Below are 144,179 nucleotides of genomic sequence, written 5' to 3'. Positions count from 1 at the left end.
TTGAATTTCACCTCACAAATGCCAACATGATTTTAAAAATACATTTTGAAGAAAGAACCTCCAGGCAATGCAAATATATTTATCGAGCATCATTCAAACACAGTGATTTACAAAGAAATAAAAGAAATATATTAATTTAAAAAATACATTAAAACTTTAAATGAAATAAAATAAATGCATTAAAACAAGCAATGAAGGACCTTGATCTTAATCTCCAGATTTTTCCTTTCAGTCTTTCCCACAACCACTGACCATACGGTCCACTTTGGGACCACATAGATCCTTAGGATCAACTTTACTCTGCTCTTTTCCCAGAACAATGAGCTCGCTCTATATATCAAACCTAGAAATAATAAATTTCTACATTAGCAAAGGAACTGCACACATTGAACATGATGAATTTGTACAAAAGCGGAGAAAGCACTTCACGGTATCACTTCAAAAATTAATCTGAAATTAATTTGAAGGAGCAGTTTTCAATAGCTGTTTAATGAGACTTGAAAGGATTAAAAACAGCATAAAAGCAGAGTAAATAAGGTGAGAGCTTGATAAAGATAATTGTAATAAAATGAGTGAAGTTTGTTGTTTATTCGACAGCCTGTGCTGTCAAGTCGTGATTTAACAGTGTGCAGTCTTCAGGTGTTCAGGAAGTTTGTTGCTCAGGTGAGGAGCGTAGGAACAAAAAGCTGCTTCACCTTGTTTCTTCTGATTTTGGGAACATGAACTAAACTGCTTCCTGAAGACCTGAGGGTATGGTATGTTTCAAATTCCACATGTAAATCTGAGCTGTCTTTAGGCCTGAGACCATTCAAAGCTTTATAGTCCAGAAGTAAGATTTTGAAGTCAGTCTTTCAACACAGAGGCAGCCGGTGCAGTGATTGGAGCACAGGTGTAACGTGCTCCACCCTCTTTCTGTTGGTGAGGACTCTGGCGGCACGCTGGTGGATAAGCTGCTACTGTCTGACGCATTCCGACAACATCAAACATTTTGAAACCAGCATGAAAGATTCAAAGTGTCCATTAATTATTGCATTTGAGTGAAATACTTGCGGTTTACTGGGACACTTTGTTTAATTCGAGTTGTAACACACTGAGAAACTCGCGGTTTTTGACCTGCCGGCTGTCGTTATGAGTCAAACTCCAAACAACACCTTTTTCACTTATTTTTGACCCGTCCACTATCGTTTCGAGCCAAATTCCAACCAACGCAATTTTCAAGTATTCTTTGACTCTTTTGCCGTCGTTTTGAGCCAAATGCGAAGCAGCATGTTTTTCTTTCTGTATTTTATGACCTGGTGGCTGTCATTTTGAGCCAAAACCAGAGCGAGGTGTTTTTTCATGTTTTATGATTCTGATACATTCGTATGAAAGAGACTCGCGAACAGAAATACGCTAAAAAACCACCAAGACCTGGATTGATCAAAGGTAGCTGTTGAATGACTTATCGCATTAAAAGCACAGTCAAATAACACCTTGAATAAGTCACGGTGTGAAACTCGCAATTTTTTTTTACCTGTTGGCTGTCGTCTTAAGCCCAAAACTGAGGCAACGTGTATTTTTTTGACCCCTCGGTTATGGTTTCAAGCCAAAAACCAACCAACGCATTTTCATGCGTTTTTGACCATTGCGTTGTCATTTTGAGCCAAAATCCAACCAACGCATTTTTCACGTATTTTTTGACCCCCTTGGTTGTTGTTTTGAGCAAAAAGCAGAACATGTATATTTTTTTCTGTATTTTTTGACCCAACAGTTGTCATTCTAAGCCAAAAATGGAAGGATACGTCTTTTAGCATTTTGTGATTCTGACACTGACACACTTATATCTTATGAAAGAGGATTGCATGAAGATAGACATGACAAACATTTTAAAAGTGGCAAAGAAAATCTGAATATTTATCAAATGTGGTTATTGAATATCAAATTAAAAGAAACACATGTATTGAGACAGTGTAAACGTTTTTAAAGGTTTTCTTTTTTTCTTTTGCCTATTAGCCAAAACGACAAAGTAACATGTATTTCAACCAATGAGCTGTTCTTTTACCAACAGTAAAAGGGCAAGTTTCCAATTTTTTAAATATATTGAAAAAAATGTTTTCTGTATTTTTTAATACAGTTTTAATACTGTATTTTTTAATACATATATATATATATACACACACACACACACACACACACACACACACACACACACACACACACACACACACACACACACACACTCCGTATTTTAATGAGAAACATATTTGGAAAAGCTTAGATTCACAAATTTTTTGTTTTTCAGTGTTTGAAAAGCAGATGAGACATGAGGGATCAAATTGTTATAACCAGAATGGACAGGGACACATGTTGCTTCAAAGATGGATGACTGATAATCCAAACATGAACAATCTCTTGCAGTACACAAGATGCATCATGTCACATTATACAGATGTGAACTATATGGAATACATCTGTAAAAGATATTCTCACAAGCTGCATTTCATCTGGGGAAACAGAGATGCCTTTCTTCAACCAAAAGAAGGAAAGAAAAAATAAACAAAAACAAACAAAACCAGAACAAAAATTGCAGATCTTTTGGCCCTTTTTTTTATTTGCACAATTACCGTGTGTTTTGCTTTTCCTTCCAAATGAGGCTAGAAAATAAGTGGACTTTGAGAGAGGAAAAAATTTTTTTTGCCTTTAGTAAATACTGCCAGTGTGTTCTTATCAAAAGCAGCACATTTTTCGTTATTAAACTTTTGGTACTGGTCCAACAAGGTCAGCACAGTTCTGCTTGGACGTCTGAACCCATGTTTACATGTATCCTGGGTTTTCCAAAAATGAATTTTTCTCTTTCTGTATTTACAAAAAAACCTGAACTTTGCACAGATCCACATATACACCTGGTTCACAGCTACTATGAGCATGCCAAACCGGTAGGGGGTAGTGTAACGAGAAGCATGAAGCTATGATAGCCAATAACAATCCTGGAAAAAACACAACATAAATCATGGGAAATACATCTACCCCCTTTTAGCAGAGATGTGACGTTTTTCAAAAACTCCACCGTGGCAGGAGTTTTCAGAAATCCTTTGTGGTGACTTGCAGCTGCTTTTATGTGTAAATGCAAGGCCCAAAACCCAGAGAAATTTCACCATTTTGTAAATACCTGGGTATGTGTAAAAGTGGCCTGAGTGAAACAGTGATGACACCATATCAACAGATGAACCAGACACAAGCAGACAAAACTGCCTGCAAAAAAGGTGGTGGGAGGGCGGTGGTGGGGGGGGGACTAATCATCGTCAGATACAAGTGTGGCATTAATCCTCTGAGAAAGTCACAGTACTAAATACTTTGCTAAAATACATATAATCTCTTACCAACTGTACCCTCTTTTCTGATAGAGTACACCTACTTATTCTACAAGTCACCGGGGCAATAAGGAATATGGTTTTGAAAGAAAGATTGCAAAGATAATCTCTAAAGTGAGTGTGCTGGTTGATTACAGGTTCCTGCTACAAGAAAGATGCAACAGAGTGAACATTTCTCTGACACCTGCATCTGCACTGTTTTGCAGGTATTCAAGTTTGTTTTTACAAAATGAAAAACAACATGACTGGTCTACGGTTCCATATACCGGTACTATATATGTAATTGCACATCTTAGTAGGAAATACCCCAAAACATCATTATATGGATTAAAAAAAAAACAGTTATCATGATTGTTAATGAACTGAGTCGTTATAATTATAACAAGGAAAGTCCCACTTGATCCAGTAGTTATTTAACCCCAACATGATCATTCTCTAAAGCAATTAAGTAATGTGCAGCTAAAGCTAATTTAAACTGGCTTCAAATCTTCAGACACCCTGATATTCTGCCAAGAACAAATACTGACAGTGTCTTATTAGCCTTATCAGGAAAGCCAACTGTAGAATGATAGGCTTTATTGATTTATTTCATTTTCTACCCCTTCAATCAAATTCATAGGTGACAATTTAAAATGTGTAAACTGTAGCAACAGAATCCCAAATGTGTTTTGCTTTTGTTTCTTTTTTAAAAATATAGTTACCTCGATTAACTCTGAACTCACATGCTACACCGGCTTTAAACCGGTTGAATGCTAGACTTCCTTATGTTTTTCAGAGCATCCTTATTGTAGAAAAGCATTCAATGAAAAGCTTGCATTTAAACATACAAAAATACTGAGTATTAACCATAAACAATTTAAACAGACCTCAATTAAGTAAGAGAACCTCCATTTGACTTTAGGGTATCTATAGTGAGAACAAATAAACATTTCCGAATTCCCCTGCTTTATTCCTCTCTCTGTTGCTTATTGTTTTGTTTTAGGTTGTTTTTTGTTTTTTAATGTGTGAGTTACATAAAAAGGGATATACATTATTGGCCGGTGACGGGCTGGTGAACAAAGCAATAGATCCAGCTCAATGTGACTTTGAAAGTCACAATGGCACATTCAGAATTTGTAGAATTCCAATTCATCTTCCATGTTGCCTTATACAATTCAGGGTTGCGGGGCTGACTGCAGGTGAAGGCTGAACACACCACCTACAGGTTCCTGCTCCATCACAGGGGAGAAAACATCAACACCAGATTAACCCTAAACATGATTTTAGACTGTGGGATCAAACTGAAGTACCACAGTAAAAACCTGTGGATGTGCAGGAAGAGCATGCAAACTCCATATGGAAAAGCCCCAAATGCACTGGAACTGGACAGTTCCCATTGTGGGGTAAGGATACTTTTCATTCCCATTTGTCTTCATCAAATTTGTTTGATTAGTTGTCGTTTAAACAATCAGTTTCAATTTCTCTCTTAATGATAGTAATGCATTGATCTATCTTCAATCTACTGCTATTTTAAATCATAATTTATTCAAAAATAAATTGAAAAAGTCACCTTATTACCCTAAAACTGACTCACACATAGCAATAAAAGCGAGGTGTTGTTATTGCTACTAACACTAATGCTTTTTTGTAATATCACCAAAGCCGCTTCTAAAATGGTTTCTGATGACTCAGGTCACATTTTTGTTGATTTTTGAATGGAACAGCAATAATTGTTTGCCTAGCAACGGGTGTTGTATTGATTTGACAACAAATTAACTTTACTGCTCTGTGAATGAACAAATACTGCACAATATATTGAGATTTTCGAGACTCTGTTGAAACAACTTCCTATGTCATGCACTCACTGGTGGCCAGACAGTTAAATTAATTAAACTGATTGAATTTGAATAAGTGTCCCAGGAAGAAAAAAAGAAAATACAGTCACAGCAATGTGAACTGTGCCACTGAGTGGCTGACAAAACCAGCGTCTCTAATTCAAATGTGGCAAACCTGATTAGAGGCTTTCTAGGAGGCATGCCTTTTAAAATGCTGCAAACAAGCCTGACCAGGAAAAATTTGGTAATTATTTAGTAAGAGAAGTCAATTTAGCCCAAATGCAGTTGTCATGTAAATTGAGTGGTCTTTTAAAAAATTAATACTCCTTCAATACAAATTGGAATTGTCACTGGATTCCTATTTATTGTCAAAGAAATGTCCACATCAGAGGATTTTCTTTTTTCCCACAGAAAACCCATGATGGTGTTTAAATATATTCTTCACATATACTTAAATAACATCTCCTTCCTGTGCCCAGAAGATAATGAGTGGAACTAAGGGCACAGTCTTGGCAAAGCAGGTGGGCATCATTGCTGTAAAGATGCATAATGGTTATACAGAACAGTATAATGCCCTTTTCTGAAGATAAGGAATGAAATAAATCAGTGGCTCAGAAGATAAATTAATTTGGGTGATGGGAACAATTTATCTTCACTGCTTCACTGCACTTATTTACCAAATCTTTGCTTTTACAAAGGGCTGCAAGCACAGGCTTTAACCAAGAAGAACATGTCAGGACGGCTTCTCTGGCAGCCACGGTCATCAGTCATCTCAGCTGGATTTAAATACTCTAGAGAGCCCTGGACATCTGAACTGTTTCAGGGCTGAGGCCTCCAGTGCTATTTACGCACAGCAGTAGGAGTGAACTCATGTCTGGCGACACGGCACTTAAACATTTCTGGGGATTTTGAGAGAGTGGGAAAGAAAATCCCAAAATTATAGAGAGAAGCACACATAGCATTGAACTTCACATTATACCACTTAAAAAAGAGGAAAAGTTTTATAACAGGACTAGTCTTTTAAAACAGTCCTTAAATTTTTTCTGACATATAGGTAGTAAATAATTATGCTCAATTAATCAAGTGATCAGAAACAGACACTGCGACTGGCAGGGAAAAGGGGTTCTGGCAACCTGATGTTGAAACACTTCCAGATGACAGGAAAAAAAAATAGGGAATTGACGCAGGTTGCTTAAATAGTTTCAGTTGTTTTAAAGTAAACCTTGTTCCAGGTCTTAAACAGATTTTTTTTTTCTTTTACCCCTGAATGTTTGTGACTGAGCTGTAATCCTCAAAATTGGAGTTTAAAAACAAATGAGCATTGTTTCTATCTGTCATCTGGAAATGAAGGCATTGAATGAAAACACACACTGAAGCATTTATTTACAAGAATCTCTCAGCATTATTATCCACAATATATTATAGTAGTCATAAAACATGAACAAAATTAAATAAATCCTGTATAGGATGAAATGTCACATGTTGCCATGTTGGTAGAAGATTTGATGCATGTGCAGTGCAGGCCAACTCATCCACGGACAACTCGTACACGTAATTCTGGCTAACTCGTGCACGACTATTTTTTTCAGCATTATTGGAATGAATTTCAAAGTATATTTGACCCAAAAAACATAAGCAGTGGCTGATTTCGCTAAGGGTGAAGTGGGCAACAGGAGCACACCGTGCAGATACGGTCTTCAGAAAAACGGTAATAAGAAATGTATTTCTGAAAACAAATAGGCTGTGCAGTTGAAAAGCTAAAATGCTGCTTTATTGCACTTTTGAGTGATGTGTTCAGGTGCATCACATAAGCCTGCCCTCCGACATGTTAATGAGCTGCAGGGCTCATACAGTAGTGATGTTACATGTTAAACATGATTAAAATATGACTGATACAGTCATTAGCGAGCTGCAACATGCATGTGCAGCACACGACAGTGTCGATGTTTCAGGTGTGTGGGGGGGGGGGCATCATGCGCACAAAGGAGATCATTCTTTGTGAGAAACAAAGCCATTTATACTATACTTAACATACAGTATATGGACATATACTAGATATATGAAAAAATAGAAAATATCAATTGGAAATAATATGTAAAACTACATTGTACAGGATATATTTTCTTAAAAACAATTCTGAAATCTCATCCGTGGAAGAGCTGTCCTTCAGTTGTGCAGTACCTGGCTGACAAAAGCGAAAAGAAAAATAGGTTTTCAAGGATTTCATACATTCATTGGCTGTATTATTTTACTGTAATAAGATCCAGTGCCTTAATTCACATCACATTCACATCTATTGAGTAACCTTCATGACACCAATGTGTGCAATGCACAGCTTCAAAGAGTTGCCACATGCAAGGGTGGGGTAAGCCTTATCAAAGAACTATTGATCACTTTCTGTGAACATTTTCTTCAGCCAACAGCAGCCTGCCAGCAATCCACCTCCTCCATGCTGACAACACAACTTTAGCACCATTTGTTCATAAATTGATGAAAATCTATCTTCTTTTCTTCCCTTAAAAGTTGACCAGACTGTCAAACCTTAAATCCCGATTGGCTTTTTTTTTTGCACCCATTCGTTCAAATGTCTTCCCAGAGCAGCGCGAGCAGGGGCCCTGGTCCTCAGGGTTCAGTTGGCCTCATCAAACAAATGGGCCTCCACACTGCAAAGGCAATGTTTTTAGTGTGGTCTTAAGCTTTCATCAACAAGGTTTTGACTGATGAAGATGCTCATCATACCATGTTAGGAGGCCATTAGTGTAAGATCAGGGCATTTATCTTATCCTGCTGGCATAGTTTACAAGGGTGACTTGTGTTTTCAAATCTAAAAATGTCAGACTGAAAATAAGCTCTCAAGTGTGCCCATCCATGCTGAGAGAATAAGACAAATTTGCAAACTATTTATGTAGCAAATACTTAGTAAACTCTGTTTTCCAATAAAAAACAAAGAAACAAGCATAAAAAAATACACTCGGCAGGCTCTTCTTTGATCTGTTTTCCCTGCATCTCTCTTGTGTTTTTCATGCGCATTGAGTAGCAAGCTTTGGAAAAAGAAGATCTTGCGCTCTTGCTGCCTTTAATGATTTAAACTAAGCATAGTTTATTTATAGTTTACACACATTCAAAGGGCAACAAATTATTATGACGCACATTTGAGATGTATTACCCAACCAGGTCCAATGATCAAGAAAGAAAAAAAGAAAAAATTGTTTTTTTTTTTTTATTTTACAAGACAAAACATCTCTTTTCCAAAACCAGAGTCCACTATTTTATTGAGGCCTCAATGATAGTGCTTTTATATTTGTGCCTTTATCTGCTCAATTGAATTCAGTCTTTTTCAAACAAAGCATTTTAAACTCGGTTCAGAATTAATCTTGATGAACGTCTGCAGGAGAAATGAGGCCAGCAATAACAGGTCAGGGGGTTGTGTTTATTGTGCATTTCTGTATGAGCTTAAAAAGATTTCAATCAAAGTGCAAGATGGTACCCCTCGTCTGGCCTACCGCACCGACTACACAGCTCACATCAAAACCTGATGACCAAAGGACTGACAGTCCCGTGTTATGAACTCATTTAGGAAAGAAAGAGGCTGCAAATCAGTTTGACTTGTCGTCACTCTGTGACTAATTAAGCAAGGATTACAAAAAAAAGGCAGAAGTTGATCATCGGAGGTAATGGGCTAATTTTACTCATCAAATGATGAATATCTATCAAGATAGAGAAAGAAAACAACATGCCTCTCTTGATCATTCTGAAACTTTTGGCAGAAGTTGAAAGTCTTAGTGAAAACTGCGGACTCCTCTTAATCACTGTGTGGTTTGCTTAGGCATGCCAATGTTTACAGAGAGGAGTCTGATGAAAAACCTTTGATTGCATGATGAGCATCCACATACTCGCTCTGTCAATGTTTTGGCGCTTCGTACACTAAACCTCCAACTTCATATCATCAAATGACTGTCCAAAAATAAACTCTAAACCATGAGGGATTCCTTTCTAACGGCCCTGATTAGTAGTTGACAAATCTAAGAGCTTAAACTAAGAAGCACCTTTTCATGATGTGAAAATTACACCGAGTCGTGTTGGCAAGTTGTTTATCTTTATTTCCTTTTGTACCATTACATCACTTGATGAGATCTTTATAGCTATAAAAAAAAAGCCCATATTCAAAACACAAAAATACAGTTTTTACTATGATTCCAAGTTTCTTGAAGATAATTTAATCTTTTTGCTCTTACCTATCATTTCCCCAAATGCTATTCACGCTATGAAAATATTAAAATAATATTAATATATTGATCTAATGCCTGATACCAACAATGCCTACATTAATAATTGATTTAGTGGATTATTTCTTCTTATTAATTTATATGTTAGGCTTCCATTTAATTTAAACTATCCGAACTTTTTAAATGAATGGTCAAATATTCTGTTCTGTGAATAGGATTCATGTATTGCATTTTTTTGGGGGGGGTTGGTGTTTTCCACATGTACCATTTATATTTGAAACAATTCCGAAAGAACATTATAGTAACACTAAATCTTTAGGTCAAGTTAAAGGTAAACAAAAAAAAAGCATTACACTAATACTGGGCAATAAATAACAAGCTTAAAATTACATTTTAATTGAAAAAGCAGTTGCCTACTGTGATGGTGTCTGGTGTGCAACCTGTGAGAGTCGGTACAAATGTTAAGAACAAATTTGAGAAGGCATGTGTTTTTTTATGGTGCAGTGTCTCTTTTTGTTTATGGGCCTAATTTTGTTGCGCAATAGATTAGATATGAATGAAAATAATAGATTAGATATGAAGCTCAACTTGAGTCATTATTAGTAGTGGCAATCCTTTTATAATCCTTTCATGTTATTTTAAAAATCATACATGAGCAGAGGCAGTTCAACAGGGTATTGGTAACTTGGATGGTGTAGTCTCATTCAGGGTTGTTCTCAAGCATATGAATGTACACAATAAAAAAAAACAACAACAACTTACTAAACCCCTTATAATTGATGAACGTACAGAACAGTGAGAGTTACAAATCCACAAGTTGATCCTAATCTAATCTAAGCCCTATAATATATATTTAATCCAGGGGTCTTCCAATCTTGCCAACGTTAGGAATGTTTGTGTATATTCAAATATTGACACAAAATGCAGTAAAAAAAAAAAAATGTTTCTACAGACCTGCTGCTCCTTAGGGAGTGTGAAAACAAGGGCTTTGTGCTCGGTAAAGCCACTGCAGAGCTGAATCAAGGAAAACTAAAGAACTTTGTGCTTACTGGAGGTAGGAGCGATGACCTACACTATTCCAACTGGCAATAAAAATGAGGGAAATAATTAGTTTAACCTTATAATTTAATAGAATTGTTTTTAATCTGCTTTCTGGGTGTGCAAAGTTCCACACTTCCAGAATACATTGTATTTTCATTTAGATTTTATAGGAGTATATGGTTTTTTTCTTATTGTTACTAATGATCCCATCGAATCCCTTTGTGTTCTGTACGTTGGGTTATAGTCCGTGTTATTTAAATTAAACCGCAAACAAATGGAGGGAGAAGAAAGAGAGGCACTTCTGTGTCTTAATTATGTGGTGACACTAATGTGTTTCATCGCTCCACCTCACTTCAACAGTAGTTCTCTTTACTTCCTTTTATTTTCCTTATTGTGTTGACTGCATGCACACCAATAATCAAGTCAAACTTTGGAGTAAAAACACGATTACCAAAGCAAAATATAAGCTGACACATGACCATTCTTAATGAGGGTGTCTGATTGTTAGTTGCAATTTCCAGATGGAGCCTGTGACAATAAATTTTACAGAGAAAAAAAGTTGTTGCAATTTAAAAGTGAATATTTGTTGGGTTTTTCTCTTTTCTCTGTTAAAAGCACTAAGAGATTACTGCGTTGTATTTCGTGCTATATAAATAAAGTTGAATTGAATTGAATATCACAGCTTATGTGTTAACAAAGCCATCATTAATGGAACTTTTGAAAGATTTAGTAGCAAATGGATGTTTGGTTCTGTAAGTGACCTCTTCATTCTTTCATTTAGTGTTATTCAGTATTTCTGGTGAACAGGAAATGAAAATGGAAACATCCTTCTGGGATTTTGTAATGGAATTAGGTTTGCACAAACAAGTATACTATATCCAATAGCCTGGGCTTGCTTTGTCCTCAGAGAAAATGGATTGTAATATCAGCAAACACAAAATAATAACATCAAACTTAGAAAGGAAGATTAACTTTTTGTGTGAAAAGAAACATTAAGTGATTCCTAGATTTATATTTAGACACTAGAGTACAGTCAGCATGATGCAGTTCAGGAAAGGAATGTGTTTAAGTAAATATCAAAAACATCTAGAAACTGAAAAAGCAAAGTGAAAATGTTAAAACTAAAACATACATGGAAAAGGAAAGTGGTTGATTCTCCTTTTATCATAGACGGCTGTGTATCCCAGTTGTGTTTGAACGATTTCACTAAACTCAATCCAAGTAAATGTTTGTTTTGAAGCTATGAAAAATATTGTACAGCTGCATAGCAATTTGATAAAAAAAAAAAAAAAAAAAACTAAAAGCCTTTAACCATGCCATTAGTACCATTTGCACTACTTAGTTATGCAGCGGTAGTTTGTGTGTGCTTTCATCGTATCATGGCTGAAGATAGGAGTGACATAAAAAGAAAAAGTTTATTTTTCTGGGTATTGGTCTTATCAATAATTACCTTCTATTATGAATAATTAATGTGACAAAATAATCATAAAAAAGTCCTAAATGGAGTGAAATAGGTTGTGAAATTATTTTAATTTTCAATTTAGACAGTTGCAGTTCTCAGTGGAGACACTTCAATAGCAACTATAACAAGATATTCTTTAATGCATGACTGCATCTATTCTACAAATGGAATTTAAAGTGGTTCAGATGCCTGAACACTTGCTGTTAGCCCAAACAGACACGCCTACCAATACCTGGACATTTACGGGTCACCTGCTGATTAGCTTCCATCATCATTAATGATTCCTTCACCTGAAATATCATTTCAAGACTTTGACAGTGTGTGCACCATTTTACAACACGTTATTAGAGGAACTGTCAAAATAGAAATATACAACTTTCTTGGTTTCTCAAAGCAAATGGCACCACAAGACATGTTTTGAGGCTAAAATGACTGGGTGAGTGCAGGGAGGACTGCGGGAGTCATTATTTTTCAGCCACTGGATCCAAGCCTACATATTTTGAGTTGGTGCCTAACACAGGATTTGGGGGAAAAAAAACAAACACATCAAGGTCTTGTCATTTGACAAATTTTTGTGAGAATCACTACTGTAGTTGAGTGACAAGCCAGCGTTTTTGTGGGTTTGTCAGACCACACCATATCATGCCTTAGCATGACAACCACATCCCTGCATACAGATGCTGCTGGCAACAGTTTAAGGGCTCAACATCTGCCTGACTATTTGACCTGGCAGATTACGAGGACTGACAACTGGAAATCCGAATTCCCTGTCCTGAGCCACAGGTATGACGTGCCGTCATTAAATGCACCCCACAGCATTTAAGTGTCGATTCAGAGTGTAAACATGCATAAAACTGCTGGAATTCAGGTACATACATCCCCCCATATGCTGGCAGGCCATTTGTTGGGATTGCCTGAGGCTTCTGAAAGAAAGGGAGCAATGGCCAGAGCTGTGGCCAGAGCTCTGCCTTGCAGTCAGGAAAAGCAGGGGTCAAATATGTTAATGATTGGGCCACTTTGCAGGAAGAGGTGTGGAACCGGCCCCACTGCCCCCCTCACTCCTGTTTTTCCAATGAGACGTCCATCTGGCAGAACCTCTCAAACACTTTCCATCATGAATGTTTCTTGACTATCCATGAGAAGAAAAAAAAAGGGTGGGGGGGAACCCAGACCTGACACTTATTCACATTTGTACGTCACAAACAAGACCGAATATGTATTTTGTCTTCTTAAGACGAGATGAACAGTGAGCTGTTAAAGGTAGTCTTATGGTAGTGCATACTGCACTGTAACAGATGGCACTTATTCTCAAGATGTGACCATTGTGGTACATTCAGTCCAATCAAGTCCGCAGAATATTATGCTATATCAGTTCATGTATATTAATAACAATCCAGATGTGTAATGTTCTTGAATTAATAATTTTCTAAACTAAAATCACATCATAATGGACTATACATATATACATACATACAAGCATAACAACTAAAACATTTTTTTTTTATTGTGTTTAAAAAAACACTGACTGCATTGATTGTGTATTGATTATTTTGATATTATCATTTCATTTATTATTATTCTGCATTTGGGACATGGAGCTTATTTTTGGCACTTTAACCTATGTACAACATCAGCAGATCCATGCTTCTACAGCCTACATACATAGGCTATATATATATATATGTATATAAATAAATAGTTAGGTTTCTAATTCATTCTATAATCCATGTACAACAGGAATCCCAACACAGCTACAAAACCATTGTCACTCTGGTCATGACATTGTAACTTTGTGTTTGATATGTATCGCACTCACTACTGTACTTCAATCGCCATTTTCAAGACAGATGTACTAATATTCTCACACATCTACCATTTAACAAATGACATACGAAAAACATAATGATTATGTTGTTTTATCCCACATCACGGTGAATAACTCCTTTCATTTCTCCACTTCAGCTCCCAAATGGCTACAATCTGAGTTCCTCTCTGTCGAAGTAGACCCATTGCTCTTTTCTTCCTTGATGGACAATGTTTACCATGGCCATGATAAACTATTTCCTCATAAACGATTTTGTCACGGCCTTCTGCTGGCTGTCATGCGGGATTCTGCCTGCAGACTACAACAACCATAATTCACTGGCTGTATTTACCTCCTCAGAGGACAGACGCTTGACAGATGATAAATGGCCACTACTGACAATCATCAACACATTCTGCCCTGTGTTTGCCTTGAGTAGAAGTGGCGCCAGAACATGGAAATAAGACTTTGACATATCACACATGTGGAGAGAGACAAAAAAAGGAGAGGAGGAAGAAGAGATAAGAACAAAATATGTTCTGTTAGTTACTGGTTGAAATCTTTGATATGTATATTGAAGGGGTTTGTTTTTCTGTCTACACATTTTTATCTGAGTGAAGGGATCCGTGTGATGCATGCAAGCCCAGCAGGGGTTATGTGCCCATATAAACAATGTTTTTTTTCTTCTCTGAGTGGCTCGGGCACTTACATCATAAGAGCGCATGGCTCACAAGTAAGTGGCAGCAGGTGATTCCACATGAACTTAAGGCATCTGGAAAAAGTCAACTGCTCTGCGTGGTTACCGTTTATGGAATATTTTACATTGTTTTGTTGTGTGAGTGTGTGTATGTGTGCGTGTGTTGGGGTGGGCGATTAAAGTTTCTCACTTGCAACTAAATGTTTTCTACAAAAGCAACTCTGTGACTGCTGGTGTCCTGTTGGTGTCAGTGTCCTTCAACAGTAAAAATAAATTAATTAGTAATAGTCCACTTTATAGCTACAAGTTACCAAAATTAATGCTTTAGCCAACAAGGCAATATTAACGTATTTAATTCATACCACACACCACATGCTAAGTTGATTTGAAATTAAATACAAAACAAAACATCACACATGACAAAAGGAAATTGTAGAAACATACTCAACCAGTATAATTACCAAATTTGTTTGATGTTTGAATGTGCGTTTGATGTGCACAGTCCTCTCAAACAATGTTTTGTTCAAAGAAAATAAAGGAGAACTTGCAGTAGAAAGAAAAATCAAATGTGATGCAAATGCTGGGAGACAACTTTAAAAAAGCCTTTAGAAGTCACCAAATATTTGATGCAAAGGGTTTGAGTTTTGATGTCTTCAGGTGACATATCATTTGTTGTGACGCTTCACAGTTTCAGAGCATCATTACCTGTGAAGAAGCTCCTGAAAACATTTGTATGTTGTCAAAATCTAGCAGACATGTCAGTCTTTCAAATTCAACCGAGTAAATTGCAAATACTCACATAATTTAAGTATCTTGAAAGGTATTTGTAGTTACAGAGAATTGTCTTAAATATCTACAATTACGAGGACATACCTAATCATATTTTTATGTGTGTTCCCTTAATACCTTTAAAATCTCAACTTGCTATGTAGCATGTCCAGTTTGTATTCTAACATTTTCATTGACATATTTGTCAAGGTTTAGTTTCTTTTTATTAACAGACAAAATTAATGTTAGACTTTACTGTACATCTAAATTCGTTTTACAATTTTGATACACTTTGTCGAATGTGCCTTGAATGTACGTATTATATTTTACACTCGTAAATTGAATGAAAACTTTCAACAAATAAAGGCATCCAAAAATGTAACAAGTAAATAATACAGTGAAGAGGAATACTTCGTACTGTCACTTTTTAAACAACAGTACTTTCAATCGTAATCTACTATCAATCAGAACCATTTAAACAACAATAATTTCACTTGTAATTGAGCACATTTGAGTGATACAACAGTACAAAAAATAAAAAAAACTTTTTCATTACTCTCCACTTCTAGCCATATCACACATTTTAAACATATTTGAGATTTTTATACTAATATAATCATGAGCATTGTATCCCTATAATACTAATTCCCTTCGAATTAGTATGAGAGGAGAAAACCGATGTTTACAGCAGAGTGGTGGACGGTTGATGGGAGAGATTCTGACCAGGCTGATGGATGAGGTGGTGATGGGGAGGAGGAGGAAGGCTGCAAGCCACAGGCTCTGAAAGGCAGAGTAACTGTTTTACAATGATCTTTAAAGAGCAGGTAGTGGAGATTGATTGGCTCGGTTAAAACACAGACGGAAAGACAACTGGACAAGAGCGCTGCTGTCAAGACTGAAGATCAGTGATTTTGAGAACATAAGTAATGATAAAGACAGAACAGTCGAATTTGCAAGAAGATATGTATTAACATAATTACAAATAAAATATGTCCTTATTTAATTTAAAAAAAAAAAGTCAATAGATGGATGGTTGCTATGGCAGTTGCTGTGTGATGTAGACCTGGAGCTAGATATGTATATGAACATCTTGAGATGCTTACGGTTATGAATTTAAGTCCATCAAAATGTTACACATTTTAACAATCATAAATGTCAACCATGTCACAGCATCATCAGGATCTATGAGATTCTATGGAGTTCTATTAATCTATTTACAAAATGATCAAATATTCACCAACTCAGTTCCTTTTTGGATATTTTTTGAATGAAACTGTGGACTAAGACGGAGGGAGCCGCATTGCAAGCCTCAGCTGGATATTGTTTGTTTGCTCTGTGTTTTTGATTTTAATTGATGCAATAGGATTCTTAGATTACTTTATTGACTAATTTATGACACCATACTTTGTAAGAATGTTTAAATGCTACTTTCAAATGACACTATTAAACAAGTGCTTTCCGCTCCTCGGTAAACATGATTGTACAACATGTTTTGAATTTATGTCCTTCCGCCACATCATAGAGGGGATTATTTCAAATTATAAAGCCTTTCATCCAGGTAAAGTACCTCAGAAGACAATATTAATTAGCAGCAAGGCTTTGATCTTGTTCTACCGAGGAAGTATTCAGAGTTGAGAGTCCTGAATAGAATACAGAAAACCCAGCTTTTTATGGATTTAGGTCTTTGCTATTTTTTTTCTTCCAAATGTAGTCGTCTCATCACAGCTGCTGCCTCCCTCAATGTTGTATCCACAGAATTACATGTGTGGACAGCAGTATGGTAGACAACCTTGTACAGAGATGTTTTGCCGCATCCTGAATGGATCATCGTGGCCTTGGATGTTGCTCACGCTTGTTGAAATAGACAATTATAGAGCTCATCTATGCAACACTAAAGCTACTGGAATGTCTTTGTACACTCCCTTCCTTCTTCCTCTATGTGCCACACATGATCTATTTGTCAGAAAATTAGAAGATTAGGCATGTCAGACCTTGCTTCCTTTGTCGGCTATCTGTGAATTAGACTCTGTGAAGGACATTTTTACCAGTGAAAGAATCATTCATGTTTGCATGTATTTTCTACACAGATACTTTGCTTGCTCATTGGGCACACATGGGGAGCACACAGCTGTTCTCTATCCCAAACTCTGCCAACAATCATTGCGATGGATTTGATATCCAACACTTCGTTGAACTAGGCTTGTGCAAGAAAATGTACTCCATGTTTATTTAAGTCTATCAAATACCGAGCCATTAATGTGGTGTGATTTTTAACTTCCGAACTTGAAAAGAAAGGAAATTCACCCGTAAAACTGAACTCTTCCACTAAATGAAACTCAATCTATCCTTTCAGACAGATTCAGTGGGTCAAAAAGAACAACATGACACGTGGAGGCACTTAGTGATGCATCTCATAGCCAAATAGTTTGAAAAGGGCTCTTAGGATTTAGATTGCTGTCCAGATACAGTGTATTTGATTTGTTCAATTTCACCCCAGTGAAAACCTAAAGAACGGACCGTTTTCAGAATGTCAATGTTGTGTATCATAACTATCATAATGCTCACATACCCTGCTTCAAGACTCTAAGGTCTCTTCAGAATCCTGTGCACGCGGTGAAACGGATGATTCCCCGAGATATCCAGGGATATTGGATTTACCCGGCAGATGAAACTATTTGTGACCAATATGTCAATTTTTTCCAGTGTGTTTGCAAGCAGCATAGACGGCAGGTTCTGACATCTCTCAGCCTAAGCAGACATATGTTCTGCTGACCAGCAAAAGCTTCATATCAAGATGTGGAGAGATTTCTCTGTGGCAATTTATTAACATCCTGTCCGCTGACAGGGTCAGCACAAGATCAGGCTTACATTTGGAGCAAATTTAAGCGTGGCACTGCTCCCTGACATCAGATTTGCACCTCAACTCCACTACAATATTTCAGATAATATGCTAATTGGGCATATTATGCATGAGTTACCGCATAAAGTGACTCACTAATGAAGTGAATTGCACTCTATCTGAGGTCAGTGTTATATTTCACAAAATTCAACTCTCCAGTCCAGCACAAATCAAAGGTATTATAAAGATGATATTAAATTAAGGTATTAAAAAAGCCAAAAAGAAAACCTCCCACATACAAAAATAGCTGTCTCAAGATAAATCTCCCAGATCAATCAGTTTTGGCCACAGCCAAACACTTGGTGAGGCGATCTACTTTTCACAAGGCATTTCTGTTCAGGCTGATGTTCTGCACACAGGAGCAGGAAGGCAGATGCAGTCAGGGTTGGCTTCACTGTGTCCTTTGTTACTATTGATGGCTTACAAAATTAATAGACTCAGTAATGTATAGAATTAGCCTCAAGTGACAGAAGTCTCCCACTATTAGTTTTTTAAAGCATTGTTTTTATTTCTTTTTATTCACGTAAAGACATTAGCGTTCCCTGTTTAATTACATCACTTTTAAGGTTGACACATACTCTATTGTCATGGTCCAGCTTTCTGTCAATGTTAATTTTTCACTCTCTTATTTACTCTACATCAAGACAGATCATTACCACTTAAAATGAGTTCCTGAGCGTGCCACTACTTAGCATAGTAACATAAACATGTTTTATTCAAATGAAGAGCAATAAGAGCACGGTAGGAAACCATATTCCCCTTAGTGCCAGCAGGCAGGCACGTAGACAGATCCAGCCTTCCTGACGAAATTGTGTTTTTTCCTTCTTTTTTTTTTTTTTCTAAAAAAAAAACGGCAAGCTCTGGCTCACTTTAGGCACACTATGGTGTTGTCAATAACAATGACTGCCTGTGGCTTATTTATTTTCTTATCAGCTTTAATCAGACTGTGTTGACAGTGACATCTGTGCTCAGCAATTTCCAAATGCTCCCAGTTTGGATTCATGTACATATTTGTCTTGTTTTGTTTCATATGGCTATAAGGTATAATCAGACAATTGTGTTTGAGGATTCAATTGACCATCTAATTTTGAGTAAAGTCACATATGTCCCTAAAGGGGTTTACTGATACAGTATGTCATACTTTCTAGAGCAATTTACGAAAAAAGGTTACAATAAGAATACCAAAACAACACCTAAAAGAAAAACAGAAGTAAGTGAGAAATAAAAATAATCTGGACTCAGAATAGTTAAAAGTTACAACATAAAATACAAGATGAGCCACACAATTCAGAACTCTCCTAAATCTTCAGAGCTCACTCATGTTTGTCAATCAATATGTATGTTATGCTATAGCTTGTAACTTTCTTGTTTTCTTCTGCTATCACCACAACATTACAGCACTACATAAATACATAAACCAATATACACTATAATTACGACTTGTTTGAAATAGAAAACTATTGAGGGATATTATTTCCCGTGAAACACTCACTGATAAAATACTATTCACTCTAGATTTATGGTTGATGACTGTCTGAAAGTTCAAGAAAAAGAATCTGGCCTTTTGCCCTCTAGTCTCTAACTGAACAGATAGCTGCTGGTTTTGGACAGCTGTATGATTGACTGCATCTCCACCGAGGAGCACATTTTTCCACTTTTCTGCCCGGCTCAACTGCCGGGTATGCCGAGAGGCGTTTGCCTGTCTAGAGAAGTGACGCTGGACTTGTGGGCAAGTGTGTGTGTGTGTGTGTGTGTGTGTGTGTGTGTGTGTGTGTGTGTGTGTGTGTGTGTGTGTGTGTGTGTGTGTGTGTGTGTGTGTGTGTGTGTGTGTGTGTGTGTGTGTGTGTGCACACAAGTACAATTCTGTGTAGTATACGTGTATCGCCCATGTCTACCTCTTTCACTTGCTGAAACATATCCGTCCAAATTTGACAGCATGGGGGCAGACAGCCATGCTGCAGAATTCTGATCATTTAAATGCTCAGAGGCCTGCTTGAATAGCAGAGGTGTTAGAAAAAAAAAGAAAAGACACATAGAAAGAAAGATAGAGAGCAGCCCTTCACATGCCTTCATATCACATAAGGGACTGGCTGCCACGTTGCTGTGAAAAATAATGCTCACTTGTCAATCTTCCAAGAGCCAGTCAGATAGCCGCCAGTCCCATGGAGACCTATTGAGGTGTATGCTTTGTTTCATCTGGGGCACGCCTCAGAGGAGATCGGGACTGTTGTATCTACGAATTGCCTCCAAAATGTCGGGTAGGAAAAAAAAGGGAACATTTGAACAGTTGTTTTTGCTACAGTAAAAACACACAAATACATTTTTAAAAATAAGATGTCGAAACCACACGAAACCTTAGAAAGTTAAAAGGCTAAGGATAAGTGGCTTTCGTGCTGTACAAATGCAACTACTTTGGATAAAACACAATTCAAGCCACTATTCAATAGCCCAATTGTCCATGAACCGTTTTAAAAAGAATTAGATTTATCACTGCCCTAATTACTTGAATTACTGCCTGATGATAAATCGACTAGGACATGGTTATGTACACAAAGATACTGCATTTCTCTAGAAAAAGCAATTCTCTGTAGTCCGTTGCGCAAACTATAAAGGTGCCAAGTGATTTATCTATGCGGCAATGCAAATAAAAGAAAAAACATACCCAGCAGCTTGAGGACGAGGTCTGCATATCTGTCCATACAAACATTACCATGTCAATTTGAAATACACCTCCTATTACAGTTTCAGGATGCATAGTACTGGTGCAAGTGAAACAAAATGCAGTTATATGTTGGTGGGTGATAAAGCTTTGCCACCAGAAAGAGATCTCTTGTAAAGTAAAATCAACAACTAATGACGATGCTGTTCGAAGTCCAGAGCAGCCGACACTGCTGACAGCCTACAGCGACTCCGCTAAAAGAGATTCTGTCCCGAGCGTCCCACGGGCCGTCTTAAATGAACAGGTTTATATCAGTCTGTTTTGTACAGAGGGAGAGATTGAATGTTTTGCAAATTATTCACAGCGATAATATATCACGGCGGTGTCAGTGTTTCAAATGATAGGACAGCATGCTTCCTCATTCCTTAATACAAATGACATGGAAAACAACAGCTGCAGCAATAAAACGCTCCACCATAAAAATGGATAAATAAATGTACAAAAAGGAAAAGCCGGCTCTCATCATTAAATGTGTCTGCGCGAATCGTAATGCCATCTCAATGATTTTATTGTTGTTGTAGTTGTTGGTTTCTCTCTTTCCTAATTCATTTATCTCATTCATGTCTTTTTCATATTTGTCTTAATGGACTCACATTTTTATTGTTTTTTTCTTTCTGTGAATTTTTTCTTTCCTCAAACGTCTCAGTCACGATTGTGATGATCTATGCGTGAGTGCAGAGAGAGGAAGATTTCAGGATCTCAATATTGGTCAGTCAACAAATTCACGGCAGTATGTGACAGCTTCATAATTCTCAAGCATCCACGGATCACAAAGTGACACATTTTAATAATGATGGTATTTTCCCAGGTACACCGACACATTGGCTGGAAGCTGCTGACAGAAGAATGGCTGTATTCAAAAAAGCTGAACAAAGTCTGAATAAATAAGTAAAGGTAAAGGTTGTTTTTTTTTTGTTTTTTTTTAAATGGTTGTCATTTTTAAAGTCATTTAAAGACTCACCTGCATAAGAAACAGATCATATCCATGAGACCTCAAATCTGTTGTTATACTTAAAGTTAGTGGTTTTATAATAGTCTGTAAATCAAGGACTTAGGGAAGCTCTTAAAAGTTTCAAAGCTAAAGATGTCCATAGTATCGACACTAATTTTATAAAAGGCCATGCCCATGCACTTGCATGATGCATTACTCTCATAGTAGGAGGAGAAGGAGGTCACTGTAACACCCAGCTTTAAAACTGGGTCTAAAAGACAAGTAGCCATCTATAGGTCAATCCGCATGCTTCCAGAAGTCTCAAATATTGTTGAAAAAGGGATAGCGTCAGTGACGTGCGGTCAGGGGAGGCAGGTGAGGCACTGCCTGACCTGCCATAATGAAAAAAGAAATAAAAGAAAAACGTACATAAAATAAATATGAATATTTTCCACTGATTTGTGTTAAAGATGCATTTTCAGTATGACTCTACACATTTTTGACATTTCATTAAGTAAAAATTGCAGCGTTTTTGTTTAAGGTTGCAAAAACTGGAATACTCTACCGATCCAAACTTGGGATCACTGAGAAAACCGGGCACTTTACCTATGTCAGACTGCAGAGTAAGCACTTTACCGTAATAATAGCACTTTAAGATAGGTTTTTAAGAGGTATTATTTTATAATTGTCTTTGCTACATTATTTGTATTGTTTTTATGTTTGTAGCCTTGTATGGTTTTATGTGTGGGACAACAGATAGAAATCAGCCTTGCGCTAAATCTGGCATATTTACAGTAACCTTGTGAAGACTCAAGAGATGCCTTGTACATTAATATGCACTGTCCACTGTTGAGTGCACCTTCACCACTATATCTCCCCTCCCATTGTTCTCCCCCAAAAAACAAAAGTACATACAAATAAGCAAAAAAAATACAAACAAGTGTGTGTTGCTGATATAGACAAAATATCAATATTTTGTCAACACCCTTAGATTAAATTGCCATGATTGGTGTAAACATAAGTACAGGCCAGTTCATAACGGCAATGTATTGTTACCTTCATCTTGTCACAAAACAAATGCATATTTTACCTAAAATATTGCAAATATTTTTGTATTGTTTAACACAACTATGTGATTATCGTGCTTATGCAACATTCAAATTATAGCTAAATGCGAAATGGTAGTAACACTAAACTATTATGAACTAAAACTGACAAACACAAAATCACAATCATTATTTCTTACACCCATTCCACCTACCTAACTATGCCTGCTCAGGGTCTTCCTAGAATGTTTCTCAATCCATAATGAGCCGAAAATAATCAAAACACCTTTTATTCTGTGGGCTGTTAGAAACCTGAGTCTGGCGAATAAGACAGATATATTGTGTTGGTTGAGAGAGGCAGCTGACGAAAGAAAAACCTCCACAAAGGCTCAAAAGAAAATTTTAAACCTGGTTGTTTGATAAACTATTATGACAGAATTTTAACCATTCAGTCATATCTTGTTTTATATCTGAACACAAAAACGGAATAAAAATACAACACAAATAAAAGTGTCACATTGTTTGAACCAATGTTTGACTGCAGCAACTTTACCACAACCTTGATCCTTGAGGTTAAATCACAACAAGATAACGGGAGCTAAAGTTACAGTCATTTCTGTGGCCTGTGACAGCAGTGATAAAATGGCTAATAGGTGACTGATGGGGGAGGATATTCTGCCGCAGTCACTCCTTCCCAAGGCGAGTGTCACCCCATTTCGCCCTCATTCTACTGCACTTTGTCATTATGTAAGGCAGCAGCTGAGGTGGTTAACTACACCGAGGCTGGGTGAGAACACGTGCTGTCTCTGGCTAATGAAGGTGAAATACAATGACACTCAATTTCCAAATTAGCCTCCCTCGTTTCTGTTCTTCTTTTCCCTGTAGGTTCACAGTGACCTGACAATCGCTCGTCATCTGTGTCCTGTCCCTAACACAGGTTCACATCGCCAAGCTCATGTTTTCATTATTATGTTTATGGGGGGCCGGTGACATGCTTTCACGAGTCGTACAGACATTCTACAGTGAAGACATGTAGGAAGTATTAAGACAAACACTTCAGTATTACACTGCCATTTTCAAATGATCCCATTCAGCAGTACAACACAAGATATTTACATCCACACAGTAATGCAAGTCCAAGTGATAAAGTTGTATCATCATTCTATGGAGGCAATGGTGGCCGGGAGATTCATGAAGAAACCGAAGCGTCGTTGGTTCGAATCCTTTCACCATCAGATTATGGTGGGGAAAGTGAAAGCCACAGCTCCTTCCCACCCTAACTGCCACCATTGAGGGCCCTTAGGCAAGGCCCCTAAACCCTCAAATGTTCCCTGGGGGGGCGCACAATGGCAGCCTACTGCTCCTATGGGAAGGGTTACATTTCTCAGTTCTTTTATGGTACTTCTAGAGGAAGGGGAAGAAACAACATTTGTGGTGGTTTTATTCCAGATTTGCGTTTCCGTTTTTCATATTCGAATACCTGATTTTTTTATTGAGGGATTTTTACAACTTGCCTATAATAATAATCATAATCATAATCATAATAATCATAATAATTGAAGCCTGATGCAAAGTAATAATCAATCATAAAAAGCTGATCTGTGAAAGGTGTCTGACACAATAATCCATTATCCCTTTAATCGTATTATTATTATTATTATTATTATTATTGTTGTTGTTGTTGTTGTTGTTGTTGTTGTTGTTGTTGTTGCATTTGAGATAGAGGTTGATGTTGATTACAGATTCAAAACTGTGATTGAGAGTTTTACCACATTTGTTCATATTTCGAATGACAAACTACCTCAGCAACCGACACAGCCCTGGTATAGGAAATAAACTGAATGTCAAATTCAACCTTTTTTGACACTCAAATTTTTTCCCGTTCACATTATAGAAATGGACCAACACGTGCAAAGCTGCAAAAGACAATGTCACAAAGAAGAGAAGCATAAACATGTGAACAAACCAAATGTTTACATTCAGGGTTACTCACTAAAACGCATTATGTTCATGTATGAGTTTAGAAAAAAATGATAAAATGACCTTCATTCTAGATAGAAATCCATGAAAATCCCTTTTAGGGTCAAAGGTCTATAGAGTTTACGTTCATGTTTCTACATTTTCCAGTTTCACTAACACATCACAACTCCTCTATTGCGTTCATGGCTGACTGGGAAAAAACATAAACCTGATATTTGTTAAACCCTGAATGTTAACAGTTTTATAAATGTTTTTATACAGCATCTCATGTGCATTTAGATAAAAATTTCCACATTTTGAGTGACTCTTGCAATATTTGAACAGCTCATAGTTAGCCAGTTTTAATATTTCCAAATGTGTCACTGAAGGTCATTCAAATAATATTGGTCTTGTATGCATTGTTCATTCATGTGGTGCTTTATGTGACAATGTGTTCTGCTATTTATCTGCTTGGGGGCTTCCGAAAGTCTCCCAGCCCTGGAAGTCTGACTTTTCCAACTGAGTTTTTGTGTTTGGAAAATAATAAATCTCCACAACATCACTTCACTACAAGCATGTTTTGGAAGGTAAGGTAGCCTTGAGAAGTGTCACGGACTATAAATCACTAGTCTTTGTGAAAATAAGATAGTAAGCACACACATATCAATGCTTAAATATTTGTAACCTGTTAGAAACAGCAGGCCGGATCTTTTTTATTTTATTTTCACTGCAAGTATTTATTCAAGAGTCCAACCACTATGAGTATCAAGTGGTTACGAAAGGACTTTAAAAAGGAGAAGGTTCTTGTTTTTGGCCCTTTAATATGTCATATTGTTAATATGTTTTCACACTGGTTAGTGTGGAGCAGAATGAACAGGCTGTAGCTTTCGGATTTGATGACACATGGGTGTTAACAGACCTGAAAATCCTTTGCCAGTGTGCCACATCGTTATAGGGAGCCATTAAAACCCATGCTCCATGTACCATTTGCTGAACAAGGTATACAAACCAATAGTTTTGTGTGTTGTAGATAAATGTGCTTTTAAAAAGTTGGCTATAGCGCAAAGATAAAAATCTAAACAATTTCTGGTCTGTAACCACATGACTGTGACGCTCTCTGTGTCGCCGTGGAAACATGACAGTCCACCTGTTTGGTCTAGAGTGAGAAGTGTGAAAGCAGCTGCACCAAACTGTGGCTCACTGACAATTTGGTCGGCAGCAGATGCTCACTCCCGGCCACACTAACCACTGTGAAAGCAATAAAAAAAAAGGACATACTGAAAAGGTGTCGTGCCAATACACAGGGACACTGATTCAGGCTCGCAAGTGTAACTTTTCTTTTTAATCCACTGTGACCAGTTTAAATTTCTCAGCAAAGACTTGTTCGAGTTCCAGATCACCTGCATGCACTGTTGCAAGATTAATTTCCTAATCCTCACTAATGCTTTCTCTTGCAAACATGTCTTACGACAGACGAGGATTGCCCACCGCATGGCTGTTCTCGTACTAATTGACTGCTGTCAACTTTGTCTAACTGATGTAATGGATTTTTCAGATTGACTGCGACGAGACCAGTGATATCATGTGCACAATGTTGTAAAGGCTTTGGAATTAAGCAAGAAGTATATGACCCCAATTAGTGCTTATCTCTATTACTTAAAGAACGGCAATTCAGTGAGGCGGATTTAATACGATCATTGTCAGTCAGTATGAGAGACTCTTAAAAATCATTCCCTCCCATCCATCGGTTCTACAACTTTAGCCCTGACAGATTTGACTTAATTTTCTTCTTCAAAATATAAATACCGGTAAATAAAATAGATCAAATCAATAAAATGTATTTTATCAAGAAAATAAATTGTATTAAATTAATCAAATTAAATAAATAAATACATACATACATAAATACATAGTACATGGAAGGATCTAGAATTACTACAAAAACACAAGTCAGCAATTTCTTTTTCTGGGTGGTGGCCTAATAACTTGCTGCTCAGGGTGTTGATTAGATGCAAAAGTGAAAATCTAAGATGCTAGAAAAGTTAAGACAGCAATATATATTCATGAGGTTAATTACTGTATGTGCTAAAATGATACCTTTTCATTATCATGTCCATTGTCAAACTGCAAGCAGCAATGAAAGGTGTCAGATTACAAATCAGTGCCAATTGTATAGATATTATGAGTCAATATGTTTTTCTGCGGTGGGAGGTTTGTGTTGCAGAAGTGTTGCGTTTTACAATTGCACTAAATTGTTTTGAGTCTGCTGTCAGACAGCAGCTTTTATTCACTCTTTGTTGCCTTCATTGTAAATTTACTTGCCGAGACTGTTAAAGCTGAAATGAGTTGTGGAGACAGCGAGTGGATAAAGGTGAATAGACAGTAATTCATAATACTGATAAGTCAGAGCTGTGGAATATTAGTCAGTGCTACCAAATAAAAGATGTTTTTATTAAACTGAATAATATGTGTTGGCCCAAACCCTGCTGTTATCAGTACTATCCCGCCTAAAATCATTGATATAATTAGTGCTTGAGAAAATAGCGCAATTGTACAAAGATAATTTTAATTTTCCGGAGACATTGATGTTGATAGAACTTTCTCTGTGTATTAGATGCAACGAATATCAAATTTTGTAACAAACTAATAGCTTTGCATTTGTACATATGTGTTGATTAACCTGTAAATTTACCGCACAGTGAATCGGCTATGAACATGTTCTTTAACATATTTTTTAAAGCAAGATCTCTTTGCAGGTGTCAAATTAAGCCATTAATCAAATGTGTTTTCAAGGGAGGTGCAATTTTTAGGTAAATAAAACACACTGATTGCTTGCTGATTTACTATTGTGTGTTGCAATTGGTTTTGTTATATCACTTTCATCCAACAAGTGGCTTGTAAACCTGCTCATGCCCAGAATCATGAACAAGAGGAGCATTTCAGTGCTGTATAATCACCTCGATTATTATTCAGGGTAGTCTATCCACTGTTGATTAATGCCCCAGAGCAAATATGTACAGAGGGTCTGGTTAATCTGCTGTGCTGTTTTAATCAAGTGGACCTTTGTTTTGTCCAGCCGTATAGTTCATCCACCAGCCATGCAGTTTTACATGGTCATTATGTATTGATCGCAGCAGAGGAAGATATTCCGATAGACTCGACAGCTTTCTACATCCACCCACTCTCCTCTGCAATATCACCTTTTACCTCCATCCGCTCTCATCTCTCCGCACATTTTTCCTTCCTGGAGCATTCAGACACCGACCGGCTGGGAATCCATACAGTACTTTATCATGCAGTAGTGTCAGTGGGCACCCCTGTCAGCTGCCCTGACCCCAGCGGACCTCTGCCACTATCGACCAAGTGACCCAGTGTACTGTTGAGGGAAAACAACATTTCCTGCAACTGTGGCGGGGTCTCCAAGCAGCGAGAGAGGAACCAGCAATCTGAGTGACACCGGGTGACAAACACTTTGAACTCCGACAACAGGAAATTAATGCAGGGAGCGCAGCTCAAGGCACAACACGCTGCATGCGGCACACTTAAATTGACACGTCTATCCAGATGACACATGTTGATACCGTGGCTGTGGCCCCGGCTTCACTTGTGATTCTCTGCATTTGGTTGTCCTCCAACGCTGCTGGCACAGTGGCCACATAAAGAGAGACCCTGCAGACACTGGTGCTGCCCTCTGAATACAAATGTAAGCGGTTGAGTTTTTACTTCCAAAAACAAACCTCAACATGGCATCAGCAACTCAATAAATCTAATGCAAAAATAGGATTGGCAGATGTTCGATGAAATGACCCTATTAAAAACACTGAATGCAGAGGTTGAAGTTAGCAGCAGTGGGCTATGATGGTATCAGGTTTTTGGCCTGGGAACTCTTCTGGAATTTAAGTGCTTAATCTTGTCTGTCTGCTGAACCAGAAAAAGCTGTTTGTTGGACTACATCTACACACTGTATTTATTTTTTTAAATTTAGGTTTACTGTGAAAATGTATTTTGTTTTCACACATGTACGCACACACACACGCACCAAAACAAAGCAGGTAAGTAAGACATACAGTATATTGGTACACCCCCTAGTCACTGGTTCCTATTATGGTATACACAGATATCTACAAAAGAAGATTAGAAAAAGAAGAAATTCATGCAGGTAAGCCAACAGAACAGCTTATAGTGTCCGATTGGATATTCTGCCTTTCAAAATGTGGTGATGGCAAAGGTGAAAAAGTCTTTCTTGACCTTAACTGAGCTCGCCAATGTTATTGTTTTTGAAGGGAATCATTTTATGTATCGATGCCCTGAAGTCGCATTTTAGAGGTCGAATGCTACTTTAGTCTGGCCAGAGGGCTAAAACTGACTCTTTGTTTCTGCCTATTCCTGCTAACCTCCTAAAAATGGCCTGCAGTAATAATATAAATGTTTTATATCCAACCTTATTTTTTTAAGGTTGCACTGAACCAACAGACTTAAAAGAGCACAAAAAAGTCCATCCTGTGATTCTTCCAAATTTCATCCGAAGATCTAATTCCACTGATCTGCAAGTCACAGCTGTAAGCTGTAACATCAAAGTGAGTTGTAATGTGGCTCCTGGTTGATATCACCTTCAAGCTGAAATCCCTGATGTAGTCAAGACAAAACAACCATTCAGCATCTGTTCGATTCCCCCTGGCTCTGCTTTAACACATTTGAACAGTACATGTGCACAAAGGAAATATTGCAGGTCCCCACAAGACAGACAGCAAAATGAGCATTTGCCGTAATGATTGCTTGGCACTGAAGGCTTATGTATTGAATTACAAAGTCAAGCCACAGCCTGTCATTAAAATGATATTCCAGTTAGAACATCTGCAGTGTCGGCCAGACTTGTGCCGTACATAAAGGGGGGGATTTAATCAATCAGGTGGCACAGCCACCATATTCCATTACACTCATCTTTATTGAAATAGATTCATATTAAAAGTCTATTTCCAGGGCTCCTGCTGGAACATGTAATAGGCACCATTCATAGAGCTGAGTGTCAATACTATGATTATCACAAATAAGCTCAAAGCAATCTACCCTTTTGTGTTAACAGAGGAATGATTCAGAAAGAGGAAGCATGCCTTACATTAGAGCATCTGATCATTTAAATCTATTTTTGATTGTTGGAGATATGAAACCCCGGCTCAGATATCATTAATTGCTTGTCCTCCTTTTTTTTCAGTCAACATCATGCTTTTCTCCCTTCCTATGTGTAACGTGATCCAATGAATCTGAGATGTAATTTATATGATTGAAAATACATCTTTTTGTCATTTGTAAGACATCAGACATAGAAAAGTTGAAAGAGGAAGCTTTAAAGGTCATGCCAGTAATTCCATCAGCTGAGAAATTATTTTGAACAGACTGTGGATCTTTCCTGTCTCAACGCAACAATGGCACAGCACAGTACCGGTAACAGCCCTCGACAGCACCATCATACACCCTCACACAATGATATGTCAAATTCATGTTTTTATTCAGTTTTAGGGGTACAATGTGAATGCTGCACCAATAAATTTAGTCATTTATATAATTTAGAATTAGTTTAATTAGAAAACATTTAATATATTATCTTTTTATTGACGGTTTTACATGATGTAGAGTTTTTTAGTCTAATCTAAATGTGGGATTTTAATTTGAGCAGCTTAATTATTCAAATACAATTTAGAGTTACGTGTCTTTAAACACACACACACACACACACACACACACACACACACACACACACACACACACACACACACACACACACACACACACACACACACACACACACACACACACACACACACACACACACACACACACACACACACACACTGCCACTGCTGAGGTCTAAAATAAATCATTGACTTGAATATGGAATGTGCAACTGATTCCCCGAAATGCATTCGCATTTTAATAAAATGAAAATCAGATTACATCTCACAACACTTCACTCATGCTATATTGAAACTGACCTCCAGTTCAGTAGACATTAAATAATACAGCATACTGTATATTGCTGTGCTATTCTTTTTCAGACGGGCTTATCTCCTTGAGTTTCATTGATTTAAGTCTGCGTATAATTGCATTTGAACAATATGAACTGGATGATCAAGTTAATAAATTAAATGACCTAAACTTGAAGCATTTCATAAAGAAAGAAGAGGTGTTTGTATTTTTTCAACACTGGCTGAATTTGAATCTCACTTTTTACTCTATAAATAAAACAAAACATTGCTACTAATGTATGTGCAGAAAATCCTCTCTGTCTTTATTCTGTTTGAAAAGGAGGAACAATTGGAGCAAGCTGTGCATTTTGGTGCCCCAACCAATTGTTTGACTAAGACAAAGTACTATACAAATAGGACAATGACAATACAAAGGCTACAGAAGTAATATGACAAAGATCACATGCAAAAAAATGTTCTTGGAGATATATGCATGCACACAGTTGCTGAGACCCTGCGGGACCACTTGCCCAGGATTAGCATGACAAGGTTCCTCTGCAAAGCCTCCTCTGAATCTTAACGAGAAACTACAATCCAACAGAGACATTCATAATATATTTTATATCTTCTCTTGCACATTCGCCACCAGCAAGGAAACTCGGAATCAATATTCTGTTCCAATGCACACTGATACTCAAGGTTACAACTGTTTTCCCTGTTTATCAATTATAAAGACAGTACAGGGCCATAATCATGTAACGCATATTTTGAATATAGATCACATCGGCGATTATGACTTACCATTGTTTTCTCCAGGGTTTCACATCATATTAGCATGCGGTTATTATGTACTTTATGAAAATTACATTACTTTGTGAATTTAGTCTTGTTTCTGGAGAAGGTGTTGAACAACTATATAATGGTGTTTTTCTACAGGTTTTGCTGGAATGTAATGCAAACAGCAGTTAAATCTGAAGGTGTTTCAATCATTTTAAACCCGGGGGCAGATCTTTTTAGGATGTGGGGCATAGGGGCTATGAAGATTTAAATGTAGGCTCAGATATCTAAAAGTGAAAAAAAAAAAAAAAGTTGTCTGTCATTGACATTTCTGTTAAATGTTTTGATTAAAAAAAACTAAACTGTAATTGTTTAGTTCATGTGTTGAATTTTTCCTTTTGTGATTATGATGGTAATTATCTTTCTCCATAAAGATAGTGAAGATAATTTCCGCTACCAACAATAATTTCAGGATGGACATGTCAGTTAGTGGCGTAGTAAGTTAAGTTATTCACCAGAATCCCAAGCAGGTAACGTAGGGCAAAATGCCACCAACACTTAATTTTAATGACCACCTCCATGCTCTGCCACTTCTATAATGTTTTGTACCATTTTCATTGATCATATCGTCGTGAGTCTTTATGTTTAAATCCAATGTTTTAAAGCATTCCATTTCTTTTTTAAGGCTGTCACTGTATTGGCTGTTTGATCAAAGAAGAGATGCTGATTAATGCACAGTGATTGCTAACTTTGGTTTATGTGTGTGTTCTTTTTTAACTTTTTTTTTCTACAGGACAATCCATCTTTTGTCTTATCAATCCTCCAGCTGGCACACAAATATGGATAAAAGTACCAAACTGCTTTCTCTGTAGTGATAGGCTTTGTTAGATATCTGAGATTACCGGCTTGCTCCAATATGAGAGTCACAACTTAGTGTGCTTTCCCATATCGGCAATTGTCAATATTACAGTAACAGCAGTGCTTTGAGTGTAAAGATGTAAGTAGTTATCCCACCTACACTATTTGCTTCATAAGTATCTTCAACACAAGATAGGGTAGGTGAGAAGCCATTAAGTTGTTATATATTCCTTCTTTTCTTGCCAAATGATGAATAGAGATGTTGACGCTGTGTGAATATAGCAAGATAATGAAGTATTCTGCATGAGACTCAGCATTCAGTGTCTTGTGAGTGGGAGTTATCTACATTGGCCCGCAGAAGCTTGTACACAGCAGGAGATCCTGTAGTTATTGCTCGAGGCTTCCCTGCGGCAAGTGCCAATGAGTTTATCAGACGAATATTAGATTTACTGATGAGATAGAGCATCTCTGCTGTGAATGATCTGAACATGAGATGTGACGAATGCTTTGTCTCCTAAATAAAAACAAAACCACAAGATCAGGCCAATGCATAACACATAAAAACTCTATTTTTTGTATTAATAAAGATCTACATTCTTGTTTTTTTTTTTGTATCATAGTTGTTGTTGTTGAAGAAAAACAGTAATATTAATAAATTGATGATATGGTGGTGCAAAAGTTGTTGTGTTGATAGGGTATGAATATATATTTTTTAACACTACCCTCTAAAGAGGTTTGAATGTGTTGTGTAATATGTGTTAAACAATTCTAAATACCTTTAAAATAATTATTTTAAATGTCTATTTGTAACATGCTGAGTTTTACTCTTTTTTTTTGTTCAGCTTCTTGTTTGTTTTATTTCGTAATAAAACAGCATAGTCTTTTACTTGTACCATCGAGTATAAATCTCTCCTATAGTAATGAGATTTAAATGCGATAGCCTTGGAGCAGGCTTTCTTTTTTTGTTTTTTGGGTGCCTGGAGGAATTGCTGAGAATTTTAGTGGCCCCTGATTTTTTGTGGGTCACTTTTTAAGGATGAAGAGAGAACACAATTCGAATTGTCGCGAGTGGAAATGTTAAGGCAACAATATCCGTATAATATATTTAGGTAAGGGGGCAACATATACAAAATAATAACAAGGAATTGTATATAAAACAATGAAAGCAAAAAACATAAAATGAATATTTGAAAAAAAAGAAAAAAGTAAAACTAAATAAACATGACTGTAGAGTAAAATAGAATAAATAAAGCTACAGTCCAACACAAATCAAATTACACTAATGTTTTCAGCTGTGTCCTAAATGAACTGAGTTTTAGCGGTCTTGCAGTTTTCAAGGAGCGTATTCAAAATTTTGGGTGCCTTGAAAATAAAAGAAGTTTCTTCCTGTTTGGTTCTGAGTCTTTAAACAAAAAGCAGGTTTGATTAGCACGGCTTGGATTACATTGCACATCAGTAAAAAAATGAAACACCTTTTTCGAAGGCCTCAGAAAGCTCTCAGAAATGTGAAAACAGTAAATAACTGTGAAAATGTGCAAATAGTTTCTCACTGCTGTCTGTGGTTCAGTTGTATTTAGTTTGGAGACACTAAACAAAGCAGACAAACATAGTTGATTCTTAAATTGCCGTGCTTCACACAATTAAATATCTTAAAGCACCAGATATATGAAAGCATGTACTGCAGAGCAGTTTTTTGTTTTATGTTTCAATAAGTAGCCTAAAATTGGATTTCTTTCCAGTGATTGCAAATGTGTAAGTGAACATAATGTAAGATGGTATCCATTAATCTCAATGGTTCAGAATCCATCCACTCTCGTGTTTTTGTTAGGTTATTTCTTATTGCGATTACAAGGACTTTGGCAGGTCTCACCTTCTAATTCACTCACATGAATTAGCTGTCCCTCCTTGAGGTAAATGAGAACTCTGTATACTGAAAGGAAATGGTTTATTTCATCTTTTTTTTTTTTTTCTGAGCCAGTCGCTCTCATCATTTTTTCATTTGAAATCCTGCATCTAGTAATTTCATAATTATGGGAGGGGATTATAACGAAGGCAGCTGGAGCTGCAGGTTAATTGGATTTTTCACCTCGACGGGACCGGATCTAAGTCGCCCATGGGCCACAAATCTGCACATTTGAAGTTGGGGACAGGACAAAAGAGGCTTGGGGAAGAAAAGAGTAAGCAGTTAAAGGGTCCCCTTTGACTTCAAGAGTTAGGGAAGTTACTCTTGCAGTGCCAGTTACTGTTTGTGGCTTCAGAGGTTTTTCCTTTGCTCGTACACAATCACTTTCATCCACGTTGATGGCATCTATAATTGGCAGTGTTCCCCGTTTACAGGAGTTACTGCTGAAGTCACTACTGCAGTGGCTATTGATAACCTGAAAGAAATCCCCAAGGATTTGAAAGGGAACTTCCTAAACTATACTTTCAACAAAAGCACGGGTGGAGACATTCAAGATCAGTCAGCACAGTCATTATTGTTAAGTACTTATAAACACATGCTTTTGTCAGTGGATGTGATAATGTATATAATCAAAAAAACACATAAAACATTACCAAATAATAAATGTTTCAAGCTGATGAAAATGTTCTATCAAAAAAAACCAAATGACTAAAAAATAATCAATAAATTCCCACAAAATAAGTGCTCTTATAAAAACATTTATTGTATTTCTTTCTCAAAGAGAGGGCGCACGCATGCTGAAGACTCCTAATACATTCTGCTATGTGTGGAAAAAAAAAAGAAACAACTCTCACCCATAAAAATTTTCATCAACAGGAAATTCTCTTTCATGCAATTGCATCATATCCTACAGAAGTCCTTAGATCCTGGAATTAACTCTGACGTGACAATTACAGCTCCACATTTCTCACACTTTTGTATCACGAGTATGTTTAGTCAATACCACATCTGTCTTTAGAGTTTCACTCCTATTGTGCTGACAGCATTCTCCACTTTGTTTCCAAGGGCTGACTTGCTCCTCTGTGGGAGGAACCGAGCTCTCAGCCCCTCAGCTCGTGGCCTACTTCTGAATCAATGTTTGACAAAGGGCTAGTCTCTCCCGGAGCAAAAGATGGAGAATTAGAGAGGTTCTCGCATGGTGAGACGGCCCCACACAAACCATGGGGTCGAGTCCAAATGCTCAGTCACAAACAGTTGATCCTGTATCAGATTTCCCTCCTCATAATAATGAAAATAAACCTGCTTACCCACCAGGTTTTATCCCATCTAAGGTCGCTGAGTTAGGAGAAACACGCTGCACTTATAGGGGTGAGAGAAGGGTCGGTAATTAATTGTTTGACATCATTGAAACATGAAGAGTTTCTGTTAATGCAGGTTCTATTTTAGTTAATACAGAATCCTGCACTGGAAGAGTTCCTTTTTTTTTTTTTTTTTACATAAACAGAATGAGCTGTTGAGGGATGGCTTTAATGTGTACAAACACAACGAAGAAAGACAAACTTGCGTTTGAGGGAGAAAAAAAACTGTCCAGGAGGAGGAATTGCTTTTAGCATTCACTGTTGTGCAAGCACAGTAAATTAATAAATTCTGCAAAGGTAAAATGCACATCTTCTGTTAATATGGGATAAGCTGATACATTCTCTTCCTGTTACTGCCAATACCTAAATTGTAATTTTGTACTTGAATTACCAGCCATTTTATAGCCAGGGCTGAGGTACTGTAAAAACCCAGCACTCAATCGAGTGCAACGACGGGCAGTGAACCATGCAGGATTGTTTGAAAAAGGACATGTAAAAAAAAAAGAAGAAAGGTGTTTCTTCAATACTGTGTGTGTGTGTGTGTGTGTGTGTGTGTGTGTGTGTGTGTGTGTGTGTGTGTGTGTGTGTGTGTGTGTGTGTGTGTGTGTGTGTGTGTGTAAAAGAAAGTGTACAGTGACCAGCATAAACAGCATGAACAATATTTAAAAAAAAGAAGCTCTAGCCTTCAAAATAAAGCATTACCGGTACCTGTGTCATACACATTTAAAAAAAAGTATGATTCACTATATTTCAGAAACCCCAACAGTGAATCTTAAGGCCAACAGCTGCTCTAAAATACAGAAACTAATTAACCTGTATCAATTTGAGAATCACTTTAATTGCAACTTACTTCTCACAAGCAGAATGTGATTTGATCTTTCATATTATGGAAATATTTCATACTAGTATTGTTGGTAATATACATTTAAACTCAAACTATTGGGGCTGTTGTAAACAGATAAAACATATGATTTCTCCCCCTCATTATTATGCATGTCATTTATGCCTGTCATTTCAAATCAACAATCACCACAACACTTGATTCCAAAATGACATTCAAGGGGTCTGCACAAAAGATCACAAATAAGAACATAATTCTTCTGCAACAATTTGAAGCCTCAGATAATTGCACAAAATGTCACATAATTGTTGAGAAAGTCAAAACAACACACAGCCCACACAGCATTATGTGCAGTGACATAAAGTGCATTTTTTTCCCTCCAAGTTCTGAGTCATTTCCTTCAATGCCAAATGGTAAACAGTGCAATTTCCAAGCTACCCTGCTGAGAGCTGTCACTCTGCCTCAACTGGTGTTATATTAAATGCTTCGTAAATTAGCATTACCTGAGGCATAAAGTGTACAGGAACCGACTGTGGGCTTCAGTGACAGCAGACATTAATTAGAGCAAATATGTGTCATACAAGGCCATATTATGTAGAATATAATTTTACAACTGCAGCCAAGTGTAACATTGACCCCTTGTTAGGTCTGTGGACATATTTCTACTCCCACACAGCATTAAAAGCAACACCGTACTACAAGATTTCTGCAGCCCCGGACCCTTAAATGGTGCCAAATTTTCTTTTTGCTCATTCAATAATATACTAAGTGGACAATGCTTTGAACCAGTGTCATTTTTGAACCTTTATTAGTGTTACAACCACACAGAGGAACATTTACAATGCAATTTTCCTACCTGAGTTTCTCATCTTTGAATCACATGGAAAGATTTGGCTTATGTAACACATACGGTGGAATGAGCTCTCTACTCTGCAGCGGTTGAAGAATTATCAGGGAAAAAGAAAGAAAAAAAAATCATCTGGAAAATAAATTTACTAAAACTTCCCTTTCAAAGTGCTCGGGACTTGCTTATAAACCTGAGTCATAAGTGTATTTTGTCCATAGCAAAATAATTCAACCTATTTTCTCAAATAGTACCAAAAAACACAAAGCATTAAAAAGCAACTGACATTTGACAAAAAATCTCACATTTATTTTATTTGTTAAACAAGTGTTGAACTTTACATCAGTCTTAAGTGATGAGCCCCTTGATAACATGTTTACATAAAAAAAAAACGAAACAAAACAAAACATGAGCTACAGTACAGCATGTATACCAGTGCTGGAAAATATTCACACATTTCCCATTTATTTTTTGGAAAGATTTTTAATAAATAAACTATTCAAACCCAAGCGGAAGAACTACATTTATAATAGAAACTTTATTGTCAAAAGTCAGTTTCACTTCAGTTGCGCTCGCTCTGTCACCACTGGTAAAAAGATCTATTTTGACCAGAATTACACAAAAAAACTGTGCAATGCATAAATCACCTAAACTGGGTTTTTGCATTCCCATTTTACTAAAGTAATGCCACTTTGGCAAAGTCAAATAAACTCGATGGGCGTCATCATTGAAACTCAATCAGCAAAAAACACTGTTCACAAGTGGAAAAGGTGATAATGTATCTTTGTAATCTGTTGACGTCTTTCTTTTTATAAGCCTTTACTTTCAAACATACCGTACTACCATGAATGAAGTGTTGGAACCATAAACACACGGTATAACATATGTGCAATTTCTACACAATAGTTTCTCAAACTTTAAATTTTGCAAGTAAAAGGTTTCTTCATATTTATGGTTTCCCAAGAATTTTCATTTTACACTAGCAATACAACAAAATATATATTTCAGCCATTTTCCTTGACAACAGTTTCAAGGTACAGTTGAGAAAATATAAGGCCAGGGGCTTGATTGCTAGTGGTTATACAATCCAAACTTCGTGGTGATGGAGATGGACCAGGATCTTATATTCCTTTTCTAACAGTCTGATGAGGAACATTTTACAAACGTGTCCATGTCCTGGTCTGGGGGTGTCGGTTTGTTTACAATAAAAAAACAGGCTTCAACTAGGATGTTGGAGAGTGTATGTACAACCTTTTGATGGGGAAATTGCTGATTGAATGTAGTCAGTAATGTTTCCTTTTTTTTGTCTTTTTCTTTGTTTTTGTTGTTTTTTTTTTTGTTTTTTTTTTCAACTTTCGTACCTTAAATTTATTCAACAGCAGCAGCACATTTAAATACATAGTTGGCTTGTCTTTAAAATTGAAATTCGACTCTGCATTGTATATACAGTCTCCTTAAAACTTTGCACTGCCATTGCTGTGCTCCAAGTCTATTGGTCTGCAGGGAGGGAGCAAGAGTGGCGTGTCTACAGTGGGGGTGGGAGTGGTGATGCAAATGAGGACGAGGAGGGCTGCACATGGCAAGAGAGGGAAGATGACGCTGCTTCGAGGCTCACTCCAAACCCAAAATGAGCTCGTCCCTTTCCTTCAACAGTGCGTGTTTCTATAGGTCGTGGAAGCAGACGTACAGGAAGAGGTGTTGGGATGATTTAAATACATTTTAAAGGCTTGTCACTAACTGCATCTGTCCTTCTCTTACATCGCCCTCAGGGATACAGTCTTCTTTAGTAATGGGGATAATATAACCATCACTGCTTCCTCGGCCTATTTGGTAATAGGCTTGAAGCTGGTGGCCAGAGCCCAAGTTAGGCATGCTCTTGTAGTAAACGTCTTCATTCTCGCTCCTCTTGGAGGGGGAAAGGTCCTCCACCACGTCGGGGCTGCTCTCAGGGTATGGAGAGTCTCTCAGATTAGGCATACTAGTGTACAAAGAGTCTCTGTTTGGGGACTGAAGATTTTCATCGGGGTTGGTGGGCGTCAGCTGGCTGACAAAGGTCTCCACTCCCCCATCGGTCCTCACCTTCTTCTGGGGTGCGTACAGAAGAGAGTGAGTCCGCTGGGGGATGAGCGGCGCCTCCAGCTCCTGTTGGTGGTGCAGCTCGAGGCCCACGCCACCACCCATGTGTACCAGTGACGAGGCGTCAGCAACGATTGCGTCATCGTCACTGCTGCTGCCACCCACCACCGTCACCTTGGGCGGAGCCCGCTCCGTATGGTGGTGATGGTGGTACTGCGGTGGCTGCTGGTGGTGGGGTGGATGATGTAAACTGTGGTGCTGCTGCTGTTGGTGGCTTTTGTTACAGGCACGCAGGTTGTTGTGTACTAGCTCGGAGATGATCATTTTCTCGAAGGCAGCATCGTCCAGACTGAGGCCGCAGTCTACTACCTGCACACTGTCGCCAAAGTCCCCATTACGGAGCGAGTAGCTATTATTAAAGTTACCATTTAGCGGTAGAGTATCCATTGCACTTGTATCCCTCACCGCATTGTTCAGTGAGTGCCCTGGAAAGAGAGGAGAATGTGAGGGGATTTCACATTAGTAAACACCCAAGAACTATGAAAGAAAGGAAACAAATAATTTTAATGCTGTTTAGGATGCAGTTTCACATAGACTCAAGTAAAATTAGGCCATGCCATAATTCTGTTAGTTAGGGCACAATCTCTAATGTACAAAACATCTGCATGCATCGTTTGCGATGAGAAATCATTTTACTTTCTCACATATGCATTTGGACTTTCCCTTTCTGAAAAAAAAAAAATTCTTTAAAATGAGCAGGGCATTGTGCGATAGAGTCTGCCACAAATGTGACGAAGCAATGAAAAAGATCCCAAACAACATTAATAGACAAACTGAAACAGTAACCACCATCACAACACACAGGGCAAAAGTAGATGTCCACGAGTATGAAGCCACAAACGGGCAAGCTACAACACTTGGAGGTTTTTCTAGCAACTAATAGGTTGGATGTGCTGGAGTAAGGAAAAGAACAAAGATGGGAGAAATGACAGACAGAAAAGGGAGAGTAGTAATGTGTCAACATGGGACAGCCATCTTTGTTCTCACTACAAGGGGAGCCCACAAGCAGCACTCCACCATCACCACACACAGCAGGTGAAAAGACTCACTTTGGACAACTCACATCATGTTTGTCTGCTCAGGCTATCTGGTCTAAGAGCAGCTGATGTACAAAAGAAAGTAAAATGATTTATTGTAACATGGAGAATCACTCAAAAGAACAACAAAATGTAAAGTAAAGGTCTTAACTGGAACTTAGCAAGAGCAAGGGTTCAGCAAAGGAAATAAACAAGCATCAAACAGCTTTTACTTTTACCAATTGAAAGCCAGCAGCTACTTTTTCGATCCCTTTTTTTTTGGGGGGGGGGGGGGTGTTTATGCTGGTGAACTTGCTGTCCATTAGTTGGCAGCTTGGACACCCTAAGCTGGCAAAGGTCAGAGCTTGCCCACAACCCACCACTTGGCATCCGTCACAGTTACAGTCTCCAGTGAATCTACAGTCAATAGTAGATCAGAAAATGAAAACAGAGCCACTGCAGAGGTCAGATGCAGTCATGTTAGGAATGTCTCAGAGCATGGAGGTCATGAAAAGCAGCAGCAAGACGGATAAATATTAGCTATGATTAGGAAAAGTGATAAAGAAAAAAATGTGCTTTGCTATGTCGAGCTCGACGCCTCGTAGAATAACATGTGAAAAACTTGGAATGTATTACCAAGTGTGGAGTGCATTGACAGAGTGAGGGTTGATTAAGGCACACAATGTTGTAGATAACACAAGGCATCCCCTTTGCCTGCTTGTTTGAACTGTTGGGCAACAATACTGCCCTTTTCAAAATGCCCCTTTGTTCTACAAGCCACAGTTTATAAACAGGCTTGTATATATATTCCAAATTGAGGGCATTTGTATGGCTTTGTCTCAGAGTCGTGGTGAGTGTGATGTTGTGATAAAATTCCTGTGATTGTCCTGCGAAGCAATTTCCCAGTGAGGACAAAATAAAGTTATCTAAAATTAGAACGAGGGCTGCTGCAGTGTTTCAAGCTGGTGTTTGCTGAATAAAAGAGGAGAGATTGTGTTTGTAGGAGGCATAATAAAACAGCAGTTTTTGCAAAGCCAATTGGAAATTAGGAGTAATGACAAAAAATAAAAAAGTTAAAAAAAAAAAAAAACCCCACAAAAGAAATCAGGAAAACTGAACAGCTGCGACCATGACATCCATGTGTTTATGCGTGCAAGAAAGTAATTTAGAGTGCAGACAGGTGTTGTCTGGTAATGTGTGAGGGGAATATAACTGGACACTGTAACTACTGAGAGCCAAGTGAGGACAAATGGTTGAGGAGACCATAAAATAAGACAAAAAGAAGAAGAAAGAAAACAAGAAGATTTTTCTGATGAAGGCTTCTTTAAAACCAAAAAAAAAGCAACGTATTTTTAGGGTCAGAAAAAAAAAAAAAAAATCACAAAATAAGCAGAAGAGAGAAAAGCAGAGAAATGGGCTTCGGTGATAAAACTGTCAAATCAAGATGATTACTCCGAAGGAATCTTTAATTTCCTCTCAGCTTAGATTAGAATTTGGGAAGATAAATTTTGTGAACCACTTGCTCACTGAGTGTGTGTTAATGGCCTAAAGTAAACCAGTGATTGTGCCGGGGTTTTGGTTGTTTTTAAATAAGCATGCTGAAAAAAATTTACATTTGATAGGCAAAGTTAAGTTTTACTCCCATACTTGTCTCTCTGTAGGTCACTAGAGGGAAGCACAGGGGAAAAGCACAAAACATGACAAAAGATGCCATTTCAGTTTCAAAACGGAATAGCACATATAATCACAGCACAGTGTGAAATATGCTTAAATGTCATGTGCAGCTGAGATAGTGTTTTTAAGAGTAAAGGGTTTTTTCTTTCTATTTTCTTTCATCAAATACTTATTTATTGCATTTGTTCATCAATGCTGGAAGTTTAGGATGTTTCAACAATAAAGTTCCGTCTTAAAAACCTAAAAAGTAACGAATCACCTCAAACACTGGGGATGATAAATCTTCATATCCATGCAGTTTATACTAGAGGCTAAGGTATACGTCACTGTTAACATTATCTCAAGGCAGAACGTGTAGTATCTCTTTCCCATCTAAATCATTATGTCCCATTCAGAGCTTGAAGAGACACATGAGAACACAGAGACTGAACCGCAAAAAAATCACACAGACATACATTACCTTATTGTGTATAGTTAATAAGCAGCACGCACACACGGACGCACGCACGCACGCAGTACTAAGTACTATATCAAGCATTTGGGAGACAGTGATTCAGAAGGAAAGGCGATACTGCAGAACATCCTGCTTTTCATTTGGCCTGCTGTACAATGAACTGAACAGACAGAGAGAGAAAGGAAAACAAGTAGAGAAAGAGTCTGCAGGTGAAAGTATTAAGTAAGCACACCTGGCGAGTTAAACACTGGAGCCGTGGGGGTGTTACATACGACTGTCTCAGCCAGTAAGGTGTTATAAGGGTTGTTAGTGCCTTGTGGTCGCAGCAGAGGATTTGTTAGTAGATAATTTCCGGTCATTCCTGGAGTGGTAAGACAGAAGAGGAGCAGATTAACTTGGCAGTAGACAGTAATCGAAAGTGTCATGGAAAAAAGAAATGAAGAAATTCTTCAGTAACTGCGTAGTGAGGTTTTGGATGTTCAGGGTCTACGCAAGAATGTGAAACTGTGGAGTGTTTTGTGAAATAGTGAGCACAGACTAAAGTTTGAGAGGTGACCGGGGAGAAGCAAGAAACCAACTATTTTTACATGTGCCAAAAATATTCAACTTTTAGCTGGCCTTCTGCTGTCGGCCTTCCAATTCATTTGGTATGTGTGTAGCAACTCATTCATAAGCCATTTATTTACCAATCAATTTTCAACCAACTGTGCTCATTATTGCATTCTGTCACCATTCACATTTGCTTATTATCTTGAGCAAGCATCATTTTTGAAAAATAGCCTTTCTGTAATTATGCAAAGGTTTTGCTGCTTGAATCAGGTCCAAATTTGAATTCTCCTCAATCACAGAGAGGAGAAGCTTTCCAAGCTTTCAGATCAACATTTTTATGAAGACTCAACATTGGCAATTTTCTTCCAAATCTCCTGTTTTAAAAAAAAGAAAAGGAAAAAAAAGCGTCCTCACAGCTTACGGTGAGTTTTAAGGATTTGAGGCATTTCCAAGCCATTTATCACCAGGGTTAAATGCCATCTGTCATGTTGAGAAGTCTCCAGGGATGTTTTTAATGACAGGGAAGTGCTTCGAGGAGATAGAGCCCTCCTTCAGTGCACCGACTCTCCAGGGTAACTAGGCCACTACACCCTGGAGTGATCAATATGCAACCTTTACATTAACATCTCCAGGAAATGGTCCTGTTGAAAAAAATAAAAAAAACCTCCCCCTTTATTGTTACTGATGTATCAGCAAGGCACAATGTGATTCAAGGCCCTGGATGTTATGTTTTACTTTGTGGGAGAATGAGAGCGAAAGAAGGCAAGAAGGCAAAGAGTTGCAGTGGCAGGATGGAAGAGGAGGGAGTGAAGTTAAACTATCACTGTGTAACCCCCCCCTTCCCTTCCCTTGGCATGCTTGGAAAGCCATTTCAGAGGCAGCAGAAAAGCCTAACAACACACTAAGCACTCCAGGTCAGCCAGAGTTGAACATCATCTTCTCATCATCATATTTGTGCTCAAGCTAAATAATAAATGACAGTTTTTCCCCCTCTCTCATAAATCCTCCCGTAAAGTAACAGAGGTCACCTTATACGCCAGGCAACAAATGGCCTTTTACAGCATGTAAAGATTTTTCTGAAAATAAACTTTATTCCTCCTATGTTTTATATTTTTTGTCGGTGTTTCCCCTGAGCCCGAATATGAACTTTGGACAGCCAGCACTTAAATAAAAAAACGCACTTCCATCCTTGTCCCAATTTGAGACTGACGTTACCGGCCAGAATGACAGCGCACAGAGTATTTGAGGACGGATTTTTGTAATCCTTTGCTGGCAGAACAGGAGACTACACTAAAGGCCTAAATCTCCAACCCCCACCCCCTTTTCTTCTTTTTTTAAACCACAGTGCTCTGTCTTTTCAAGCTGAAGGCATTTATTTTGATTACTCGAGTAGGAATCTTTACGGTGGTGAGATCACTGGAACTTGAGGGAGGTATTTTTAGCTGGATGATGAAATGTGTGCATAGGTGTGCGTGTGGAGAGAAATGAGGTGTGAACTGACCTTGGTTAAGGGTGGAGGTGCTGTTGATGTCACCTGAGATAAAGGAGGACTCAGATTGCTTTCTTACGGTGTCATTCCACATTCTCCTGATACGACTCTGTCAGGTCAACAAGGGACAGTAATTAGGACTTTAAACAAGCCCATTCACCTTTTAGGCCAATTTTAATTTATCTCTGTTGTACAAACTGTACCATTCCTCGCAACTAACTCATATGCACTAAGTTAAGGACTCTGCTAATAAGCAGTTATTTAGAATCAACACAGGCATAGTTTAAGTAAACTAGCTTTTCAACATTTTCATCTCCATTCACTCCATTCATTTATTTCAACACAACTGAAGGTTCAAGTCTGATAGGGACATCTCTCTATGAATGTGAAATTGTCTGAAGTAGTGGTTCCCAACCTGGCTTTCCAGATCTTCTTTGATTTGCTATGAGACAAAGAAGTAGTCACTGTCTGGAGTAATATTGTCAACACAAATTAAATTTTACAATTCTTAGAATCGAGAGCAGAACTGGTAAACTGCCTATTGTTTTTATTTTGAAAGCGTACGTGTGCCCACCAGTGTTGGCTGTGTAATATTTGACAAATCAGAGATTGGGCAGCCTTTTTTCAAGGACAACTTGGGGGACTTCAAAGAAAATATTATGGGAACCACAGGTGAAAGGCTGATAAACCTTCAATTACAGAATAATGCAAATACGATTTTAGCCATTTTAACTCATCCTGCAGTAAAATGTGCCTGCAGTGTTCCTTAAACAGGACAATATTATTTCTCGTGCACATGACGTTAGTGAGAAAAAAGATAAAGCAAGTGCTAAAAGGGAAAAGAATAGTACTCATGCAGTACAGCAGATGCTGCTTGTAAAATGTGGAATATTGCTTGTGTCTCTTGATCTACCTCTGAAGTTAAAATGCAGCGTATGCATCTTTTTTTCTTTTTTTTTTTTTGCAATACTTATGTGCTCATGATGAAAGTACATTCTCCTGAGCAATTGTTTAAACTCCAGGGCTTTTAACAATGTAAATGAGGGCTATGATGAGTGTGTCTGTGCAGGAGACACTGTTTTCTTCTCTCATTGCCGCAAAGAGGGAGCATTAAAGCTGCTGGGCTACCTGTGTACCAGAAGAGTAGCGAGCGCTGGTCCGTGTGGTGGAGGTCTTTGCAGAGCCATGCGAGCTCTCCGTCGGCAGGCCGCCGCAGCAGTACGTGTGGCGGAAGCACTTGCTGTACTCTTTGCGGACCTGCATAGGCAAACACCCGACTGTTTATATACAGTGTTGACTTTATATATGACTGAGCCACGAGCCTGAAGAAAGCAGTGTTTGTTCTTTATAACAGCATGTGGGGCTCTGTGAATAGGGCATGCTGCAGTTAAAGCTCGGTCTTGACTCGCTCACACTAACACGCCTTTAGCCTTGAGAGACAAATCACTGTGTTTGAGTACGGCGGATAACAAGAGACTTACTTTTTTCTGGAGAAGGCAGTGGAAAATGAAGATAAACATCCCTTGGAAGGTGTTAAAAATGGTAAAAAGGTACGCCATGACTAGTGAGGCCTCGCTGATGAAGAAGAGCCCAAAGGACCATGTGAGACCCAGGAGGAAAAGCAGAGCGAAGGCCCCCATGACCCAGGATCTGAAGGACGGCAAAAAGAAACACAGGGGGATGACAAATCCAACATAAAAAATGCTCAGTGACAGATTAGTGACTGCAGCTCTTAATCACTATGAAGAATTTGAAAAAAAGCTGTAGAGAATAATAGTTGAAAAAAAAACCACTGTAACACAATGAAAAACAACCGCCCTCCCCACCCAATCATCCAAACGCTCTCTGCAGGATATTCATATTCAAACAGATGAAAAAAAAAAAGAAAAAAATTGATTGTTTTTTTTCCTGCAAGTGACTTTTTATGTGAATATATCAGACAGCGAAATCAGTGAGCACAGCATTATTTTTTCAAATAACAAAAGGCCTAAAACACAATTACACTAAAATTCTTATTTGGTGAGCGTATCACCCCCTCTTCCTTCATGTGAAAGTCCCGTTGAGACTTCAGCTGTGGCAGTGGTCACAGTTTAGTGCTCAAACAAACAAACAACAACAACCAACAACCAACAACAACAACAACAACACAGGATTTCAAGATGATGGATGTGGCAAAAGCCAGCAGTCACAAGGACAATGGATGAGTAGCTTTCCAGCAGCAATTAGGGAGGGAATGAGTTAACAAAACAAAGAATAAAAAAGCAACACAGACAGAGGGGGAAATCAGAATAAAGGAGAGAAGAGAGAATAAACTACAGGCTGAAAAAAGAGACTTTTGGGCAACATTCCTTACTTGATAAATCGTTTATTATCTTCATAGCTAGAGCATGATAGGCAGGAAGAGAGAAACACAATTAGATTAGAGCGCATAGCAATGTGGATCAGTCGGCACTTGAGTGATATATGTTTCCTCAACTTTAATTATAAACTATAACTAAGGGGTCTAACAATATCAAGTCGTGTGTGTTTTGCTCTCGATAAAGAAATTACAATATTGCATTTAAAGCATTTGGTCTGAGCACATCGTCTGAGGTTATATTTGCATTTATGCCGCTGTGTGTGCGTGGGTGGTGTGTTTGTAAAATTATCTGAGGTGCATGGCAAAAGCTTACCCAGGCAAATCTGTATTATAGTAGCCATCACAAACGCGATAATTACTGGTGTGGATCACAGAACAGAGAAAGGGGGAGGAGAATGATGAGAGAAAAGAAAGGAGAGGGTGCGCGTTAACTTTGCCTTCACATGCAACATGCAATGACCATTGTGCTACATCCACTTTGACACCAAACTCTGGTAGGAAGAACAAGAAAATGACCACAACAGAACAGCATCAAGTACTTCAGCAGTATAAATAAGCCAGGGAGGAATACAGTTTCACATTCAAAAAACAAATTGTACACAAGTATATATGCCACCACAGTCAGTGGATGTGCTATGTGGTGGTTTCCTTGAGGCAGGGAGCAGCCTATCTCAAATAAACTAAGGAGTCAAAATAGCCACTGTCTAACTGTTTTCTGATTGCAGTTTTACCGCAATGCTGCAAAGTTGCACACATTCATTAAAGAAGGAGAAGGAGAAGAAGAAGAAGAAGAAGAAGAAGAAGAAGAAGAAGAAGAAGAAGAAGAAGAAGAAGAAGAAGAAGAAGAAGAAGAAGAAGAAGAAGAAGAAGAAGAAGGAGGAGAAGGAGAAGGAGAAGGAGAAGGAGAAGGAGAAGGAGAAGGAGAAGGAGAAGGAGAAGGAGAAGGAGAAGGAGAAGGAGAAGAAGAAGAAGAAGAAGCAGAAGAAGAAATTGAAATATAAAACAGTGGAAATTGACACGGGGTGCTGCCGTATTGCAAACAACAGGCCCTCTTAACCCCAAATGGAAATGAATTTCAAATGCAATCTGAAGCAAAGACCAACACCTTTTTACACTGTAATGCAAAACAAATAGAACAAACAACCAAACAGCTCACAGACCATTGCATTCCCTCTAAGAGAAAAATGCTGAGGTGACTAAAAGTGTCTCTTTCTTTCTTTCTTTAGGGTTAGGGTTAGCACAACAAAACATGAAGAGAAGACTCACAAAATATGTGTGAGATCCATAAAACAGCTAAGTCAAGCCAAAAACAATATACCTGTGTCAAATATCAGTGAAAACCTCAACCTGGTCATGAGAACTAAGAAATCCTTGGTCAATAATGGGTGATTTATTCTGCTTTTATTTGTTATTTGAAACATAATGGCTTAAGGGGAATAAAACAATTACTTTAACAGCGCAAAGACTTTGGCTTTATTTGAGACAGTGGCAGAATTGCACCAATGTTAAATTGCAGATGAGAAAAAGAAACGACAGGTTCAACATACGATGCTTCACTTACTTTATATTTTCCAGTCGACTGGAGTCTGGTTTCAGGGTAGTAGAGTGCTTCACCATTTTGTACATCGTGATGACCAGAAAGATGAGGTTGAGCTGCCAAAAGAGAATAACGACAATATTAATATATGAAGATGCAAGACTCAAGACACAACAGACAGGAAAAAGACTGTTAATTTGTCTATAAATATTAAAAGAGGAGATGCTTCATGTCTTTGTATGTCCACAACCTAATCCAATAAGCATCTATTGTTCCAGCTAGTCTCAGACGGACAGACTGGCGCCAAATTTAGTGTCATTCTATATCAATAAGAGCATGGAAATGCATTAAAATCTATCACTGTTTAAAAAAATGAAACAGCCACACAGCAGCTGGCTGGCACTGTCAGAGGGGAATGGAAAGTACCAAGAGAAATAAGAGAGCCTCTTGTACAAAACAACTGCATATCATTGTATGCACATAGTGAAATATTACAAGGCATATGCAGCTACAAAAGGCTTGAGGGAACATGGTATATTTTGTTAGATTTTTGTGTGTGGCCAGATAACGAGAGAGAAAAACAGAAAAAGAGGACGGCGCAGGACGGAGAGAAAAGAAGATGCCGTTTTGTGCTTGTTTTAATGTATTCAATCTTAATGGAGCTAATGGCAGATATCAGGTTGAGACCAGGATACTTTTCGCTGTGTTTCAAAGTGCAAAATCGCCTAATACCTAAAAAAAAATAAATCAATACTGTGATGTGGAAACACAAAGGCTGAATTGTCAAGAAAGAAGCCCCCTTCAAATAATTTACTTCAAAACATTTATTCCGGGCGAACCCTTTCACACAGCATGTACATGCACACGGTAGATGAACCAAACTGTTTGTATTGCACGTCAGGCATGTATAAATAATGTCGAGGAATATCTGAGAAAGAAAAACTGAGATGTGTGCCTCCAATAGAGCATATCAAAGGATGACGAAAACACACAACGCAGATACTGTGTGAGTAGCATGTTAGTAACAACAACTACAATTTTTTTTTTTTTTTTAATAAATCCCTCAAACTGAAGAAAAACAAACTGACCAAATATAGACAAATAAACACACTGACAATGACAAAAGCCTCACACAACGGTGCATTTCAGTGATATTTAGTTGTATTTAGACCGCAAAACACTGGTAAAAAGAAAAATGGTGACAAACTACCAATACAAAGGACCTTTGTGAGCTGGGCTTAGACCACAGCCATTCACGGTAAAACAGAAAATCTTTGAGCTCTGGTGCACACTGCTATCAAAAGGCTGCTGGTGATCAATATATCACCCTCCACATGCAATCAACTCATGAAGCCGCTTAAAGTAATCCAGGTTTTAAAATGAAATAGACGACGAGAAGAAAAGAGAGAAAAAAAAAAATCTTGATTTTTTTATTTTTAATATCACAGCCAGCACTAAAACTCTGTTTTGCTTCACAGCTATCTGCCGTTACTTCTGTGAACCGCCTGTATGAGTCAGACAGTGGGGTGGGGTATGGGGGGGAGGGAGAGACAAGCGGGTGAGGACTTTTGAAAACCCTTTCACACAGCCAGCAGTAGTGACATGGATCCAATGAGACAGAGGAGAGGGACGCAGTACTTTAAAGCACGGCACATGTTCCCACCCCCACCGACATGCTTTCGCAGCCCTTCCCGGGGGATCCCTCCTGCTAGAGCGGAGCTGCCTTACCTCCATCCTTCACTCTGTCTCTGAATCATCACTGCAAGCCATGCAGAAGCACCTCGCCACACTGGGACTGAGGAGAAAGCTTTTTCTGAAGTGGACCGTGTGTGTACACACTGAACTCCAAATGAACTGCTGGAGATAAAATATTAAAGGTGCAGATGGAGCTGTCCAGATGATAAGAACTGCTCACGACGTGTCATGATCCAAGAGGCCTTGTGTTGAATCTATCTCAAGCATACTAATGGATCCCCCCACCAGTCATTACTTCCGTGTTCCCCTTTCATGGAGCTAATACCCCCTGTGCCCAGAGACAGGGCAACGTTGGCTTTGGAGCAAGGATCTAAATAGCTGCTACCAGCTTTTGTTTTCACTCAGTGTTTAGGAGCCATTTCAGCCAGAGGTTGATAGAACAAACAACAGGAAAAGGAGAAAGAAAAAAAACCCACCCAAGGTCATGTTGCTTGCAAAGACATGCTTTGGAGATCATGAGCGGATCCAAACGCGAGTCAAAGCAACACTGTTTTTCCTCCATTTCTCTGCATTTTCGTGTCCAACCCCTTTCTCTCATTGACAAGGACAAAGGCAATTTGTAGAGAAACCAGGGTCACGGATGGTGTAGACAAACCTTGCTCCTGCATGCTCTCTGGGGGCCGCCCCTATCCACAGTACTTTGTCTTTTTTTGAGTCAATTGTTGCACAGAATCAGAGCGGCATTGCAAGATGCCGGAGCTGGCGCAACAAAACCTCATTCCTGTCACACATTAGCTCTGCTGCAATACATTAGCTTCTCACAGGGTCATGATTCTATCTCTCCGGTCATCACCACCGGGATCCTGATCATCATTTCCACTGCAGATATATTTTTCATGCAAATCATTATAAGGGGTAACACTCAATTGCAGAACAATGAGGGCCCAATTTAAGAAAAGGAAACATATTCCTGTGTGGCTGACAGAGCATTTGCTGAGACAGGGAGAAACGTATGTTTGCTTTATTATGATGATGGCTTTTCCTCAATTATAAGCTCACACATTCAAAGCGGGTGCACATAAGGATAGGAAAAAAATGTCATTGGAAACAAAAAACAGACATATCAGCATTTACTGGAAATCATTACAATTGCCAGGTCTCTTTTGCACTTTCCCCTCAGTTTTTTTAAATACTGCATCAAGTGGCCATGTCTTGTCTCTGAGAAACCGTGAAATGCAGTCCAGTGTGCAGATTCGACTTCTGTTTACTCTGCTACTACACAGACAAAGAGCTGCACTGCATCTTTACTTTGAATGCTTCTTGCAGTCTGCGAATGGTGTGCAGAGACTCGCTGGAATTTGACATGGCTGCCCCTTCTCTCTGGTATATTTTCAGTGTCAGCTTGATGTTCAACAGAGGTCACTGCGTCTGTAGACACTGTACCAACCATTAGGGTGGATAATGAATACAGTACTGAACAAATACCACCCATCCTCCCTGCACAGCAGCAAGACAAGTTTGCTGGCCATCGCCGTCCTTTTGGTGTGTATAAGGGCAAAGCATTACAAGGTTTGATAACCAGAGAGGATATATGTGAAGAATACCACCTGCCATTTCGTTTTTGTTTTTTTTTCTCCTTGTGCAGGGAGGCAAGACTCCCTAAGGTCTCATTCTTCCAAGCCCCTCTGATGGAGCAGGAGATAATAATGTCATGACCAGTAAATAATTGCATGCCTCAATGGGACATATGTCAATATGATATGCTATATGTCCTTCACCCTTGATGGTCCTTGGCCAAACAAAGAGGTGACGTTGCTTTTCTTTCCCCAGACACTGTCACATGCTATTTACACACGGGCAAACCCAGAGGCAGGATGATGTAACGGAGGGAGAGAATCCATGCTATGCTCTGCACTGTAAAACACATATTTTGACCCAATTTTCAAACGGAATAATAGTTGCTCTGAGGGTATTCAGAATTGTCTGTGAAGTGAGACTTCACAAAGCTGCGTCAATGTGAGGTTTAAGTTCACTATCAAATACTGATCTTTGTCTGTTGGTGAGAGGCAGAAAGAATCGCAGGATGGCTGGAAATCTGTCTTTGGCGCAAAATTAACCTGTCATCACTGAGGAGACTTGGAGCAAAAAACCTGCTGACTGTTCCCCTCAGTTATGCTATCTCACTTTCTTTATCTTTCTCCTGCATCTCTTTCATTTCACCCTCTCAGTCCCTTCCTCACTCTGTCAGTCTGGGCATTCAAAGGAAAATAAAACAGCTTACCATGATGATAAAGGTGACAGGTCCTATAAAACTCCATATGAAATGATTATCCACACTTAGCCAGCACCTATGACAAAGAAAACACATTTCAAGCTTCAGACAACATAGTCAACAAGAATAAAACCAAGCTCACACAACAAAACAATAATGAACATAAATCAGTTTTGGATGAATTCAGGTCTTGATATTGTGAGAGTGCAATTTAGCATCTATAGTTTTATTAACAATGTTTTATTTGAAGCAAATTAAAGTGGGGTATTAACACAATGTGTAGAAAACAGAGAAAACCCCAAGTATCTCCTTGAAATAGCAGAGTCTTAGCTGAGACATGGCCATTAATCTACTGTATGTAAAAGGATTTTCTACACAGTGCTCTTCAGTTTAAGAGAGCATTTACAAACAAGAGGTCACAGGAGGGTCTTTGAGCAGAAAGGCATTAACGTAGCTGCGCCTTCCCCTGAAACCACAGTGTTGAGTCTGTCAGCCACTTTCAAATGACATAAAAAATTGAACAGCTGCCCATCCCTGGCAAAACAAAAAAAAACCCAACTGTTTTGGTGTAGACTCTGGGGATGCAGGTAAGGTGTTGGCAGGAATGATGAGTAGATTTCTTTTCAAAATCTGCCACATGCAGACGCAGCAGTTAAGCCCCGCACTGTGTTAGCATCCAGAATGTGTGCTCTGCACTTCCAAGAATGTGTTCACAAAGCTGCACTTACGCCTTCTCAGTCCCGTAGCTCTTGTAGTCGATAGCTGCAGAGACACTGACTACGATGGCAGGAAAGAGATAACCAGACACGTAGTAATACTTTTTCCGTGAATATTCGCTCTCAAAGACCTCCACGAGCATCAGATACAACTGGACGCCTTCAAGACACATCCAGGTGAAGGAAGCCAAGAAGAAGAAGTGAAGGATTCCTGCTATAATGGCACATCCGATCTGAAATGGAAAAAAATATTGAATTAACCCCCCCCTCCTCAAAAAAATCTACAGAATACAATAAATTAAATTATAGATACAAAAGATTGTAAAATGACTAGCAGCATCTCTATAACTGTTTTTTTTTATTATATATTATGCCCTACCTTTTATTAAAACTCAGTGAATGCGTTTTTTTTCTGTCTCACACAGGAGAAGACATCAGTGAAACTGATGAAAAATGGTAATGAATATTCATTCACCACATGGGCTCCAACTATACACAGGTTGGTCTTTCCATTAATACTGTGGAAATTTAAATGCCATTCATATTTTGGGGTTAGAGTTAGTAGATTTAATCATACAGCTCAACATTGAAAGCTTTGTCGCCTGACTATGCAGAAAAAATGTTTTGTGATTCTCAAGACGGAGGTGGAAATGAACGGGGTGAAATAGTAGAATGGATACAGGCTTGGTTGAAACTGTGCCTTTAAGTGAAAGAGGATAAAAGACCTGTCAAGGGGAAGACATGTCTCTTTAGTAATCTATATTAATGGTGCTGTCCCACTCGTGTCATGTCAGGGACAAGCATAGAAGGTTAGAAACAAACAATGTTTAAAGTCTCATCTATTTCACTCTGAAGGGTCTTTGGTTTTGGGGGTGAAAGGAGATAAAGTCAGAGGGTAAGAATCAACACCAAATCAATATGGTGAAATTGTTCCAGCTTACCTCAGGTTTCGTCATATCGATACCAATTAGAAATATTAACTCTGCGATGAAGAGATTAATGCACAAGTTCTTGTGTATGGTATTGCGATCGCTCTGCAAGCCTCGGAAAAAGCAGAAGGTGAAGATGCTGATGACGAGACAGACGAGTGACACCACGATGCCGACGCGAGTGATCACTGTCAGAAGATATTCATGCGGTCCACTGGTACTCTGGAAAAAAGAAATACAAAGAAGATAATTAATAAATTATAAAATAATTGTGTGAAGTGAAAAGACCTTTTACCTTCAGCTCCATATATAAAGCACTAACTTAAACCATGAAACCATGACTAAAACCATGAAAAGGGCCTACTTAATTTTAACTCCAACATTATTATACCTAATTCATCATGCTCAGTGCGTGGTGTTCCTCTGCTCATATAGAAATCTATTATTTCTATATTGGATCTGGAGGATGTAATATTTGTGGGTGATTTGGGACGCCAATATGGCAAAAGCCACACACGCACACGCACACGCACACACACACACACACACACACACACACACACACACACACACACACACACACACACACACACACACACACACACACACACACACACACACACACACACACACACAGACAAAATGTAATTAACTCATACACATATCTCATCGTGCTAAACATAGTAAGCTCACGAACTAAAAATGTACAGTGAGAAAACTATCTATTGCCCCTCGAGCAAGCACTTGGCAGTAGCGGGGAGTAAGACCTGCCTCTCAACAGGAAAAAACCTTCGACGGGACCAGATTTAGGGTGGGCGGTTGTCTGCCTCAATCGGCTGGAGTGAGAGGCGAGCGCAGAGAGAAAAGATGACTATTGGGAAGCAACAAACAATAAACAATGAGTAGGTTGTGTGGTGGGGCCAGTCACTGCAAATCAAGAGGCATATAGCTACAGACTAAGAAAGGTGCAAGGAAAAATTGAATGGAAAGGAGAGGAGAGGTGCCCTCGTGGCCTTGTCCTAAATAATGGTTTAGGGTCAGTTGAGTCAGCAGCGACTATATACTTTAACATGAAACTAGTGTGAGGTCGAAACTTAAAATTAGGAACATAGCATTGCAATAGCACCTTAGTGTTTTATTATTCTTTTCAGAAATGATGGTCTGCAGAAGAAAAAAAATCTATAATAACAAAAGATTGGTTCTCGCAGCAAACCTTGTGAACTTCCATAAACTGATTTTATTTGTACTGAAGCATAATCACTGGGATCCACAAATTGAGACTCAGACATACGACGAGACTGATGAGGCTTCTTTCATCACCAAATTATATCCCAGTCTATGAAATAAAATGCTGTCATCTGTGCAGTCAAATACAAGCATGAGTCCATTATCTGAGGCAGTGAGAAAAAAATTGGTAAATTTCACCAGTGCCATTTCCATATGATGATGCACTCTAAATCTTGAGACTGTTAATCTCTGTAAAGGGTTCCGGTTAGGGTTAGCTACTGGTCACACATTCAAATTGATAAGCTTTTTTAAAAATATTTAAGAAATAACAGAAAGGCTGGATATAATTTGGCATTTGGCTTAACACCTGGATCAAAAGTAGGTTTTTAAGCCGTGATTTAATTATAGCAACCTTAAAAGCATGTGACTGCAAGTGGAGAAAATTGATTTAAGATGCCGAGTGATTTGTGTTGGACTGATTTGGGCTTCGGTTTAAGGCTTTTCTTTGCTTTCTTGCTGCTGGGGAGACTAAAACATACATTTTGTAAAAAGAGAGTGGACCCTAGAATAGGTCATTGCATGGACAATCTTGTACTGCGGATTCATTGTGACATGCAAATGTGACCTTTGCAGCTGCTACGCACACGAACAGCTTATCAGCTTACATTCCATAATATGTAATAAAACACACTAAGACAACCTCAAGCACAATCTCCACAAATAATTTAAAACCATAAAATAAAACTACTCATTGGGAGAAACTATTGAGTGCAGCAGGAGAAGAAAACTTTTTATTCATTGGCAGACACCAATCTACTACGCATGTGTAGCACATGTTCTCCAAAAACTCTTATAAACAGAAATAGTACGTATTATTGGCATTCACAGCTGTTCGTCTCTGCGTCTGCCAAGAGGGTATATTTAGGCCCACCCTGAACCCTGATCACAACTCAGTGATTCTCATTTCTGTAGTAAACAGGCAAAAAGTCTACCATATAGCATTATTGGGAAAGGAAGTTGAGAAAAAGTAAACGTGTGGCACCCCAAACAGGAGACAGAACAAGAGCTGACAGATACAGCTGTTGGTTGCTAAGCTAGTGAACCTGAAATAGGACAGAGTATGAAATTAGTTAAAATCTTTGCAAAACAAGTGCATGAGTGGAAGAAACCTCGGTTTCATTTTGAAATTAATACCTGCTGATAGAGATGTGGTATTACTAGATCAGCTATTGGCTGGGATATATAGAGAAACAGCAGGGCGGCACAGCATCAACAACAGGAGGCAACGCACGCACGCGCGCACACGCACGCACGCACGCACGCACGCACGCACACACACACACACACACACACACACACCTTGATTTCTCGATGTGCCATGAGGATGGCAAAGTTGGTCAGGTGGCTGCACGAGCAGGTGGTGTGTGTTTTATTGGAGTCCAGAAGTTTGCAGCCTTGGGTAGACCAGTGGCCCATCATGCTCCTCTCAGAGTAATTCCAGAAAGAGCAATTGGAGTTGAAGTAGTGCTCCATCTGCAGATAACAAGAGATATGGTTAAGTGTCCAAATAATTGACTTCCTGAAATTGAAGCACATGTAGAACACAGAGGCCATTTACCCCCTACTCATACAAAGTATTTTTCTGCACTGATATGGATGAGGATTTTTCACTTCACAGCTCTTATGAAGCAATTCATATGTTGTATCTCATTTGGCACATGCTTGCCAAATCAACCGAAGCATAGTTGGGTATATGAGGCCTTAATAACAGAGAAGCATAATTGTTTGACGGCATGTCTTTAGGATTGCACAGTTTCTCTGATAAAGAATGGAGACATGCATGGCCCTCTGGGAACTCTAGTGACAACTTTCAAAGACGAAAGATAATTGGTGCTCCAGTAATTTCATCCTAGATTGTAGGGCTAATCTAGGAGTTAATTTCCCCCACCATAAAAGAAAATGGGTATCATTTATATCCCAATGTTGATTAAAGAATTAGTTTTCATTAAGAATTCACTTAGGTTCTAAAGACTCCTTTAATTTGATGTTCAATGACTTAAATAAACTGCCGACTGACCTCGCCAGACATTTACAATTCAAATTGCAGATCTCTGTCTACACTGGAAGTTCCCTCCTGTTGTTTTTTAATATGACCTCTCCATTCATTTCAGCAGGAACACTCACATCGATGTGCTCCAGGGTAAAAATCACCGGGTCATTAATGAACACGCGGCTGGACTCCTTGTTGATTGAGGCAGCGATGATGTCAGAATTGACAGCCACAGACACGTTACGGCCGTAAGCCTCGTTGGCCATCTTGATGGTTGCATTTTCTGTACTGAGGAACTGGCTCAGATTTTTGTAAAGCACAAACACCAGCTTGGCGACGCCTGTGGGGGTGAGGGATTTTAGCAAACATTAAAAGCATGAAGCAGAAAGGTGCACAAAATTTCGATAAGGTAATAAGAAAAAGAAATCAAAGGTGATAAAATTGTAAAGAGGAAGTCTAAGGAGATAGGCAAACAAATTTAAACAATCCAATTTATTGTAGTCTAGTTAAATTAAAATATGTAACATGTGACCTGCATAAATAAGAGGAAGATAAATTCAACAAATTGTAGAGAGAGGTTTTAAAAGTAGCATAAGGCTTTTGACATAAACTACACCTTTTTGCAAAAAAAACAAAAACAACAACATTTAAAGAGCATTGCATGAAATCTTTTCAAATCTGTCTGATCTTGGTTAGCGTGAAAATTAATTTTTGTTCTTTTTCGCTCACCGTTCCGGCTGTTGAGTTTCACTGTATTGGCCGATAGCTGGATTGAAATCCCGCCCTTGCTCGGTTGTGGAAATTTAAAGTCTTGAACTTGGCCATCTGTGCTGAGTACGTATACATTCAGGACTGTGCCGGATCACATCCAGGACAAGGCAGTGTTCACAAAGAAATAGAAAAAGAAGAAGAAGCAAAAACAAAGAAAAAGATCAGATCTGTTAACAGACAGGTTATTATAACAGCTTTGATTTGGACTTGGACTGGAAAAATAGAGGAGAGGTTTGATATCAGTGCTTTTTGTATGAACAGCTAATGTGAACATTACTTCTTAAATCTAATCTGGATGGCAGTGAGCTACACAATAAAAACGTCAATCACAAAATGATTGTTTCATCTCAATGAATCTGTAATTTAACATGAATAAAACAGTGTGAAAGAAACAAAAAAAAAAAAAAAAAAAAGATAAACATCCTTTCTTGTTTGTTCAAGAAAACGGTGGAAGAATGAGGCTGTGGATAAACTATGCCGTTTTTGTGAATACACAGCAGGCTATTGTTCACATTAATGTATAGAGTTACAAGGTCTAGACTCGTACATTTATAAGTAAGCACACGCAATCAGAGAATCCAGTCTATTTAATTGTGTGACATCCATCACTTTGTCAGTAAACGACTCGTTAAACCTAATATGCGTTGTTTTTCTCTTCCCCCGAGGTTAAAACGCTTAATATGAAAACAAAGTCCTTTTTTATGAGGCGGCCTCGTTTTTCTATCACAGGAGTGACTCTTTCAATGAACTAAAGAGTAATCAAATTAACTGAGCTTGCATCAATCTTGAATGCTTGTCATTTGCTCACCATATACTCTGCTTTACTTACTTATATTATCTGCAGGAACGTTGACAACGGCAGGCTCCATGAGATTGTCGGCAAGGACGAAGGCCCCTTCCTCCAAAGTATCCAGTAACATGGTGGCAGCGTGGGTTTGCTCAGTGCTGTTCATGTCCTGCCAGGACTTCAGGGCCTCCGGTCGCAGGAGGTTATCTACCGTGTCCACAATAGCCTGTGTCAAACCAGACAACCACAACAAACAAACAAAATAAAAATAAATAAATAAAAAAAACCAGGAAATTCTTGAGTGGCTTGGAGGAAAAAGCTTTTGTTAGCAACCACACAAAGTCACATGCAGCCACTGAAATGAATGAAAGAAATGATATGTGTAAATTGAAATGACGCCAGTATAAACAAAAGAAGGTTAAAATGATGTCTTTTTTTCATTCCTTTAATTAAAAGCAATTATTAATGGACATTAATAACAATTAGAAATTGTTGAATAATAAATGAATAAAAAACAACCTGATATATATATATATATATATATATATATGCAAGAGAAAGAGAGAGAGAGAGAGAGAGAGAGAGAGAGAGAGAGAGAGAGAGAGAGATGAATAAGTGCATCATTGATGGTGGAGATTCAGTTTCTTTTTCAAGGACATTGCATCAAAGCCGCTGCTTAGTGTCAGTGTATCGAGTCTATCAGGTCAGTCCAATAACAGTTTATATACTACAGGCTGATGAGAGTTAAAGTACCAAAAGCTGTTCTCAATTACCACACTCTAAACACCAAGTTCAAGTTGTGGCACAAACCTTTTCCTTCTTTAACTTTTCACAGCATCGAATATGTCACTGAATTAAGATTCATTAAATCACCTCACAAATGCACTATAAAGAAGAACCTGACCGTGAAGGCAGAAGCTGTTTTTTGTCAGTCTTAGTTTACTTTAAATCTATGGGAAAAAAAACCCAAAACAAGATCAATTGGATGTGGGATCCAGACAATCCAGGCTTTTTCTTTGGGAAATAATCAAATCGATGTGTGTAATCAGGTAATCAATGCTGGCAGACAGCTGTTGGGACCGGGCAGAGGGGGACCAAGTGTGTTGTTGCGTCACACATGGCAGATGTCAGATACCACTGACTCGACAACTCCAAGCTTAGATTCTCCAATGTCATCATTAGTCAAATAAATGTTGTAGTTTACATTGGCGTACACTCTCTAGGACAATAGCTAGAGATAAATCCAAATACACATGCTGCGACATTAAAAATCATAGGGATTATTTGACAAAGAGATTAGGTTTGACTACATATAAGCAATTCCCTCCTTTACTTGCTTCATGAGCGCATTGCGACTATTAAATGGCTAATTAGCTTGAGCTTGATCTACTTAAATTGGTTCCCGGAGGAGTGATCTGGATTGAGAGGGGTGACTTTGGTGGCATGCAAAGGACACTGGTGTCCTTAGCCGAAAAGGGATGTATAGGTTCAAAATACATTGATGTGTCAAGCCAAAGAAGTGATCACATTCAAAGCAATACAAAAAAAAAAAAAAAAAAAAAGACTGACTCTGGCCCTATTACACAAAAAGAGATTTGTACTTTTAAATTATGAAGCGAATGATCTGAAACCCGTGTCCTTGAGAAACAACAGCCTCAATTTTTACTGAAAGGTCAGGTGATGGTCCTTGGGAAAGAGGGGTAGGGGTGGGGATGGATTAATAAATCACAAGTGAACAAGTGAATTCATGAGTGTGGCATATTGAATTGAGCTCTCATAAAAAAGGCAACAAAGCAGTAAATCCTTCATCAAATGAATAATGAGAGGGATGTAAGACCAGGATATTTGCTTGAGTTATGTTGTTATTTATCCAGGCGTGCAGTCTTGTGTAAACACAATAAACACACAACAGGGAGGGAAAAGCAAAACGAATGACAAAATACACCATAGCTGTCAATGCATTGAGGGGAGAAAATACACAGAGACACATACACATCCACGAAAAGAAGCCACATCAGTAATTGGAAATGACTTCCCTTTGACTTAGAAAGCACTTTATACGACTGTGGCTGTGTGTAAAGCAATTACTCAAAAAAAAAAAAAAAGAAAAGAAAAGGGCAGGAAGCAAAGGGAGGTGGGGGAGTACATGACAGTGCAGAGGGTACATGCTGCTGAACTTGGGCCGGGGCATATATAGTGGTGTACAGGAATAAAGGGGACAGCAGCAAGCAGAGTGGGCAGAAGCATTGCTTCAGTACCTTCATGTATGCCCTGCATGTCCTTTCTCGCTTTTGAAGCTTTTTTAATAGAGAAGAAAAAGAACATAAAAAATAGAGACATATAATTTGCACAAATTCATGAGCTTGAATCAAAGGGTTTGCAGGAAAAAGGCATGTAGCTGTAAAAACTATTAAATTACTGGCCCAGCGGCTCCCCATCGTCTAGTGTACTGTCTCAAGTGTTACTCACCTGCTTACCTGATGGTATAACAAATAAAAGAGCTTTGACTGATATGTGTGATACGCTGCATTTTCGTTCTACATGCTCAAACACATCACATATGTATTTGAATAAAGCAGCTCGACTCTAACTATGAAAGTCCCCGTGAAGAGGTGTCTGAATGACATTTAATTTTTTTCATATTCCATGTAAAACACTTAAAAATAATAGGGCTGATTCAAAATTTCAGTGCACCCCCCCCCCACACACACACACACACACACACACACACACACACACACACACACACACACACACACACACACACACACACACACACACACACACACACACACACACACACACACACACACACACCTAACAAGGTTTAAAGAACATGTACAAATATTGCAGGTACTTTACTGGCACCTTGTCAGCATGCAAAATATTGCAACTACTTTATTGTTTTGCTGTCTTCATGTCTATTTCAGAGATACAATTTAAAAAAGAACACACACACACACACACTCAGTAAATTATTAAAAAGTCCAAACTGACAGAACCGGGTTGATATTAATGGTGCTGATTCTAGATTTTAAGGGTGGATGAAATTACCTTGTTGAAGCTTCTTCCCGCTGAATCTTTCTCGCTCGGCCTGAGCTCCTGCAGCTGAGCATCGAGGATGTCCACCAGCTGCTCCATCAGGCGCACCGAGGAGCTGACGTCCCCTGCAAAGATGGGGCCTTTGGTATGCTTTGCTAACTCGTTGGCCAAGTTAGCTGCATTTTCACCACTGCGGATCTGCCAGGGGAGATTGTTTGCAAGAAAACATTAAACGAAAAATGGAAATTTAGACAAAAGTTTTAAAGATTGAGTTACAGTTGAATGAGGCCTTGAAGATTACCTATTTGGAAGGATTCATATTTTCTTTTTACAGAAAAGTTGTTAAAAAAGAAAATAATTGCAAACTAACTTTACAAGGTTTCTCTTATCAGTTATACCTACTTTTTAGTAATATCATTTAATCCAAACTTAAATGTAATTGGTTGCAACTATTTCTATAATCAAAAAATCTGATTTTTTCTTTTCTTTACACAACATTTTTAGAATTTACCTTCATTTACAAAATGTGGTTTTGCAATTTGCAGCATTATTCAATATGTTACACTTTTGGTTGTCTCAAAAACAAACAGGACGCATCAGATTAGAGAGCTGAGTAAGATATATTTCCATCAATCTGACCTCCGCTAATTGCCATTTTCCGACAGTAGTCAAACCACCTCAGAGTTTAAATCTTTAAAAAAAAACAACATACAGGCATACAGGGCACAGTGTTCAGTCTTACATGGTCAGTGTTTTTAAGATGCGTGCTCCACTGAAGAAAAACATTAAGGCAGCGCTCATACGAACCTTCTGGGCTACTTGGTTGACCCAGTGGGAGGTACAGTTGCTGAGATCGGGGCCCTTCGGGTGCCAGTCCCCAGTGGAAAGGACACATAAATAAGATGCCGTGCCTGACAGGAAAAACAAGAAGGGAATAGTCAAGTCGATTCAAATTTATTTTGTCATTAAGTTGTTTACAGGACACAAAAGGACATGAGCAGAAATTAAAGAAGGAATTTTTTTCTTTTTTTTTTTAAATCATTTTTATATTCAGAATTAAATATCAAACAACAAAACATTAACATAAAATAACACTCTTATTTGCATATGAGAACATGAAGCAGACAAATCTATTTTTTTAAAGTCTGTTTTTAAGTACGGGTGTGGACAACTCTCACTGAATCCGTTAGAGAGAATAAACTGTGGAGACTAACCATTTTAGTACCTGCAAAATCATTTTCCAGAAATGTTTTCAACAGCTTGTTCCTGTTTTTGATATGAAGTGGCAACACATTTTTTTTTCTCCTGTCCTAATTAGCCCCATGTCTGATGAACTCTGAACACTAACACGATTTCACACACAAATCAAATGAGGAATACACGTCTCTGCGGAAGCTGCGGGAGTAGCAGCTGAGCCTGCTCCTATGCAACAACAGCCGTTACAGATCGCTTAGTCATGTTTTGCCGGTGTATGACACAGCTAAAACCACATCATAATAAAAACGGTTAGCACTGATTTTCTGAAACACACGCTCCTTGTACAGATCAGACACAGGAAACTAACTGGCAGCCCACGGGCCTAATGCAGTTCCCATTTCTCCTAGCCTGTGAAATAAAAAAAAAAAAGACTTATTTCACTGTTGATAGAAAGCTCATTTTAACCATATTTGAACTAGATACCAACTGTGATTATTTTGCATTCCAAAATGCTAAAGTACATACTTTATTATAGGCTTCTTTAAGTTAAAAATCTAAAATACATATTGATAGTTAGTTGTTCTCATAAAATTAGTAGCCATAATGATTCTAACAAATCCTCACACAGAGGTGCCCCTCGTTCTATGTGGAAATAAATGTTTTGGCCCTCCAAATGATCAAAGTTACTCATTCCTGGTGTAGATGAAAAGATGCTTGCATACAAGAATATCAGACACGTCCAACAAACTCAGTGATGTTCTCGATAGATGCTTTGGGTCATATTGAACACAGCAAGCACTTGGCCCGGAGGTGAGTGGGAGCCCTGTTTACCTCGTGTTCCCTTTGGACAAGGTCGCTCCACCAGCATGCCCCTCTGGGTCTGAGGCCACGTTATGTCTCTTTTCTCTGTGGCCTTGCAGAAGCGTTCAGGTAAGGGGAAGGACTCCAGGGGTGGTGGGGGAGTAGTACGTGGAATAAGGGGAGGTGGCTTGGGTGCTCCTCTGCTGCCCTCCTTGTACCCAATCGTGGTGGTTGTATTGGCAACACCCCTGTGTGCCGTCGTTGTTGTAATAGTGGGTGTAGTTCGCTGTGGCTGAGGAGATGTGGTGACTTCTGACAGCGGTGGTGCTGTGTACAAACACAAAAAAGGAATATGTAAAGAGGCGTTAGAGGAGGTCGAAGGATGGTTATTTGATCTGTTCAGCTTTGATGATTTACAAACCATTACTTTTTTTTTTTTTTTTTTACTGGGAAACATATTTATCGTTCTCATAAACCCATGATGCTGTAGTATTAATAAAAGATAATGACCAAATGGCAGTTTGACTTTTGCCTGCTGCGTGAGGTCAGCTCATTAGCATGGCACCCCTAGTGTGTATGATGTTGAAGGTTTGCTCGGCATACCCTGGACAGACGCTCAACGCTTGACCTTCTGCAAAGCAGATTTCCTCATGTGCCACTAAACCTTAAGGGTGCCCCATGTAAATAACATTCACATTTTTTTTTCCTCAACATGTTCAACACTGTAATGCTTATATATCCAAGTACCCTGTTGTGTAAATGGCTGCTAAGTGCTTTGTGCAACAAGCGTATTCGCTTTCCCGTTGACTATGGCTTATCCAAGGCACTCAGTCTGAAGCGAACAAGACAATAATTACAGTAACATCCTCCTGCCTGGCAATCATTCTTGCCTGGGAGATTTTGTGACATGGATGATTAAATTTCACTGGAGCAACACTGAACCTGTATGTGTGGCTATGGTGCCAGAACATTCATTTTACAGTTGTTTCTCTCCACAACTCATACTCTGATAAAGCAGGTGTGCAGTAACTCATGCAATGCCCCAGGCAAAAACAATATGTTTCAGTCCCAGGAAAGGAGAAAATAGTGCACTCCTTACATTTAACATGAGCCACTAAGGAAAAACCATGAAGACATTTTTCATATGATACACCAGAGGAATGTTAGTAACTGTGTAATTACATTTCATAAAAGTCAAACATATGGGAGTTGCATGGATGAAATGTTGATCAACACTAATTATTTGATATATGTCTGCTCCTCACCACCAAGTATAAAAAGAAAGCATGACCCCCTCTGCAAAATATTTGTTGGTTGAATTTGAAAGGATAAGCCGTATAAATCAAAGCAGCTCTGATTGGAATGCGATGTGCATACTGAATCTAATCGCATTTGAGTACTTTGATTTCCTCCATTAGGCTGCCTGTAGAGCATGCAGAGAATGTGAAGAGGTGCTGTTACACTGAGCGAGTTGAGCACAGTCGTCCTCGGTAGTAAAACGAGGAGTGAAAACATAGATGAGAGAGTGACAGAGGCTGAAAGTGAGGAGGGAGTCAGATATAGAACAAGGGAAGTGAGCGAGGAGGATAAAAGAGGGGGGATATACATATATGCATAGAGACTGCTGGCAGGAAAAATCTGCAACAATAGGGGCGAGTTGGAAAACAAGGAGGACGAGTTTTTTCTTCCAGTGGTTTGGAAGAGAGGGAGCCAGACCAAGGCACAAACACCTCCGTATCATTGCCTCCATTGGATAATGGTTCTGGCTGATAGCTACACCACCACAATCCCAAAACACAAAACTCACACACACCACTGCGACTATCACTGCAGGCCCCACGGTGTGGATGAGAGATTTCAACACAGTGGAGCTGAAGGGAAATCGCCTTTGAGGTTGGCTGCTACCTGTGGCGAATTAGGCTCTATTGACCAGAGGAGATGACTCTGTGTGCTCCCCCCTGCTCAGCGCTATAGAACTGCACATGCACACACACACACGCACGCACGCACGCACGCACGCACGCACGCACGCACGCACGCACGCACGCACGCACGCACGCACGCACGCACGCACGCACGCACGCACGCACGCACGCACACACACACACACACACACACACACACACACACACACACACACACACACACACACACACACACACACACACACACACACACACAGGTGACATGAAGGTGTACACAGCTGACTGGCTGTTTTGACACTGAGCTGAAGGCAGATTTGGCTGGCTGGATACACCTCAGCCTCCTCCTCCTCCTCCTCCTCTCATCCCTCCTCCCCTACCTGTATCCTTTTACTCAACACAGTCAAATTCTGGGCTGCACAGCCTGTCACAGCAGTTGAGAGACAACCTGTGCTTAGTGTCCCTTCAGCACTAGCATTTAGCTGGCTGAGAGAAATACCCGTCTCTATTCTGCACCAATCCCGACTGTTCTGTTGTCTCACAGTCGCAAGAAAAATGCACAAAATACAGGGTTTTGAGTATTTTGAGCTAATTTACACACTACAAAGTTATGACCAACTTTAAATAAAAAATAACGTGTGTGGGTGTTGTTTCTAAATTACTATTATCATTTCTTGTAAAACATCTGGGTCAGCATTGCTTGGAAAATGTCCAGAGGATTCCCAAGAAAGTGTGAGGCCCATAATAGGTTTCTCATTTTCAAAGTATGAAAGACGATGACACAATAAGATCCTAGCCTCCATGGGGGGGGGGGGGGGGTAGGAATCCAGACAGAAATAAAATGAAAATGAATCGCTGTTGGGCGGCATGATTTAAGATACAGGGCCCATGACTACAGCTAATAAATCAAAACGACATCTGCTATAATCCAAGCACATTCCTTTAGCATGTCAACTAACAACTGTATCTTGTCTACAACTCATTCAACAGGGCTACGTGTCACGACTTGCCGGGATATTCAGCGTAGTGGTGTAGTTACATGTGCAATTAAATCTCTTTTAATTCTTTATTTTTGTTTTGCAAACTACTCGTCAGCTCCAAAACTAGAGGGCTAATTAATGTTAGGCCCGTTAATATGAGGCTCGAACTAATAGGTTTGGCTAACCTGCAGCTCTCCATTCCAGAGAGGTTGCCTCACAGCAAACTGGAAAGCTTTGGGAACTGAATTCGAGGTGGGTCTGGGAATGTCTGCAATGCATAAGACTACAAAAAGCTTGTGCTGGCATTACTAAGAATTGCTCTTCACAGTGTGCACCGCCACCGAATACAGCTGTACTTAAAAGAGCTTCATTAATTACAATTACTCATGAAGAGGACATATTATATGAAAGGGCTAAAATAATCCTGTTGGGAGGCTTCATGTTGCGTTTATGATGCAAATTAATCCTCTTTTGTGTGTGAAAATGATGCTAATGTGAATGTAGTCTATACTTCCCAGAGAGAGTCACGCATAAACAATGCAGCGTCTCTGACCACTGCTGTTACTGTGTACTTAGCGTGTCAACCTGAAATCCTGCCCGCAACACATAATAATCTTATTACCTTCATGCTGTAGCTTAGTTCAAATTTAATCCAATGAAAGCCAGTAGGAATTAACACACAAACAATAATAGGGACACTCCTCTCAGGTAACAACTTCTCCACAGAGATGTCGACTGATCTGTTGATAGCGCTGCAGTAGCTTTCTCCATACGTTTTCTCAACCACAACATGTACAAGAAATTTCAGCATTAAAAGTATTTGGACAAATGTGTGACACAGTTGACTATTTTCCCTGTTGAATACGCTTTTGATTGTGACAAAGCAAGCAAATCCCACATTTGGGCAATATAGCCTTGATTATTATGTCTCTGCTGCACTCAGCCCAAGGGGAAGCCTCAATTAGCTGTCATATAGAGTGTGAGCGCATCGAGTGATATTCTCCAAAGCACAGCCAATAGTCAGGACAGACTTATTCATAACCTCACATTGTTACACTTGACTGTATCACAGTGCTGCAGTTATTACTACTGGGGCTATAGGTGCAGGATTGATGACAATGAGACAGGAATCCAGGAGATGAGCGTGAGTTTTGTCAGAGTATAGGCATAGGAACACACGCACGCACGCACGCACATGCACACGCACACGCACACACACACACACAGAGCCAAGATAAGGTGCTACCGGGACTTACCATTCACGCCAGGGTGACAAATGAAAACCGACAGCGTGTGTATTTTTTATATTATGTTTAATGGCTTCACTTTCAGTCGGCACCGCATGGCTGTTCATCAGGGTAATGTTTCATACACATTATCGGGCGCTGTTTATCTTGTGAGTGAGGGGAAAAATAGAAGTGGGAACACAGATTGAGCATTTGATTCAGCTAATTTGCCACATAAAAATGTTAAAAGATTTATTAAATCTCACTTATCCTCACTATAACTGCTCTGTCATGGAATAATCTGACAATGATGTGAGGCGAGGCTGCTCAGAAGATTAGGAGATACTCGTTTCCCCACATTTATTAGGTTAGAATTACTAACTGCTTAGGTAAAAGACTTGTCTTTTCTGCACTAAAATGTGGCCTCTTGGTGCTAATTACACATTTATGTAAAAATAAAAGCAAAATGTTAGCATGGGAGAGGAAAATTAGCGAGTCAGAGGTCTGCTTCAGTCTTTGAAAGGTGATTTTGGAAGAATGAAAGAGTGGAGTGGACAGAAACTATTTGAATAACTCATTGACTTATAAAAAGTCACAGGAGCAAAATGTGTAAATATTTCACTTTGCTAATGCTGGTGAAATACCTCGAGTTGAAACACCATTTACATTAGTCCTCTGTTTGCAGCCGTGTATCTATGTTCGTATGGAAATGGAGCTGCTCTTGAGTATGACATAGTGTGGTGATTTATAATGCATTTCTGATGCATTTTGATATCTATCAATAATAACAATGATATACAAAGGAAATTGGATTACATGTCTTTCACTCCACGCTGCATTTGTAGCTGCGTGGGGGAACGTGGCACATGATTGCTTGTGTATCAGCAGTAAATATGAAGAAAGTGGAGTGAAAATTCATATAATTTCCCATGAGGCATGTCCTTGTGAGGTGTGTACAGTACACATCCATGTCATAGGGAACAGAACCTAATAGCTGGATTATGTTATTTACTGCTGTGTCCAATATTTCTTCTTCACAAAGTCCACGTGCAGCGATTCAGAGGGACAACATTCAGGCTGTCCCCTCCCACTCACAACTAAACAAACAGACATACGTATAAACACATGTACACATTCATATACACCCTTGCATACAAAATGACACCAAAGTATAGAGAACAGACATAGCAGCTGCCAGACTATTGCCTTTTTTTCCCTCTCTCTTTGCTGCTTTCTGTACTGTACGTGTCTCAAATTTCAAACATTAACTATAAGCATGCCAAGCAGACTGATGTGTTACGCTGTGCACACAGAAGGGTGCTTATTTTAGGTTGCTACACACTCAAACACAGTTATAATTATGCACGTATGCATACGCACAAAATTAACACAGTGGTGTGTCACACAAACTTGCACAAACCCCCATATACACAGATTAGAAAACGCAAAATCCCAAAGACATAATAATCAGGCCTGTGTGAAATAAATCTCCTCAAAGGCGTGTGTCAGGGAGTGATGGGGGACCATTGTGATGTCTGAGTAATAATTCTTTTAATACGCCTTGTTTCACAGTCAGACAGTAATCAAACAAGAGACTGTGGATCCCCTTGGCTATAGAATTCAGTGTAACCATAATCACAGTCCCCCTCTCCTCTCCTCTCGTCTCTCCACCCGTTCTCTCTTATGTAAAACAACTCTTTGTGACATTTTAAATCATAACCCCGGGTTTGCTGTTGCTTACACACTTGAACACTGTCAGTTGAGATCTTATGGCCACTCTGTAAAGCTGTTTAACATTAACTGAGTCAAGTATTCCAAGAAATATGATTACTAGCAGCTTGAGTCCATCAGAAACGTTAAGATGAGGTGTGTTTTTAGAGGACGGCCTACCTTATACAGCAGCAACTGGCACTAATGTCTTCACTGCTGGAAGGACGGCACGCATCATGATCAGATTTCAGAGGAAACAGGTGACCCACTAACCTCATATGTTAAATAGCTTTTATGGTCACCAGACGCTGAATGAACAAGGCTGTAAATCCAGATCAGGGAATTCCCCCCACCCACCCCCACTCTATTTGCCCAGTGAAATTCACTCATATGTTGTGACCAAGAGTGAGACCAGTGAGTCATGATGCTTTCAGAGAAACGTAATGCTAGTTAAAAAGCTACAAGCTGGTTTACACGACTGTTTTCTCGTTCCTCGATAACAAAGGCTAAGAGTAAAAGATAAAGAACTGAAAAATCACTAAACCCTTTACATACTAGAATTTTTAGAATTGCAGAACAAGATTAATGACTACTACTCCACTGCCCACAAGCAGTCCTACCAAAAGATCAGCCCACTGTTGAGGGCTTTTTTATAAAATTTCTGAAAATCTTACGACAGATGGCACATAGAGGTGTTTCATTTTGTGTCTGGGCTGGCCAGGCTTGTGTAGTTAGATCCTGACAGGAGCTGAGACCAAGCAATTCTGCTATAGACAGCTGAAAAGACTCCATTATTCAAGCTGTCTGAATAATTTTAAAACAAATGCAATTAAAAGGAAGAAAAAATATATATATACATTTCATGCAAGTCATTTTTCTTTTTAAACTCATAAACCTCAAAAAGTGTGATTCTGTACAGTGCACATGATTGCAATATGTATGCTGGTGCATTTGTAGAGTTTTCAAGGATGCCATTTAGGATTTAGTTAATGCTGTCATTTCGAGTGCGCTGCTCTCACTAGGTATTATTTGAACTATCTTCCAAGGCTTTAACCACACCTCAAGAAAGAAAAGCAAACAGAAGCATAAATGTGGAGACATGCTTGCACAGAAATGCAAATATCTTTTCAAGAACAGTCACAGAGGAGAACGAAGAAAAAAGATGTTTGCAGGTAAAATAAGAAAAGGGGGGCAAAAGAGAAAGCTGATACCATAAAAAGAGAGACAATAAAATCTCAACAGAGAGAAAGAATGGACGCGAGAATATGATGGGACGACAGGAAAACGAAAACAAAAAGTGTGATTTTCCACCTCAATACACCTCTCCTTTTACACGGCTGTGTCCACTTGGACAGTTGACGGGGAGAGGCAACGGGATGATTGTTGTTCAAGCAAACAAGCATATTATCCATTTTAAATGTGTCCTGATCCTTGTTCGTGTACCTCAGGTGAGCATGCAGAAAGAAAGAAGTCACTGCTACTTTCCCCGAGGCCCTCGAGACAGCTGTGAAAGCTTAATGTTGACTTTCAAAGTATCCATCTCTCCTGTTCTTTCTCACTTTTCTTGCTTTCTCTCTAAACGTTGCACTGCGAAAGTTGACCTCCATGTGAGCACCGCAGAAGGCGGGAATGAATCATAGTAGCACTTATTGGAGAGTTGTATATTCATCAGACTATAAGAGGTAAGCTCTCTTGGGTGACTGCTAATGCACAGGAGTCACCAGCATCTGTAACAGCTGAACATTTTTGCATTGTGAAGCAATTTTGCAAAACCCCAACTACAAGGCATTGTTTTGGCCCCATGCAGAGTTTTGCAAGCTAATTGGCAAGTTGCGGCAGTGAACCGTGTCGTATAATTTTATACAAATTGGGTCATTTTCTTGCTTACGATTCCCACTTGCAAATGTATAAATTGAAGGGGCAGCAAAGATTGAAACTGTATGCAAATGTATTGACATTCGAACAATTAAAGAGGAAGTTCTTATTTAAGTGGGTGGTAACAGCAGCACTGGGGGCCTTTATAAAGCAGTGATTTAGCAACTAAAGGGCTAAATAAGAGGTTTCCGATGCTCACCTGTGTCCTATTGAAGTAGCGTCAGTTCATGCCTACTCGTGGTAAAAATAGCTTTTGATCAGAGCTTGGCATAAATTAAGTGGAAAAAGTGTATATCGTGGGTTTTCTACTGAGATACCTCATTTAAATCAATTTAATCATCTCATTTACAGGATGTGACAAAGGAATATGTTTTTTATATAAGCTTTCATATGCAAGAAGCAAAAACATGCATGGAGCCATGGTTAAATGAAGGGATTATGATGCCGTTGGTCAAAGCCAAGCGAGAGACTTACTGACCCATTTAATGTCCACTTTCAGTGGAGCCGCTTGTTGGATGTGACCCCATCCAGTCCCCCATAATCCTACAAGAGATGATCTTGTCGCTACACGAGCAGTGTTATTGGACTTGACAAGAACCCAACTGTCTGTCGTACACAATCTCAGCATCACTTTGATGCTTTGCATTCCATGACGGAGCAAATCAAGTGTTGGGGTTGTTTGTGCACTCAAGAGATACAAGGTTTAGGACGTGTACAGTATAGAGGCAAATGTGGATACAATTCCAGTGTCACTCATATGCTCATATTTGCATCAGTCACTCTTTTATGATGTTTTTTAGAATGAAACGTGGATATCCTCTCTCCCCCTCTCACACGCACGCACGCACGCACGCACACTTTTCAATTGACCCATTTTAACTCATTTTACTATTCATTCATTCTTGTTTCTTCAAACGATACCTTGTTCATCAAATTTGATTCAGCATGGGTTTTTACCTTTATGAATGCTGTGTTATTTAGACATGCGCGTGGTGAGAACTCGATTATGTTCTTTTGTACAAACAGTGGTTTCTTTAGGCTTGCATGAGCAAGGCCTTCACATTTGCTGTTATGAGATTATTTGAGCTTGAGAGAAGCTGAACTGTTCCTTTCATTTGATTTTTTTTTTTCACTGCTCAAAGCACGTACCTTCAACTTTTAACACTACAAAAGCTTTCTAATGGCTCGTTTCACTGCCTGCTTCGCTAGGCAGTGAAACGAGCATTGAAATATCAAAGAGAGGGCGTCCTATGACAGCTCGAAAAAAATGCCATCATTTATGTGTCAACATCAGCCGTGTGGGAGGACAAGTTTATTGACATCTTGATGATCATCCTGGACCATTCCCCCTCACACTCATCGACTTCAACTCAACATACATTACTCAGCAGCAGGGCCAGACTCATGTCTCATTTGTCAAGAAGAGAGGGAGCCGAGTCCACGGTGACATTAAAATAAAGATATGTGAATGCATAGCCGCCGGAGAGAAAATACAGTATGCAAGGTAATGTATGTTTCTAAAAATCGTAAACACCTAGGGAAGTGGTCTACTCTTAAGGCTTGGGATGTGTTTCTTATAGACAGAGCTACAATGCACACAAATCACAAGAATGTGGTCTGACTGCAAGATATAATTTTACCATCGGTAAACAAAGACACACTGTATTTATACCCAGCTTGTGAAGAATCTATATCAGACATCACTGAAAGTAATATAAAGGCTGCTACTGTATATATTATTATCCTTGTTATAGTTATCACTTATACAATACATTTAAAGCACTGTTCAATTTAATTGATTCCAGTTGGGTATTGTATGTTCAATTATGTTTTTGAACCTGACTAAAATATGAGATGACCTTTAGGCTATCAGTCTAACTCTGTTCTAATCTATTTCTGATGTACGGGTAATTAATTTTGTCTAACCTGTGGTTGAGAAAATTCAAGAATTTTATTCTCAAAAAATAAAGTAAAAAAAAAAGCCTTTTTTAACAGTGGTTGTTGCAGCATTCAGCTCACTGAACCTTCTGCATATTACTTCTGCTCTCGTACCTGGACTACATTCTTTGTCGCAGCAAAGCTTGCCTTAGTCTGGCTAGACTGATGGTGTTCCACATACTGAACCCAATTAAGCCGCTCTAACCCACGTTCTATCAATACCAAAGTGGACAAGCGAACACATTAATAAATATTGAGCCCTCGGATAATCTGTGGAAAAGTTGCTTGACCTCTGTGGCTCATCACTGACTGCGCTGTGCATTACGTGGATTTAGGACTCTGGGTGTGAAGGGGATTAGGATAATTACTGTTATTATATTCTCAGTGTAAGGACTATTGCAGGCCTAGGCCAGCCTGCACTCAGCTCTTGACAGCTAAATTAAAAATACACAGGGCTGATGTGACCCCGGATGATTGATCCTTCTTACTTCTGGCTGCCATTTCATTCTCTCTTAAGCAGAACCTTAAATCCCTACACTCCGATTACAAAGAGTGAGGTGTTATTTTTTTTTCTACCTTCTTTTAATGGCCGATTGAGAGTTGGAGCTTCAGCAACACAGGGAGGAGGATCTAACCTTGCCCCAGGCCAGACTTTGCACCTGTCCAGGCATGTATGCTTCTAGAGGCAAGAGTATATCTCTCCTCTGTCTCTCTCCCCATCTTACCCACTCTGAAAAAGGGATATGCTAGCAGGTATCCCCAGAGCCTGAGCACTAGGGACTCGGGGAACGCCCGGATGGTAAACCTCCCCAAATCCCCTAGATACTGATCCCTTATGATATGGTAACTGGCTTTGAGGTGTTGTTTACCACAAAGTCGTGCTCACTTCACCCCCGAGATGCTTTTCTACACTCCAAAGCTTCCCATAACATAGCTAGCACATATTAGATTCTAAATTAAAAATCAGTCAGCTGTGACACTTGATACAGAGGAGGGGGAATACCAAAGGAATATAAAAGTGCACTAAAATCACAATCTCAGCAATATCATTTACCATTATTTTCTGTAGGAGAAATGATTATGGTTAGCATTTTCTTACCATGTGCAGGATCGGGTGGGCCAAACTCCAGATTGTATCTCAGGATGTAAAAGTTATTCCACACATAGAGCTGATTATCTCGCGGATTATAATCCACAGCTGCAATGTACTGGTGCTGGTTGGGAAAGTGAATATCAACGTATTCCCCACGGTTCTGTTTGGTGTTGTAAATATAATCGATCAGGCTCTTGCTAACCTCACTTTCATTGTCTTCGTAGGTCGAGCGCACTACATACAGTACTCCGCAAACCATGAAGGCATTGGAGGCTGAGCGCTTATCATAAGCCGTGTCCCAAGTAGCTTCGAAACGCAGCGTGTAGGGGTTCAGCTGGCTGATTACCATCATGCCATTGTTCTGTTCTGTGGCGTAGATCACCCACAGCCCGTTCTCGTCCACCGCCAGGTCAATGTCTGTTTTACCTCCCCACTTGTAGGGCGACGTGTCGTGGTAGTTGGCATTATTGATGATGGCTTCGCCACTTTTAATTCGAGTCCGCAGGTCAAACTTTACGATGTTGCGTGTCCGTTCCTTGTTGAAAAACACAGCCCCATCGTAGACCACAAATCCAGTCCCATCCACTCGATGAGGCAGCTTGTAGGTGATGGTTTGCCGAGCATTTCGGAAGTCATCCAGGGAGGAATACTCAATGAGAGTATCTGTCCTATAAGGAGTCCAAGGCATGAAGTAGATTTTGTCAGCGGCTTGCAGCGGGTCTTTACACCAGGCACCAGCTTGTTGCTCCGCTTCAAATAGAAAGGAAGGTTCACCGACAGCTTTCAGAGTCCCGGGACAAAGAAAAACTAGTTTTGGGAAAAGAGTAGAATGAGAAGACAAGACACAGGTTAAAATGTGAAAAATAAAACTGTCAAATGAACTACCAAGATATTCTCTGTCTTCGTTTTGTTTAACAGGAAGTAGGAGTGGGGACAAACACATATTAAAGAATGGCCAAAACACAACTAGCAGCTATAGCCAAAATTCACAAGCAGTGTAACGATTTTGGTTTTGTGCATAGAAAGGAAAAAAGAAACAGAAAGGTTGTTAAGCATAAAGTTTAAATGTATAAAGTAGTCTGAAACAAAAGGAAGATTGGCCTCAGACAATTACTGTTGAGTAGAACACAAATGAGGGGAAACAGAACAGAAAGCGAACTTAATAGAACAATTGGTCCTGTAAACAAAAACATCCAGCCAACTAAATTCACTTGGCAACAGACGGGAGAGGTTATGAGAGAGCAGGAGTCAGCGGAGTCTGCAAGGTGTGTCTATTTGGATGTGTCACAGCTACACCTCCCTTTCTATGGTATATACCTGAGAGGCTTGTCATTATGAAGTGATGCAGAGTGTCACAACCATTAGAATAAAAAAAATTAAAAAAAATTAAAAGTGAGGGTTTCAGTAAGGGTTCTTGAGGTGTTTTGGTTGTTTCTCTGAGGCATATGCGTAAAAACCAACAGAGAAGAAGAGCAGGAAAGTGGTCAGGTTGGAAATATGTGAAGAAGAGTGGGGGAAGTTGGAGAGAAAAGGGAAAAGTAGAGAGCAACAGCTTTAAAAGAGGGCTGGGAAACACTGTTACCATGGCATGCTATGAAAAAGGGGTTTGAAAGCCAGGCAATATGAGATCCTGTTGAGTAGCAGAAGTACCCAGGAAGAATGAGAAAAGGATACCCCTATGGATAGCAGCCAGTAGACCCCCATTTAATTATTTTTGACTGCTTTTCTTTTTATATGGTCAGCCTCACATCCTTTGTAGTACTATACTGGACTTTAACATTACAGTTGGGGGAGAGGAGTTCTGAAGATAACGTCTCTAATGCATTTGCCGAGGTCACCGTGGGAAAATATGTAATTTACAACCAGATGTCACAAAACAAGGAGCTAGGGGTTTGGATCGTGTCTGTTATTTACCTTTTTGCTCCACTTCTATTTTAAGCGTTGGAAGAGAGAATGAAAGGGGTGCAAGGGGAAAAAAAGAGATTAATATGAATTAACTGTCATCGCTACGATTACATATGCAGAAACATGTTATGAGACATGGAAAAAGACGGGTACTCCTAATGAAGCAGAAAAGTTGTGAAAGAGATGACATGCATGCAGCGAGGTCCTGTCTTAGAAAAAGGGTTAGATTAGCACACCAGTGGCAAGTTATAACTGTTTAATTAATATTCAGTCCTGTTCACTGAGTTCTTGTTTCATCCTTGTGGTTCCTGTTATCCCTGTGTTTTATGTTCTTGTTTTGGTTTGCAGTCAAGGTTCAAGTAATTGTGCAGAATATGTTTAGGTTTCCTATTTAGTTAATGACACACTTTATGTTTCAGATTGTGTTTAGGGAGTCTTTATAGTTCATGTTTGGTTTCGTGTCACCTGTCTGTGTACTGTCTCTCCCATAGTTATTATTATTATTGCCCCATTGTACTTCGTGTCATCTCACCCATGAGTGTTCCTTCATGCTCCTTTTATGTGCAAGTACAGTATGTGCTGTCCCAAGTGTTGTCAGTATGTCTGTTGATCTTTCTCTGTGTTCCTCAACATTAATTTTTGCCAATGATACACCCCGTTCACCCAAACCTGTTATCTCACCCTGTTTTATTTTAGTTTGGCCGCTTTTCCGTTCTGGAATTCTTTTTACTTTAGTTATAGTTTTCCTTTTTGTGAAAACAGTTTTATTTTTAAAAGTTTATTTAATTGTTTCCCCTTCTGAACCTCAGATTCTTTCTAAAAATTGCAAAACAGAACAAACTGACCAAATGAACACCGTAAAAATCATCTACTGACTGAGGACCTCCAGAAGGTAGAACCAGTTTTGCCAGTGAATCGGACTGCGTACCCAGACTAATTACAGGATAGAGTTAACTGAATAAAAGTTGACTATGGCTGTAATAGGACAGTGGGTTGCGTGTAATTATGTTAGTCGCTTTTAGTCCTGAGGTAGATATTGTGCATACTAGCTGCCTGTATTCCATCTCTCAGCTCGCTCGCTCCCAGCCAGCTTCTAAGACACCACGCCACAGGTGCCAGGGGGTGTTCAATGCTGTAGAGAATGCAATACAGTCCTGCTTGACCCTCAATACCATTCTTCAACATGGATCAAAAGGCCAACCTATGTAAGCTCCTGTGTCAATGTCAGAGGTGATAGAACAGGGCCCACCTCAACATTTTCCCTTGCCTCAGTCTGAGGGCGAGTCCTAGCAGACCTGTCTTAATGTCTCTGTGTTTTAGTTTGAAAGGGCCCCAGCGGACGTGCCACAGTCTATACACATGTCAGAGCACGAGGAAGTGTGTATCCGTGCCTGAATCAGAGGAGGAAAGGGTTCAACCTGTTTCAGTGCCCATTCATGAGGCTTTGCCTCCTGGTCTGCGCCCGGAGGGGCACGACCATCATTATCGCCATCCCCCTACTGCCCACCATCTTGTTTCCCTATTGTTAACGCCATCTCACACCATGATTCCAGGGTATTGATGCTGCTGAAGCAGCAGTGCACAAGCCATACCATTGACGCCACATCTCACTATGGCCCAAAGGGGTTTTAAAAGATCCGACACCGTCATCTCTTGTGCCTGCTTCTGTTGAGGTTCTTGAGGGCCCACCTCAGGCTGTCACCATGCCTGAGTCAGAGGGGTCCCGGAGGATCCACCTCAGCTTGTTCCCAAGCCAACATCTGCATGGGTTCTGGTGACACACCTCAGTCTGTCTCCATGTAAAATTCTGAGGAGGTCCCAGAGGACACTGCACTCAGTGCCCTTGTCTGAGTTCGATAGGGTAGCAAAGGACCTGTTTCAGTTTGACCGACACCTGAGGCTGAGGGGGTCCCGAAGGACACACCTCAGTCTTTCCCAATGCCTTCAAGTTGGTCCTGGAGCACCGGCCTCGGTCTGCTCCCTTCCTTGTTGTTAATGTCATGCCACCCGGTCTGGCCCTAGAAGGGCTCCACTACTGCTGTTCACCATTTGCTCAGCCCCCGGAGGGTCTCCACAATCGTTTCTGCCCGCCTCCTGCTTGAGCCATCTTTGCGGCAATGGTGGAGCCCAGCCCAGCTTGTTCAGGGCCCAAAGAGGATCCACCACTACCACTGCTGGCCACCTGCCCAGCTCCCAGAGAAGCTTCGCCATCATCACTGCAGGCCTTCTGCTCTGCCCCCGGAGGGGCTTTCTCTTCTCATTCTTTTCCTGGGCCACACACCTCACTGGCCCTGGCTGCATGCCCTTGCTTAGACCACCCTACCAACCAGCCATTCATGCCCGCCTGTGTCCAGTTCGATCACTCCAGCCACCCAGTCTGCTTGCCTAATTTCAGGACCACGGTCTGCTTCCTCTGTTCCTGGGCTACCATATCATGCGGTCACGTCTCCTTTACCTCTTTTTAGACCACTTTTTTTCCCGGCAAATTTTATTCCCCGCTCTGATGTGTTCTACAATCTGTTTTGATTAAGGGATGGTTTCTGGGATTTTTTGATTTTAAGTTGTTGGTTTTTTTTGTCTTTTTTTAAGCTTTTTGTTAAATATGTTTGAGTCTTTAATTAAGGTAGTTGTCATGATTCACATTTTATTTTTAAGTATATGATAAGTTTATGGCACCATTTACGTTATATGTTATGGCTCTTAGACTTGATGTCTGGTTTCATGTTACATCCTTGTGTACCTTTTCGTTCCTCATCTCTAATATTGTTCCATCCTCTAGTTCGTATTTCTCCTCATTGACCCTTTTTTAGTTGCAGCTTATTGTTCGTCCATTCCTTGTGTCATTGAATATCTAATGTTCCCAGTCTTGTCAGAAGTAGGTTTGTCTGTTGATCCATGGTTATGTTCATATATGATCGTTTCCTTTGAAACTATCCACCTAGGTGAGTCTTTGATTTGAACCTAATTTTGTTTGCCTCCCTTTCTTCCAGCTTTTTAGTTTAGAAAGTCCTCGTTTTATCCTTTATGAGAGGTTGTGTTTTGGAATTTTTCCTTTATTTGATAATGATGATGTTTTGTTCTCAGTCACTCTATGCCCTTTGGGTCATTCTCTCAAACAACATAACATTCATCACATTACTTTATAGCACAGTGTTTTTTGTATGACATAGAAGAGGAGTTTTCAAAGTGTTGAAGCTGAGCCCCAATTCAAAGAGCTTAACACCATTGTGCACTCTGGACACCTTAAAGACATGTCGCACATGCTTTATCTTAGCCCAAGTAATACATTTTGATTGGTATATATAGAATAGAATAGAATAGAATAGAATAGAATAGAAGCTGGTGCACATTTTTGTGAAAACATACAGAGGCCCATATTGTAATCTGGCCTGATCCAGAATTCAGCTGGCCCAGAATGGAATTCCAATCACATATCTCTAATTCAAACATATCTATTCAGCATGTCTGAAAATTGGTGGGAATACATAAAACCTATTTAATCCAACCACCGCTAATATTCAATAATTACATTTCATATATATCCAGGCTATTACTTACTTACAATATTATAATTGTCTCACACTTGTCTCCTCTTTCCATTTATTTAAACATTATTTTCCATTTGTACATTGTTACATAGTTTCATTATAATAACCAACATTTTCATCAACTGTTTTCTAATCGCATAATCAAATTATGTGTTTGGAAATGACTGTTGTTGTCTTTAAGTTCAACATGGAATTCCAATCTGGGCCAAATTAAAAGAACAATTGAGAGAGGCCTGGCCCACACTTTGAAAACCACTGAAAGTGCACTAATTTTCAAAACAAGCTTTAATATATGTATTATATATCACTGAGGAATCTTTCAATAAACATAGTCTTTTAATCTAAATAGATCTCATTGCAACCTGTTTCACTTTCTGCACCGATTCAAAAAGGAGAAGCTGCATGTACACAAGAAGACCAAGCTAATCGTAGTTCTGAGCAAGTAGATAATTCATGTAAATTGTTCAATAAATTCAACATGTGCAGTTCGGTATAAATGTATTCAATTATGTTCCCAACAATAAAAGTCGAGTATAAATCTGATGATTGAAATTATTGAATGAGCCACTTTCTATGCAGTGACAATATGGCACATTATCCTATCCATTAAACTGAAACATCAGTGACCAATAAAATGTAACAAGAGACTAAACAGGTTAACAAGCCAAATGTGTACCAAACCAGCCAAAACCGCCTAACTACAACATTAAGTCTGAAAAGGTTACACTGAGACAACATATACACACAGATTAACATGTCAGATTAACATGAAGCCCAGGTCAGTCTACTGGTTGTTCAAAGCAGTTCAGCCCAGCAACTGCTGTGTGTGTTTAAGGCAACAATATGATCAAAAAGATATACATTTAGTTGAGGGACATCTTTATCCCAGCATATAGAAAAGAAGAAAAATGGAATTACAAAAAGCACACAGTTTTTTGTGAGCATTTATAGTCCTTCTAGCAATTAAATATCTGATTATCAATTAAACAAATTGTATGTCCCTATTCTCATCTTAAACAGTATTTTTCAGGGAGTTGTGTCTACATTTGCTTCCCATAGTGCAGACTAGAACACGGCCAGCCAGCATCAACATCAACATTTGATACCAGTTTACAAAATAGCTAATGTGCTCATTCATTAAACGTCTTTTTTTTAAATGCTGCAGTGACATTGCTCCAAATAACTAGTGTTCATATTTAAACATCATTCTGCCAGAAACGGTTTAGTCTGACATAGGCTTCAGTTGTGGAAAACCAAATAAATCCAGATAATTAGAAGATCTGTAAACGAATGCACTCCACTCTGCAGAAGAAATGCAACTGTGTTGCACCTTACTGATAAATCAAAAAAGTATAGGAAGAAAACAGATTACAATCAGAAGATGTCTCAGCCAGACACAAGAGAAAAGGGAAGTAAGAGGGCGACAGAAACATGGCGTGAAGGAAATCTGGAAATAAAAGGAGAGCATGTGACGGCAGACCTTATGACGTTAGTAGAAATGTAAAAATAGAAATAGCAATCAGTATGATCAGAAAATTGGTCAGTGGATGAAGAGAATGAGTCAGATAGCCAAAGTTTCCTGCAGATTGCACAGGGGGAAGGGAAGAGAGTCAGTCAGTTTTCATACAGAAAGATTAAAACAAACATGAGACATATACCAACTCACACTGGACCACAGAAAACAAACTTAAACTTTTTGTCTCATATGCACTACACACTTTTTAGGAATACTAATTAAACTTTAATATGACCTTAATATCCACTGGTGACAGCCTGGTGCTCCACCCCTGTATAGATGGTTGTCTGCTATCATCACTAAATATACAATGCATAAAAAATGGAGGTAGTGATGGTGGCAAGGAACATAAACACACACACACAAAAGGAGATCCAAAATCCATGCAGTTAAAGATTTATAGTTTCATAATCTGTCCTTCTCATCACATGGAGCTGAGGAGGGTTTACTGGCACTAGCAAATGATGATAATAAAAAATCTGCAATGAGAGCTGTTTATATGCCTTAGCATGATTCAATTTTGATGGGCCCAATAAGAAAACTCTTATAAACTCTTATTTTATTTTTGTATGATAGTGAATTAGCTTGCATAAAATCATCTTAATATAGCAACAGCTTGTCTTTTATGTTGCCTAATTCCAGCAGTTACTGGAGCCAATTTAGGAAAGACTGTGCCAGGTGAAGACAAAATTTACATCCTTGGCTGTAAAGTGGAGATTATGTTGCTAAAGAGGGTGGTTCACAATGGAGACCATATCATGAAGCCAGAAGCAAGAAAATCAAGAAGTTGCATGCACAACTGGATGCAGAGGCCACTTGAAAAAAGTGAAAATGTTCAAATTGTGAGATTATCCAAAAGCTACAGACATAATAATAAATGAATTAATTCCAGTCAACTTTCCTTGGGACTGAAGTATTTGAAAGCCAGTCGTTTCCCGTCAAAATCAGGACACTGTCTATGGTCCCATCGTTGATCAGCTTAATGGGGATTTAATTCATTTTCTTGCAAAACATCCTCTCAAGTTCTGTATCCTAGTAAAGCCAAGGGATCTTAAGGTCCTGAACCAATGAAATGTTTTAATCACAAATCTTGATGTTTGGCATGCGATCTAGTCTGGCTGAAAAGTAGAAAACCGCAGTCAGGTTGTTTTTTCTAACTCATTTGAAAATGGTAGTCGGGGTTTGCTCTGATGGGGAAACGTTCAGTAAATCTCCCACTGTGATTGCTTTCCTCTGCATTAGTCTTGAATGTACGAATACATGTGGAGTTTATGGATTACATTATGGGGGTAGAGGATACAGAGGATTGATAAAAGGAGAGCAACAAAACGGGGAGCTTGTCTATGACTCAAAATCCAGGACACTTTACAGTGGGGTTTGAGTGGGAAAGGCTGGGCTGGGCTTGTGTGGACTGAATCGGGCTAAGAGAACTCTTCACACTTACCCGGGCAGTTGCGATAGGATACATTCTGTGATCTTGGTCCTATTCTGGTTGGGCATGGACCTTGAGAAGCAAAAACATGGGGCTACAGACATGCATGTTTGAAACTGTTTGAAATGAAGTCAGGATCTGTCCGTGTTTTCCATTTCCTTTTTCTTTTTTTTCAGTTAGACAGACCTTCCGAGCTTTGAGAGTCCTTGGGCAGAGATTTACTTTTCACCACACTTCAGTGGATCGGCTCTTTCCTTGTGGTTCGACTGATTCAAAAGACAATCATAACAGTGGGTGGACATGAGTGCACCTTGAGGCTAATCCTACTATTAAGGTTTGAGGTAACACAGCAAGACATTCGATCAATACTTAAGTATATGGTGAGTTAAAAGAAAAGAAAAAAAAAAACAACAACAAAGGAGAGAAATCTAAGCAGGGAGGAGTTTAAGGTGAGAGTTACAGGATTTGTCTTTGCTCAATACGCTGGACTCACAGTCCCATTATTGCTTATTCCATTTTTAATTACAGGTCCTTAAAGCCTCCGAGAGGTTAACCTTTAGTTGTAATGAGTTTCACCATCTAATGATGTTCACTAATACATTCTGATTCAACACTAGGGGGAACACCTTGGACAGGTATACTGGTAATGAGCAGTGTAGAACAGAGGCGTAAAATAGAAATAGAAAGAACTGCAGGGGCAAAGTTTTGTTTTTAATTGTGATGTCAAAGAAAGAAAGAAAGAAAGAAAGAAAGAAAGAAAGACACAGACAGACAGACAGACAGACAGACAGACAGACAGACAGACAGACAGACAGACAGACAGACAGACAGACAGACAGACAGACAGAAAGAAAGAAAGAAAGAAAGAAAGAAAGAAAGAAAGAAAGAAAGAAAGAAAGAAAGAAAGAAAGAAAGAAAGAAAGAAAGAAAGGCAAATTCAAAAGTGAAACACATCTTAACATCAGTTTACAAAATACCAACGTATATCTACAAGAGCCTCCAAATACATCCTCGTCTCATCACTTCAACTAATTATTTCAGTTCCACCTGATTAGTGATTCTGGTAATTCATCTAAATCTTTGTCATTAATCAGTTTGTAAAGGTTACTCAGGGGAATTTCCTTCACAAATTGCAAATGAACATGGCAGCTTAAAGGACAAAGGGGAATTATAATATAAAGGGCAATCTAAAGATTGTTTGGGAGCTCAATGGCAATGAATATTTCAGCATCTGAGGAACAGACATAATGTTAACACTATCTCTCCAAATGAAATATTGTTGGCTTACATGTTGAGTCATTTGGTTCTGGTACATAATGAAACATCTGTTAACATATTCCCACACCTGTTGTAGGGATGTATATTGAGCCATCAATGTGAGCTGTGCTTTCGCCTGACAAGACTTCCCCATAACACGCCTTGAGTAATGAAACACCACCTTGCCATTACTGGGAATCAGCATGACTTCCTCTGCCCTCCCACTATTCTACTTCCTCATAACCATGCTCGTCGATCCACTGCAAACATGGTGAGCACATCAACGATCAGGGCGGTGCAAAGTGAGGACCAAAGAGTTTTGCAAGTCTGTATTTCATAAAAAGTTCATGGTGTGACACAAATGCAAGGAGAGACAGAGGAAAAAGGGTGCTGGATAGTGTAGCAGACAGAAAGCAGACAAGGCAGAGACGGGACAAGGTATCAGGCGTGGGACACACCGCCTAGTCAAGCAGCACGCGTGTGCATCACAGGACCTCTGGCTCGTCCACTTCAGTGCACATGTTACTTGCAGCCACATAGCCTGCATAAACCATATGTCAGAGCTGGGGCTCATGCAGCGCTGCAGCAGCAACTCATACAAAAAGTTTGGAGTCGTTAATATCTGTGTAGCTCTCAGCAAAAAACAGATAATCAAAGCATCAAAGCCAAAGTGTACATATGAGGTTAGTGTAGCTGGATCAGTATCACATATTAAATATGGTTTCCTGTGTCTTTATACATATGGATTTTTTTTCCACTGTAATGTTCCCAGTTGTACACTTTCTCCAGCTCCTTAAAATAGAATGAAATTAAATACACTATTATTCTTGGTCATTATCAAAGTGTAACATGGGGACCGCAACAGAAACGTAGTCAGTATGGACACACAGAGGTGTAGGTAACATAGACGATGTGCCCCAGTCATAAAATAAGACAGACACCAAGGCCAAAGAAGAAGAGAGAAACCGAGGATGGGAGGGTGGTTAAAAAGGAAAGTAAGAAGGGTTTTCAATACACAACAGAGGCATCACACTTACTGTAGGGCACACATTCATACTGGACCTCCAGGTATTTGTACGTCCCGGGGCAGGGGTCGGGAAAGACATCTGAGCCTGTGATGACGATACACTGAGTCCGATTGTTGCATCTGGCAAAAGAATAATAGAGAGGAATACATTAAGAATGACAAATAATGAGAAACATTGTGAGTTTATACGACGTGCTGTATCGCAAAATGCAAAAATAAAGTTTCTAACTTTTAAAATACATAAACAGTGATGTACACAGAGTAGCACTGAACAAATCGTGTTGTGCTGCCATTACCATGCACAACACCGTTCAATCTCACAACAAATGGCTGACGCTATTGTTTTTCACTCGAATCCTGCCCTTTTTTTTTGGGGGGGGGGGGGGGGGGGGTTATGAGTGAATTGCATTAAAAGAGGTCCCTTGTTCAGGTTGCTATGTTCTCATCACAATATTGTGCAAATCTGTTTTGGCCAAAGTAAGAATATAAATACCTCTGGTGTAGTTTTTCTTTTGCCCTAATACAATACCACTGTCTGATCAATGAATAGTGAAACTTGCTGTTAGTTTTGTCTGATTTTCAAAATCAATCTTGGGGTTGCACAGCCTGCTCTATATTTACCAGTGTTCAATTGATGTGAGAGCAAAGAAAAGTTGGACCCACTGCTACATGTTTGTAATGTTAAGCATTTAACTGCTCCATTACAGGAAAAAAAAACCCACTGTAAATAAAATTATATGTCAAATTAAATGATGGATCATTAACAGCATGAATCAGTACATTAACAAATATCAGAGTAAACAGAAGAAGCTTGATACATATTGGACTACAATTGCATGGGGACCTCATGCGATCTTGGAATTTACCCCCCACATAGGTGTTTGGTATAGCGAGTTTCTCACAAGATAAACAATCTCTGTGTTTCACTCAAATGTCCCGACTGATTGATTTGAGCCCACTCCGGCTCTCAATGGGTCATGCGACATGCTGAGTAGCGAGACGAGGCACCCAAAATGCCATCAAAGGTCTCATTAATGATCATCGAAGCTTCTGAGAAACTACACCTGTGAGATCAGAAATTACAGAAGTTTCCAAGACATCTTTAAAAAAAAAAAAAAAGAAGTAAATTGTGGAATTTATCTTTTGCAAAATGTATCTCATGGTTCATTACTTGCATAATTTGCAAAACCCATTAACCTTTATATTCTTAGCAAGTTGAAGCTGACAGACTTTGACTGTAGCACCGAGACTGAATGATCATTTTTAAAATCCAGAAGCTACCAGAAAGCAAAGAAAAAACGCTTTTTGTTCATACACTAGCCATTGCAATGCTCCCCATAACTTCCACAGTACAATCTCTTATCAACTGGGAAGTGTGATAAATGTGTGACATCAGCGTGTCACACATTTATAACACAGTCAAAAACACACAGTAAGATTAAAAAACGGAGAGATAGTGAAAGCTGAAGTCAGTGGGCGAAAGGTAGAGACATTGGACTTTTACAATTTTAGAGCCATGAAATAAACATTGCGCAGGCTCAATATTCTATTTTTGGAGGGTTCAAAGACCATCTTTAAGAATTTACTGACCAACACACATAGCTTAAGCTGGAGTTGTACTATGTTTTTTTTTAGAAGAATACAAAACTGCGGTTTGATGACATACACAATGTATTGATTTTCATTCATGAGTTCTTTGCATTGATGTTGGTGTTGAACACGACCTTTACCAATTAGACAGCAGCTGTCCAGCTAAGCCTGCAGCATGGTTTCAGGTCCAGGGAGTTGGAGGTGACCACCGTCTTGCTGCACTGATATCGGGATAATGACATCAATAACTATCTAACCCTCTTTGCAATCAAATTGACTTAAAATTCTATTGGCAGTGTACGGATCCAGATCAATAACTCTATTCTGCTGATTTAGCAGAGACCAGAAGAGATAATATGTGTTTCTTCTTATCATAGATCAGTGTGTCCATTTAAAGCAGATCATTAGAAAATGTATTACTGGTTGCACTGCATTGCGCTTTGGGCTTTGACTTTGGTTTAGGATTGTAGAGGCAATCACTGACTTTTGTCGAAATGTTATTAATATAATATTAGGTAACTCCATGGAACAAAGCAGGCTTGGTTGCAGTTGAGATGTAGGAGAATGAGGGGAAACAGGCGAGGGGAAATGTTGTTTTGGTTTTTGATTGAAAACAGCTGCCTTTTAGGTGGACGTCATGAACGCAGGCAGGACATTGTGGTGTACAGCACAAAACTGTATCCAGAAACTTAAACAAACGGCTCCTGTGTTCAAATGAAAAACACACAAAATCACTGGAACAGCAGGAAATGCAATTAGACATTACTTATTCTTTTTTGTTTCATAAAGCACAAAAGCAATTCATCTCCCTCTCCCTCCTCTTCTATTTCTAACAATCAGCATGCATGCTAATTAAAAGAGTTTGCACATTTCTTTCCCCAATACGTTTGATGGAAAACACTTTGTATAAGATTACTGAAAAGAGCAAACAGCATTTAGTTTCTCCTTTCCGTTTTCAAGCAATGTTAAATTTGTGTATTATATTGCAGAACTATAATACCTGTGTGTTTGTGTGTGTGTGCGTGTGTGTGTGTGTGTGTGTGTGTGTGTGTGTGTGTGTGTGTGTGTGTGTGTGTGTGTGTGTGTGTGTGTGTGTGTGTGTGTGTCTACGCCTGGGTGTGCATCTGAGACAACCTCATGGGGCATTTCACTTTATTAATGACCTGCACGTGTAAAAACAGATGAAAATATCAGCATACTGTGGTTGTTCTTACAGAAATGAATTACTACTTTGGAATTAAAACATGCACCTCATGCTGGGACCATAATATGCTGCTTGCTTTCGTAGCTTGTATTTCATGAATCTCCAGCACTTTCCATATATTATATGGTCACTTTGATGATTCTGTCTGCTTGGCTCATGCATACGCATATCATGCAGGAGCAATATAAATTACAGTGCTTTAGCTACCATATTCCAATGAGACTGGGGAATGAATGCCGAGTTTATATTAGCGTATGAAACAGAATGATATCAAAAATAAAATTTGTGACATTAATGAGATGTAGACCTGCCATCATTACTCAGGCAAATGCATTAAACAACAGGACATATGCACACACAAAAAAACCTCATATGTCTTTGGAAACAATGTTGACATAAGTGTTGATAGCTCTTTCTGATATATTGCTCTAATTTTGGAGCAGTGGAGCAGGGGCACTCTGAACTATGAGATTGTGTGACTCTGACTCGCGTCTCATCTGTGAAAACCTCTGGCGTCTCCTGAGACCAATTGAAAAAGCCCTAATGACTTCTTCTATGCATAGTCGTAGCCCTCATTTCGAAAAAGAGCACGTAATTGAAATTCCAACCAGAAAAAAAAAGTCCTGCGTTTGGGTTTGCTGGGGCACAGGTCTCAAAGTGCACACTAATTAAATACATGTAAAATATTATATCTCTCACTGTCTTTTGATAGTCTGAGGCTATATAGTAATTAATCATGTACATAATGAATATTAAGTCAAAGGAAAGCTTTCCTCCACTTTTCTCCAGAGTGAAACATTAGACTTCTATAAATACCTTGATTGCTCAATAGGAATTTTTGAAAGCAAAAGTGGAAGAGTACTGATACATTTTATCTCTTAATGCAATAATGATTAAGAGGAAGCTCCACATAAAGTACTTTTGGAATGAAAATTTTGGAACACAATCCAGCAGGGTTTTGTTACATCTCTAATTCTTCTCGTACATTTCTACTCCATATAAAGCCACCTGTGAGTGCATTTGAAAAGAATGTCATTGGTATTTTGTATATCGATATCTCAAAATCTCTCTCTGTCTCCAGGTGCGTCTGTCTCTCTATCTCAAACACACACACACACACACACACACACACACACACACACACACACACACACACACACACACACACACACACACACACACACACACACACACACACACACACACACACACACACACACACACACACACACACACACACACACACACAGAGAGGGAAAAAATATGTTTTGCACATTTAGGAAAAAAAAAGAATCCAGCAGTTAAAAATCTAAATCTCAAATAATATAAATTTGAGAGAGATTACATTTTTTTTTCTATAAAATTAAAGGAGTACCAGTATAATTTTTTTCTTTGATTTCCTTCGCTTCTCCCACCGGCCTGCTAATCACGCTGAAATATTCCAAATGTAATCCCATCACATCTCTGACCTTTTGGGGGGAGGCAGACATCAGTACAATTAGTGTGTCATAGAAAAGACGGCTAGGATTTGATGCAAATCTCCTTTAAAAATGAGCACTCCCTGCTGACAGTGGAAAGAGGTGCAATAAGACGCCAACAAGGTGTAACTGATGGCACTCCTGATACCATGTATCCACATGCAATTTAACCTTTTCCAATGCCATCGTAAAACATGTCAGAGGAATAATTGGACATGAAGATAATGTGCTAATTGAAAAATAAATTGGTTGGAGTGTGAAAATTGCTACAAACTGTATTTCTGATTACAAATTTAGTAAAATATATATCATGGGTCTGAAGCGTGTTTGCAGAAGCTTGCAAATTATTCCTATTTTTTCAAAAATGTCATAATCTAGTCAGGTTACACACTATATTTTATAATATAAAACTACTTAATTTTGATGTGGGTTTTTTTTTATGTGCATCAATAATTGCATTACGTTGAAAAAAATAAAATGTCAAAATTAATTGCGGGAGTAATTTTTTTAATTCCATTTTTAAAGCTCCAATTACTTTACACCGTAGACTCTTGAGACAATCAATAGTCATCAGATGATATCTGTAAGGTTTCAAGCTAAGGCTGCCTATAATATCAATATATTGTTTCTGAGGTGCTTGAACATACACAAACTATGCAAATATACATGTTCAAGTATCAAAAAATAGAAAATGGCATCGGGAGCACCAGGACAAACCTCAGTGGTCTAAGGTTTGTTTATGTCTGCTGTAAACAGTCAGTTTGATTTACATAAGGACAGCAGGCTCTGCACCTCTTTAAATGTCTCACAAAAGAAAGGAGAGTGCAGATGTCCAGTGGTGAGTGGTCATAATTTAACACCTGCCTCTACACATTCAAGTTGCTGCTCTGCCAGGTTCAGGTGACGACGTAAAGAAAACTATGGTGAGCTGATGTTACATTTGATCAAACGCATTTACGTTAATGGTAAAACGGAGCCCCTTCTCATTTCACTGACTGGCCTTTTTTTTCTTTTTTTTCTCCCTCCGTTATATTTTTCACAAGTCTTTTATGGTTTTGATTTAACAGCAGCTGCAGGGACTGACAAAAATAAGAAGCTGGGGAGATGAGTAGAATCCGGTTGGCTTTGAATCAAACCAAACACGGGTAGCTTAGGGCGCATGTGCCCATGCTAATTGATTTCTGAGTGACGTACGCTCCAGCCAACCACAATTAATAGCTCCACAAAGGAAAAGCTGCTGGCTGTGCTATGAATGGAGGTAGTTATGAGCACATTGTTGCAACGACACAAAGTTACACAAGCCCAATTGGCTCATTCAAAGGGAAACAGCTTGTGCACATTCATGCTCTGGTTAAACATTTTGATTCTTTTTAGAAATCTCTTTCTATGATATGGGACAGTGAACACATCAATAATAGGTGTAGTTTCAAACATTTAGTGCTGACCAAGCTGAAGATTTGAAAAGTCAAATTACAGAAATGGGTCATATTTCACTCACCAAAATGTGACAGATGTCCAAGAATTTTAACTTAGCCAATTTGAAGAGTTATGAGAACTTTTCGTGTTTCTTAAAAATTGCTCGTGACACAAGATGTAATGTGACTTGACCAGTCGAGACTATGGCTCACTTTTCACTTTTAAGTGAATGCCATGTCGCTTCACCACCACATCTCGAGTTTTCATCCATCAACACTGAGCAAGCCAAAGCGGCGATTTGTAACTGACAATATCAAACAAATAGTCAGAGTGAAAACAAGCTCTGTGTAACTGGAAGAGAAAAACGACATGCGCGAGGAGACTACATTACTGAAAAAGACACAATCTACTTCCTGGTGCTCCCAGTTTGAATTTCAATCAAATTAACATCTCTTAAACTCGAAGTGACCCGTCTAGCTCCATTTCATCTGAAATGCTGATGAGGTTCATGGCACAAATCTCTCTCAAGAGGCAAGCCTGTTGATAGCAGATAGGCCATTGAAAAATTAAATCATTTCCAGGACCACAGAATGGCAGCAAAAGAAACAATCTGTGAACACACACACACACACACACACACACACACACACACACACACACACACACACACACACACACACACACACACACACACACACACACACACACACACACACACACTCTCATGGTATGTATAATCACCTTCTGTACAAGTATATTTAGACCATTTTCTAAGGGGGTGGCCCAGTAATGTTTCAGGAAATGGGTCGTTAGAAATTAACCATTAGCATCCCGCTTTCAGTTTGAGGTCTGATCCAATATTTGGGTAAGGCATCCCAGAAACTTGTAATTACTGTCATATGTTTGTGTTTATGGTATATTTACTAGAGCTGCCAATGGTGCTCAACGGGGGGATTCAGGGCTCAAAGAGTCAGCAGTCTGAATGCAGTCTGACTCACATCCGTCCATCTTGCCTATTGATTTTTAAACCAGCAAAGGTATATCGCCATGCCACTGAAGTCAATGGAAATGCTATTGTGACAGCCGGCTGGTCGAAATATGACCTTTACCAAGACTGAAACACAAAATGTAAAGCAAGAACAGTGGAGTGAAAAAAATTAAAATAAAAAAACTCAATGTGGGTAAAAAGAGGAATGTCCTGAAATGACCTCAAAATCAAAATTTGAGAACAATATAGAAGAGGCTTAATTCTGGTGATTTTATTTCTTGTTTATAGGAACATTTGTCCCCACAAATGTTAAGTTTTAAAACCCCAAAAATTGAGAAAAAAATAAAAAAATAAAAACCTTCTATTTAATGTCAAATAATTTTTAAAACATCAACATATTGTGAGTGAACCAGTTGTGGATGTATACGTCTAATTCAACAGAAAACTAAAACGGTACACGACGTGGCATTTATATTGCATACCACACGCATCATTGTTCAAATCTCATTTTCTTTAAACTCATCAAAACCTTTTGGTAATTGTTATTCCATCAAATTAAACTAATACAAAAAAATACATACTCGATATCACATTTGTGAAAAAGCACCAGAAAACTCTTTAGCTCAGTTGACAAAAAGATATTTAAGGTACAGCTTTTTATTCAGCACCGAATGGATAGAGCGCAGTTTCATGCCTCATGAACTTTTGCACACCCCTCTGAAACGTCCAAGCTGAATCTGGATCTTCATGAAATCTTAATCGGCTGTGCTTTAAATAAACACTAACGCTGTATGTACAGCGAGCAGGAACAAGGCAGTGTGCTGTCAGGCGGCAACAATGGAGCTCCTCGGAGAGCCTCGCAAGCGGTCCTGTCACTGATATAAATAGTGTAAGTTGCATCATTTAGTCTCCAGTACTGCCTTGCATTTCTTGACAAAAACCTGGAGGAAACAGTTGATCACACGCCAAAATTATAATGTTTAACACTGCAAGTTCACTATCGCTTCCACGCTTAATAGAACCTGACGCATTCAGACTTCAAATGCATCATAAGAAAACAAAAATTGCTTCGCATGTCAAATGTGAAGTGCTGATGAAAATTTTCAATGTGATTATTAAGTTAGTAAAATCCTCAGCTGCGCTGTTGTCCCACTGATGAATTTGATCTTCTCTGTTAGAGAGCGATCAGCATTGATCATTTTCATCAATTAGTTTCTTGAAAAAGCCGTGATCCACAAGCACGGCCAGGAGAACCATGTCATGTTACAGAAATCAATTAACTTGTTATTGAATACTTAAAAAAGAAGCTCATAATTTGCAGAGAAATCAATGGACGCAAACCACTTATACATATTGTACATCTTAATATTTCTTTTTTTTTTTTGGTAAACAATGATTAGTAAAAGTGTGTCACTGTCATATTCCTTACTCTTGCGCTACGATGGGGCGGGTGTTTGATTCAAATCAATTCAAACTGTGCACCAGATGGTTGGTGCAGGCACAGCGAAATGCATTACAAAATAATACTTAAATACGCTTAAATTGCTGTTTTAATCTAATAGACGATATGTGTGGTGAGAATGTGTTTGGAGTCATTACCATTAACCAGTGCAGATGACAAAATGTTTTCATTAAAAACTAAAAATCTTGAAAAGAAAAGAAAAATCACATCTCTGATTATTATTATCTACAAATTAATTATTTCAAACTGTACTGCCATGCAGTTTCACATCTGCTGGGGAGGTGTCCACGTGAAGAATTCCTGTACAGATTATCACCCACTTGAGTCGACTAATTGCTTGCAGCTGAATGTTCTAATTGAGCCACAACAGTCCTAAGGCTATTTTCATAAAATCATTGTGCTCATGAATATAATATGCCAGCCAGATATAAAAACAACTTGAAGTGCCAACAGGATCTATCAAACTCAGCGAAGCCTCAATCCAATTCTCCACACTTCGAGGCCACATCAATTTCCGATGTTTAAAAGTGAACACAGTTTTCCACACAAACACTAATGTGATTCTCCACATACACACTTAAATTAGTCGACCGGAGTAATTATGGCAAGAAATATTTTTGGCTCATCAATCCTTTGTTGATGCAGTCGTACAGTCAGAAATAGCGGTTGCCCCCCCCCCCCCCCACACACACACACACACACACACACACACCTACAGTGCGTGCAGTGACTGTTCCTCATTGGTAAACTGTTGGGTTACGCTCAGCAGCAGCCAGAGAGAAGACCGGAGTTTTGACTTGTGGGGACGTGAGCAGCTCAGGCCTCATAGCAATGAAACAAACACTGCAGTCCAAATAAGCAAAAAAAATAAAATAAAAATATGACCACATTTCTTTTTTCTTTTTTTTTTTGAGGATAATTATTTTTGGCAGCACAGACATTCTTTCATTATATTTGCTTCCTATTTTGGTCTGTTCCTGTAAATAAATGGACAAAGAAAAAGGAATCACTAATTAGTCCCATATGCAATGTTGGGTGATTGTCAGACTGTTCTTGAAACCATTTTTGACTCCTATCACTTTCATAATATTGAAATCTATGGCTCACATGCATTATAATTAAGTAATCTACTCTCACATTTCTTATATTTTACACACTAATAAAATAATGAAAACTTTTTTTACTCGTTTTGAGCTTTTTTAATAATCCTAAAGCTCTTTCAGATGTAAACTCTTCTGAGCTTCCTTAGTGTTTTGAACTTTTGTACCTCAGAGAGACCTCTTTTATCACTCATTTTTCTCCTTGAGAGCACACCATTCTCTCTTTGCTACAAGTACACCAACTCGGCGCCAACACAGGAATGCTAAAAAAAAAAAAAACACATTTAAAGTAACATCTGAACTACGGCCCTCTGGCACTCTCAGGATATGCATATGAGGAATGAACCCAGGTCCACTGCAGGCACCAGTGGAGATCGTTTGGAAGAGTGTGTTTGGGATTTGTTGTCAGGCTCCTGCTGGGTCAGTATTTGTGCTTCCGTGGACTGCTTTTGTATGAGGGGAGGCTGAGGGCAGTGTTATACACAGGGCCACAAGCAGGGGAGCAAAGCAGGCGGCAGCCTTTCAAGGCAGACAATGTGAGTCAGCTATCTGACTTCATCAAATAGGACTTGACAATAAACCCCCTGAACACAAGGGCTCCACTGTTTTATTTCATTATTTTTTCATTTCCCGAGGCGGCTTGCCAGAGTTGCTGACGGGCTCATACCATCCAATATCTCTCTCTGTGGCAGTCATATGTCATTCCATCCTGTGCACTTTGGCTTGGATGGCATCCCTGTGTGACAACTGGTCACATGTATTACGTCTCATGTATGCAGTGTTCCTACCAAGCTCACATGTGCACATGTAAGTCAATGTAAAGCAGTTGGTTTGTTGTCTGCCCTAAATCTTGACATGTTAGTGATGGCAGCAGACCGAAGCTTTATGTGGAACGTATCTGTGGTCAGCAATCAGTCATCCCGCCAGAAGAAAGGAAATATTAAGCATTGACCCATTTTAATTTTCTTTCTTTTTGAAAACAAACAAAAGTAAAGGAAAATGTTTTAAAAAGTGATGAATAAAACCACTGTATGAATATAATTACTAGCCTTTAGCCTCTATATAATCACAAACAGCCACACCTGATCAATAAGGTTGCGTTTTTTTTTGTGTGTGTGTGTGTTTGGGGGGGGTCAGTGAATTTATCTGTTGATTAAAGTACATTCTATTACCAAAGACAGTAACAATTTTAAAGAACGTTTTTTTGTGAGAATATGTTAAACCCTTTATACAGTAAGAGAAAAAATAAATAAATATATATATACAATATAAAACATAAAACATAAAATTCCAGCTTGAGAAACAAAGATATGCAACTGCAGCAATTGGATATAGCACAGAGACAGGATGTATTTTTTAAAAAGTGTGCTCTGTGTGCATCAGTAATGGTTTGGTTCTGCTGGTAATGTTACTTGACATTTTGAGTTGTTCGATGAAACAGGTTTGCTCATCTACTAATTACTTTTTACCAGTATGAGACACGAAGCAGAAAATGTTAAGTAAAATGTCAATAGAGCTTTTTCAGCAGGTATTTCAGTCAATGCATTTAAAAGAAATTACAATTGTTGGGTTTGCGCTATAAAAGTGGCCTGAAATTACTTTGTTGAAGTTGGTGATTGTATAAATAAAGATGAATTTAATATAATAAATTGTAAAATATGTTGTGGTCAAATTTATCTAAAAAGGAAGAACCACGCTGCCATTGTACTTAATATTTTTTTTAGTTCCATCAGGCAATTATTAATTTATTAATCAGATTAAGAACAGTGTTGCTGTACATTAATCACAATTAAATATCATTTACTTTTATTATCATCTTTAATTTCATTTTGTGTGCACAAAGAAACTAAAGAAAGGCGACATATATGCACTTACCATGCTTATAAAATACCTTCAATGGTTTTTGTTCGCAAAAAACATTTTTCAAAACAAACATTTCTCCACATTAATGTGACCCTGTTACTCCTTTTTCATCCAGCTCCTGAAACAAATTAACATGTTGGATCGCTTCTTATTACAATACTGCCTACAACTGAGAACAGTCAGCAGAATCCCTGACTAACGCATGCTCCGTGTTAATGTGATATTTTAAGCTGGAAGTGTTTTGGTGAAAAGAAAGCTCCTTCCTGCAGAGTGGCCATACGACTGTGTCAGGTTGTTGTATTCAAATTTCCCATCGAGGCCACTTGCACAGCGACATCCTCGACAGCAAGTCTACAACAGTTACATTTGAGCCATTCTGCGCTGCAGCTGGGTTGATTGCGTTAAACCTTTTAATCAGATTGATCGTGACGATGTATTAATCGGCATTAAAGAGTCCATTTTGACAACTCTCGATTAAATGTCTTTGAGGTTTGTTGACTGAAACTCGCAAAACTCAAATTTGTAAAATTTGACTGGAGCTCACTTCGTTTGATAGACTGAGAATGAATCATCACCAAGTGCCAAGATAAACACTGTTGCTCAGTGGGAGTTCATGAGATGTGGAGCATCTTTGAGTCAGTCCTGCCAACAGTCTGCCCTTAATCTTAGCAATAAGAATCACCAAGGGGCCAACACAGAAGATCAGCGTGCTGAAATTATGGAAACTCCAGTCATGGAAAAAAAGTACTCACTAAAACAGTGACAACCCACTTCTAGTAATGGTACACTATCTAGAAACAATTAACACTCTTCAAATCACCATCTCCCTTAAATTGAACGCGTCCCATCAGTCCGTGTAAAGTAGTAATCATGAAAACATAATAATAACAATAATAATAATAATAATAACAATAATAATAATAATAACAATAACAATAACAATAACAATAATAATAATAATAATAATAATAATAATAATTGCAAAAGTAATACTCTGTATTCCTATGGAAGACTGACTTTATTTCTGATTTTCTCTTTCCCACACACCCACATAATTGTACGCATTGAATGGATGTTGTTAAGAGCTTCACAGCATGAAAAATAAAGCTAACACCTAAGAACTAAATTTACAGTACTCAATGTAGATGATAAATCTGAAGGTAATGTACATAACAGCAGTAATTTATGCGGGAGAATGGTAATTCTCCCACCTCATGAAGGGACAGGAGCGCTCTGTGTGTTGATGAGTAACTGACTCCTGCAGGCCAGACTGGATTGGCAATACGTCAGAGGTGCAAAATAAAAATACCTCTTTTTGTTGAGAAAACTGTAAAAAAAAAAGTTTTTATTCATTGTAGTGTTTGTACTGAGTTTTATTTTGTTGTTGTTGAAATATGGATCTGTCCTCTATGTGTTGTTGAGTAACTGACTCTGTTTTGTTTTTAATCTCTTCTCCGTTTGTTCACTTGTCAAGTTGTGATAAAGTTAATAATTCTCTTTTGATCTGGATTAGTCATCTCAGTACTGGTGCAAACATTTATTTCTTCACAGACGACTGATAGCTTGTTTTCTTTTTCAAATTCAAACTCAAACTTATATTGCGTTTAGCTGTCTACAAAGAAAAAGTGATCGAACAGTAGGCCCACTACTGCCATTTAATGAAGATTTTCTTCCTGCGTAAGGTATGCAGGATTGTTTTTGAACCACATGGGGGGAAAAAAAGAAACAGATTCTGACTAGGGCGACCTGTAAAAAAGGAAACAATCGACAGAGGAGAGAACCAGCCAACCGCTAGTTCGTCCTGTTCTGTGATTTCTGGCTCTTCAACTTTGGCAGGTTACTCCATGTCATTTTTTTTTTTTTTTTTGATTGACACTGCACAGGCTTGGCGGCGGTTTTTACCTTTGTGACATAATCTTGTATGCGTCTGGGAGATAGCAGTTGATATTCTCCATCTGGAAAGGGTCAGCGTCGCAAATCTTGTCATCTGTTCGGCCATAGTTGGCACTTTCGATCATTATGACATCACTTCCTGGACACCGCAGATCGATGGGGTAACCCTCACAAGACAGCTCTCTCCTTACTAAGCCAAATGGCAGGGCAGCTCGACTAAACCCTGTGGGAGAAGAGAGAGAGGAGGAAAGAGCTCGATCAGGACAAATCGAAAGGAGACATGTAGCTGCACTGACACAGAGGACGATACAGCGAAGATCAGAAGACATCAGAGCTGGATATGCACAAAGAAAGCATCTGTAGGCCTGCTTGCTGTTATTTTATTCAAAAGACTAGAAATATTCCACAGTATTAATCATGAATCTATATAAAGACTGAAACCCTGACTTGAACTACCACCCTGACACACATCAGTGTATTGAGCGGACATTTCAGATCTTGACTGCACCAGGGAGTTAATGGTGTTAGTATTTCATCCTCTTGCCTTAACAGTTCCTGAAAAAAAATCAATCATTGTCATTAAAGTCTAGTTTGTCAGTGTAAATATCAGGAGTCCCGTACCTTCGTGTGACCATTTACAGCCACACAATTACACATCCCACATAGTCATGGTTAAAAAAAATAAATTATAATATTAATAATTTTGCGATTATTGACGGTTTTGCGTTGAACAAACAGCTACTGCCTTGTGTTACATTTCAACACGGGTCGCCACTGTCATAGCAGCCTGTAACGAGAGATCTGTGGTGTACTTGCAATGCTCATTTTTCTACCTAGAATGAAAAAGAACAACAACCATGACAACATGAGTGTAATTTAATCCACTTTGCAGAGCTGACTATCGAACAAAGGGCTATCGGGAGGCTAGAAAAAAAGGTTTGTGTGTGTGTGTGTGTGTGTGTGTGTGTGTGTGTGTGTGTGTGTGTGTGTGTGTGTGTGTGTGTGTGTGTGTGTGTGTGTGTGTGTGTGTGTGTGTGTGTGTGTGTGTGTGTGTGTGTGTGTGTGTCAGAGGGAGAGAGTGAGTACGAATAATAGAACAGAAATCAATATTGTGGCTCTGCAAATATGAACAATGCTAAAAGCCATACATAAAAGTGAACTACAGAGATAAACTTTCGCAGTGTCTCGCTCTGTGTGTGTGTGTGTGTGTGTGTGTGTGTGTGTGTGTGTGTGTGTGTGTGTGTGTGTGTGTGTGTGTGTGTGTGTGTGTGTGTGTGTGTGTGTGTGTGTGTGTGTGTGTGTGTGTGTGTGTGTGTGTGTGCGCGTTTTTGGGAAAGTGGAAACAAGCCTGCAAAGATTGTCAGCTGCTGCTCCTCTATGGACATTGATGAAACGAATGGCCATCCTGAATACCAGCTACAGTTTTCTTGCTCCCAGTGATGACTCGGTCACCTCTTGGACACCTTAAATACCAGCATTGTTACCTGCAACTTTGTTGTTGTTGTTGTTGTTGTTGTTGTTGTTAGTGTTTCCAAAGGCTCCATTTCCCCTAATGAGGTTTATTTCACACTCACGGGGGGAAATAAAGAGCGTCCTTTCTACTTTTCATGCTCTAATTTGTTCCTAATTTGCTCCTGGACAAGTCAGACTGATCCATATGTGCAGTTGTTTATAATTACAGCGCGCTTTTTTCTTTTCATGAGAATTTGCAGAGATGCTCCCTGGCAGCACTTTACTAAAGCCGCTCACTAAATTGGCCAAGAAAGGCGGAGTTCATTTTACTGGATTGAATGCTTTATCAATTAAGTACCAATACAATTATCTTTGGCAGATTGAATGCTAAACTACAATGGCAGGGGATTAGAGTTCTGTAGGGTGCACCTCACCAGGAAATCCTGCTGTGGTATTTCTCAAAGGAAGATAAATGTCAGTTTGTATTGTCTGATCCTATGTCTGTGCACCAATCAGGTAAAAGTCTTTCTTCTGAGGTGCTCAGTGAAGAGCCAAGGATAAATAAAGGATATGACTGTGTGGATAAGGGCACTGACCTGACCTAAGTAGCATCTATAAGGGTTTATTTTGTTTGGGAGCCTACAATCATCAGAGAGGACCCTTGCCTCAGCTAGTGGGTCTGTTTGACAGCAAACTTTCCTTTGTGACTAATGGACAAAAACTAAAAAGGATTTCAAATATGAGAGGTTTCAGTTTTTGCAGCCTTTTTCTCTCCGGAGTCAAAAAGAAATGCTTAAGGTGATAAACAATTTATCACAGGCGTTGGCTTGAGAAAAAAAATCCCCACGTGGAAAAAATATGAAAAGGCAGCATGTTAGGAATAAGACCTGACAGTCAATCTCGAAAGCATGTCAATGTGCCCCAGCACAGCTTCATCACGAGACAGCAATATAAAGTTTCCTAACTATAAGAGCCGATGTAAAATATCACTCAGAGCCATATTATTATATTTTATACTCAAACCATGACATGGCAGTGTATAAGAGAGACTCGTTTATCAGTTTCCCGCGACTAGTTACCTCATCAGGGAAAAACCAAGGGCTTTCAGACTGTCTGCATAGTGTGCTCCTGAGCTGTGTGTGTGTGTGTGTGTGTGTGTGTGTGTGTGTGTGTGTGTGTGTGTGTGTGTGTGTGTGTGTGTGTGTGTGTGTGTGTGTGTGTGTGTGTGTGTGTGTGTGTGTGTGTGTGTGTGTGTGTGTGTGTGCGTGTGTGTGTGTGTGCGTGTGTGTGTGTGTGTGCGTGTGTGCATGCATGCATGATGTTGGAAATAATACATTCAATCAATATCGACTATGTAGTCATATGGATATATACCGCCTCTGTAATGGAATCAAACACATTTTTTTCAACTAACCTGCTGATGCTTGACTTCAGTAAACTTGTCTTACTATAAAGGCCACACAGACATCAGATAGATCAAGTCAATGGGAGTTGGGTATGGCTGGGTGGGATGCATTAATGTGCACTGGCCCACTTTGTAGCTGGGAGTGATCAGATTTTTTTTTGACCACACGTAAGGCCTCCGAGTTTGATCTTCAAATCCACGGGCAAACCCACTGATGCTTCGTACCACAGGAACACTGTTAAAACACTTAAACTCACTCTGCAGAACCTTTTTACAATCACTGCCTCTGGTTTTTATGATTTGGAGGTGAAGCAGTCCCTCCACTTAAAGAGCAAAACAGGCTGAAGCAATGAGGAGATAAATGTATGCTCAAGGATACTTTAAGACTCCCACTGAAATACACTAGCTACTTTTCAACCGTGCTGATGACAGGCTCTATAATAGAGGTACATTTTCATGTTGGAATTTCAAAATCTAAAACTAAATTGCTGTCCTCGAAGCGCACTTTATTCGCCAGCTGGGTTTGTGCATCATAGACCAAAAGCATGGTCGTAAACAACCTCCAAAAGCCTCTCTCCATTGATTAGGCCCGAGGCTGAACTACTTTCTCACCCTGGTGTCAGATGGTATTTTTGGTGCATGTGGAGATGACTGACACTGATAAATCAATGTGGGGGACACCCAATAGTCCAGTAAACAACTGTCAATGCAGTCTATAGAAGCTCTTATTTCAGCATCTGCAATCAGAATTGTCATGATAATTCAATTGTCAATTGTGGTTTTCAATATTCCATACAACTATTTCAATGTTGAGGTACTCGCCAGTTTTTGTGTTTGAGAGCGGTCAAAAAAATGTCGCCTTGACAAGCACACTCAATAACAATAAATAAAACAATAAATGTCAGAGTACACAAAAAAATATAGTTCCATCTGCCATGATGAATTACCCAAATCTGCAAATTGTATATTGCTTACTGCAATTTTAAATCAAAGTCTTTTCTTTTGGATAACACAGGCTAAGTGTGACTTTGTTCAAATACACCAATCATGTTTACTTGTTTTCATGTAGATAATACGAGACCAAAACACCACTGATCATGCATTACAATTACGGCATGATGATCACACACAGTCTAAGATCAACAAATCATATGCTCACTGTCTTACTTATACTAAATAATTTCAGTATTCAAATGAGCCAGAAAAGTAATCATTATTTGGCTCGTGGCATCATTAGTATAATTATTCAGGGAATGCATAATGAAAAGTATTTACTGTCCATATGGTATAAGCAAAGCAAGTCAAGCATATCAATATGTAGTGCCTGTTAAAATACTAGTGCTACTTAAGCTGTCTTCTTTGGGTTTCCTTTGCACTCCTTCTGATCCTCTGAAATCCCATCTTGAAACAGCTCAAGTTAATTGGAGCAGCTGAGAGCACTAGTTGCTATATTGTGTTTCAGGGATGCCTTTACCTCTGAGCTTTCTACAAAAGGGGTTGCTGAGCCAACAAAATGGCGCCACACATCATGTGTGAGCAAAGAAACAGAGGCGAACAACTGCAACTGAGGGGGAACTCTTCATAGTGTTTTAACACACATTCAAATGCAGCTTGGAGTCAAAGAAGCCACTTCCTCCTGACAGGTAGCAGAGATCTTAAAATCTTGAGTTGTTATTTTCGCAGGTCTGATGTATTTTCACTCTCTTCTTGTCTTGCACTCAAACACCTATAAAGGGGAAGTTTGTTTCACTCTCTCCTTTAATCGAACCGTACAACAACAAGAAATGAGGCATAGCCAATAAAAAGATATTATGGAATGTTCATTCCAGGAGATGTTGCTGCCCAGACGATTATTGTGTTCTTATTGACACTCCTTCTAATCAGGTTTGGTGTCTCTCGCCACCATTACTACCACCACTAGGAGAGCATTGCACTTTGTCATGCACAGCCGAGTCGCTTTCACTGAACTCAGTAATACAAACTGCCACCACATATCACCAATCATTCATCTGAGGATCCATATGGTTTCTAACAGACGAGGATGTATAATTTAGTACCTTGAAAATATTAAATGGTCAAAAAGTGAACATCTGAGACAGCTGGTTTAATTTTCCTTCAAACATGAAAGCACTCAACCTTTCGGCGTGTACTTATTGTTAATGTTGTTTAACATGCTAGTAATTGACTTTCACTGGAGCACAGGTTCCCTATTTCCATGGGCTACAGCACTTTATTACACCAACGACAAACCTCTGCTTAAAGATTCCCACACTGGCATTTACTACCATGTGTAACCTTTGTAATGACATTAGGACCGTACAGACACTGCAGCTAAAGGACTGTGAGAAATCCCCCTTCCACCGTATGTAATATGGACCCATTATGCACTGTCTCTTTGGTGCTGTAATGTTTTAATTATTTTTTTCTCACAGATGAGCCAAATCAATTGGAAAGTGACCATCTGGTCGGATATGAGTGTCACTGAAGCAGAGGTAATGAACAAAATGTCTTCCTATCTCACAGAAATGAGAAGTCATTAGGATCTTCTTCAGCCATGTAGAGAGTATCTACCATGCAGTCGCATGAACCCAGATGTTGTCCCAAAGGGACATGCATCCGCTAGCGTAGAGAAGATATACAAGAAAAAAACAGCAGCCGAAACAGCAACATGTGTTCGGACTGGAACAAATTTGAGTCTGTAAGTCTTATAAAATAATTTTTTACATTGCCGAGCTCTGATTATGTACAACGTAAATGACAGAGGAACTGTTCCACTTTTCATTAGGGCTATCTCACATCCCGTATGGTTTTCATATTAATAATGACTCTTTGTAACTTGAGTTACACATGCTTCCACAGCTCATCCAGGGGCAAAGCAGAGGCTGATCAAAAGGCCTATTCAACCACTCACGCTGCCATCATTGTGCCCAGTGCACAAAAGAGGTCTCCAGATTATTTTGATGTGAAACCAGATAATTTTTCTGTCGAGAGTCAATGAGAAGTGTGACGGAGACGCTCCCGATGCTTGTCGTCTGCCGTTAACGCAGCCCTTTGATTTTCCTCGCTCTTCTGATGAGAGCTAAACAGCTGCTTGTAAATGAGCTAGCATCTCTGCTTGGCCTGTTATTATTCTGCACTCCTGAGCTGACAAGGTCGCTTGCTGGGGGGATTTTGGGTGAAAGAAAAGTGTGGCCTAAAGCATTAGCTTGGAGCCGCAGGAACCACAGCTTGAGTCCTCGAGGTTCTGTCCCCCATTTTTCTCCTATCTATGGTACAAGCAAAGGAAGTCTGTGAAGGAAAAGAAACCTTTAAGTCAAGACTCTTCCCACAGTGCTGATTCTATAATCCAGAAATATCCTTTACAACAGCATGTATTCTTAAGGAGTCAGGGGCAGAGAATAAAGAAAATATTGCATATATCCTGCAAACAGCAGGGTATGAGGCAGACTGCTGACTCTGTGTGGCCATTGTAAAGAAGAATTACACCAGTGGGTTGACAGATATTAATGTTCTTTTGAATTTCTTCCCATCCCTTTTAATTCAACATTGTGTTTTTATTTGTACAGCTTAATGTGTTGAAAGCTGATGACATTTTTGGACAACGGTAACAACTTTTCAAAATGTAGAATATTTCCACTGTTATCCAACCAATAACATCTGCTAGTTATAAAGCTCTTTGAAGACTGATGGTCAAGCTGTGACATATGTGGTACTGAAAAAACTTAACATGTTATTTTACTGTATATTCATATGAAAGATTATTTTCTCTGAGGAACATTGATTTTGCTATCATTATTTCGCCAATCCATGAGCATTGGCACATTGAAAAAAGAAAAAGTAAAACGCTTATGGGAGATGTGGAGTTGAAATATGTGGATAGACTGGAGTGTTTTGACCTTTCAAATCTTCTTGCACAAAAAAGGAGATGGGAACAGAAAAACGTATAAGAAGCAGAAGAAGAAGAAGAAGAAGAAGAAAAAAAACGAAGCAGAAGAAGAAGCCAGCAGCAGGAGAATGAGCATTTCCACCTCATTTGTATTCTTCACCATCCAGTTCACTCCAGTTCATTTACATCTCCGTTACTTCCATAGCAACAGCAGGGGGGCTATCAGGAACATCTTTGATATAGGTACATGACTCTGAAAAAGATCTTGTCATTTCTCTGTGAAAGGATGCCATGAAAAAGGCAATTTTCCCCATCTTTTTTAAGCAGAAATGGGCTTCTTTAAACAGAAATTTACCCTGTCAGACTTTCTTCCTTCTTAGTTTTTTGCTCATCTCCGACCAGCACTTGTGGACACATAATACCAAACAAGAAATTCCATCATTCAGGGAAGAAATAGATCCTGTAGCTTAGTACTTGACAATTTTAGTATATTCAGACAAGACATGGACACTTGGAAAGACTGGCAGCCAAGAATGTGTTTTTTTTTCTTTTTTCCTTGGTTTTTTTTTTAAGCCCAGTAGAATTCGAACAAATACAGGGCATCAAGTGTTGCCGCCTGACAACATGAAAATGCACTGCACCAGTAGGAAGACACAGCCTCATCAAATTCCATGTACACTTGTATGTAAATCAACCTTTAGGCCTAATTAAGCTCTATGGGGCTCATCAAGGTCATAAATCCCCTTTTTTCATAATGCAGTATTGACTTCACATCATCTGCACATGTCGGTTGACTGCATTCGCACAGGCACACGGTGTCATCTCACTGTCTAATATCGGATAGCCCTGGGGCCAGCACAGTGCGTGTGTGTGCATGCTTGTGTGCGTGTGTGCGTGTGTGTGTGTGTGCGTGCATGTGAGTGCGAGCATGTGTCAGTGTCCGGGGAAGAAAGAGAAAGAGAGAGAAAGCGAAAGCGAGAGATTGAGAGCTATTTAGGTCACACAAAAAAGCAAGGACGTCTTCTTGTTATGACATGCTGTGATGAACATCAAACAATAAACGTTATCTCACGGACCTTATCAAAGGGTCACTGGTACATTTGAATGCTAAATTAAAATGTCGTTTGAGATTATCCAAAGCAGGCTGTTTTTTGCCCATATATTTATGACAGCATCAAGACACCAAAGATGCAAACATAACGTCAAGGATTTGCTCAATGAAACACAATACAGAACATTTCCCCCCCCCTTACATATTAAAGGTGTGCAGTCAACAGGTTAGAGGCAACAGTAATCACACCCGGTTGGGTGTGATTACTGTAGATTTGATCACATGGTTCACTTCCAAGGAGCAGCGACACCGGACACTCACTACCAAGAGTCATGGTGCATTTAAGTGACACAAGAGTCTTCTGGTCCATGTTACTCAGCTCTATCAGTGAGAGTATTCCACATATCAAATTGTCTGAAGTTTTTATCTGATCCGGATAAGAGTCATGTTTTTAACAAAAAAAATAAAATAAAATAACTTTCTGACTGGATTTGCTGTGTGTTTATCAGACCTGCTTCATATCATTTCCACACTTTCTACTACGAATAATGGCAAAATAAAAATGGACTGAGTACATTCGATAGACTAGACGTCCTTCTCCGCTCCAACGAAGCAATTGATGCTTCTCAATTCAATACAGGAGCATTTCCCAATGGCTACCCAGTGGCAGTCCACACAAATGAGAATGGTTCATCTGCTTGGTTTGCATTCCCAAAGTGCACTTCCTCAAGCAGACCACAGCAGTGGTTCTTCTTCCCAAGACTCAGTACTCATGTGTATGCATTTGTGCCACATTATTCAGCAAGTGCTTCCACTGACCTGGCATTTAAATTCCCTGACCAACAGGGTAGTCATGCCCTGATGACATGACTGCTGCTCAAACTGAATTCTTTATGCAGCTCTTATTCAGACTGGACCACAGACTTGCTGCCATACAGGTCAGGTGCATTGTTATGTGACACAATACTGTTTCACTCAAGTCACACAAAGACAGTGATAGTTTCATCTGACGAGGATTGAGGGTGCCATTCCCAAAATATTTTACAAGAATGTTCAAATTGAAATTTGCCCTGTTTATCAAGGATTTATTGAACTATATTCATTATCCAATCTGGATGACATTCCATCTTCTATGTACTTTATTTCCTCTGTTGAAGTGACTGTTACAACATTCAATAGAAGCTCCCCATGGCCAATGTTTTTTTTATTTTATGGGAAACTTTCATGTCTGGATTAAGCTCATCTGGATCAGGCCCATAAATAAAGCTTGTTTCCCAACATTGTTGCTCTTCAATCTGTTAGCAGCCCTCACAAGTCACAGCAGGGGTACTCTGAAGTTCTCATTTAAGAATTTATCAGATGTCTCTCATGCTTATCAGTCTTAATTATTGCTTGTTGGCCATTTAAAAATAATTTAGAGACTCTGAGGGGGGCATGTGTGTGATGGAAATCAGGGTACAAGTGCAACTATTAAACAAGTGGCAATGGTCCAGTTGCATTATGTCAGTATTATAAAATATGAATTTATGCAAAATTGAAAAAAGGAAGGAAATTAGGGTGTGTACATGGTTTTTTTGTGTGTTACAACCCTGATTCTAAGTAATACCATGTTGTAAACATTTTGCATTTGTCCCCAGCTCTGCTGCATATCCCACAAATGCATGGGGAACAGACTTTCAAACTGAAAAAGACTAATTGGCAAGATGCATTATTGAATAATTGATTCACCCATCCAACTTCTATAATGTTTTATTGAAAAAATATATGTTCAACACAAATCTTTCATCTTTTTGCCATTTTGTTTACAAACTCAGAGAATGTGAATTGTTTCCATGGACTCTGTCCTTCGTGTTACATTTCTGCAGCCAACCACTGACACAAGCAGCTTAATGGTAAAGCTTTAAGCAACAAACACAAAATGAACTTGGGGTTGTTATGACTCACAATGTTAAAAAATTGAGTCCCACCGGGTCAAGTTGTAGTGCTCTATCAGAGACCAAATGACCAGCAGGCCTTTGTTAACTTTGACAGCAAATAGACCAACATGTCATGACTTCTTTGTTCAAGTGGAAACTCAGAAAAATAGAAATGAGCTTCATTATCGACTACAGCATCCGATAGGCAAGAGGGTTTCTGAGGAAACTCGCTATATGAATTAGGAAACGCTAAAAAAAGAAAACAAAATAACTGCATGTATGAGTGAAAGTTTTTGACTGAAGCTTGATAAATTGGAATTCAGAGTCCTTTCAAAATGTCCCAGTTCTAAACCCTTTATATTTATGGGCATATTCTCACGTCCTCCGTTTACAGGAGTCACTTCAGGATTTATTACTGCTAAAAATCAGGAATGAAAGCCAGAGGACAAAAAAAAAATGAATCCACTAAGGGCACACTTCCGTCGGACTCTTGAGAGTGAACTGTAAAATCTGTGAAATCATAACCCTTTATACGCATTATATTCACTTTTCTGACTCTGTTATTACATGTCCTGCAATCAGTTTTCTTTGCAAGGCATCAAACCCTTACGCACACCTTTCTGTCAACATGCTATTCAGCGGTATCCGCACAATGAAAACGTGATTACCTTCTCCTCGAACACCTGCAGATTGTTGATGTTTACATGAGGTGTTTCAGCTGTTATGGAATAGGCATGAGTCAATGACTACATAAATAGCAGTTCACGACCACTTTAGTGCATTCACTGCTTAGCTGTTCTTTGTGCTGAAATCAGCACATGCAGTGGGACTAAATTACATTGATAAATACATATAATTCATCCAGCAAATGAACACTGCAGCGATTGCCCAATAGATGTCCATTCTTTACAATCATTTACAGCAAATCCTCATGTGTAGAACAAGTGAAAACTGCCACGCTGTGATCCATGTGAGCCTGAACACTGTGGTCTAATCACCTTAAAATTCCACAGTATTACAATAGCAAATAGGAAACAAAGCTACGTTTGGCCTTTGACCAGCCCGGCTGGTTCATTCTTCTGGCGCGAGGTGCACATGCTGGTTCCTGTTTGAAATACCATCTACACTGGATAATCAAAACATTCTCCTCATCCACCCCTTCCAGACAGCACTTCATCAGCAGTCCTCATTTGAGGTCTGTCTGCAGTCCTTGATGTCCACTACACAGGCTCCAGAAACATAAAAAAAAAAGAAAAAATTCAACAACTGAAGAGCTTTTGTAATTTCAGTTATCAGATCGGAAGCTTCAAGTCTTCTCAATACACTTTCCTGTATTTTTCCGTTCTATGTAGTGAAACTCCTGCAGCCAAACCGATTTGAAGACACACAAGACAAGTAAAAAACACAGCGCAAACAAAAACACAAGTTTTAAAATAGAGCCATGTCTCTGACAAATTGAAGCCTGCTTATACAGAGATGCCCACATACTGCTCGTCACATCTGCCACGGGCAGATGAGAGACAACCAACAAAAGCACAAAACAATAAATGTTCCATAAAAGATGGGTTTTGGGTTATAGACCACTGCAATAAATACTGATAAGTCATGTTTTTTTGTTTTTCTCATATTTGTTATTCAGAGAGAGGGACGAGATGGGTTGTCGGAGCATGTTTTGGAGATTGTTTGGGATATACTTGTTAGAAGCCCCCATGATTCTACCTGGGCAAGAACAAAGTGAGACAAAGCATGACGATAAAATACAAGACCGATAGGGACATGTGGTGAATGACTAATCTCGAATGGCTGTGATACCACCCAACAAGGGTCTCACGGGAACCGTGTGGATGCTTATTATCCGCAAAGATCAGCACTGAGAATGATGGGAGAAGGTAGGTTTCACACCGAGTCTGAGCTCTGTCACGCTGTACCACTCTCCCAGACAAGTCTGAAACCCAATTAAGAGACCATGTTAGAGGTTGAGTAACATGTCAAGAAACACGGTCCTGTTGTTTTACGCAGGAAGCCTACGAGACTCATGATGTGATTATACAGACAACCATATTCATTGTTTAAGGGGTATGAAGTGGAGGGGGTAAAAAAAACATTATGTGTACCTTGAAACAAGTGAGAAAATAGGTGAGTCGTGGCTCCATGACATGCAATTTGATATCGCTCAACTGGTACATGGAGGAGAGAAAACAGGGCTGAAACAAGGCGCTGGATTCTTGTCTGAAATGTCGCATCAGTGTCAGGGCCGAGATCTCAACATGAGTTATGGACGGCGACAGTAAACAACAAACTAATGATGCTTCCCAAGGTTACCCCTGCATAAATAACCATTAAGAATAACGCTGATGCAGCAGGCCAAATCCTCAGACACCTAACTCAGGCCACTAGAAGGCAGTTAAAAACTTTGAGTTAATAATGAGTTTAAAAAGTTTGGGTCAGTGATACATCTTTTAGCTGCCCAAGTCGCCAGGTGAAGGGAGTGTCTGTGTTTGGGGGGGGGGAAGAGGGGAGGATGTCAAGATGTCAGCGCTCTGCTATGCTCTTGCATGACAAACAGCAACCTGGAGCCAGCTGTGACAAAGCCCTAATCCAGAAAATCCCTCCTTCCTTTGCTGAAAATCCTAATGAGGATTTGAAGTACTCGGCAGGGAGGAGACCCGGGGGCTGTGGGTACACCTTGCCACTGCTTGCTCTCCTAGTTATTGTCTCCTTATCTCCTTATTGGCCAAGCCTGGCTGCCGATGAAAGAGACATGACAGCATGGTGGGCCTTCGTACACAGGCCCCACGCCTGCCTGGCTCCGCAGGAAGCCAAATTCCTCTGTCTACCACAAACAGCCATGATGACATTAAGCAGGAGACAGAAAGACAAAACCAACACACCTTGTTTTAGACACACAACAAAGGGAGGACTTCTGCCCTTTAGCTTAAACAGATCGGGTGCCATTTCCTACATTAAGTAAATTGGATGCAACATAAACTTTGCTTAAAAGGAAACTGAGTATTGCATAAAATAATTACTATATACTATATATATGTATATATATATACATATATATATATATAAACAAATGAGCTATTGGGCACCTATTCCAAAGTGCATGACATAAAGTGATCAAGGAATACAAGTGTAGTAGCCCATGGACATCACTCTGTTACAATGGATAGATGAAAAGTAAGATTATAGGTCACAGATACAGTACCTTCGCCTTCCCAGAATATAAGTATAACATGAAGTTTTATAGTTCACCTGATTTAATTTATTCATAAGATATCTATCATCTACCCATGACCACCATCACCCTTTTCCAGTAGTCAGTGTGTGTCAGCCAGAGGCAACAATCCTGGTCTGTAAATAAAATGAGAGACTGTCTATGCTCATGATGTTATACAAATGTGTTTTCGTGGCAAAGAGAAATGTTACTTTGGGCATGTTGGAGAGGTTACTGGATTGTGTTTTGCAGGTTCTGGATCACATTAAAGCCGTAGGCTTTAAGGTCCAGTAATTACATTTCAGAACAACTTGATTTTCTTTTTCACTCCATTGACTTTGAGATGAAGGCTTTAAGTCTCTTCTCTTTTCCTTTTCACGTGTTACAATAAGAGGATTTTTAAAGGTGCCCTTCCCTGTCGCCCTTGAGATATCTCAAGTACTTCAAACATTTCAAGCTTTGAGGAGAGACAATAGTGCAGTTTCGGGGTATGTCGAGGGGGCAAAAATTATGTGCTGGGTGTGTTCACACAGGTTTCACCACTGAAACAGCTTACTCTATATTGTAATTAAAAGGCAAAATGTGACTCAGAGAAGATGATGCTATTTTTACCCCAAATCTTCTTGACGCACACGGCATTGTTTTGCTTATTTCATACTTTAACATATTTTCACAGTTACAACTAAAACAGAAAGAGAAATCCCAAAAGCAATCTCTTTTAATGCAGTGCCGTCGCTGTATTTATCATGGTCATAGTTGAGTTAATTCTCAAAAATTAGGCAAACTACAGAGAAAATACAGGCAGTTTTTCGAGTAAAAAATATTTGTCGCTGCAACAACCATGTCATAGATTTTGCCCCGACTACCTCTCGACACCGAATCACTGCTCCGCGCTCTAATTCTGCCTCACCGTCATTCTTGGGCAAAGCCTTTGAAGAAGAGCGAGTGGCTGAGCTGAGGTGTGAATTGTTATTCTGTCACTGATACATACAAATCCTTTCAACCCCACCAGACTTGATTAAATTGGCTCAGATGTCTTCCAAAATAATTTAGTCATGTCTTGTGAGGATAAATCATCACAGTTTGCAAAAAAAATGTGTATTATTGCTTCTTAAATTACACCTGCAGCTCTTTTCTGGAGGGTTGCTATGGTGACATCCACGGGGGACACCAGTAGGACAAAAGGAAATAAACCTGCTTCTTCAAAGAAGATCACCCTAAATACCACAGGGTAAACTTTTCTTCATGCAAAACATTATTGAAGATATAGACAGAGATAGAAATGTTGGTTACTTACTCGCACTTGCCTAAAAATGTAATGCATGTAATTCACTCATTCCAGATATCAATGTTTGGGATACTGAATACAAACCAGCCCAAATGCATTGAGCGAAGCTGGTAAATTACAGGAAAACAATTGTCATGTTTTTCTGATAGCATCCCCTCTGGCAACTGTCAAATTGATCAAATATTAGTGCAATAAGTTGGAGAAATGTCAATAGGATAAACCCCAAGATTTAGCATGTCATCTTCAGTGAAGTGTCGACATATAACAATGATTAAAATGGTAGTTGTTGACTGACACACACCCACACAAAACATAAACAAAGCACTATTAGAAAAAAATGATCTGCACAAAAAGACCAACAGTACAGAAAATACAGTATATAGATAGGAAGATGGCCGACTACAGTCAATTGAGAACACCAATGCATAGCAAGTATAAACAGAAATGCGTTCATTAATTTAAAAAACAGTCCAACTCAAAATAAGAAGATAGAAGCTGGTTGAACTAATGTTGACGGATTAACAATTGGACTTTTTTTCTTCAAGAAATGTTAAACATTAAAGCATTTTTCCAAGTTAAGATACATTAAGGATGGAGCATGACAAGGTGTCTAATTCAATAGATTATATTTAATGGGTATCAGGTATTCATAAATAAATAATTAATCAAATAAATAATTAATCAAACATACACATAAAAAAAGCAAGGCCAATGAATGTGCCTTCTTAAGAGTAACACGTTCATTTGCGTACAGTAATGATAAGTGATAAGTCGTATGAATACTAATGAATGAATTGGAAGAGTCTATTATAGACTGCATTAAGTGAAGCATGGGTTGATTTGGAGTCTTGATGTTCGAAGATCACAAATGTCACAAATGAAAATGCCTAGTTGTGTGGCAAATGTGTCAAGCCATTTTGAGATGAGTATAATATATTGAGCTCAATAACTTTATGCAGGACGAACGTGTGACTTGAAAGAAATTTAAGGACAAGGGCCAGGCTCCAAAATATTTACTGTCGTCATGTTTACGCAAATGAGTAATTTGAGTCAATTTGTGCCTGGTACCAAAGATCATGATATAAGATTCTGATGTACTGAGTTGAGCATTACATTGTTCTGCAACAGCCATTGTTGGTAAGATTGGCGTCAGCTTGAATTTGAAGGACATCAGATTTGGCTGAATATGTGACAATGTCCTCTGGATAAACTTAAATACAAAAATGAATGCTCACGGATGATAAACATGCTTCAATGCTGGTAGATAGGTAGTTAATGAGAATGAGACAACATTAACAAAGCACAAGTGGCGATAATATTTTTTCAGTAACTAATATCTAACAGAGATTATGCTGCCAACTCCTTCAACGTCGCAATCACTGGTTCGTATGAATGAGCCAACATGAGCGGAGCGGTAGTCGACTATTCAGTAACGGGAAGCGGAGAAATTACATTAAAAGTTACTAAGATGCAACTCCAGAGATATTAATCTCGGTGATACAGAGCGAGAATGATCTGCACACAAAGTAAATGAAAGAATGCAAACACAATTACTGTGGGGAATATAAGACACAACACAGCCGGATCATCAACAACACATGCACCCAGCACTCTGAATACCAACGAGGGAAACTTAACACTCAACTATCAATCAAAAGCCAAGCTGCGGGTATCTATAAAAGAACTCCCATCAGCCCCTTGTGTCAAATATAAATTCATCCTGAAAAAAAAATGCCAATAATTTAGGATTTCTCTGACATAAATTTTAAGAGTAACCAGAAGTTGATTTAAATATGACGGCAACAATAAATGCATCATACAGCAACTTTTTGTTTGTTTGTTTTTATTTTTGCTATGTCCTTTTGTTACTTTGTTGCCTTTTTTGACTTTGGGATAAAAGCCACAAATCCAGTAAGGACGTGAGTACTACTTCTTGTGATAAGCAAACTTCAATTGATCGCTCTTAAATGAAACTGAAGACACAAAGTAGACTGTAAACCCTTAAACTGGAGAAAAAAAGTGCTTGAATTCAACAATATAATCAAAATCCCAGATGATATTCAGTCTCATACTGCTGTGACTGATCACAGGATCTGTGTCTTAACAAGGCCCTTGTGGGCTTTAGTGGGATTGTCGACACACAGAACCGTCAAGACCATCCTGGATGAAATATGTTGATTATAGTGAAATCGGAACATATAAAATCACAAAAACAATCATTATTGAAGCAATAGCACCATGCAATATATAAAGAGTCGGCCTTCTGCAGGCTCCACACGCGTGTGTGTGTGTGTGTGTGTGTGTGTGCGTGCGTGCGTGCAACATGCTGTAAAACCGCAGCGTTAGTTCGTTCTTACTTGTATTTTATTTAAATATAGCCTAATTGAAATGATCAAATCAGAAACTAATGCCACTGGCTGTGCTACAGCGGTTGAAGGTGATAAAGCAATTGTTCAGATATAAGATGAGAAGGAAAAAGCTAAAATGGGAGATAAAAGCCTTGGAAAGGCAGTGAGTCAGCTGAGCAAACGCAGGCGAACGCAGACACATTTGTGGACACCAAGCAGCAAGTGTCGAACCAGCAAATGTGAATTTAGAGGATGAGACATGTATTCATGAACACATTTCCTCAAAGCTACAACATCTATCTATCTATACCTATCTATGGTACATACATATTATTATTATTATTATATGTATAATCATAAAGATATCTATTTATCATCTATATCTATACTTCTTTGTTCAGAAGCAAGAAAAAGAAGAAAAACACTAACCTTAACCTATTTACAGCATTGTGCAAACTGTAACCCATTTAATTCAATTATAAAAATGCATTAAAAAGATATTAGGGGTAGACGCAGTTTAATGAAGCATGTTTACTTGGGGATATTGTTTATAATGAACTGTTTCTGGGCTGATCGTGGTGACTGAGAAGGGAAACGAGAGGGAGGTAAAGGGGGAGAGGGGGAGCGCCGATAACTTCTGTCTAATCTCTGAACTACATGAGAACACCAGTTAGCGTGTCGCCTATAACACGCGTTTCTAACCCCTTTTGCAAGTTCTATGTCGCGAATGAATTCCGAGTCATAATCTCTCTCTTGCTTCTCACCTCGAAAACTGAATGGAGTGGAGAACCTGCAAAAAAAATCCTTTGAGGTGGCAACTATCGCCTCTGCCTCATTATCAGATTCATCCACATAAACACAAGTCTCAGGATTACCAGCTTTGATCTATGATGAAGTGCACTGCTGACATTTACAAAAGATTAATGAGTGCAACTTTTAGGTCATTCTTGTATCTGTGTTTCCTACATCCACCGAAGCCTGTGGAAACCACCCAGTCTTCAAATTTCACATTTCCTGTATGAAAGATCAAACTGAATCCAGCTGACAAATGTGAAATACAAACACGTACATGCTACACCGGCATGACTTGCTTCAGTTTAAATTAGGCATCTTGAGAAATCACTACCTTCCAAACTTGAATCTGTGATCCTACAATATTGAGATAGTGAAAAAAACAAATAAACCAGGTACAGTGAACAGTTGGCCACAGCTTCAGTAGTTGGCACAAGAGAAAGAAATCTGTAATGGCTCTTCTTATATTGCACTACAAGATGCCAAATTTGGTTTGTTCTAAATCCAATCATTAAACTTCCAAAGTAATACACCTCTGGTGTTCTGATTACATACTAATACGTACAGCTTATGAGATATGGCTTGGATGCATAAATCTCTGTGTTATGACAGTCGAGAGTGATTTAATCAAAATTAAATGCAGTATGATTAAAACACATTTAAGCTTTATATCTTTTCGAGATGTGAAAGCTGTGCGTGCCTGCCATGAGACAGAACATTTCAGTGAGGAATTTACGAATAGATCCAGCTCTGATGCCACTGGGAACAACTGACGCTTTCAAGCAGAAAATCTCAGACAAATCACAATTTACCAACTAATGAAACCACTCAAGATTATCCCCCCATCCGCTTGTGCCCACTGTCCTCCAAGCTGCATTACTTACACATGCAGTGCCTGCACTCACAGGAGCAGCTTTGGCATGAGTCACAATTTCACTTCTCAAATGCTCCTAAATACCACAATGGCAGCACAAAAAAAACTGGGATTGACTCTAAATAAATGTTTGAAATGGTATTTCAGAAGATGCAAAAACACAGGTCAAATGATAAATTTGTACATTTTCGAGGTCAAATCGGATTTATTTTTTTTCATGTATACTTACCCTCCGTGGAGTGTACTTGGGCGAGAGTGATGAGAAACCAGCAGAGGGTCTGTAGTTTCCACAGCGAGCATGCCATGGTGACTGGTGCTGACGGTTTGTGGCAGATCTATGTTGTGACTAGCAGGTTCTCATCAGAAAGGTCCAAGCCAAGTGGTTTCATTAATGCTCATCAGTGATCCCCTCACCGTGATCCTCTCACCTGTAGAGCAGATCAGAAGATACAAATATTTCAGCGATGCAACTTCGTACAGATGTGAATTCTCTATCACCGCGAGTGTCGCAAGGTACTTGAGACTGTACACACATTTTGCTGCAGAAATGTGACAAACATCAGGCTTTGAAATGCTACAAACCCACGCAGAAAATGGAAATAAGTCCAGAAGGTAAATAATCCTGAGAAAGGAAATCCCTTGATGGAAGCTCAGTGCTAACAATTTCACTGGCATGGGGGGGGGGGGGGGGAGTGCAACTTGAGGTAGGACCAGCACTGTCATCAAACACACACTGTTGATGTCCTTGAATCAATAAAGAATCATTGAATAATTGATTTTATCCATTACCCATTAATGAAGTGAACCTCATCAGTGATATGACAAATTGCATTTTCAGTCCTTGTGTTAAAGAGCAAAACTATGTATCTTTGAAGCATTTTTGTATTTGTGTATTGTTATAAGGTAGGGGTGTGTATGGCCGTTTTCTGGAATCAAATATATGTTAAATATAAAGTAGAAAAAAATTTAAATAAATCAGTAGTAGTGTATATTTTTGAAATGGGTTGGCTGACTGGCTCCGTCTCCTACATGTGTACCCTGTTAAGTAAAGTTTTCTGATCGCTGCACCTGAACACTTATAGAGCAGAAATGCTCAAAAACTGGTGGTTAAGGATATGATTTTTTTTTGTTCAAAAATTCATGTTATCTTAATAGTGATAGAAGGGTCCAGCATCAGAAATCATTTAAAATTGAATATATTCCCCCCCAAAAAAAGTTTCCCCCTGTTCTCAAGCAGTGTGCTCAAACTGAGGAGTGGTTGTATTTGGCCGATACTTTGTGACTCTTCCTCACCTCCCCACACCGTCGCCAGAAAAACAATAAAAACAAACAAACAAACATCAGCAAGCAAATGGTCACTCCTCCGTGTTGTGAATGACCACAGACCTCCTTATCTGTTCAGCCCTCTCCTTCCCCACCTCCGTTCTTGCCCTTACATCTCTCAGAGACAGAATTCCTGTCTCCCCACCTCATCCATACCTGTCTCTGTAGTACCAGTCTGAATGTTTGTTTTTGCTCTCTTTCGCTACAAAAGCAAATGGCCTCCTCCCTGTCATGGATACAGTGCTGAAGCTGTGTAGGGTGAAACCTAATACCTACCTGCGCGCCCAGGCATGCGTTTCACACTACTAACGGCTCCCTTTTGTCTGTATGTTTACACTGCTGGGCTAAGCTCAGTCCTCTCACTCCCATGAACCATTAGCGCATTCACCATGGGATATGGCATCACTCTAGCAACAAGGCACACAGGACCCCATTAGAAACAGTTTTTCTCTTTTTTTTAGCACATTCAAAAACAACATTCTATGTTTTTCTGCGAGTGTGCAGCCTCCAATTGTTAGTTAACATTTGAAGGACTCGATGTTATCCATCAGGCTAGAGGCTAACAAGTAAAAATCAAGTTAAAAGACAGTGAGGAATTCTGTTTGTCGTGTGTACTCAGAATTGCATAAATCAGCTTTCAGCTGCCTCCTCCACACTGATGAATAACCACAGCCCAAAGGGTCTTTGATCTATTTTGTTGAAGTTCTCAGACAGTGTAATAATTCATCATGCTGAGAAGTACTGAGCGCACACATTGGCCAACAAAGTTATAATTAAACCCGCCGTAATCAGCTCATCTAGTGTGACATTGCACCTCACCTGAGACCTCTAATTTTAGAGCCATTTAGTAGAGGTTAACAGGAGCAGAACCAAACGCAGCCACCGTGTATTTAGTTTCAATGGAATAATATGCAGTCATGACGATTGACAAATGAAAGTTGATCACAGACATCACACAGCGGATTCCAACAAAACCCCAAGCCTTGATTTTCTTTTTTTTTTTTTTAATCAGTCAATGTGGCACCCATTAAATGTATCAGGCAAGTGGCTATGTATAATCAGCCTACATTCAAAGTCCATACAGTATAATGAGTCCTTAAGCTGATTGTCTCCACTATAAATCTGTATCGTGAGCATTACAGGTTTAAGGCTCTTTATGCGTGCACACAAAGTCTTAGCTCTTACTGTTTTGTCCACTTGGGAAAAAGACAATCCTTAGATCACAAGTCTGATAATCCCATCGAATCCTTACACTCCCTAACACAATGCACATAATTAATATGAAAGAGACTCTACAGTCAAAAAATATTTTGTGGGTATAGACTCACAAAGCCACTGATATGGCACAGTGAGACATACCATCACTGTCACTCCGAAAAATTAAAAAGACGGTAAAGACGTGTGCATAGTGAGGTGTGGATAGAATTTTTTTGGAGTAGGCTGGGAAGAAAAAATATGTCGTGTGGATGTATCCTAAGAGTCATTAATGCCTAATCATCAAATCAAAGTAACAAAATGCACTAAACATGTGATGACTCAGTTCAACAGCATGTTAAAAACATGCATTGCACTATATTTGTGGGTTGATTTATTTTTTGTTTTTCCCCCTCAGGCTCATGGTGTTTCCATATCTAAACAAACAATTGTATATCTCAGCATGAGGTAACTGTTGATCCAGGATGATTATTATTTCTTCCTTGTCATGATGCTTTGTGAAGAAAGAAAAAAAAAAAAACACGCTCAACAGACCTCCTGTGTCAGGATGTGAAGACAAAGACAAGATGCTATTAAACTGTTTTGCCTTTAAGGCAGCAGAGACCCCCTGCCATGAAAAAAAATGCTGAATGGAGATCCTTGGTACATAGGAATGGGTGTAGTGTAAATCGATAATAACAGTCCTATACTTTAATATATTTCATGTCATGCTGTGAGTGTTTAACATGCTGAAACACCAAAGGCACAGACTGGAGCGAGACTGTCTGACTGTCGCTGTCCTCATTAAACATGCGGAGGTCTCCCCTCTCGGCTGGGGGTTTCTTTTCTCTCTCTGTGACATGCAACGGAAGCCACCCGCGAGGATACTTTGACTGTCTGATTAAATAGCCCTTGAATCATATATTAAAATGAGGCTTACGATCTGCAACATTTGCGCACATACATTGTTGGAAGTTTGGAGCTTCGATGTGCAGGTGCACAGTGACCATCAACAGAACCATCATCGACATGGCAGCTCTCAATTTAGGAAATTCAAGACTGAGGCATAGTCTGTGGTTGTTAAGCACAGATTGTCTAAATGTCAACAGGCATCACACTGTTTAGGCTAAATATGAAGTCAATGCAGACAGATGTTTAAGTGCTCTGAGAAATGGGAAAGCCACAGGGGCGTGGGCCCAGAGGGTTTAAGCATATGTGTGCTTGATATACTTGCAATACAACAAGACGCTTTATAATCAACAACTGAGTGACAAAAATGTGAATAGCAGGAGCAATTGGTCTTGTGAAAAAAATAAAAAATAAAGGGCTTAGTGACTGGAAGGAAGGGGGTTATTAGAAGGGAGAGGAGGAGGAGGAGGAGAAGGAGGGCTGATTGAAAAGGGCAGTTTGAAATTTAAATGCAACCAGGGCCTGAAAACAAAAGGCAGATGTGAAAGAATGTCGGGCTTCTTAGACAAAGCTCCTGGTTGTCCCTCTTTAGCTGTTAGAGGGCCACAGGAGAATAGAAGAAGAGTTGGCCCATTCTATAAAACGAGGTCTGGGAGAATGGAGGGGGACCCAGAATAAAGAAGTGGGGTGGGGGGAGGGGGAATCAAGCAACAATAAAAGAGTGACAGCTTGCAAGTCTTGCTTGACCCTTGAATTAGCCCCTGAGCTTTCAACCGAGCTCAGAAAAGAGTAGGGATGTTAATTGTCAGAGAACATCACAGGGATGCAAAGAAAGGGAAATATGGGGCCAGAGATTCACTGAAATGTAAATCAGAACTAACAGACCACCACATGTTGAATAGGGGAAACACATTTGGTTGCTATTGGGTTTTCCCCACTGCATTCTCATACATGCATTCATGCATGCTATAATATTCCAGTAATCTCTTTCTTTTGGCAACTTTGAGGAACGAAAATACAAAAAGGTTCAGTCAAAGCATACTCAGGCAATAGGAGGAAATATATTCCAAAAAAACAAAAACAAAAAGAAATGCATCTTACATTGACACTGTCAAAATGTACACTTTACAAGTGTAAATCACAAAATTTGCACAACAGAGGTGGAGAGATTGGATTGTTGATCTGATGAGTCTGGAGCCCTACTGAGTCAGATATGGGGCAAGGAAGAATCAGAGGCTGACCCCTCTGCTGAGGGTATGATTGAGAGCAGCAGAGGGCCGGAGAAGCTGAATGACGCCCAACCAAACACTGTGTGACTGCGAGTGTCCCGAACGCAGGCCCTGACCCTGACAGGAGCTAAGCCAGTGAAATACCAGGTCAAACACGCTTGCTGTGCAACAGGACTGCTCAGCGGGAGTGGGGTGATGTAGAAGGTTGAGGGGGGTGGAGGGGTAATGGGGAGTGGACGGTTAGGAGCAGCAGAGTTAAAAAAGAAAAAAAAAAAACAAAGCACGAGGCTGCGTTCTATTAAAAACTGTATTTGCATGACAAATAGTGCTGAGAGGCAAACCTTGAGATGTTTGGCGAAGACACATTTCACTTCTTTTTGCATTTATACAGTAAAGGACATCCACTGTAATTTATAGTGTTTATAGTATTAGCTTAACGTTTCATCATCAGAGAGCCCATAAAGACATTGTTTTCGAATATGTGCATCATAGTCTTTGAATTAAATGAAACACGGCTCAGCTCTGCATAACACGCTACCACAGAACAGACAGCAGCCTAGAAAAGAACCGGAGCATGTGACACAAGCGTGGCGCTTGTCATGCTCATTGCTCTTAGTGTTTGCACCATTCATCATTTTTACGAGTCACTCAATTAATCGATTAGAGTACTCCCCACTGGTCAGGACATATGGCTACTAAATAAAGCAATCATGAGTCAACCCCTGGAACACTCTGGCACATCAATACAGTCACACAGACAGAAATGGAAACACTAAGTCATGGTCAAAAACAAAAAAGTGCAGTTTAAATTGTCAGAAAATAACCTTTATCAGCTCTGTTCCTCTGTGATATAGTTGCTCTATATGTTTTAATGACTTCAAGTTTCTCTTTAATTATATACCCAGGCATGTATGGTTATTGCCCTCTGCTTGAATATATATTAAATCCATGGTCTCATAATCACTTTAGTAATGCCAAAAAAAATCTTATTAGGGCTAAGATACCTACACCTGTCTGTCCGCATGGATTACGGCGAGATGATTTGCCATGGTGACAAAGTTTTAATACAGCTTCCATATATTTTTTTGTTCTAATTTTGATGTTTTACTGCAAAGTGAAGTGGATTATCTCGAATGAAATTTCAAAATGTCATTTCCACTTGCTGATAGCACAAAACTATTCCTTTCAGGTCTGCTGAGATAAGAATGATTCAGCCAGGGCTGTTAAGCGGTGTCTTTGCCAAATGTTCCTCCGCTTAGGAATTAATAGGCTGACATTAATACAGCAAGATAAATAGGCAGGTCAGGAATGGGAGGCTTGCTATTATATGGGCATCTCATGGTGATAGTACCTGCCAATCAAGTCCAATAAGTCCTTGACAGGGCATGGTTCACCTTGAAATGCACAGAACACATGCAATATGTATTGTATATCCCCAGTGTCCAAAACATAATCCAATTAGTAGATGTTCAAGAATACTTTGCAGGGTTGAGGTCCAGAACGCACATTAGAACACAACAAAAGACACATTTGTTTCGAGCCTCAGTTTTCTATGGGAAAATTAGTCTAAACAAATCATGGATTATACAAACTGAGCTCGGCATTTGGCCCAGACACATTCCAAAATTAATTTTCTCACTTTCATCATGGGTTCATCATCATCTCATTCATGCAGAAATTATACAACTCAATATGGCAAAGCAAAGTCAAGCATGGGGGGGAAAAACATGAAGAGGGATATATTCACTACTGGCAAAAGATGCTTGAGCCATTCATGTCAGTGTGTTTGTTACTCAACCATTCTGCACATATTAAAAAGGAATAAAATAAATACGTAAAGGTCAGAGATTTGCTTTTTGAGGTCATTTTCACTGATAGTTACTGCAATCTTCTGCTCGTGCAATGTCCATGTGCGTGTTTGTGCCAGCAGTCATCTCAAACAGCATGCTTGTTTGCAGAAATGCAACCGAGACCTTTTGGATGAGCGGGGCCTGATTTGAGTTCATGATATTAACGTGCAGTATTTATTCGGCTATGAACCAGTAAGCAGCTTTTGTGACCCTCTTCCCTCCCTGTTTAAAATGAGCAGCTGAATAGTTAAACCCCCCACTCTGTCCTCCTATTAAAGACCCCACCATCAATAATGCACTGTGATCGTGAGGCGTTATTAAACAGGATGATTAATTTTTAAGGTAGTGGGCAGCAACACAAAACATGCCGTAGGTAACCGAGAAGATGACTTGTGAGAAACACATTTCAAACGGGGGGAAAGCAAGCGGCAATATAAGCCATTTATCTGTGTCTTTCCTCATCTGAGCAATGATAAACAAAGGAGAAAGTGTGCAATTGTCTTTGGGAAGGAGACGAGAGAATATTTTAGCTCCCGTTTGAATGAAAAGACACCTCATTAAGTAAATCATTAGCTTACGCTCACTGAGTACACAAATCCTGATATTTTGTCATGGCCTATCTCGTAAATTTCACATCCCGATTATTTTAAAAGCTCTGAAATCTTCTCTCTTTATTGGCTCTGCTTGTTGAGTTTTGCTGCTCCTCCATGACTGCTGTGTTTAACAATGTCTTAATACAATGTTTTACCTGGCTACACCTCATCATTGCAATGAGCACCCTTTGATAACCGATCTTTACATTTGGAAAAGGAACATTCAGGACAGATATTCCTTGTAAAATGACTTGATAACTCAAAACTTGCAGAAGCTTGGAACGTGGTGATTTTGCTCCTTGAGTGGTGGATGTTTGGAGTTTTGAAGGTGCTAATTCTCTCACATCGTGCATAATGTGGCCGACCTTGGCTCTGTGTCTAATTGACGCTTTTAACCTTTTTGTGGCTCAGAGGAAGGACATACACAGCCAAAATACGGGGAGTCTGCATAATCTCAGTAGTTACTAAAATAGAATACTGCACAAGGACCTTACCCTCACAGCAAAAGCAATACTCCACAAATGATCTCTGTAGTGGAGTAGATGCACACTAGCCTGCTTCATCCTGGCAAATTTCTATCCGGTGCCGTATCTATTTTCAATCTAAAGGATGGTATGAATGCTTTTGTCAGACAGGGGAAGCGGCATATGTCAGGCTAAAACAAGGTATAGCAGTGTGTCTCGTCAGGAAGCTCAGACAAAAGAAGTGGGTGTAGTCTTTCCCGAATGCAATCACTTGTCAGCCTTAAATCTTCACTCAGTACTGCCCTGAAAGGTAATGGTGCTTGTTAAACCTGATGAAGGTATATTGGCCCCATTTTTTTTTTTCCCAAAGATACTGAAAATGTCTAAAAGGCATTTTACTGCTGCTCAGCAATGAATGCTTCACACAGTCTGCTGCACAATACCATGTAACATATTTTCAAGTAAATCGCAGTAAATCATCTGACTCTACACCCATACTCAGCGGTGTGACAAAGCAGTGTAATTTAAGTTTCTTTGAATCTTCAGGCGGCTTCATTAGACCTCCTTGTGCAGCTTCGGTGTCACTACTCCTTGCCCTCTCCCCACCTTCAGCTGTGAGAGAGGACAGTTTTGGGGCTGAACCTTCTCCACAGCCCTCATTTACATAACATCAGCGCTGTGAGGGGGATTGTGATGCAAACAAGCTCAGATTGGCTCATTCCACCCCTCAATTTTAATAAGGGAGGTTCTATAGGGTCTCACTCCTGCCTGCTCACTGTGCTGATCACCGTCTCTTAGTGCTCGGAGTGGAGAGCTGATTTTTCAAATATAAAGTTTCATTAAGCAGTTTGGCTGAGAGACGGCATGAAGGAGTCACTGAGCTTACATTCAGTGGATGAACGCTAACATACAGAAAACCACAGGAGAAGGATGATAAACAGTGAATGTGCATTGTGGGTAAAGAAATACTGTTTTTCCTTTAAAAAAAAATAATAATAAATAAATAAATTCATTCTGCTCCCAACTGACCACGAGTCAGGCTTGACATGATTTAAAAAATTATGTAAATAGACCCGTGGCTTATGTTATCGTCCCCTGCCACCCACAGTAGGACAGCAGATGCAGCAATCGCAGCTTCTGCACCTTGTGTATGTTTAATATGTGTTTGCTCTTTTGAGATAACAAAAAGGAAGGGGAAACAAACAGGGCTTTCTTTTGTTGTAGTTTTTTTTTTTTTTTTCTTCCTCTGAATAACTGGACCAAAGTCAGGGAGTCTAAAGACACAAGGAGAGAGAGAGCAGACAGATTCAGGAGACTGTCAAGCAGACTGCGATAAAACATTCCCTGGGAAATTATCTCCCTGTCATAAGGCCCTCCTGTTTTGAATACCAAAGGGATTCAAATTCCCAAACAAATTCTGAGAGGTTGACCAATTTTGCTCTCCGTAAAATGATAGTGTATTCCAGTGCAGGTCCCACCTTTGAACCACCGCGCCGGAGGTAGCATAAAGAAGAGATTTTAATCTGTGTATGTCTGCATAGGTAATCCACTGAAGTGTAATTGCTACTGTTCTAGGTTATACAAAACACTGACAGGGGAAGAAGACCTTCGATGAATATGAAGTGAGTGTGACAGCAAAGTCCCACGGTGAAAGCGAAGGCAATACTTTGACAAGGACTCTTCTTGGAGAAAAATATTCTCCAGTGCATATTAAGTGTTGACAAGGAGGCTGTTTCTTTAATATGATGCACAATTCAAAGCAACATTATAAGCTGCATCAAGACCAGATTAAAAGAAAACAAAAGACAATCTAGTCAAATACAAACTTCAGTTTTTTGGGGTTTTTTTCTGTTGACAAAACGAACAATAACTGTCTTTGAGCATAAAACATTATGTGAAAGCAGCTTTACACACACAATATTATATACTTTTTAAGCAAAAGTAACTTAAAGGTTATCTGGAACGTTTAAAAATCGAAAATGTGTTTCCTACACTTCTCTTTTGCCTCTTCAATTTTTAAAAAAATGTTCACTGCAAAACCCGAAAAAGGAATCGTGCTTAGGTGGAAGATGACTGAACAAGCACAACCTGGCACTCCTCAATATAAGTAGCATTTATCTGCTTTTCAACACCCTCAAGACAAATTGATATATTAAGTATTTAATGATTCAAAGAATGCATTTAAGAGCAGCATTTACATTTGCATTCAGCGAAATGCTACGAGTAAAAATGAGGGAAAAAAACCAAAACAAGCGCGGTAAAGGCAGTGACCTGCTGCAACTTCAAAGGAGATTTATATATCTATGGCTAATAAATATTCAGTCCTGCCCTGTGAATTTTTTTTCCCTCTGTCATCCTATGTTTTTTATTTAAATAGCTACAGTGACAATTAGCACTTTCATTCGGAGGCTTTTACTGCATTGCTCTAGTTGCATGAATTGAGTTATAAAAGCTCCACTACGCATGTCTGTCCTTGTGCAAAATGTTTATCTTCTGTTAAATTATAAACACAAAGCATGCACCTGAGAAAGTTTTGCGGTTATGACTTCAGAATATTTCCTCGCTGTCCCCAGGCAAAATCTGCACGGCCCTCCTTTTGCTACACTGCTTCCATTATGCACAGGAGCCTATAAGCCTTTTCAGGTGAGAGAATAAAAGATCCCTTTTTTTGGCCCTCGCAGTAAAGTGGAAAGTGAGTAGGCGTTGCAGCGTCTGCAACATTCACCATCTCATGCTGATTGTTAGACTCAGCTTTGGTGTCTGCCAGCTACTTTTCAACAACGCCATTTATAAAGTAAATGCTCATCTCGAGCCGACCTTTTGGAACCACGCTAAATATACAAACAAAATATGCTACCTCACCTCCACGCTTGCAGAGAGGTGCTCGGGCGAACTTGGAGAAAACTTTTTCCATCCTTTAGGCAGAGCTCGGTCTCTTCGAGGTGCAACTCCTTGTCTACTCTCGGGTCTGCTGGACCTAATTCTGATGGTAATGGCTGCATCCTGTCAGCTCACTCCAGCTTCACTAGTAATCAGCCCGGGCTGATGAATAACGGAAATGCCACTGGCTCCACTTTTTGCAGTGACAAAAAAAAAAAAAAAAAAAAATGCACCAGTTTCCCACCCCCATTTGACTGTCCTTTTTACACAGCTTTTTTCTCCCTGCATTTCCATCAACTACTGCAGAATAGCACTCATCACATTGGTTCAGCTGCTGATGCTGAATCTAAAAATGAAACGTGTGTTGCCGAGCACAGATGCTGCACTTGAAAATGTGTGACTCTCTCAGGGCTTTCTGTCTGGTCATTGTTTAACCTCGATATGATTCTGTCACCAGGTGAGTCATAAGGACGGAAAGAAATGTTTGCTTTAGTGCCCGTAGTTGTTGTTTCGTGACAGTAACCAATCTTACGATCGATTAAGATAACAGTTTTGCATTGGCAAGCCGATGTTTGCTTCATGAACATGTGACCAATCGGTGTCTTCATCTTCAAATAAGGAGCGCTTCTCGAAATAGGAAAGCTTCTCGAAATAGGAAAGCTTCTCGAAATTTTTTAATGTAATCAGAGACTTGTATGCAAAAACTGACATTTTCATTGAAATAAATGAAAATCATAGAAATGCCATCCAAATTTAAGAATTTATTTTTGCTAACGTATGAAAGTCTTCAAGATATGGTTTGGAAAAGACATTTTGGAAATGACTGTAGCAAATTTACTTCATGAAAAAATAGAAACAAATAGAAAAAATATTGGATTTTCTTCTGCAAAGTAAACTTTGTATTCATTAAATTCTTGTTGGCTTGAGAAAAAAAAGGTCCCGTTTAAACTATTAAGTCCATGCTTACAAAACGAGAAATAAGGCTGAAATATTTTTAAGGTATGACCTCTCACTTGGTCAAGCAGCTACAACCGTATAATTTATTTATATTTTTGCTAATATAATGTATTAAATTATATAAGCGCCACTCGTTAAAGCCAATACAGGTACTCATTTTAAGCAATATAAGTTAAAGCGTATTAAAAATGTTATTTTCCCTTTAAAGCCAATTCCATTTTCTCTTGCTTCTCCACATTTCCTTTAGCGTGATAACATAACAGATGTCGTAGAAACTGCAGTTCTCACATTCAGCTTAATTACTAAAACCAGTTTGCGAGAGACTGAATAGCCGCATAAGACAAACAGGTTGGTCTAATGGATAAAGCAGTCAGGGTATGTGTGATTTATAGCAGAATTCACACCAGCAGAGCTGCCTCACACCTCATTTAAAGGAAGGCATGATGAATTATTAGATGTATTTTTCCTGTGCAAATGCCAAAAAGATCAAATCAGTAGAGACCCACTGAGGTGTCAATATTAAACATTCCAAAATTCATTATAAATACATGAATAATTTGACGTCTCCATCCTCACACACACATTCAAGGAGCGACTTATCTGCAGTATTTAAGATGTTCATTACCTCACCCCCACGGCAGTGGAGGAGGAGGAGGAGGAGTTGGAGCCAACAAGCAGCAGTGAATGCCAGGGCTGGCACAGCTGTACAAGCAAAGCTGTAAAGAGAAGTCACCGGCCACTGTCGCTCAATCTTTCACTGTGTTAATCCCACACTATCTGCATTCACGTCAGACCCACTCCTCGTGTCCCTGCACTGCTTTTCACACTCCTAAGTTCAATTTGGCACGAAAGTAGACATGTTGCATCACTTCTCCTGGCTAACAGTCCTCTGTTCGCCTCCAACAATCTTTTTTTTTTTTTTTTTCTGCCTCAGACTGCATGACGGCTGTGTTCTCATGTACAATTGATTCAATAGTTTCTTGATGCTTGTTTTGGCTTACAGGTGTTCACGGGAATATACAGAGTGTATGCTAAAAATCAGGGGTTTTACTTGTGTATTCCATACCGGATCCCCATTCTGTGACTTTTAATAGCAACGTTGCAAATATGAGTACATATGAGATTTGAAAGCCTTTAATGCTCCTGAATCTCTTCTTAGCTGATCAGATCATCTTCTGAATGGCCTCAATACACAGGCAGGGCACTGTGAAAGAGAGAGAGTGTGTGTGTGTGTGTGTGTGTGTGTGTGTGTGTGTGTGTGTGTGTGTGTGTGTGTGTGTGTGTGTGTGTGTGTGTACACACACACACCGAACCGTCGGCTCCATTTATCTCTATTCATCATTTACATCATCACATCAGGAGACAAGTTGCTGTCATATCATACCTCAAACTGTAACAGTAGCTGGACAAATGCAGTGAGCGACAAACACAGTAAAGTGTTGGTCAGGTTTTACGAAGCCAGCACTCTTAAACCCCACTATGTTTTACAGACAGAAATTTATACCCAAGCGCCAACGAAACCAAATCCTGGCCCTCAGGGCAGAATTTTTTATTTTAACATCTCTTTTCAGGACTGACATTTAGTCCTCTGTTTTCAAATGTTTTCCCAAGAAGCTTCTCTCCAGTTGACCCAAGCAGAGACCATTGCCTCTGGCTTGTCACGGAGAGAAGAGTGATGCGGTTCCATGGGTAACAGAGAGGGAGGCTCTGTACTGAGACAGCAGCAGGTGCAGCTGTGACAGTTGCCGTGTTGTTGCTAGCCCCACACTGTAGTCAAGATGAGGTTCACAGATGTAGCCACTCAGTGCAGTGGTTTATTGGCTGCCTGAAACAATGCATCTCTGTCAAGAACAACTCCTCCTAAGGCCATTTCAGTCTAAGAGCGCTCTGTATGAAACAAGGCGGAGAAAAAGCTCATTCTGACACACAAGGTCAATTCGGCTCCACAGCAACACAATCAAAACGCTCCTTACGCTGCCAAAAAACAACAAAAATAAAAATTACAACCTGAAGCAGCCACAGCAAAATATAGAGCTTTAAAAGTTGTTTCTAAATTGCAAACAGTAATTAGCCAACTATCATCATAATAATTGTTATTATTAATAGATATAAATGAATAGACACATCACAATTCAAATGTATATAATTATAACATACCTCACATTTTACACTACTTACAGCTGCAAGCCTTCTCCTATTTGTTTAATCATTACCAAGCCTCTTTGAAAGCGTATTTCTCAAGCCAACCAAGCACCACCCAAGGCTGAACTTTGCCCACACGTGTATCTTGCAAGACATGCCTACCAATCACGCAACGCTTTCCGGCCCAGAAAAACGTAACAGCATCTGATTTGTCATGCTTTTTTCTTTTTTGGGGGAAGAGAGAAAGCAAACCTGTTTCTTTTCTTCAATTCAGAGCCTCAGAGTAAAGTCCATAAAAGTCCAGTCCCGGCATAGTATTTTGTTGAATCTCAGAGTAGTGGAGATCTGAGATAATATGACTATTGTTTTCCTGTAAAGCACCCAGTCTCTGCTTGTTCAATTACTGGAAGGAGCCTCAACGAGGGCGGTTAAATCATTTGCAGAGACATTATCTACGCACAGAGAGAAAGACAGAGAAAGAAAGGGAGGGGGAAGAGAGAGAGAGAGAGAGAGGGAGCAAGAGAGAGAAAGCGAGAGAGCGAGCGACGGCTAAGGGAGAGCAGGCGTCGGGGCCAAACTTTAGTTTGGAGAGGAAATAGAAAAAAAAAATTTGTGGACCACACATGGAGGGTTCTGCAAGGATAAAAGCAGCAGGATTAATGATTCACTGCAGGAAATTAATAGACTAATACAACTCTCTCTGTTTCAAAGCCAAAAACCACACAAGATAAAATTGTTTTCATTACAGGTGATGATGGAGATCTATGTAGATTATTAAAATGTACACAGAATTTATGAGTGAGCAACCACATAACTTCATTCCTCCTCACATATGTCGCCGACAAACATACCAACTCACAAGCACTCGTCTGTCAGCGTGAGCAATCATTAAGAGATAATTTGATTGTTTTTTCAACCTCGGCTGTGTTTGATGTCTCTGGCATGGTGGCAAATGAGCAGACAATTATTTTGTTGATTAGCTTAGTTTTTCGCAACTTACCATGCCTGTGATATTCCTCTGAAAGTCCCAGACCAGACGCTCAATTCCATCTGACTTGGCAGGCACAGCACAGGAACAAAGCTTCCACACTCACTAACTAAATACTTTACCAAAAAAAAAAAAAAAAGTCATCTATCAAAGCGCTAGACCCCTGAATCAACTGGCTAACCAATATAAATGTCGAGACCAAAATTCACTTTTTTATGCAAGTCCTTAAAAACATTTGTTTGTATATGTATATTTATGTATGTATATGATACATTCTGGACATCGAAGTAGTTAGCACACTGTTCGGATGAGTATTTCAGTACTTGCAGGTCCTTTTTTTTTCAAACACTATGCTATAACTTGAATTAAGCATTGCTCTGAACTCTAACAGCTTTTATATATATTTTGCATTTGTAGAAGCTTCCTGAAGTTAATCTATATGCAAACACAAAACAACGTCCACATTTTCTTATCCTATTCTTAGTTTAGTTTGTATCCCTTAGAGTATTCCTTCTACAGTTTTCTTTGAGTGCATCACAGTTCAAGAAATATCTGTATGCCGACACCACAGGTATGTAAATCCATAGGAAATACAGTCCCGGGCAAACACACATTTGTAAAGCGCTGTCAACTGGATAAAAGAATAACAATATTCAATTGTTCAAGAGAGTTCAGGCAGTTTTGTAATTTGCTCGGAAGACGTCAGTGTAAATATACTGAAGAACACCACCCACAAACATTAAATAATTTTTGTGGGGAAAAAAGGAAAGAGGTTTGAAGAGAAAAACTTTTCTCTCTTGCAAAGAGTCAAGGACAACACAGCCTATACGGAGAAAATATATTGCTCTGGTATGTTTACCCACACCACCCCTAAATAACAGCCCTGTCTTGTTGGAAAAGGGGCTTTTAAGTGTGGATGTGCCTTGCTCTCCTATAATCCAGCCGAGACATTACTCCTTCCCCTGGCAGACGTCCGCAGATCCCCCCTCTCTCCCAGCCAGGCCTTGCTCTCCGCTGCTATGGTGGAGCCGCAATAACTGCTGTTTGCTTAGAGCCTTGCCTCCCAGGTTCTCCTCTGTCACACAGAAATTGAATATTTTCCCAAATAGTGTTGCAGCTGTGCACAGATAAGGCCAAGTTCTGTTCATATAGCACAAAGAATGAGACGCGCGTGCGTGCGTGTGTGTGTGTGTGTGTGTGTGTGTGTGTGTGTGTGTGTGTGCGTGTGTGTGTGTGTATTTTTTCTTATTTTCCTTTGACATTTTTTTTTTAATCACTCAAAATAATTTCCATAGATTTAATTAAATGTATACAAGTTGTACAGAATTTTACATGTATTATTTGTAATTAAATTAAAAGTGTATCACTTATAAATTGTGATACCTTCAAAAAAAAAAAAAAAATCAAAAATAATGTGGAACAATACAAGTAAAATCTAAGAATGCTCATTATTCTTTTATGTTAGAAGTGCACCACTTGTGGGGTGAGACCCTAAACAACCAGCACACAGGAAAACAAACAATGCTTCCAATACGACGTGCCATACGTGATCTGCGATCACAAACAAGGCCAGCATGTTACACTTAATCACTTTACGACGAGAGGGCATCAGGTTTTATGGCCTACTTCTGCACTTCCTTTTCTTCCAAATACCTTTCAGAGAAGCACAAATGAGTGAAGCCGTGAAAAGGAGATGCCAGATAAGCTCAGTGAGCCCGCCACTTAACTGGTGCACATACACTATATGGGAGCCACCGGGTAATATCCATGTTGCTCCCTGTCACCAGAGTCCGATCTGAACCGTACATTCAAATGTGTATGTCCTTGCAGAGTATTGCTGCCTTTGGAAATTATTTAGGCAAGCAGAAAGTCTCACCTGCCATTTCAGGGGGCACCGTATCCCCCCTTTGCACCAGAGGCCTTTAGCAAGTGGAAACAAATGTTTCACAAAATGGCAGGAAGGGGAACACAGTGGCGCGCTGTGTTTTACTGATTGCCAATCGTAAAATAAAATCAGTCATGAAAGGGGAAGGTAGCCTGGCCCACCAAAGGCCTGCGTGTTATGTCAAATTTGCTATAGCTTTCTTTTACAGCCTTGTTTATTCCCTTTAATGGCGAGCAGTTATCCGCACAGTATGGCTCCATGTAGGTGGTTAGCAAAAGAATAGATTGCATCAGATAATACAAACCCACAATTTACACGCCAAATAAGCAATGGGATGTAAATCTAAATGCTTTAATGCCCTGCAATCCTCCTTCTACTGGCACATTCACAATCCTCCATCGTTTCCTCGGTTTTGCTATGAGGCAGCTAACACGTCACATGTGCACCAAATGTAATTTGAAATGTGTCGATGGTTCTCGCACACTATTGGCTGAAAAAGACAGTGAAGCACAAAAGGGAGGAAAAAGAGCTTGAATCTGGTGGTGTTCTCCATGGATAAATGCACCGGCGTTCCCTCTAGTGACACACTGACATAAACAGCACATTCAGTCTGAAATCATTGTTTAAATCTGTTAAAGTGGCTCCACAATCGCCAAACAGGTTCATAGAAAAGCCCGTGAGGTAGCGACGCAAAAATTGAAGTGAACATATGTTGCCAGTGGTCAGTGTGCAAGGCTCATATTGAAAAAGATCAATAACAAATTACCTTAATAAAGCCAGAGTGGGACTGACTGGCTTGGTGTTAAAATTTAAAATCTGGAGGAAGTTATGAAAGCTGCACTATAACTTGTTTAAACGATCCAGAGATGGTACATAATGTCAGCTGCTGTTATGGAGCTGAAAATGAAGCAACAGTCCGTAATGTCAAAATTTTTGATGCGGTCACACCCCCTGGCCCATTCACTCCAACTGTCTCGGGACTCTTGTGTTTTGGTGAGTATGATGAATAACGTTGAGAAAATAAGCTATTTCTACCACATTGCTACCCTTTGATCCAATGTAGAGATGAACGCACATGTGAAGAGAGGCAATCTGGTGCTCTGGCAGATCAGCAGCTGCAGTTCTTTGAAACCGGACGCCCTTCAACTAAATTGAGGCTATAGACTTCTCCTGTGCTGATCTCAGTGGTAAAATACTCATATTGGTGTGTGATTAGAAATCAACATGACATTCGGGAATGGGGTTATTCTTTCAAAAACAGCATTGTGTATAAGATTTTTAATTTTTTTATATTTTTTTCTTTTTTTAAAGGAAACAAATGTGTCCCCACTGCATTAAACTATTTACTCTCAGTCTCTACGTTGTGAGAGAGCTTCAAAATACGGTGTTCTCCCACAATTCCGCACAAACAAATACAAGTGGAATTACCTTATACATGAGGTGTCATTCAGACCTACTTACAAGAAAGGGAGAAAGAAACAAGTCCTACAGTTTCTCCAGCTCATGCAATCATTTTCAAGCCTTTCAGGCTCAGCCAAATCCAGTGGCAGAAAACACAACTCCTTCGATTGTGTAAGGGCTCTGACCACTTTGATATGCTAATGTGTTCCTTCCAAACAGCTGGAATTTGCTCTTGCATTAATTCAAACATTTCTGTTTTATGTAAAGACTAAAAAAAAAAACCCAGAAGAGTTCCCCTATTTTTTAAGGGCTTGTAGGAGCACTGAAGCCTGGGTAGCCTGATAAAAGAATGCATTAACCCATATTTCTAACACATTCCTTAAAAAAAAAAAGAAAATAGAAGCTCATTCACAAGCAGATTGTCTTTGTGTATAGCTGAACAATTACTTTGTTGTGTATGGTGAGGCAGATAAACCCCCCCTCCAAACACTCGGCGTATTCTTCCGCTTCTCAAGAGTGTCGTCTTAGAAAAGGTCGTGCAGCAACTTCTATTCAGACGGGATCTTTTAAATCCTGATTTGATTAAAGGGACGCAAACTAATGACACGTTTTACAGGAACATCACTAGTTCAGCAATGAACGGCGACGACAAAGGTGTTGCACAGAGGCGTTACGGACTAAATACAGACACGAGGCTCATTTATGGAGTCTAATCCAGGCAGGAATTCTCTCTGTGCCCATCCGTTAAGGTCAAATCTCCAACAACAACAAAAACGATGTAAAAGGGGGAAAGAAAACAACAAATGGATAAATGAATGAAAGCATAGGACATTTGAAGACCACAGCTAAATTTAACCCAATCCAATGATCGATTACTGACGATCGCTGCTGTGCTTCGGGCTGCCATGCATCACCGGCTGGCCGCTGCGTGTTTCTCCGGCACAACACATCGCGCCGCATGTGCGCGTCTGCAGCGCACTCTTTAAACACATGGTTGACAAGGCACGTTCGCCTAAATAATGAATGTGCAGTAAAAGGATCTAATTTTACTGCCACTCCGCACCGACTGCCCCTGAGTTAAGTCTAAGCAGCCCGATCAAATCCTCTTTTACTAGTGTTTTCGTTTTGTTTTTTTTCCTCTCTCCCTTTGATTGATCTCTACGCGTGACTTTTACACGCGTAAAGCCGCTCGCAACACCGGGAAACTTCTGGCCAAAAAGTAATTATTATTACAATGAGGTTCAATTCATTGGTTGTGTCTATTATTTCACACAAATAGTCCCACCCAAATTATTATGGATTAGGGCGAGATGAGAGTCTCTAGAATCATACCGACACTGTTTTCGGCATAAACGCTCCTCATTCCAACAAGATCACCAGAGTTTAAAACTACAACACAAACCAACCAAACTCCACCCCAACTTCGGGCACATAAATTCCAATTAAATGGTGGTTTGGAAGTCCTGGTTCAGGTCAATGCGACACACACACACACACACACACACACACACACACACACACACACACACACACACACACACTTTTTTAATAGTTTCCATTCACCCAAACTAGGCAGCAGAGCAAATCAATCCTCATCTGGTTATGCTTTGATTAACCACTTTTCAATTAACCACGACACCCGTTGGACGACACACAAGACCACAAACACGGGAGGTCTGTTAAAACACATTCAAACTTAATGATTATTTTTTCTTTTGTATGACAAGAATATGGTCATTTCTGAAAAGTTCTCACGGTGACCTCAAAGTTGCCTTTCAATCTTCCTTTAAATTAGTCCCCAGTAAAGAAATGCTGGAAAACGAGAATAAAAGTTGCTCCTCTCCATCAACTTGTGAAAACAGCCCGACGTGAAGCGCCTTGTGATTAATAAAGTGTTTATCACTGACGGACGGGAGAGGGGGGGAAAAAACACTCTTACCTTTTTTGAAAAGCAGTGAAGCCTGACAAAGCTGGAATGAAGTCGGCCGTGGAGGAAATGTTGGCGGTGAAAAGATAAATAAAAAAAAAAGAAATGTCAGATAGTGGACAGACAGTCTGATGGGAACTCCTCGGCAGCGAGGAGAGAGAGTCTGCGGGTCTGATGCATGCTCCCCTGATCTGGGACAGAGGCTGGATCATCAGGCGGCGGGTCCCCCTCTCAGCCCGCACATTCTCCTGCACCGGGCGCACACTTCCATTGCATGCAAGATGTTGCGCTGCGGCCAGTCCGAACTCATCAACACCTTCCACTCCTCGAAGCGGCGGTGGCAACAATCAAGAGGACAAGCGACGCACCGAGAGAAACACTAGAGTGACTGAGAGGGACAGACAGACAGGAGTAGATTGGAGTGTCTGGCTTTTTCAGTGTCTGATCAAAAAAAAAAAATGTTAAAAGGGGGGAGAAGACGGAAGACTCCTCCCCGCTACTTTAAACTGCCGATGCTCCTCTTCCTGGCTCCTGTGAATGAGACTGTGGATACTGGGCAAGTTTCAGGGGCTCGCCTCTGGAAAAGATCCCGCTCACAGTGTTGAGACACTTGGTGGGAGCAGCGCGGAGCGGGCTTCCAGTAAACAGCGCCAGTGCAGTGGAGAGCAGGCTGCCGTCTGCAGGAGTCGTCTGAGCCCCGGACTCCACCAAAACCCGACATGGAGTCACGATCCGGGATGACTCGGAGTCTAGACCTGACTATCACATCAACTTATTATCATAGCCGTCAGGATCACATTTTATTCTCGACACAGGAGGGACGATTAAACTACATCACGCAGGAAAAGGAGTGTTTATCATTATATCCTCTTTCCTTCCGGTCCCCCTTTTTTTCTGCTTTAAATTGTAACGCTGCCTTCCTTTTGGGTATGAGAGGCCCTTGCTCTGTCACAGTAGGCAGTCCAGTCTATTCAACCAATGACAGAGGACTCATTCTACTGTAATACTACCGAGCATCAAAAGAAACATAGAAGTACAGGGAGAGCCCCCCCCCCCCCCCCCTCTCTCCGCCTCCTCCTCTCTCAAACTGGCCCGTAGGATAGCACACTGCCCTGAGCAGCGGTGGTCAAGCTGCTGCTGGTGTGTGGAGCCAAGTGTGTAGAGAGCCAAGCAGTTTTTCAAACCAAGAACCTCCTCTCAGTTGTGAATAAGGGTTTTTTCCACCCTACTTTTCTTTTACATGATTCATGACACCATTCTGCAGTCAAGGGAATTTTGTCAGACTGCAGTGGCCTTGGCCCTGTCACTCCTTGCTGTGTGCAGCATGTTATGTTGGCGATTCACAAATTGTATATACAGTATGCATTATGTAGGTGATTTTTCTGTTGGTGTAGCACACAATTTCAAAGGGATCTTCCTTTTAAAATACCACTGTGCTGAAGCATACAGATAGTTTTGGGGTTGTTGGGTTTTTTTTCAAACACATTTTCTACATGTTAAAAATAGATATATTCTGTAGTTTATAAAGAAAACAACATAAACTATTTAAAAAGAAAATATCTAAAAAGAAAATCTGGCTCTTATCTTTATATTTCAACATGTAAAAACAACCAAAATATGCTGGTCATAATGGTTTCATTTTTGTGTCTGTGTTTTGTGAACACATGAGCATGGTATGATCTGATTAAGGAACATTGGTCAAAAACATGGGGTAGAATTGATGTGCACACCTGGCTTCAATAAAAGCTGTCTTTCACCCACGGTGGGGAAATGTGAAGTTGAGTCATGCTTGCCAGGTGAAGGTGAATGCAAGAGGGGGCAGACTTGTGTTTTCATAAGCATAATTTTACATAATAATACATCCATTTTTGCAAGGGACACAAAAGAGAAAACAGATGTAATAAAAGGTCATCCAGTGACAGGCATCCATATCTTGAGAAATGCTTATTTATAAGGCGAGACTCAAACACATGTGGTATCCTAGGCTGCAACAGCTTCAACTACCATTTTGCAAGGATTCATTTAGACATGTTTCCTCAGACTGTCAACAGAGGGCATTATACTTATATTGCTAGTCTTCTGAAAGGTAAATCTGTGCTCTATCAGTTCACAGCGATATTAAATATACATATTGAAGACAAAGATATCTACTTGAAACACACTAATTAATATTTTTTGGGCTTGTTGGGTATTACCTTTAATGTATTTGAGCCTAGGATGTGCAGTCATTCCTCAATGAGACAGCAGCTGCACATAAATTGTCCATGTGTAACTGTGATGTCATCATATATTGCAAAGGTGACACAATATTGCACATAATGACTCACCAAATGGTGCCATATAACTGCTGCCTATCTTAATCGGAAAAAAAAAATCCTGTGTGAAAAAAAGCCTATAGAATTTAAAGGTGCAGAAAAAGGTACATACAAAATAGATAATAGCCAGTAAATTCTTGACTGCAGCATCTTCTGGCTTTATATCAGTTGAAAATGGTTGCAAATGCTTCAGACAGACTTCAGTCAGCCATGGTGAGAGCAAGCATGTCGCCTCATTTTCCATGTGGTTCCAAACTTGCCTCTTAACCTTCAATTGTTCGACTAACAATGCTTATTGGTTCTTTCCTAAAATATTTGCTCATGATTGACATCTCAGGCACACATGACCAGTCACAAGACTGCTGCCGACGCCAGGCAAATATGTCTCCTTTCATTATGAAGGACAAAGCTTTTGCTAGGCTACATGCTTCAGAGCACAATTAACAAAGATGCGTCCTACCTTGTTCATTCCATCGTTTCTCCTTTAGGTATTTAAAAAAAAAAAAAAAAAAAAAAACCTTCTTAGTACCTCTTCTTATTGCATAAAAAAACATATGGCTTTCAAATTCTTAAGGCAATAGACATGACTTACTTCTTCTCCAATCTCATAGGATTATCTCATTTAACTCATTTGATGATTCTGAAACAGGACCACAAGCCCAAACAATCTTCAAGAAACATGAAGGAACAATTGTTTGTGACAAGAAGAAGTAGACTGCCTACAACAGATGGGGGGGGACCCCAAAAGATCAATTAAATCTACATTATGCTTGAGGAAAGGCATCCAAGTTGCTTTGTTAATTGTTTATCCAACCTCGGGTCTCAAGGAGCTGGAGCCGATTCCTTCTGACATGGAGTGAAAGAGGGGATACACACTGGACACGTTGCCAGTCCATCACAGGGCTAACACAGAGAGACAGACAAACACACAAATGAGCAATTTAAAGTGACTAATTACCCTAACCTAACATGTGTTTCTTTGGACCACGGGAAGAAGCGGGAGTACCAGGAGAAAACCCTCAGCTGCACTGGATGAATGCACAAGCTTAGAAAAACCATGTATCCAGAATCAAACCGGGGCGGTCTTGCTCTGAGGCAGTAGCCTGAACCACTATACCACCGGGCAGCACCTGCATGAAACTCGCCATGGCATTATTACATCAGCTGAGTTAAACTTGTGTCAAATACCTGTGTTACAGATAGTGACTAAAACAATGGAAAGTATGCCGTCCCCTTTGAGGAATCAGCCAAACTGAGTACTTCACAAACTGTTCAGAGCCAATGCAGACAAAAGAAATGGCTTGAGGTATCCCAAATAGGTTTCACTTCCTATTTTCTTCTTGTCCCATCTCTTCCAGCAGCTCCAGATGAAAAGTTCAAAGGAAAAATTCAAGTATGTGAACTGTGAACCAGTGATGTTTCTTTCGCTGATTCATTTGCATGAATCTGTTCCAAATCAAGTGAAACTCCTCCTGACCCTCTGTATTTTCTCATCAATTTTGTCAAGGTGGCTTCAGTGGTCTCCTTGGATATCAAACTCTTGGAGTAGACTTCTAATCAAAGAAGACCTTACTACACAGTGGAGGCTTGGTTAATATTTATGTAGTCAAGAGCAACCATGCCGCTTGCAGTTTCGACTTCACTTCTGCAACACCTCCAGAAGCTGTCGGTTTCTTCACTGGCTAAAGCAAGTATTGAACCCCTTCAAGGAAGCAACAGCGGATTAAAAAAAAAGTATTAATCAAGCTGGCTTCACATGCAGTTTTCTGTGATGTGTGAATGGTGCAATTTCAATTGACATTTCAATGATGAGATACTGCAGAAAAATTCTCACTGCTGTTATACATTTTCGCATGAGAGGACAACTACAGCTTCACTAACACATTTATCAAGACCGATGCCAGGTTGACATTCACCCTCTGCTTCTCTTTGATACTGCTGCTCACATTAATAAAAAAAAAAAAAAAGATCGCCATATGTTTATGAAATTATGTTTTCTAAGTTTGCAAGCTCATCGCTGCTAAATCCTCTGACTATTTATTAAGAACTAAAGTTTTGTGTTGAATAAAATATTGGACATTTTCACCACCACTCACCTAACCCTGAGTCAGCAGAAAATATAACATAACGATGGTCTCATGGCTTTTCAGACCAACTGTTTCTTTTTGATTCGCTCTTTTCCTCACTTTGTTCATTAAACATACACAAGGAAAGCAGTCCACGCAATTAACCTGTGTCTGAATGTAAGTCGACATATGTATGCTGAGAGTTGGCACCAGATAAAAATATGATCAACTCTCATTGAATGATGTCATCCTTCTGCTCAAATTTCAGTTATTTAATCAGTCCATCTGTTTGAAAACAAATGTTGCTACAGCCACCCCCGACCCGACCCCCCCCCCCCCCCCCCCCCCCCCCCACCATTTAAAGAATCTAGGTCTCATAATTGACCCAGCAGACAGGAAGCAATTAAAAAGAAGTCAAACACATGAGGGGCTTTGAGATCAAATTTGAAAAAAGCAAGGTCCTGTGTTGGCATGTTGAGCTCTGGCTTGCACAACTGTCAAATAAGTCGACTTTAAAACAAAACACACGACATAAACAAATCATTAAAACACACTGTGTCATGGTATACACATTAAAGAATCGTAGCACTCTAAAACTTTGGTACTTTGATCAAACCTTTTTCAGAGAAACACTTTCTGTAACAAAAAAAGTGTTTTGTTTCCTCTGAGGTTTGATGTATGAGACACATGTTGGTTTAAACAAGCGTCAGATACAGGTGAAGAATCTCTATTCAAATGGTTTATATGGAAACGTATCCAAGTGGAAACAGATGTTCTTCACTTTTGACCTATAAAAAATGATAGATGGTCACCAGTAATATGGTTCAGCAGAGGCCAGCAGTTCCAATTTGCTTTACCTTGCCATTTGGGACTCTGTGTTGTGTAAATGTGGACATATTTTTCAAACTAAAGATGTGACGTTTTTCACTGCAAACCCCCTGAATACTCAGTAAACCTTGAAATGACTTGTTTGAAAAAAGAATCTCTTTATTCATGATTGCAACACATTTGAAGCGAAAGAGCTTCTGTCAAGCACAGTTGATGTTGTCACAATTAAAATTCATCGTGTTTATTTTTAATAAATACTTCAAAAAACTCATTCACCATCAAACAAACCAAAAATCTGTGATTTTATTTTCTTCAAGATTTTACAGGAACAATTGGAAATGTTTTATTCCCAAATCTGTAAGAAATATATACATAAAATGGAACATAGTTGAAAACTCTGAATCTATGCACATTGTAATGAGGGTCTTCAGGTAGGAGTTTTTTCATATATATTTCCTTGGATTACTGTGTCTTTTAGTGGAAATCATTTGAATAAAATTTTATTAATCGAATGAAATTTTATGGTTACAGACAAGAGTGATTGGCTTTTTAGGCGGAGCCTGTAATGACAGTGAAAAACAACCATTCATTGATTTTCATATTGACACAGAAATGACCTTCCTGCATCTGCTGAGGGGGCAAGAACGTCTAATAAGCATTGATGAAGAGCAGAAGCGGGTCAGCCAGAAGACGGCTGTGCTTCAAGAATCTTCCTTTACCTGGACAGACAATAATAGAAATCAACTTTATTAGTGGACTGTGCAGAGGATAATCTGTCGGCGTTAATACCCTCCTGTATGAGCAGAAAACGCCTGCAATTGTTCTCTCTAATGAAGATGAATACTACACTACTAAGACAGAGAAAAATATGTGACCCCATCGGTCCCTTTAGAGGTCAATAATCTTTTAGAATAATTGCTTGAAATTTTAATTGAAGGAAAATCTTGCTCAAGCATTCATCATTGTGAACGGACATTCCCCCTTCAATTTTGCATTTCGATTAATTCTGCTAATTTAAAAGTAACCGCTTTGTGCTGGTATAAAGGAACACAATTATAAGTTTTAAATACATATAGCTTATTTCCATAAAACATTACTGCTTTAAATACGGAGGCTGCTCATCAAGGCATAAAAAAATCGTCAAGTTCACAATGGCTGTTACTGTACGTTTGAACTTATTAGCAAGTCAACAACAATTGTTGAAGGTTTTTCCAAATTGTCAAAACTTGCACATATGACTAAACAAATTGCTCTTTGAGGACTGATTATTTTTTCTCAAAAGTGTGTTACCAGCCTCACGCTTCAGGAAACACAGGTCGTGTGCAAATGCGCAAGGTCGTATGTAAATGTTGCTATTGCACATCCAACAGGACTAGAACTGCACTCATCACAATCATTTGACACAACAGTTTATTAGGACAAATTAGACTGAATGAAATCTTCCTAAAGCAATCAAATTGTTTGCTTGATTAGTGGTATGTTCTTTCTGATGCTACGAAGAACAGATGAATCCAATAGAGAGGAAAAAAGACAAGGAAAGAAAGGGCAACTCTAATTTCTGAGGACAATGAACTAAATTGTTCTGTCCCAATTTCTCAAGAGATACTTTGTAATCATAGCTAATTATTGTTGCATGTTAAAGTGGGAACAGAACAATAGTTGTTGTTCCAGACTTTCTGTGAGTTTGCAAAATAAAGAGATATTTCACTGATTTTCAAAAGTTCTATTGCTGCACACCTGAGACTACCGCAAATGAGAAAATGCACTGACTTTTTCGTGTGTCTGTGTGTGTGTCATCTTTACCTCCACCTCTAAAAAAACATATAAACATTAATTGTGCAAAAAGAATGGATACATACAATTCGTTCATCTTCTCTGCCACATTATCCAAATGGCTAAAGAGCCCACAATGGCATGGCACTGGAACCATGTGAAGGAAGAGTGCATGATGGACCGGTCACAGGCATTTATCAAAAATGCATGCCTTTTGGCTACAGGAGGAAACTATAGAACCTTGGAAAAAAGTCATGGGGAGAAAAGATCATAACTCACAACACTTCTGCTATGAGGTGAAAATGCTACACTACACTATTGTGTAACTCATATTAACATTAGTGACAAATAAAAATGTAATTCACATTAAAACTGTATCCAGCAATTGGGGGGGAAAAACCTATTAAAACACTCTATAGTCAATGTACATGAATATTAATAGCAACTTCTTTTGATATGTAAATTCACCCATATTTAACATTTGGAGGATAAAAAATATGAAAAAGAAGACATAACATTGGAGAAATAAAATGTTCTTCCGTAACATCCATACCTTTTAACAGACTGTTGCGACAAACAAAGTAGTTGCATTTGTTGGGAGTGTAATGTTTTAATGTTTTTATGGTCAATTAAATCAACACTTCTTAGAATTACTCTGGTGGTTCAGAAACCTCCATGCCATACTAAAACACGGTGAGTATAAATTGATTCTGGTCAGGTTTTTATAGTCCTCTGCTTAATGCTTGAGTGGAATGAGAGGTGACTTGGTGCCAAGATATGAAGGTTTTGTGGCACATAAGACAAAACTACCCTATCCTTATTTTTTATCAAGAGTTTCT

General features: G+C 39.3%; 1 protein-coding gene across 4 annotated transcripts; it reads right to left on the bottom strand.

The window, feature by feature from the left end:
- Positions 1-37,554: 37,554 nt before the first annotated feature.
- adgrl2a (adhesion G protein-coupled receptor L2a) lies at positions 37,555-116,950 on the bottom strand. Of its 4 annotated transcripts, XM_080506161.1 has the most exons (21): positions 116,846-116,950; positions 98,394-98,607; positions 85,401-85,510; positions 74,712-75,512; positions 63,992-64,288; positions 62,771-62,874; positions 61,976-62,161; positions 61,180-61,218; positions 58,964-59,147; positions 58,093-58,215; positions 57,498-57,703; positions 56,673-56,846; positions 54,099-54,308; positions 53,170-53,390; positions 52,451-52,517; positions 48,499-48,590; positions 46,060-46,228; positions 45,707-45,835; positions 44,591-44,687; positions 39,340-39,821; positions 39,174-39,238 (listed from the first exon to the last, which is right to left on the bottom strand). In XM_080506161.1, exons 1-21 carry the CDS (start codon positions 116,919-116,921, stop codon positions 39,230-39,232), a joined length of 3,990 nt encoding a protein of 1,329 aa, XP_080362287.1. In that variant the 5' UTR covers positions 116,922-116,950; the 3' UTR covers positions 39,174-39,229. The 4 variants fall into 4 exon arrangements, with proteins under 4 accessions (XP_080362285.1, XP_080362286.1, XP_080362287.1 ...); XM_080506159.1 differs by having other exon boundaries at positions 37,555-39,821; XM_080506160.1 differs by lacking the exon at positions 61,180-61,218 and having other exon boundaries at positions 37,555-39,821.
- Between the last annotated feature and the right edge of the window lie 27,229 nt (positions 116,951-144,179).

Source organism: Blennius ocellaris (genome assembly GCF_963422515.1).
Source record: "Blennius ocellaris genome assembly, chromosome: 12".
In the NCBI taxonomy this organism is placed as follows: Eukaryota; Metazoa; Chordata; class Actinopteri; order Blenniiformes; family Blenniidae; genus Blennius; species Blennius ocellaris.
Note: the sequence above shows the minus strand (reverse complement) of the source record. Positions and strands in the feature narration are given on the sequence as shown.

Coding starts and splice junctions, on each gene's coding strand:
- adgrl2a (XM_080506159.1), bottom strand. CDS start 116,921: ATGGCATGCTCGCTGTGGAAACTACAGACCCTCTGCTGGTTTCTCATC. Junction 75,513..85,400: donor GTATGAATGTGTGCCCTACA/GTAAGTGTGATG, acceptor TCCCAAAACTAG/TTTTTCTTTGTCCCGGGACT. Junction 39,822..44,590: donor CACCTCCACCCTTAACCAAG/GTCAGTTCACAC, acceptor CTCTCTTTCCAG/GGCACTCACTGAACAATGCG.